Source organism: Melanerpes formicivorus, unplaced genomic scaffold (assembly GCF_026170545.1).
Source record: "Melanerpes formicivorus ecotype bairdi unplaced genomic scaffold, bMelFor1.0.p_v2 SCAF_8, whole genome shotgun sequence".
NCBI classification, from domain to species: domain Eukaryota; kingdom Metazoa; phylum Chordata; class Aves; order Piciformes; family Picidae; genus Melanerpes; species Melanerpes formicivorus.
Window position 1 is genome coordinate 5,350,827 of NW_027142360.1, and position 144,179 is coordinate 5,495,005.

The 144,179-nt window shown below is 43.8% G+C and overlaps 2 protein-coding genes across 3 annotated transcripts; one reads left to right on the top strand and one right to left on the bottom strand.

Annotated features, from left to right (window-relative positions):
* Positions 1 to 15,124: 15,124 nt before the first annotated feature.
* Positions 15,125 to 66,884, bottom strand: SLC15A5 (solute carrier family 15 member 5). 2 transcript variants are annotated; one of them, XM_068141662.1, is made up of 9 exons: positions 66,474 to 66,884; positions 63,314 to 63,536; positions 57,068 to 57,237; positions 49,977 to 50,197; positions 44,817 to 45,003; positions 36,841 to 37,029; positions 30,911 to 31,042; positions 20,561 to 20,669; positions 15,125 to 16,603 (listed from the first exon to the last, which is right to left on the bottom strand). In XM_068141662.1, exons 1-9 carry the CDS (start codon positions 66,841 to 66,843, stop codon positions 16,444 to 16,446), a joined length of 1,761 nt encoding a protein of 586 aa, XP_067997763.1. In that variant the 5' UTR covers positions 66,844 to 66,884; the 3' UTR covers positions 15,125 to 16,443. The 2 variants fall into 2 exon arrangements, with proteins under 2 accessions (XP_067997763.1, XP_067997764.1); XM_068141663.1 differs by lacking the exon at positions 20,561 to 20,669 and having other exon boundaries at positions 16,584 to 16,603.
* A 49,780-nt stretch (positions 66,885 to 116,664) lies between these two features.
* On the top strand, positions 116,665 to 127,017 carry MGST1 (microsomal glutathione S-transferase 1). The gene is made up of 4 exons (XM_068141885.1): positions 116,665 to 116,773; positions 120,420 to 120,567; positions 123,496 to 123,593; positions 126,001 to 127,017. Exons 2-4 carry the CDS (start codon positions 120,442 to 120,444, stop codon positions 126,245 to 126,247), a joined length of 471 nt encoding a protein of 156 aa, XP_067997986.1. The 5' UTR covers positions 116,665 to 116,773; positions 120,420 to 120,441; the 3' UTR covers positions 126,248 to 127,017.
* The last annotated feature ends 17,162 nt before the right edge of the window (positions 127,018 to 144,179 follow it).

A 144,179-nucleotide genomic window follows, 5' to 3' on the forward strand; every position in this document is an offset into this window, starting at 1 on the left:
AACCCCCCCAAAGGCATCAGGAAGACTGCTTCTACACATCCTTCTTTTGAGGTCAGGTCATAAGAGAGATTTCAGTTCACATGAAGTTGTAGGAAGTGGAGGTGTTAGCATCAACTTGATTTTCTTTATTTTGTGGCATGAGAAAGAGCCAGACCAAATTCTGCCCTCGGGGAAGGACCAAGTGCCTTGATTACTGTGATAAAAAGGAATGAGGTTATCCTGTTTCTTCGTGGAAGGAATCCCTGCTAATAGATTCATAAGCAAATTTCAAACAAGCCACGTGTCTCTGCGTGGACCTAGCCAGCTCTGATGGCTGATGATTTACTGCACACTTGTAATGAGAGGTTATGCCACAAACAGCACAAGATCCCTTCTCTCTCCTCACCTCCTTTTATTAGCACAGCTCACTGATGTTAGATTTTGAACTACAAAGCTAGAAGGAAGGTCAGCAGTTGCTTATACAATATAATATAATATTTGAAGAGTTTCCACTCTGTGAAGGTGACTTTTGAGTTCATTCTCTTTCCTCCAGCCTTTCTCCCCTTCCTACCACTTGTAGAGGTTTGATCACTGAAGGGTCTGGGCCACAGCTGGCTTCACCTTGAACTTCAAAAAGCGAGGCATGAAAAGCCTGCAAAAGCACAAGCACTAACAGAGAGATTTCAAAAACAAATATAGGATGAAAACAAGTTCCTAAATCACACATTTCACTAGAACATGCTCAACTGGTGAGGAGCACTGTGTTTATTATCATTGGTACTCTGATTACTTGCAGAGGCTGTTGGGAAGAACAGAAACACAGCACTCAGGATAACTCCCTTGGCCTGGCTGCGTTTGCCAGAAGGGTTTTGGGTTTTGTTCTGTATTTTCTCCCCTCACACACGGTTAGGAGGATGACTGCTCTGACACACCATGGATATTCTTTTGTTTGAATTCCAGATGAATTTCAATTTTCACAAAACAGAGCTGGACTGAAAAGGATTTTTAGGGGGGGAGAGCCCTGGGGAAGGGAAGCACATGAATATATTTGAATAATAAATTAATTTGAGAATTTCATCGCTTGCAATTAAATTAATTAAGTACTCTGAATTACTGGCCAGTGACTCTTCAAGCTTGTTCTGTTTGAAGTGATGTGCCTAAACAAATATGCCAGAAAACCTAGACAGGTTTTGTCCCCTCCCCAGGGTAGCATAGAATGGAATAGAATTAACCAGGTTGGAAAAGACCTGAGAGATCATGGAGTCCAACTTGTCATCCAACACCATCTAATTAACTAAACCATGGCATCAAGAACACCATCCAGTCTCTTCCTAAACACCTCCCAGGCAACCAGCACCAGAACAAGGGGACACAGTCTCAAGCTGCGCCAGGGGAGGTTCAGACTCGAGGAGAAAGTTCTTCACCGAGCGAGTCGTTCATCATTGGGATGGGCTGCCCGGGGAGGTGGTGGAGTCACCATCCCTGGAGGTGTTCAAGAGGAGATTGGACATGGCACTTGGTGCCATGGTCTAGTCATGGGGTCTGTGTTTATAGGTTGGACTCGATGATCCTCGAGGTCTCTTCCAACCTTAGTTATGCTGTGATACCTCCAGTAATGGTGACTCCACCTCCCTGGGCAGCACATTCCAATGGCAAATCACTTTTTCTGTGAAGAACATCTTCCTAACATCCACTCTAAACCTCCCCTGGTGCAGCTTGAGACTGAGTCCTCTTGTTCTGGTGCTGGTTGCCTGAGAGAAGAGACCACCCCCAACCTGTCTACAACCTCCCTTCAGGTAGTTGTACACAGCAATGAGGTCTCCCCTGAGCCTCCTCTTCTCCAGGCTAAGCAACCCCAGCTCCCTCAGGCTCTCCTCACAAGGCTGTGCTCCAAACCCCTCCCCAGCTTTGTTGCCCTTCTCTGGACACATTTCAGCAACTCAACATCTTTCCTTGATTGTCAAGCTTTCAGACTGACAAGTGACCATAATATATATATATATATATATATACACACACATATATAAACATACCTACACACACATTTTGCATGTAGAATAAAATGGATACAGTGATCTGCTGAGATTTCACAATAAGAATATAAAAATGTTACCCGTTGGGCTGACTTCTCACAGTCAACTCTCTCTTTTGCAGCGTGTTTTTTGACAGAGGATTCATTGTGTATGTTTCAGTCTTCCAAAAATAAGAGTTACTATCATGAGTCTCATCCAAAGATCTGAGGTGGCTTAAAAATGTCAGGGATGCTTTATGACAGCTGTTCAAATTCTGAGCAGCTTCTTTATAGCTTCTGACTCTAAAGAAGGGTAAGTAACATATTTAATCCTGAGACCTGATTACTTTCCCAGGTTTAAGATGGAGACTGTGCACTCTCATTTTCAGACTTGTTGTCAAAACACCACTTCTCTGGCACCTCCTCCACTCTCAAGACATTACATCTCCACTTGCCTCCAAGCTGAAGTCAAGTAAGAGTGCTCTGCATCTTAATCAGGTGCTACAATTAGAAGTGAGCCATAATTTAGTCCTGTGTAAATATAGGAAAATAATAATAAAAAGCCCAGTCAAAATCCATGGAGTTACCTATCTTGGGTACCTCATTAATATTTATAAAGATGTGCAGGGTGAGTGTCCAGAGGATGGAGCCAGGCTCTGCTCAGTGATGCCCGATGACAGAGCCAGGGGCGATGGGTGGAAGCTGAGGCATAGGAAGTTCCATGGAAACATGAGGAAAAATTGCTTCCCTGTAAGGGTGACAGAGCACTGGAACAGGCTGCCCAGGGGGGTTGTGGACTCTCCCTCTCTTTAGACATTCAAAACCCATCTGGAGGCGTTGCTGTCTGACCTGGTACAGGTGATCCTGCTCTTGCAGGGAGGTTGAACTGGATGATCTTTAAAGTCCCTTCCAGCCCCAAACATTCTGTGAATCTGTGAAAATTAAAGATCCCATCCACTCCTTTTGGCCTTTACTCTCTCTGCAGTAGTAAGCCAGGCCTTTCAGAATCAGTCTGATTCCTCCAATATTATTTTGTATTAAAATAGGTAAGGCCCACTACGAAGAAATTGAAATCAAATCTTTAGCCTTTAGAGATGCTACCAGGACCCATCAGTGTTTACAAAGAATTACCAGAATTACAGGAATTGCACTTAGGTAAACAAAGCAAAAATTATTAAGACATTGCAATGCCTCCACAGATAAGGTTCAGCCCATGCAAGCTGGAAGGCAATTGAATGAAGACACGTTCAAAGGTGCCCACAGGAGAAACAAAAGCAGCTTGAGCCAAGTTTGCTCATGTCTTCATTCGATGGCATTTGTTCCTTATCAGCCATTAATCTAGCAAAGAATTTGGCCCAGAGATGCTACAGTTATCTCTCCTTAAATTCCAGCTAATCTTGTGCTATGAAAGACAATCCACACTTGAAATGTCTGTGTTGTTCAGCCTGAAGTACCCACAACGCCTCGGCTGAGCCCTTTAATCATGATAAACTAGAGCAGGGCTATGCAGCAAACCCTGTCTTGCACTAAGGAGTCTCACAAATTCAGTTTCAATTTTTATAAACAGATTGCTTCCTAGGTTGTTATTATTAGTGTGAGCTGGACAGCTTGAATTAGAGAATAATTTATTCCCTGTGCATTTCTAATTACAGAAAAGAGGTTCACTCACTGACACACTTGTCCGTCTTGTTCTTTCCTGTCTTTCAGGCATGGCTGATTGCAGTTAAATAGACAGACCAGCACAAACTGCATAAGAAACACAACTCTGTCAAAAAAGGACTGAAGTGTTACCATTAATTATTCTGGACCATGTGCTCATTTACAACAGATCTAACATGAGAAATATTCTCAGAGGTGTCAAACAGCCTCAGTTTCATAGGTGCATGGGGGTAGCACTGACTAAATGTTTGAGTGACTGGTAGGATGTGACCTGCCAGAGACCCTTGAAGCTTGGGGATTTCATGTGCAATTTGTGTTTCAGCATTCAATAGATAATTTAAATTGGGCCACACTCTCTGAGCATTGCTGAAGGATCTACATGCCTGAGCCTGTGTTGGAGCCGCACAAGTGGCTCAAAAACAACAACAAAAAAAGAAAAGGCATTTATGAGCATCTGCGCAAGTGATTATTTGGAACTCACTGCATCTTAAAAAGGCTGGAGGACAGTGAAAATGCTGTTTGCTAAAGAATGATGAAAAGTAGGCATAACAATCACTGGGTGCATAGGAAGATAGCCTGAAAACGCTAAGTGGGTGAAAGAAGGAAACCTGAATCACTAAGATTTAGTTAACCCTTGCTGCAACAGAACTACTTTAAATAGCCGAGCAGAGAAGAGTTCACTTCAGCCATCAATTGGAAGCAATCGACTGGCAATTCACACTGGAAGTGAGAAGTAGCGCCGGGTAGTAAGTTACACCCTTCAACATTTTCTACAAGAGTGCTCTCCTTATGGACAGTTTTCAAAAGACCTTAAAAATCTGTACTTCAGGCGTGTCCTCACTGCCACTCTATTTGTCCTTTTTAACATCTCTGCAATCTAACAGATGGGACCTTCATCTGCTCTCATGGGACCTGGGGGTCCTGGTGGATGGAAGGATGACCATGACCAATGTGCCCTTGTGGCCAGGAAGGCCAGTGCCGTTCTGGGGTGGATTAGAAGGGGTGTGACCAGTAGGACAAGAGGGGTTCTCCTCTGGCTCTACTCTGCACTGGTGAGGCTGCGTCTGGAATATTGTATCCAGTTGTGGGCTCCTCAGTTCAAGAAAGACAGTGAGCTGCTTGAAAGAGTCCAGCACAGAGCCACAAAGGTGATTAAGGGAGTGGAGCATCTTCTGTACGAGGAGAGACTGAGGGAGCTGAGGGCTCTTTAGCTTAGAGGAGACTGAAAGGTGACCTCATTGATGTTTATAAAGATGTAAAGGGTGAGTCCTGAGAGGCTGGAGCCAGGCTCTGCTCGGTGGTGCCAGTGACAGCACAAGGGGCAACGGTGGAAGTTGAGGCATAGGAAGTTTCATGTAAATATGAGGAAAACTTTTTACCCTGTGAGGGTGACAGAGCACTGGAACAGGCTGCCCAGAGGGGTTGTGGCGTCTCCCTCTCTGGAGATATTCAAAACTCGCCTGGATGCATTCCTGTGTAATCTGGTGTAGGTGATGCTGCTCTGGCAGAGGGGTTGGACTGGATGAGCTTTCAAGGTCCCTTCCAGCTCTTGAAATTCTGTGATTCTGTGATAAACAGGGGTTTTCTACCCCAAGTACGGAGCAGCAAATAAAAGCTCTTTCATAATGAAGCAACACCATTTTCAAATAGGTAATAATTGCCCTCCTCCCCTACTGGTAGAGTTTTCTGCTCACTCTGTTGTTGAAAGTGTTTGCCTTTTTTTGCAAGACTTGCATAACTTACACACTTGGATCTCTGCAATGAAGTCTCTCCATTCTCCATTAGACCTAATAGCAGCCTTCCAGTACCTGAAGGAGGCCTACAAGAAGGATGGAGAGAGACTGTTTACAAAAGCCTGCAGTGACAGGATGAGGGCAAATGGCTTCAAACTAGAGAAGAGTAGATTTAGTTTGGATGTTAGGAACAGGTTCTTTATTATGAGGGTAGTGGAACAGTGGAATAGGTTGCCCAGGGAGGTGGTTGGGGCCCCATCCCTGGAGATATTCAAGGTGAGGTTCAAGAGGGCTCTGGGCAGCCTGATCTAGTTGAGGATGCTCCTGCTTACTGCAGAGGGTGTTGGACTAGATGACCCTCAGAAGCCCCTTCCAATCCTGACCATTCTATGATTCATTCCAGACACAAACCTTCCCTAGCTCTTTTTTACTGAATGTGGAAGGCAGAACTTTTTGCTGCTTAAAGTTTGACACAGTTGTAATGGTGAGAAGTCACCATTCAAGTGGAGTTTACAAACAGCTTAAGCATAAAGAGTGTTTTCATTAAATGACAGCTCTTTGCAAGCAGTGAAAAAGCTCGTTGAGGGGGTTATCATCTGTCAGCATGATATTAAAATCTCTCTGTTTTTCACCTGAATATTTTAAAGAGGAACAATTTCAAGACAATAGGAAGACTATATGAGCCAAGATAAAGAAGTTCAGACGAGCATATAATGCTGGATTCACTTTCAAGCAGCATCCTCTTGCAACCTTTGGTTTACTGCTCAACATTTGTTTAGGATTTATGGTTTTGCTTGGTATCAAAGATTGCCTCTTTCTGCCAGCTGAGTAGACAGCATCTTTGTATCACATCCCTTGACCATCTGAAAAACAAAGCTGAGATAACTTGCTGTGCCTTTCTACTAAGTGCTGCTGTAAGTACTATCCTCAACCTCATCAGCGATCTTGCTTCTGAAGTTAGCATGACATGACAATGAAAGCAGTCAGGATCTGGTTTCAAAAGATGCTTTTTTACCAGGCTACAAAGCAGGTAGGACAAACATTGACTGCTTTGAGGGGTTTTTCTTTGTTGGTTCTGCTCCTCTTCCCAGTGGTTGGTTTTGGTTTTTTCTTCCTTTTTTTTGTTGTTGTTGTTGTTTTGGGTTTTTTTTGTTAAGCATTTCAGGTTTCAAAACATTTCTTCTGATCTGAAAGGAAAAAAGAGAGTGCCTGTGTGTGCATATATATATATTTAATTAATAAAAGAAGTATCCAGAAAGTATGCTCACCTACAGCCTCCATCCAGTCAGCACACACTCTTGGGTATAAAAGAGTCAGTTTCAAAACCTCTGTTCTAGCCTAAGCTGGTCCAGATGTGATACAACAAACACTTGAACAGGGGTTTACCTTATTAACAAGAAAGAAAAATCTAACCCTCAAATGCAAAATTAATATCTGCAATTTTTTTATAGACATGCTGCTTCTTAGAAGTGAATTAGATAATTGGGATGGGACTACCTCCCAGCCAAATCAGAGATACACCTGCTCCTCAAAACTCCCAGACAACCAGCCCTGAAACACAACAAAGATATCCCCACCAATAAAAGAACCCTGTCACAAGCCCTATGAGGAGAGGCTGAGGGAGCTGGGGCTGCTTAGCCTGGAGAAGAGGAGACTCAGGGGTGACCTTATCACTCTCTACAACTACCTGAAGGGAGGTTGTAGACAGGCTGATGATGGTCTCTTCTCCCAGGCACCCAGTACCAGAACAAGAGGACACAGTGTCAGGCTGCGCCAGGGGAGGTTCAGGTTGGATGTTAGGAAGAAGTTCTATACAGAAAGAGTGATTGCGCTATGGAATGGGTTGCCCGGGGAGGTGGTGGAGTCGCCGTCATTGAAGGTGTTCAGAAGGAGACTTGATGGGGTGCTTGGTGCCATGGGTTAGCTGTTTGGGTGGTTAGGATTGGTTGATGGGTTGGACACGACGATCTTGAAGGTCTCTTCCAACCTGGTTTGGTTTATTCTAAAGGTTTTATTCTAATAAAGAAACCAATCACCACCACCACCAACAAAAGGCAACAAAACCCCCCAACCAAATAAACAAAACTCCCCACCCAACCCCAACAAACAAAACAGCACCACAGTAGGGCGAGATGCTGGTCGTACAACACTTGAAAAATATGGTATCAAGAGCACATCTCCCTTAACAACATCTGTATCTACAATTTGGTAGCCTTAAGATGCATTATCCAGCCCTCTGTGGAGATGAAATGTCTTCAAAACACTGAAAACAAATATTGTCAGAGTAGTTCTTTCAGTTTTTCTTTTCTTTTCGAGTCTTTCACTAAGTATTAGAACTTACTAGCAACTTCAAAGAGTCAGCACCAGTCCTACTGGATAGCACAAGGTTCAGATGTCAACCTTCTCTGAATCATAGAATCAGTCAGGGTTGGAAGGGACCACAAGGATCATCCAGTTCCAACTCCCCTGCCATGGGCAGGGACACCCCACACTAGATCAGCCTGGCCAGAGCCTCAACCAGCCTGGTCTTAAACACCTCCAGGGACGGGGCCTCGACCACCTCCCTGGACAACACATTCCAGGGCTTCACCACTCTCATGGGGAAAAACTTCCTCCTCACCTCCAGCCTGAATCTCCCCACCTCCAGCTTCATTCCATTCCCCCTAGTCCTATCACTACCTGAGATCCTGAGAAGTCCCTCCCCAGCCTTCCTGTAGCCCCCTTCAGATACTGGAAGGCCACAATGAGGTCACCTGGGAGCCTTCTCTTCTGCAGACTGAACAGCCCCAACTCCTTCAGTCTGTCCTCATAGGAGAGGTGCTCCAGCCCTCTGTTCATCCTCGTGGCCTGTCATGTCCCTCTTGTAATAGGAGCTCCAGAACTGGAGGCAGTACTCCAGGTGGGGTCTCACCAGATCTGAGTAGAGGGGGAGGATCACCTCCCTTGACCTGCTGGCCACACTTCTCCTGATGCAGCCCAGGATCTGATTGGCTTTCTGGGCTGCAAGTGCACACTGAGAGCTCCTGTCGAGCTTCTTGTCCACCAGCACCCCCAAGTCTCTCTCCTCAGGGCTGCTTTCCAGCTGGTCACTGCCCAGCCTGTGTTTGTGCCTGGGAAGGAACTCTACCTTACAGACAGATACTGAAACTAGAATAACTTACAGTACCTCATCAACAGGATATTACTTCTATGGTAAGACTTCTTAGAGACCAAGTAGATGGAAAGGAAAGAGAAGGTTGTACTGGATGATCCTCAAGGTCTCTTCCAAGCAGATAAATTCTGTGATTTTTATTCTGTTCAGAACAGAGATGTGTTGGGGAGATTGTGAATTTTTTATATACTTTTTTGTTTATTTTTTAAAGACTGAGTAAAACCAGACTTTGAAACCATACTCTGGAAGGTAGCTACATTTGCTCTTGCCAAGGTAAATCCAGCACATGTTATAGCAAATAGTTATGAAGCTTTATTTTCAGTGGTGCCCAGTGACAGGGCAAGAGGCAATGGGCATGAACTTGAACATAGGAAGCTCCATCTAAATGTGAAGAGGAACTTGACATTGAGAAGGGTGGAGCACTGGAACAGGCTTCCTAGGGAGGTGGTGGAGTCTCTGTTGCTGGAGTCATTCAAAACCCATCTTGACACTGTCTTGTGAAACCTGCTTTAAAAGAACCTGCTCTGGGCAGGGGGGATTGGACTAGATGAGCTCCAGAATCTCCTCCAACCTCTATCAACCTGTGTTTTCCTACCTCATCTTTCCAACTCCCACAGGAGCTGAACAGGACTGAATTTTGACTCCAATGGGTCATTCACCTTTTGCTGTGTATCATCAGCTAGCAGCAAGCCAAGAAAGTCTAGAAAATTAAGAACTTTTAAGATGTGATAGCACCTCCCATGAAAGGAAGGGAAAAGAATTCCAGCACAGACCCAGACAGCTCACTTTAAGGCCATACAATTACCTCCAAAGTATTTTAATCAGACACTCAGGATTCTTTACCAAAAAGTGACTTTTGAAAGTTATTCTTCCTTATCTAGGCAACCTGACTGGAACTCATTCAATAACTTGCACAAGGACACTCAAAGCCTCTATAACATCTGATCTGCCTTCTACCTTTTGACTACCACTGCTGAGTCTTAACAACTCCCTCTTTCCTCTGCAAAGCTGCAGGCTTCAGCAAACAAAGCATTCCTTACAGCTAATTGGTATTACATGGAAACTCAACTGCTCTTATTTACAAAACTACAGATTTATGTCAAGCAAAACCAATTATGCTTAATGTTTAAACTATTGCAGGTGCTCAATGACATTGTTGCTAGGCAGTAGAAGTGAAATTGCTCTTTTAATGCATCTTGTTCCAACTGGGAGCATGTGTTTTATCATCAGTGCAAACTTAACAGATGGAGATCTTAATCCTCTCCAGTGAGCTTTTTTCACCCTCACTCAAAATGGTGTCCCATGCATTTAGGCTTAACTGAGGTGCTCAGTGAACTGTCTGGGACAGAACTTTTATTTCATGCATGAATGTACATAAACACATTTAACCCTTAGGAAAGAAAACCCACCAAAGCTGTACCAGCAGTAACCAGCAACCACATATGGCTATTCCAGGTTAGCAATGACCTCTGCTGAGCACCAGCCCAAATAGTTATAATCAGAGCAGGTAGAGAGCACAACAGCAGCTTCTTTCAAAGTCAAGATTCAATCTACAGAGTCCTTTATACTAATTGCACTGTGTGCTGGGATAAGATTTAGGCACTACTCAAACTACAAAACTGATGTTTCTGGTTACTCCCAAACTCACTTAGGAGGCAACTTTTTCCACAATGAATTTCAAACTTTATTGTAATCCTTCATGGGGATATGCATATTTTATAAAACATGCATATTTTAGACTTACTTTTGCACAAAGAAACACCCACAGGTGACCTCAAATACAGGCCATTGGATCTGAGTGTTTAGTTATCTCCTATGAAAGCTCCCATAGAACAACAAAATGCTCAAGAAAAGAATCACAGTACCACAGTATCACTAAGGTTGGAAGAGACCTCAAAGATCATCAAGTCCAACCTGTCACCACAGGCCCCATGACTAAACCATGGCACCAAGTGCCACAACCAATCTCCTCTTGAACACCTCCAGGGATGGTGACTTCCACCACCTCCCTGGGCAGCACATTCCAATGGCAAATGACTCTCAGTGAAGAACTTTCTCCTAACCTCCATCCCAAACTTCCCCTGGTGCAGCTTGAGACTGTATCCTCTTGTTCTGGTGCTGGTTGCCTGGGAGGAGAGACCAACCCCCTTCTGGCTACAACCACCCATCAGGTAGTTGTAGACAGCAATAAGGTCTCCCCTGAGCCTCCTCTTCTCCAGGCTAAACAACCCCAGCTCCCTCAGCCTCTCCTCATAGGGCTTGTGCTTGAGGCCTCTCCCCAGCCTTGTTGCCCTTCTCTGGACACATTCAAGAGTCTCAATGTCCTTCCTAAACTGAGGGGCCCAGAACTGGACACAGGACTCAAGGTGTGGCCTAACCAGTGCAGAGTACAGGGGCACAATGTCTTTCCTGCTCCTGCTGGCCACATTATTCCTGATGCAGGCCAGGATACCATTGGCCTCCTTGGCCACCTGGGCACACTGCTGGCTCTTGTTTAGGCAGCTGTCAATCAGCACCCCCAGGTCCCTTTCTGTTTGGCAGCTCTCCAGCCACTCCAACCCCAGCAAGAAGGCTATGCTAACTTTTCCCAGCTGATTATTGTATTATCTCACACACACATTTCTATTTTTTTGGAGGCTTCTTATTATTTTCTCTAATGTCTTGAACCAGATATGAAAAGCAGCTTCTTTCAAAGTCAAGACCGAACCTATAGAGGCCTTTGTACTAATTTCACTGCATGCTGGTACAAGATTTGTAAAATTTAGACAGAGCTCTGAAAGTACAAAGGATTCCATCAGCTTTGTATGGAGACCCAGATGCTGCAGTTCAAGAAGCATCCCTGTCTGTTGGGTATAGTCGCTAAATTGTTCTGTCATAACAGTGAGCATGATTGATAGATCTTTGCACATAGCTTTCTCTGCCACACCAGCTGAAATAAGGCAAAAATCAGCAATCAGTACCCCCTTTTCTTTTGTCATCCAACCAAAGGGCCCAATTTTTAACTGCATCTGACAGAAAAAGCCTTCTTCTAGTCCATGGGAAGAAGGCAGAGAGAAGTATTCATCCCAAAGCCCATTCTAACTAATACGTTCCAGCATACCTCCTTATGAAGGCTCCCCAGCTGCTTCCTCCTCCACTGCTGAAAGCCTTTCTTGTACGATTGCAGGAAAGAGATGCCCTGTCCAGGGCTTGAACTAATCCTCTTTTTCTTGCAGAATGAACTTCATCAGACAAACTGCAATAGCTGCATTCTCTTCTCTGCAGTCATCTGTTCTCACATTTTGACTTCTGAGGGAAGAAAAATAAATAAAAATAAAGGTGTCTTGGAAAGTTTGAGGCCATTCAGCCTGACCAGGCACCAGAGGAAACTATCTAAAAGAAGAGGAGGCTCAGGGGATACCTTCTTGCTGTCTACAACTACTTGAAGGGAGGTTGTAGCCAGCTGGGGGTTGGTTTGTTCTCACAGGCAACCTGTGACAGAACAAGAGGACACAGTCTCAAGCTGCACCAGTGGAAGTTTAGGCTGCATGTTAAGAAGAAATTCTTCCCAGAAAGAGATCTTGGCCATTGGAATGTGCTGCCCAGGGAGGTGGTGGAGTCACCATCACTGGAGGTGTTTAGGAAGAGACTGGATGGGGTGCTTGGTGCCATGGTTTAGTTGATTAGATGGTGTTGGGTGATAGGCTGGTCTCAATGATCTCAAATGTCTCTTCCAACCTGGTTAATTCTATTCTATTCTAAAAAGAAAGTAAGGCTGTTTGTTCCCCTGTTCTTGTTTGCAAGGTGCTCTTGCTTCTGCATGAATCAATAAATAAATATAAACCACAGAATCATTCAGGTTGGATAAAACCTTTGAGATCATCAGGTCTGACCATTAACCCTGCTCTACCAAGTTCACCACTATGTATAATACACATATAATGCAGATATAATTATCATTCAATGTTAAAAGCATCTCCAGCCCACATATACTCTAAGATTTTACCCTTTTATTACATACATAGAATAGAATACATAGAATACATAGAATAAACCAGGTTGGAAGAGACCTTCAAGATCATCGTGTCCAACCCATCAACCAATCCAACCCACCTAAACAACTAAACCATGGCACCAAGCACCCCATCAAGTCTCCTCCTGAACACCTCCAGTGATGGTGACTCCACCACCTCCCCGGGCAGCCCATTCCAATGGGCAATCAATCTCTCTGTATAGAACTTCTTCCTAACATCCAACCTAAACTCCTTTTGTGTATACCTCTCAAATGCATTGGTAGTGACCACATACCTCTTGTCAGCAGAGTCCAGCCATCATGTTTGCAGCTTTTCTGTGCTAACACAGCTGTCAAGTAGAGTTTCTCATTTTTTGTCTATGGAAAGAAACTAGGAATTTCCATGGCTTAAAGATCAGTTTATTGTGATAGAAATACCATTTGCAAAATAATATCTTACAAGCAAATAACTGTCAGGTGGGATGGACAGGTTTACTCAGACACACAGAATATGTAGAGATATGTAGAATATGTAGAGATATGCAGATTATGTCTTCCTCCCACTCTCAGGATGAGACTAGGTCCTTCAGCCTTTAGCTTCCTTTCCCTCTCACAACCCCAGCCAAGCTTATGCAATGACTTTTGGAGAAAGAGGTTGTCTCCTGCTGGCAGGGGAAGACCCATGGCAAACTACCATGTCCAGTTCTGGGCCCCTCAGTTTAGGAGAGATGTTGAGTTGCTGGAACGTGTCCAGGGAAGGGCAACAAAGCTGGGGAGAGGTTTGGAGCACAGCCCTGTGAGGAGAGGCTGAGGGAGCTGGGGTCGTGTAGCCTGGAGAAGAGAAGGCTCAGGGGAGAACTTATTGCTCTCTACAACTACCTCAAGGGAGGTTGTAGCCAGGAAGGAGCTGGTCTCTTCTCCCAGGCAACCAGCACCAGAACAAGAGGACACAGTCTCAAGCTGCACCAGGTTTAGGCTGGATGTTAGCAAGAAGTTCTTCATAGAAAAAGAGATTGGCCATTGGGATGTGCTGCCCAGGGAGGTGGTGGAGTCACCATCACTGGAGGTGTTTAGGAAGAGACTGGATGAGGCACTTGGTGCCATGGTTTAGTTGATCAGATGGTGTTGGGTGATAGGTTGGACTCAATGATCTGAAAGGTCTCTTCCAACCTGGTTAATTCTATGCTAAAGCAAGCCTTTTCTAGCCCTCCACACCACTTCCTACAGGGAAAACAGGGAGTTGTGCTCTCAGCTTTTCCATCAAAGCATGACATTGCAGAAAGCACATCTTTGATATGGATGACCTTTTCAGATGAACTTGTGCAGAAGTATCCTTCTTCCATCTCCACCAGTGCATCCTAAAATCACATTCTCTTTTAGCACAAAGGAAGAAATTCCACACAAAACCCCTCTCACTTTCACATGAGTACCTCCTCTTTCTACAATGCGTGTTGCCATCTGGGCTTTAACAGGTCCCTCAGTCACCTTGTGGATGGAGATCTCCATCTTCAGAAGTTATTACCCATGGGATATGTGTTAAATGCTTTACTGAAAACAAAGCAGATCCTGTCTACTATGTTTTGTTTAGAGAACTGAGTCTCATTACACACATTAACACATTAAGTTAGTCTGAAAAGTCTTCCTTTGATACATCTGTGTTGCATTTTACTAATTTTTGCCTTTATTTCATAACTGTAACTATTGTCCTTTGGGTAAAAAAACCCAAACAACCAAACACCAAAACAAACCTTAAATACTAGTGAGATTATGCTAACAGCTCCTGACTGTCATCCTTTCTACTTCTTAGATGTATTCACTATTGTTTTGTTTCACCTCCTGCAATGCCCAACCCATTCACACAGTATCACAGTATCGCCAAGGTCCTTGAGGATCATCAAGTCCAACCTGTCAACACAGACCCATGACTAGACCATGGCACCAAGTGCCACGTCCAATCCCGCTTTGAACACCTCCAGGGATGATGACTCCACCACCTCCCTGGGCAGCCCATTCCAATGACGAATGACTCTCTCAGTGAAGAACTTTCTCCTCACCTCCAGCCTAAACTTCCCCTGGTGCAGCTTGAGACTGTGTCCTCTTGTTCTGGTGCTGGTTGCCTGGGAGGAGAAACCAACCCCCACCTGGCTACAACCTCCCTTCAGGTAGTTGTAGAGGGCAATGAGGTCACCCCTGAGCCTCCTCTTCTCCAGGCTAAACAATCCCAGCTCCCTCAGCCTCTCCTCACAGGGCTTGTGCCCTCACCAGCCTCGTTGCCCTTCTCTGAACACATTCAAGAGTCTCAATGTCCTTCTTAACCTGAGGGGCCCAGAACTGGACATAGGACTCAAGGTGTGGCCTAACCAATGCAGAGTACAGGGCACAATGACTTCCCTGCTCCTTCTGGCCACACTATTCCTAATGCAGGCCAGGATGCCATTGGCCTTCTTGGCCACCTGGGCACACTGCTGGCTCATGTTCTGGTGGCTGTTGATCAGCACCCCCAGGTCCCTCTCTGTTTGGCAGCTCTCCAGCCACTCTGACCCCAGCCTGTAGCTCTGCATGGAGTTGTTGTAGCCAAAGTGCAGCACCCAGCACTTGGACTTGTTAAATGCCATCCCATTGGATTCTGCCCATCTGTCTAGTTGGTCAAGGTCCCTCTGCAGAGCCCTTCCACCCTCTAACTGACCAACATCTGCCCCTAACTTGGTGTCATCTGCAAATTTGCTGATGACTGACTCAATCCCCTCATCCAGATCATCAATGAAGTGAACCATTCAACATGGTTAACTGGGGAGAGATTTCCTTTACCAGCTCTTTCATAGTTTCAGTTCACAAACTACCCAATGTGCCACTCCAATGCATTAAATTCCTTTGGTATAGTTCCCCATGAAGTAAAGCATTTCTCATATCTAGCAAGCATTCTGTCTTGACCAGCACTTCCAATACAAACATGGTGATATCAAAGTGCTCCTTAAGTGAAAGGGAACATACTGAAGCCAGAAACTAAAAACCCCCACTTCTATTCTCCCTCTTTTGATTAACAGTGCTTTAAAAAGTGCTAGATTGGCATCCCTCACAATACCCAAGCCAGCCCATTTGAGGAGTGTTTAACTCTGTTTAGATCTTTAAAGTGGAATGCATTTTAGTAACAGTTTTTTTCCTCTCATTTCCAATTGCATCTACTCTTCTCCCAACCTTTTCTATTTCTCTTCACCTGGACCACAATTAGTGATTTTGATGTAAATAAATTCTAGTCTCCAGTTCTCCTACTAGCAATTTGCTGCCCTTTAGGAATGGCAAATCTCACAGTGCTTCTGCCAAATAAAAGTCTAGCTGCCTCAGCATCAATGTTTCATTACATACTTAAGGACTTATAAGTGGTACATAATTTCTAGTATATTTTTGGTAGATCTCAAAGCAATTTACAAAGAAGATTAGTGTGGCTGTGCCCATTCTCCTGATGAGGTAACTACGGTAAAGAAACAACTCGCTGAAGCTTGGGTAGCAGAAAAGTAGCAGAACCCAGAGTAGCACAGAAGTGCCCAACCTTCGCAAATGCCACCCAGGCTTCAAAATCGTTTGCACATGATACTGTCACAAAATAATTTGCCAATCAAATGCACACTGGAGTTTATTAATTTTTGAACCATTACTAAGTACAAATACATCTGGATACCTATTTCCCTATAGAGATTAAAAGCCTCTCTCCAACAAGCATGCCAAGGAGCAAGCTCTCATTGTCCTTGATGTACATTACAATGGTGCAGTATCCTACAAGGCCAAATCCTATGATGACTGCTATTTGGCACACTTATAAATAACAATATTCCTAAAAATAGTTCATAAATGCATTGGCAGTTACACTTAAGCAGACTAAGCAATCCATCATTAGAAAGCCAGTTGGCAACACAATCAAAATTTAGTTAAGTGAGGTGGAAGCTTTCTCCATAGGAGACAAAATGGGAGAACTTTCCAGGACACTATCATAGTGCTTGATGGCTTTTTCATGCTTCAAAAGTTTGTCTTCAGAAAGACTCCCTCTGAATTCACAGGTGTATTCCTCATTCAGATTGTTGTATCTAGGGAGAAGAATATCACAGAATCACAGAATGTTAGGGGCTGGAAGGGACCTTGAAAGATTATCCAGTCCAATCGCCCTGCAGAGCAGCATCACCTACACCAGATTACACAGGAATGCATCCAGGCGAGTTTTGAATATCTCCAGAGAGGGAGACACCACAACCCCCCTGGGCAGCCTGTTGCAGTGCTCTGTCACCCTCACAGGGAAAAAAAATTTCCTCATATTTTCATGAAACTTCCTATGCCTCAACTTCCACCATTACCCCTTGTGCTGTCACTGGCACCACCCAGCAGAGCCCGGCTCCAGCCTCTCGGGACTCACCCTTCACATCTTTATAAACATTGCTGAGGTCACCTTTCAGACTCCTCTTCTCTAAGCTAAAGAGCCCTCAGCTCCCTCAGTGTCTCCTCATATGGAAGATGTTCCACTTCCCTTAATCACCCTTGTAGCTCTGTGCTGGACTCTCAAATAGCTCACTGTCTTTCTTGAACTGAGGAGCCCACAACTGGACACAATATTACAGATGTGGCCTCACCAGTGCAGAGTAGAGCCGGAGGAGAATCCCTCTTGTCCTACTGGTCACACCCCTTCTAATCCACCCCAGAATGGCACTGGCCTTCCTGGTCACAAGAGCACATTGCTGACTCATGGTCATCCTTCCATCTACCAGGACCCCCAGGTCCCTTTCACCTCCACTGCTCTCCAGCAGTTCTGCCCCCAACCTATACTGATGCATGGAGTTGTTCCTTCCCCAAAATAATCATCCTTTCAGGGATTAGTTGCACTTGTCCTTTACTAAATAGTATTTTGTAAGCTACTGTTGTAGGTTAGGGATTAACTGTCCTACCATAAAGATAAATTCCTTCAGAGGACTAGATAGCCCCAAGGGGAGGACACAGGATATTGTAATCTGTTATTCTATTCCCTTTTCCTGTATCTCCCTACATAAGGAGCAGGCTGTCCAGTCAGCTTTCTCTCACCTCTCTGCTCTGGGTGACTGCTGCTGTTGCACTCAGCTGTGTGGGAGTGAGGGCTGGTGGGCAGGAATCTATTTCTTGCTGCATAGCTAAGACCTGCCTATCTTGAGCCTATCTTGGTGGGGGGCAATGAAGCCAAGTGTGGCGGGGAAGGCTTAGCTGGCTGGGCCTAGTTTGGGGCTTAGCCAGTGGGGGGCTAAGCCATGACCAATTCTGAGCATATACATATATATCTAAGTATATATCCTTTTGCCCTGGTGCCTTTTGTATTTGGTTTACTTTTGTAGATAGCCTTCCTATTTAACCACCAATTCTGTGCAAGTGTTCTTATTTACTTCTTTGGGGTATATTCATTCTGCCCTCAGTCCAGAGCTGTTTCAGCTCAAATCAAGACAGTCACAGTGTCTTCTGAGTCCTGGGCTTCTAAGCAGCCAAAATGTACTTTCCTAGAAACTTTCAGAACAAGAAGTGCCAAGCACTGATACAGACTTGAGAGCAGCTCTGAATAAAAGGACTTGGGGGTGCTGGTGGATGAGAAGCTCAAGATGAGCCAGCAGTGTGCACTTGCAGCCCAGAAAACGAAAGCCAACCAAAGCCTGGGCTGCAGCAAGAGAAGCATAGCCAGAAGGGCGTGGGAGGTGATTCTCCCCTCTACTCTGCTCTGGTGAGTACTGAGCTCTGGAGTACTGCATCCAATTCTGAAGCCTCTATTACAAGAAGGATCTGGAGGTGCTGGAATGTGTCCAGAGAAGGGCCATGAGGATGAACAGGGGCCTGGAGCTCCTCTCCTATGGAGACAGAGTGAGAGACTTGGGGCTGTCAGTCTGAGAAGAGAAGGCTCTGAGGAGATCTTCTTGTGACCTTCCAGTATCTGAAGGGGGCTACAAGAAAGCTGGTGAGGGACTTTTTAGGGTGTCAAGTAATGATAGGACTAGGGGGGGATGGAACAAAACTAGAAATGGGTAGATTCAGACTGGATATTAGGAAGAAGTTCTTCCCCATGAGGGTGGTGAGACACTGGCACAGGTTGCCCAGGGAGGTAGTGGAAGCCTCATGCCTGGATGTTTTTAAGTGAAGGCTGGATGTGGCTCTGAGCACCCTGATGTAGTGTGAGGTGTCCCTGGCCATGGCAGGCAGGTTGGAACTGGATGATCCTTGAGGTCCCTTCAAACCCTATGAATTTAAATGTGATACAGGCATTAGTAATAGCTGTACTGTGTCATTTAACAAATGTAAAAAGGAAACACATTTTCTTCATATAAATCTTCATATAAATCTTAGGGGGTTTTGTTTGTTTGTTTTTAAGCCAGATTTCCCCCCCACACCTTTCAGTTCTCACCCTTTTTTTTTCCCCCTCCCCTTAGGTAAATCCTTATTGAATACAAAATGAAACAATTACACTTGACCTCAAAAACAAAACAAGCCACCAAAAAAACCCAAAACCAAAACAAAGTAAAACCAAACCCCAGGAAAACACCACAAAAAACCCCACAAATGAACCAACCCCAAAAAACCCACCACAAAAAACCATAGCAAACCCCCCACCCAAACCCAAACCAAAACCAAGCCCAAGCAAACAAAAACACCCCTTCATTTTGGTTGCCCTATTGAAAAATGAGGCATCTTGAAGTGAAATACCAATTGGAACTACAATTTGAAATTTATTTACTTAAGTTAGTCTGGAGGTCAAATCTCCTCATAATGTTAATTTGTGTCAAAATTAGCTGTTGGGTTCAACCCAGTTGCTTTGCGACCATCAAAGCCTTTTAGCTTTCCACAGTAAATGTCACAAATGAAAATTTCATCTTACAGAAGATTAAAAACCCCCTCTTTTATGAAAGAAAGACAAAGTGCACGCAGGAGAAACATTCAAACCATGACCTGGGTCGTGTTTAAAAGAAGAAAAATCAAAACCTATCCACCAGAATAAACGGACTCTTGTGTCTCAGGTCATCCTGGAATAATTGAGAAGACACTATGGTAATCTCTAATGCTGCAAAGTTAGTGTTATATGTAATAGAAAAAAAGCAGTGTTTTCCTCAAGAGTTGTAGAAGTGCATTGCCCTTGGAGATTTTCTATTATTGTCATTACCAAATCATTACTTCATCAAGGTTTTCTGAAGGATTTCCATAGAACTGGAGCCCAATGCCTCAAAGAGAAGGCCGCCTGCGTGTGACCCTTCCCACTCATGGCGAAGCAGGTTGCCTCCCTCCCTGTGATTAAATGTTCTGAAACACAGGAGGCAGGCCAACTTTCAAACCACACTTGGCATAAAAGAGGACTGTAGGTATGAGTTCCTTGCACTTTAGAGGCAACATACAGGCATAGAGCCTAGGCTCTGCAGTAGCGTAAAATTGCTTCTTGTGTGTGGACTAATTGAGGAATTTCATTGTCTCCAGCAGCAAGCTGCTTTCATCTCATTGCCCAGTAAAGCAGAAGAAAATATTTCAGGGTTATTCTGTTGAAACCATTGCACACAACCTTAAAGAGTAGTGATCTGCTGTTTTCTGGCAACCCCTTCCCCTATGGTCCTATACTAAAGATGCAAGATCATTGAGACAACAGCAACATTTTCTAGATGTTGGTACAAAGCCAGGGACAGTAGAGATCAGTTCCATGACTGAGATATCTTGGTGCTGTGATCTCAACTCCATAACTATATATATATATATACACACACACACTTCTGTAAAAAAGAGGATTCTATTCTCTCTTCAATTAATTTTACTATTAGGAAGACTCCTTAAATACTTCAGTCTAACTACATCAGTTTGCTGTGGGTATTTTTTGGTTTCATTGGTTTTGTTGTTTGTTTGTTTTTAAACTTAATTTTTACTGTCAAATCTTTCTCCCAAACCTATGCTAAAGTCTGATCTATCACTGCCAATTCTTTATTACACACTCATTTACAAGTTGTGCAGGGTTTCCTTTCCATATTTACCAATGAAACATCACCCTTTCATTTTCTCACACATACCTGTGTGCAATGGTCCACAACCCCAGGGTGTTCACCAACATAATGGAAGCCAAGAAGAAGAAGAATCTCTCCAATTTACCTTCATGCAGCAAGTGTGGAAACCAGCTGCCTGGCAAAACAGAGAGATTCAAAGAGAATTAATTTACCATCTATGAGTTTTTGAGTCTACAGTGAACATTGCTCCTGCTTTGCAGAAAAGGCAGGGAAATGGAATAGAACAGAATAGAATAAACCAGGTTGGAAGAGACCTTCAGGATCATCATATCCAACCCATCACCCAACACCATCTAATCAACTAAACCATAGCACCAAGCACCCCATCCAGTCTCTTCCTAAACACCTCCAGTGATGGCAACTCCACCACCTCCCTGGGGCAGCCCATTCCAATGGTCAATCACTTTCTCTATGAAGAATTTCTTCCTAACAACCAGTCTAAACCTCCCCTGGCACAGCTTCAGACTGTGTCCTAAGAACTTTCCTAACAAATCTGAAGTGTACTTTGGTCACACCAACCAACACTACAGGCTTGGGACAGAATAGCTAGAAAGTTGCCCAGCAGAGGACCTGGGGGTGCCAGCTGACAGCTAGCTGAACTAGAACCAGCAGCGTGCTCAGCAGCCCAACCAGCAGCCCAACAACACCCTGGTCTGTGTCAAAAATAGTGTGGCCAGCAGGAGCAGGGAAGTGATTGTGCCCTCTCCTTGTCCCTGCTGATACCACACTCAATTACTAGGTTCAGTTTCAGGGCCCTCACTGCAAGAAAGACATTGAGGTGCTGAAGTGTTCAGAGAAGGGCAACAAAGCTGATAAAGAGTCTGAAGAATAAATTTTATGAGGAAAACCAGAGGGAATTGGTATTGCCTGGAGAAGAGGAGGCTAAGGGGAGACCTTATTACTCTCTACAAGTACTTGAAAGAAGGTTATAGTGAGGTGAGTGTCAGACTTTTCTCCAAGTAACTAGTGATAGGATGAAAAGGAAATGGCTGCAAGTTGCACCAGGGGAGGATTAGATATGAAGAAAAATTTCTTTACTGAAAGAGTGGTCAGGTGTTGGAATAGGCTACCCAGGGAAGTGGTGGAGTCACCATCCCTGGAGGTGTTCAACAACCATGCAAACACTTCAGGACATGGTTTACTGGGCATAGTGGTGGTGGGTTGACAGATGGACTTGATCTTAGAGGTCTTCTCCAACCTTAATGTTTCTACTGAAAAACCTAACTCTGTGCAGCTACTATGGCAATGATTGGGCCATCTTCTCTCTATATTATTCTGTGCACACAGCTAGAAGAAGATTAAATATGAAAGTTTTAGGAAGAGCTAGAAATAAGGTGGTCTGTAGAAACCCTTCTTTATATCTCTCATGCCTTTAATAGGCCCTTCTTTAGAAAAACAAAACCAAAAAAGCACCAAAACAAAACCAAACCACCCAAAGCCATGCATAAAAAGCATTTATTCAGTGCCTTGGATGGTTCTCCATTACCCAGACGCTGCCTGACATTTTACTTCACCTTTCTTTATAGCTGCATTTCACCATAGGTCTGCAATGTATCCTTGCCTTGCACATGGTGTTTATTGGCATGAATCAGACCTTTTCTACCAAGGCTTTTTTTGCAACAGGATCTAGGACAGCTTTGCAATTTAAGCTCAATTCAGCAGAGGACAGTATCAGCTATATACATCCAGAGCCTTCTCTGCCTGTACTCTTGTATACTTTAGTCTGCAACTGTGTGATGGGTTAATGCCCATCCTGGAAGCCGTGCAGGGAGGGCTTGTGAGAGCATTGCCCTCCCTGCAGGGGGTTTTCCCCCTGGGAAACTAAATTAGGCTGTTCTACTCCCCCTTCCTGCCCAACAAGGCTATAAAAAGGAGGATACTGCAGCCATTAGGGCTCTTGGCCCCTGCCTTTGCTTGGACAAGGACTGCTGGTGGCTCCCTGCTTCTCTGCCACATGGTGAGGCCTGATCCTTCTCCCTGCTACCTCCACACCTCTTCAAAGAGACTAGTTTTGTATTCTTATTTTTTCTCTTATCCATCCTTGTTCCTTACCCTTGTGAACCCTACCTGTTATTGTTACATATATATATAAAGAAAATTCTTTACTTCTCTACTTCCAAGCCAACTCCAAATTATTTCTTGGTGGATTTGCTCCTTCCCTTTCTTTTTCCTCTCTATTGGGAAAGAGGAGAGGGGAGCAGGGGAGGGATTCTCAGCCTTGCCCCATCTGAGCTCTGAAGTCCCAGTTAAGGCTCAAACCACCACAAACTGTAAACTGCTTTTGATGTTGTCCATTGCAACCAGTCTGCAAACAAGCTGGAATGGTAGAGAACTATGGAAGTCAGGATGCATTTGAAGACAACCAACACCTGAAGTACTACAATCAATGACAGCAAAAATTGTAAAACCAAGGTGGTGGGGGGTGGGAAGAAAGAGTTACAGCAGATACAGAACACCAGAGAAAGTTCTTCAGTGCTATAATGACCTTTCTACATTATTTGGGAATACAAGATATTTATTGCCTTTGAAGAAGAAAGAGAAGCTGTCTTCATTAGCAAGTAGTGAAGTGGAATAGGAGCAAATACAGAGCATGAAACAGCTGGCTCTGAGAACGTGATGTACACTACAGGTAGCTCAGGGGGATTAACATCAGACCAGTAACCACCAACAGCTGGAACACATCAGACATGAGAATTTTGGGGGGGTTAATTCCATCCAAAAGGAATGCAGTATTTTTGTGCTCCAAGATCACTGTGATGCCCAGGAGACTCATATCAAAAGCACCCTCCTGATCTAAACCAAAACACACCAATAGGACCAAAGTCACATTTCTGTGATCCCTCCAAGTCTGGTATCAGATCCTACCCATCTAAATGGAGTGGCTATCCACCACTTGAATAACCTGAATGGAGAGGAGGAAACCCAGCATTTTGCTGTAGCTGTGCTGTTCAAACCCAAGAGTTTAACTGATGTTTCAGCCACTGATGCAATCTTTAGCCATCCAGTGACATTCTCAGCTTGTCAAAGTTTTCTAATTAGAGAGAAAGAGCAGTTCCACATCCCAGGAGAGCCAGCAGTCAAAGTATTACACCCTGTCTCACCACATACATATGTTTTTCTCTTTCCTCCACACATCAGAGTTGTAAACACAGCTCCCTTTAGCTCTCTCAGGATTCACAGAGAACAACTGTCATCAGTGCACCACATTTCCTTAACTCTCCACAGCTTGCTCCATGCCACGTTACCTTCCTGTCTGTCACAGAGCAGCACCACCTCACCTCTGGGTGCACAGCTCCTTTTGCAGCATTATCTCAGGGCAGGTTTTAAAATGTATCATTTAACATTGTCAATTGACTGAACTTCTAGGTGCCATAACTTCATTTTAGTAGCTTATAAACTTTTACTGTGATAATTCACAATCAGGTAGTTTCTCATTTCACATTCCCCAGTGGCCAATAGAAGTCACGGAGAGAGTGCATGTATCTGATTAAAGAGAAAGCACACATGGGGCTCCGTGCTACAGCTTGTCAAAGCAGAGTTCACACGGTCTGCTAGGTTATTTACATCAGCTAGGCTAACCTGACGAGCAGCAGGAGCTTCCTAATGAAAGTGTTTACAATGGAAACCCAACAAGAGAATACTTCCTTCAAAATAGCACCGAGCGATACAAACAAAACAACACAACCAAAACAAAGGCAAAAAAAAACCCCAACCCCAAACAAAACAACATAAAAGAGGAATTTAGGAACCTCGAAGAGAACGGAATAAAATGGAACTTTTAAACTGTCTAGCAAAGATGTCACGCTGAAGTGTTGAAAGTGGGAATGGTTGGCTTCATCTGAGGCCAGGAGAGGGCAGCCCAGCAAGCGGGAGATCTATGTTCTGCTCCTCTTTTGCTACCAGGCTCCTCCATGGCTCAGGGCAAAGGTCATTGCTCTGTCTCTTCTCTCCTTCTTTTAGTTATTGCCAGCGTTTAAACAGTGAGGCTAGGATAACAATACAAAGACTTTGGAAATCTTTGTATTGTAAGTGTGCAACAGTGTAGGCAGGGCCACAGTTTGATTGGGCATAGTAAGAGGCTCCAGCCCACATGGAGCATGTCTGCCCTCTCTCTCATATAACACTCTACCCAAAGCAAGTGGTAGGAGTAAGGCTTCCTTTTCCTTTCACTGAGGGGCAACAAGGTTATTTAGGAGTGCCTTTCTCTACAGAGAAACAGGGGTGGCAGAAGTCCTGGAGAGATCCAGTTATCTTACTGTCAGTGTGGATTTTCACCAGGGGATAAAGCAAATGTTCATGTAACCATTAGTACTTGTCAGATGAAAATATGTATTTATCACTTTTTTTTCCCCCCTTTCCATATTTTTCCTTTTTAAATGGAAGTGGGTTTTTCATGAAAGAGGGGACAACCATGGGCTAGGTTTACTTATACTTACACTCATTGCACAGAGGATTCTCATCCTCTGCTGGCAGGAAGCCTTGGATGACAGCCATCAATGTTAAACATCACTCATCCATTTCAGGCAGCAAAACTACCTTTAGATACTTCCAAACTTTATCCTGCTAACACCTTCCACAAGCTGCCTGCCAGCTCCAGCACCCTCCATTGACTGGGGTTAGGGTTCATACTTCCAGGATTTTACTCTCAGCTATGAATACTGGAACTTATTGGGCCAGTTAATTTGGCTTTGCTGGAGCAAGATGTCCTGGACACTACTACATTCGAAGCATCCAGCACTTTCTTACCCTTGGACCAGCATGCAATATGTTAGCAATTCATTTTTCCCCAATGGAACTTTTGGGTTCTCTCAATCCTTTACCAACAGAAGTGCCAATTAGAAGGCTGGTTTGTCACATAAATAATTGCTCCCTCCAATTTAACTTTGTGCAACAAACTCCTGATTTCCATTTTTATACCAACAATGGCAACACTCTGTAGCCTGAACCACCACAGAATCAGAAGTTTTCTTTAGCTGTGTGTCTTTTAGAGAGCTTTTTCTTATTGGCCATTGGAGTTCAATCAGTTTTGCACTTCATGGCAAATTCAGAACAAATCAGAAGATTAAGTCCAGGAAGAATCAATTCCTCAAGCCTCCTATAATATACATGGTTGAAATAAAATGCCTGGTTAAACTTCCACTGAAACTCTGCAGTCCTAGCTATTTTTGCATCAAACCCACTTGCTTGGCCTGCTTCTGGGGGATGACTGACAGCAACAAACTGCTGGCAATACTAGCCATCAAAGAAGATGCAGAAAGAGCTGTAAGCCAGTCCTTGACACATAGTGGTGCACAAAAGGATCTGTTACCATAAGGGCACTCCTGGAGCTTTCAAGGGTTTCACAACAAAGCCCAAAGTTTCATGGGAAGGCATTCAGTTCATTGAACACCACCATCCTATTCTAGTATTGGGAAACCACAAAAGACAAGCAAAGCAGTCACACACCAGACAATAGTCTGTTCTGTATGATTCTTACACATTTACAGCTGTCCTGCGACATAGACTACTATTACAGAAAATGTTAATTCATAGATTCATTGAATAGTTTAGGTTTCAAGGGACCTTAATGATCATCCAGTTCCAACCTCCCTGCCACGGGCAGGGAAACCTCACACTAGATCAGGTTGCTCAAGGTCTCATCCAACCTGGCCTTGAACACCTCCAGGGAGAAGGCATCCACAACAGAATCACAGAATCACCAAGGTTGGAAGAGACCTCAAAGATCGAGTCCAACCTGTCACCACAGACCTCATGACTAAACCATGGCACCAAGCACCCTATCAAGTCTCCTCCTAAACACCTCCAGTGATGGTGACTCTACCACCTCCCTGGGCAGCACATTCCAATGGCTAATGATTTTCTCAGTGAAGAACTTTCTCCCACTTCAAGCCTAAACTTCCCCTGGTGCAGTTTGAGACTGTGTCCCCTTGTTCTGGTACTGGTTACAGAATCACCAAACCCATCTGGGCAACCTGTTCCAGTGTCTCACCACCCTCACTGTAAAGAATTTCTTCCTAAAACCCAGTCCAAATCTTCCCTCCTCATGGTTAAAGCCATTCCCTTTCATCCTATAACTACAAGCCCTTGTAAAAAGTCTCTTCCCAGCTTTCTTGTAGGCCCTTTTCAGGTACATGAAGACCATTATAAGATCTTCCCAGAACCTTCTTTCTCCCAAGCTGCACAGCCCCAGCTGTCTCAGCCTGTCCCCACAGGAAAAGTTCTCCAGCCCTCTGATCATCTTCATGGCCCTCCTCTGGACCTGCTCCAGCAGCTCCGAGTCCATTTTATGGTGGGGGCACCAGAACTGGATGCAGTACTCTGTGTGGGATCTCACCAGAGCAGAGTAGATTCATAGAATGGTCTGGGTTGAAAGGGACCTCTGAAGGTCATCTAGTCCAATTCATATCTTAGAAAAAGATTGTATTACCTTCCATCATTACATCAAGTTAGTGAGCAGATATTTAGTGTTTAATCATATCCAAATCAAAGTTTCAGTCTGCCTCTAATCCTTATTAGTTAAGTAGGTACCAGAGGACACCACCATCTGGACTGCAAGAAATATCTTTCAGCATTATCATCTTTGGTATTTAGAATTGTACAAGGCTTCAAACTGAAAAAGAAAACCCCAACAAGCAACAACCAACCACCAACAAAAATGAACCAAACCAAACACCACCAAAACAACCAGCCAACAAAAGTCTCCATAAACCAAAAAAGCAAAACACCACCACCACCACAACTGCAAACAAAAAACCTTACCCCAAACAAAAAATAATAGCTCCCAACCAACCTCAAAACAACCAACCAACCAACCAACCTCAAAACAACCAACCTACAAAATCCCCACAACCACCTGGCTCTCCAACCACAAGAAGGAAAACTGTCTGGGGCACTTTCCTTCCTCTGACCTTTTTTGGTTTTCCTTCTCTTACATATTTACATTAATATTTTTAGTGTGTTCTGAAATGATTGGCATGGGAGGACAGGTTTTGTCTTGCATCTTCTTCCATAAAAAAAAAAAGTTAGGAGAGATAAGAGATCCAAAGGAAAGCAGTTTCCCAGCTTGTACTGAAAATATCACTGTCACCCGTCATCTGTTTGCACTCGTCAGGCTTTTTTTAAGAGCCTTGTTTTATCATATTCACACCATCCTCCATAGCTGCACTCAAAATGATTAATGCAGCTTTGACTGTGACTGATATCTGATCTAGTTTGCCAACAACCCCCCAAATAAAACTCTAAACTAGCGACGTGAAACGGGATATAAAATAAAAAGTTTAAGTTCTGTCAAGGCCCTCTGCTTCGGCACTTCCAAATACACACCGGGGGCCCTGCTTCCCTGCAGCCCAAACTGGGCAAACATGGTCTCATTGCTTAGAGATGGAGGAACCAGAAATAGTCTTGGCTCAGGTTTTAGTGAAACACGAATAGAATAGAATAAACCAGGTTGGAAGAGACCTTCGAGATCATTGTGTCCAACCTATCATCCAACACCACCTAATCAACTAAACCATGGCACCAAGCACCCTATCAAGTCTGGTTCTAAACACCTCCAGTGATGATAACTCCACCACCTCCCTGGGGCAGTCCATTCCAATGGGCAATCACTCTCTCTGTGAAGAATTTCTTCTTAACATCCAACCTAAACCTCCCCGGTGCAGCTTGAGACTGAGTCCTCTTGTTCTGGTGCTGGTTGCCTGGGAGAAGAGACCAACCTCCGCCTGTCTACAACCTCCCCTTAGGTAGTTGTAGAGAGGAATAACGTCTCCCCTGAGCCTTCTCTTCTCCAGGCTAAGCAACCCCAGATCCCTCAAACTCTCCTCATATGGCTTGTGTTCCAGACCCCTCCCCAGCTTTGTTAACCTTCTCTGGACATGTTCCAGCAAGTCAACATCCTTCCTACACTGAGGGGCCCAGAACTGGACACAGGACTCAAGGTGTGGACTAACCAGTGCAGTGTACAGGGGCAGAATGACCTCCCTGCTCCTGCTGGCCACACTGTTCTTAATGCAGGCCAGGATGCCATTGGTCCTCTTGGCCACCTGGGCACACTGCTGGCTCATGTTCAGCCTACCATCAACCAGTAACCCCCAGGTCCCTCTCTGCCTGGCTGCTCTCCAGCCACTCTGACCCCAGCCTGTAGCACTGCATGGGGTTGCTGCGGCCAATGTGCAGCACCTGGCACTTGGATGTGTTCAATCTCATGCCCTTGGATTCTGCCCATCTGTTCAGCCTGTCAAGGTCCTCTGCAGAGCCTCTCTACCCTCCAGCAGATCAACTCCTGCCCCCAGCTTGGTGTCGTCTGCAAATTTACTGATGATGGACTCAATGCCCTCATCCAGATCATCAATGAAGATATTAAAGAGCATAAGGAATCACAGGACAAGACGAAAGCACCCACAGTCCAGGAGTCACACTTCAGTCACACTTCTAAGTCTCCAGACTGAAGACTCGGAACACAAATAAAGATACAGGAATAGATAACTTCATTATCTATAAGCTGTGAACTGCATGATTGTGATAATAAACATGAATGAGGTCACCCCTTAGTTTCCTCCTCACCAAACTGAAGAGGCCCAGCTCCTTCAGTCTCTCTTCCTTATGAGGAATGTGTGCCTGTGTGATCTGCTCTAGGTGATCCTGCTCTGGCAGGGGGATTGGACTGAATGATCTTTCTAGGTCCCTTCCAACCCCTAGCATTCTGTGATTCTATGAGTACTCTCATTCAAGCAGGGGACACTGGGAAGAGACACTGACTTTGTTTCTGCTTTTCAGTAATAAAATGCAAGAGTCCAATAATATGTTGTTTGCATATTAATAGGGAAAGCAAGCTTCTAAGACAAACGGAGCAAACACTGAACATATCTCAGTGTATTTTCTTTACAGTCATTCAGGTTTTGCAGAGCACTTCACCTATTAAGGGACTTATTCAGATTATAAGGTGATGGGACTGAATACAGACTGTCACTGAATTCCCTCAAAATTTAACAGTGACTTTTGTTCAGGATAACAGTGTGCTCAGTTCTATGCTACTCCACAGTCCACCCATCACATCCATACCGCTCCAGCTTAGAGAGAAGGATGTTGTGGGGGACTGTGTTAAAGGCTTGACAAAAATTGCCTAGGCAGCTTTGAAGCACTCCACCCACCTTCCTTTGCCATACAACACTGTGGAACAGGGAGGTATGTTCTCTGTTCTTTGAAGCTTTACTATTGCTCTCATTGTCAGAGGCTTCCACATAAGGATGACTAACACACATGTACCTCTTCATGAACATCAAAAGCTGCTTCTTTGACAGTATATTTTCTTGTCTTCCAGCACCTCTCCTATGAACATAGGCTGAGAGAGCGAGGGTTGGTCACTCTGGAGAACAGAAGGCTTTGATAAGACCTTATTGTGGCCTTCCAGTATCTGAAGGGGGCCTACAAGAAAGCTGGGGAAGGACTTTTTAGGATGTCAGGTGGTGATAGGACTAGAGGGGATGGATCCAAGCTAGAGGAAGAGAGATTTAAATTAGATGTTAGGAAGAAGCTCTTCACCATAAGAAATGGGGTTGTTTATCCTGGAGAAGAGGACGCTCAAGGGAGACCTTATTGCTCTCTACAAGTACCTGAAAGGAGACTGTAGGCAGGTGGGGATTGGTCTCCCAGGCAACCAGTAACAGAACGAGAGAGCACAGTATCAAGCTGTGTCAGAGGCTGAATGTTAGGAAGAAATTCTTCAGTGGCCATAGGAATGGACTGCCTGGGGAGTGGTGGGTGCAGGTGGTGGTGCTGGAGTCACTGTCCCTGGAAGTATTCAAAAAAAGACTGAATGTGGCACTTGGTGCCATGGTTTAGGTGATTAGATGGTGTTAGGCAGTATATTGGACTTGATGATCTCAAAGGTCTTTTCCAACCTAGTTATTCTGTGATAAGGGTGGCGAGACACTGGAACAGGTTGCCCAGGGAGGTGGTGGAAGCCTCATCACTGGAGGTTTTTAAGGCCAGGCTGGATGTGACTCTGGGCAACCTGATCTAGTAGAAAGTGCCTCTGCCCATGACAAGGGGATTGGAACTGGATGATCCTTGAGGTCCTTTTCAACCCTGACAATTCTATGATTCTAAGAAGTGTGTGAGACTGGACATGAGGGCTTCCTGCAAGATGCCATCCTCTAATTACTCTATCAAAACCAAGGTGACTCATTAAAATGGGCTGAATACAGCTAGAAAGGCTATTTCCTATCTTAATTCCATTTTAATTGTGAGAGCAAATCAATAAAACTTTGGCATCCCCCTTTAATTCTGGTTCCTAAGTGTCCAAATCAATAATATGAGAAAACTGCTCAGGAAAAGCAGACATGAGCACATGCTTACCTTGAGTGCCTGCATGGGCAGTCTGAACCAAGAAAGCTCCCATAAAGCAGCCAGCTCCATTAAAGAGAGTTAAAAAATGCATGGAAATCCCTCTAATTCTTTCTGGCACAAGCCAGAACGAAAGTAAGGAACCTTAGGAAGGAAGCAGATATAGTTACAGATTAAATAGAACAAGTAAATGATGGTAGAAGATAGATAAAAATGAAAAAAAAACACCACCACAACCAAACACAAACAAAAACTGTCTCTAAGAAAGAGTTTCCATGTCTTACAGAGAGGATTTACTTGCTGCAGAAGGGCAATCAGATGTGTTGGTATGAACCCTATTAGCAAAATGCTAACTAAACTTTCAATGAAGCTCCCTAACAAACCATCCCACATGTATCTATCAATATTCCATGAGTATGTAAAGATCTTTCCCTCACATGGGTGGTATCACCTTTAAAAACCTCAGGCACAGCAAAACAAGAGAAACACTCCCACACTCAGCAAGCATAAAGACATCAGATGTGGTATTTAACACTGCAGGAGAGTGAAACCTCCTGGGCCAGAGCCAGTGCAGTAAATATCACTAGGGCCACTAGTAAATACTTCCAAGTTAAGGTAGGCCACTGGATTTGGAGTTACCTTGCTTTAATACAAATACACTCTTTCCCAGAGTGTAACCCCCAGTCACAGCTATTTCTTAAGACATTTTCCTTCACTTCCTTGCTAAACCAGAAGCAGCAGCAGCTTCAGTGGTGAGGGGGAAGCTGTAGCCTGCCATTACGGCATGGGTGACTATAATCAATCCCATCAGGTGCAATTTGGATAAACAAAGTTACAGTAAGTGTTTATGAAACCTGTTCCTTCTGAATAACTTTCCCTGATTATCACAACCTCTTATTTCCTAATTGCATACCTTGAGTTCTCACCCACACTTTTTCTCCAAGCCCCAGTGTCTCCCAGCCTGCTCTATTAGTTGAGTTTGCATGACCTTCATCCTGAGAAACTTGTCAGGAGAGGATCCTGTTTGGATGCTGAGTTGCCTGAAGCATCTCTGAATACAAATGAAACTTTGCAGTCATCATCTTCCACTCTTTTTAATTTGGATATCCAAATGAAAGCTTTGGAAACATATTAAAGAAGAGAAAAAAAACTGTATCATGGACAGTTTTCTTTCCTCATTCACACTAGGAACCAAAAGCCTGAGGGCAAGAGAAAGCAGGTGAGCCTGGGACACCATCTGTAGCTGCAACAGCACAGTCTAAAGCATTGTACAGTGTGTGTCCTAGCTAATTAGAATCACCAAGAGCCTAGAAAGTTTTGTTATTCCTCCTTTCTAAAAAGCAGGGGTGCAAAACATGCAGTCTGGCTAAATTCAGTCTGGGTAATTGCATCCTACTTACCTAAATTACCCCTGCTGTTCCAATTGCATACTCTGTTCTTTGCTTCTCCCACGGCGCTGCCCCGGACCATTAAACAGCTGCCACATTCCACCCTGGAGACTATTGCATTTCATCAGTGGGTGAAGTGATCCCCAATATATCCTCTGAACTAACCATGCTTTGAGACCTGTTGATGGGCAGATGATAGTCTTGCTGCACTTCAGCAAACACCATACAGCTGCTAATTTTTTGTAGGGCAAAGCAGCTAGAGTGCAAGTGACCACTGGGCTGGCTTACCCTCACCAGCAATCCCACGTACTATGGAGGCAAAGGATAATATTCTATCACAGGATGAAGCTGTTTCCTTGGGTTTTGTTTGTTTGTATTTGTTTGGTTGTTTTATTTGCTTGTTTGGGTTTTTTTTGTGTCTTGGGTTTTTGTTTGCTCTTGTTGTTTTTTTTTTTTTGTTTGTTTTCAATCATTGATCAACCAGGTTGGAAAAGACCTCAGAGATTAGAATAGAAGAATAGACCAGACCAGGTTGGAAAAGACCTCAGAGAATAGAATAGACCTCAGAGATCAAGTCCAACCTATCATCTAACACCATCTAATCAACTAAACCATGGCACCAGGTGCCTCATCCAGTCTCTTCCTAAACACCTCCAGTGATGGTGACTCCACCACCTCCCTGGGCAGCACATCCCAATGGCCAATCTCTCTTTCTGTGTAGAACTTCTTCCTAACATCCAGCCTAAACCTCCCCTGGCACAGCTTGAGACTCTGTCCTCTTGTTCTGGTGCTGGTTGGGAGAAGAGACCAGTCCCCACCTGGCTACAACCTCCCTTCAGGTAGTTGTAGACAGCAATAAAGTGTCCCCTGAGACTCCTCTTCTCCAGGCTAAACCACCCCAGGTCCCTCAGCCTCTCCTCATAGGTCATCAAGTCCAACCTATGACCTAACACCTCCATGACAACTAAACCATGGCTTCAAGTGCTACATCCAATCCTTTTTTGAACACCTCCAGGGACAGTGACTCCACCACCTCCTTGGGCAGCACATTTCCTTGGGTTTCTTAGCAGTATTTTTGGGAGAGTTTGTGGTGCTGTTTTTCTTTTCTTGTTTTAGTTATTTTCTATAAACAAAAAATAATAATCACTGGGATTTAAAAAAAAGCAATCTCCTAGTTAAAAAATCCAAGCCAGGGTTGCAAATGCAAGCTATCAGAAGCCCATGAGATCTGTTCTAACAGGATGGAGGAGAGAAATTATTTTATTACTGGTTTATTTTATTCTTTAAATACTATCTCAGTGCTAGGGAAGCATTAAACGTTGATGTTCTGATATTCTCATGCCACCTGAAGCATGTGATTACATAAAAACTCTTATCAAAAGGATACTGATATATGTTGTATAAACACAATTGAAAGTATCAGGGCTCAAATGGAGATAAAGAGTTCAATATGCCAAATCTAGTTCCTCTAACTGAGCACTTCAGAAATGAGATATCTCCTCTCCTCCTTCTGATTACTAGAGTGAACATTTCTGGATAATGTACTTGCAGGTCAAGTAAATTATGATAATAATTCAATTTGACCTTCTGCATAACAAAGGCAGTAAAATGTCAGAAGAGGTGAAACAACTATCTAAGAGTCTAGGCTGCCATTGCCATGCATGGAGATTCACTGAACAGTTCTTGAATGGCAATTCAGTTCAAACTGCATTTAGAAAGCAAGAGCTCAATTCAGCACCCTGAGTACAGATGCTCAGCACTGCCTGAGATGCTCTGGTACACCTTAGCTGTCTTCAGGGAGCTGTGGGAAGATCATGCTTTTCTCCAGCATCACAGGAGGCCACACAGGTACCATGAAGAGCCCACTTGCCCACGTCCATAGCCTAGCTACTCCATGAAAAATGGTGTCAGACATCTATGTGTGGGCAAGTGAATGGAGGCCCACATTCCCATCAACTGCAGCAGCAACCTACATTTCACAGTATCACCAAGGTTGGAAGAGACATCAAAGATCACCGAGTCCAACTCATCACCACAGACCCCATGACTAGACCATGGCACCAAGTGCCACGTCCAATCTCCTCTTGAACACCTCCAGGGATGGTGACTCCACCACCTCCCTGGGCAGCACCTTCCAATGATGAACGACTCTCTCGGTGAAGAACTTTCTCTTCACCTCCAGCCTAAACTTCCCCTGGCACAGCTTGAGACTGTGTCCTCTTGTTCTGGTGCTGGTTGCCTGGGAGAAGAGACCAACCCCTTCCTGGCTACAACCACCTTTCAGGTAGTTGTAGAGAGCAATGAGGTCCCCCCAAGCCTCCTCTTTTCCAGGCAAAGCAATCCCAGCTCCCTCAGCCTCTCCTCATAGGGCTGTGCTCAAGGCTTCTCACCAGCCTTGTTGCCCTTCTCTGGACACATTCAAGTGCCTACTCTGAGTTTTACCACATGTATGTCTCAAATTCAGACTTAGTCCCATTCAACTGGGTTCTTGAGTTACACTTCTTTAATATGTTTCCAAAGCTATCATTTGGATATCCAAATCAAAAAGGATGGAAGGTGATGATTGCAAAATTTCATTTGTATTCACAGATGTTTCAGGTAACTCAGCATCCAAACAGGATCCTCTTCTGACAAGTTTCTCAAGCTGAGGGTCATGCAAACTCCCATAGAGCAGGCTGGGGGGCACTGAAGCTTGGAGAGCAAATGTGAGTGAGGTCTGAAGGTATGAAATTAGGAAACAAGAGGTTGTGACTCTCAGGGAAGGTTGCTCAGAAAGAACAGCTTTCATAAACAATCGTGACTTTGTTTAGCCAAATTACACCTGATGGGATTATTATTTATAGCCATCCACACTACAATGGCATGCTACAACTCTCTTAGCAAGATGCTTAATCTTTATTTCAATTGGCAAGACAACTTCTCTCTGAAGAGATTCTAATCAAAATCTCCCTTTAAAAGGAAGAGGAAAGGATTTCCTTCCTTTACAAGGAAGGCAAAACACCCACCACCCCCACTCCCGCCAAGACACACCACCACCAATCCCACTCCCAAACAGCCACAAAACTCCCTAAACCCACCAAGGCAGAGCTTTAATTTTGGTCTAAAGATTAATGTAATCTTCCAGCCACTGGACTTCCGTTGTGTCCCAGTGTGCTAGATTAAAAAGCCTTATTCTGCCAGTAATATTCTTCTCCTACAGAAGCACAAGAAGTAAGCAAGCCACCTCCTAACCTTTTTTTGTGTTAAGCTAAACAAAGAAAGTCCCAGTTTTCAGTTATACTTAGCCTGTAACCTAGAAACCACATTACCTGCCTAGAAACCTGTCTCAGTTAAGTACTTGAGAGCTATCAGATGAAGAGGCATTATGAAAGTGGTAAGTATTTAAAACTAGGGAAAATTACCTTTTTAGTGACAGACTGTGACCCACAGCTCTCAGTAGTTTTAGAGTGCAAGAATGAAGCTGAGACACTGAAGTTATTTCCTGCTCTTAAATAAAAATCTGAACATTTCTGGGGTTATACTGGAACAATAGACACTCAACCTGTAGAATTAAACACCTGCAGAGATCAGCTAGTCAATTACTTTATCTGTGTCTCTAAGTGAATGTTGATTAGAGTATTTTTTGTGTGTTACTAACATTTTTTTAAGCTCTGCAAGGTAAAACACTGGTAAACACTCTGTGTGCTCCTCAGAAGAAACTAAGTCTCAGGAATATCAGTGTAGGTGAGGAAAGGTTAGCTATGGAACGGAAAGAAGATACAGAGCACAATCAAGAGCACATCTACATAATTTATGGATGGCAGATGTGAGCTAAGCTCTACTTGTCCTCTGCAAAACAGGAGTGTTTATCTCTGACTGTATGTCACAAGCTAAGGCATGATGCTCTGTGCAGGCATGTTCATAGGACTCCTGACTGGAGCACAAACAAACATCTTGCATCTGCCTATAATGTTCTCCCAGCTAGCCTTTCAGATGAATTGTGTTACCTGCCTGTAAGTGTTCTGTGGCAGTGCAAAACATGTAATAATTCTATTAGCTGGACCCATAAATGAAAAGGGTTAAGCTAAACTGCTTCACCTTTCTTTCACTGTGGCCTGAAAAGTGCTCATAGACCATAACCACAGTTCAGCTGTCATAGGTTTATTTGCTCTTTCTGGGGTAAATCAACACAGCAGAGTTCAGGTCAGAAAGAACCTCAGGAGCTCATCTGGTCCTGCCTGAAGCAAGTTCAGCTTCAAGCCCAGTCATGCATCCAAGCCCAGAGTCCCACTGTTCTGATCATCCTCCTGCCTAACAGTGGATTACACACCCCAGGGACCTGATGGGGCCATGCTACCTTCCAGTTCATCTGGAACAACATAATTGCTCACTCTGAGTTACAGCCAGCAAGACACATTATGCTGCTCTGAAGCAGGTAAAGTACAGATCTGCTCATTAAACTCATGGAAGAGAGCCAGGGATAAAACATCAGATGATAGTAATTATTTTTAGGAAGCTGATATCATTCTCTGCAAATCAGGACACTCTTGCTTTAGCCTATTAGGTTTTACTTACAGGAGGGAGTTACCAAGGCTTCAGCCACTCCAAGTAGGATGTACTGAGGAACTAAGTGGAAGCAAGGCATGGAGGAGACCAGGAGAACCTCTTTGGAAAGTGTCTGCTCCACCTGAGGGAAATGCTTTCGGTGTATTTCGGAGAAGCCAGCAACCACCATGGAAAGTGCAGCAGATAACTGACCTACAACTGGGTGAAAAGCACAGAGAGCATTCACCAAGCTTGTATTTCCAGGATCACCATGCATTTAGAATGAAGCCTTTGGAGAGGAGAAGCAGCAGCTCCCCCAGCTCCCACTGTCCAATGTTTTGGTGTTCTGGACACCAAAACATGAGTAAAGATTTATTTACACAAGCCTAACTGTAAATACATGGCAAAGAGAAAACAGCACAGAAAGAATTTAGGAATACCAAATGAATGAGAGAAGAAAAGCCTTTCTGAGAAGAAAAGCTCCCTTTAAGGAAGGTAAAAAAGGAGGAGAGAAAGAAACAAGAAAAGGCAGCAGCCTCAGAGAAGAGACAGGGCAGGGACAAGATTACCAAGCAGAGGGAAATTCTTCTATTCAAGCCGCAGCAATAAGAGTCTGAAATAGAATCATAGAATCAATAAGGTTGGAAAAGACCTCAGAGATCATCAAGTCCAATCTGTCACCCAAATACACACACACCCTGCTTGCTTGCCCATTTGTTTTCTACCCAAAAAGAAGTAGAGCAGGAAGTACTGGAATACTAAGGTTGCAGACCATAGTAGATGGGCAAGAAAAAGAACAACAGTGCATGTCATACCTCAAGCATTCCTACATTTGTCCCTTTCCCATCACAGCAGAGCTCCCTTGAACTACTCCTGAAAGCTCATGTGCTGGACTGCTCAACATCTTAGAGTGAGATAACCTTTAAAGACCTCTTCCAACCCAATGCATTCTATGATTCTGTGAGATGAGCTGCACTACTGGAAGATGTGATCTCCATTTTTCTAAGTGTTTACACATAAACTGATGGATTACAGTTGCCTCCTGCCATCTTCAGCTGTTCTGGCTCCACAATACATTTCAAGATACTACTGCACATGCAAAGCATGAAGTCTTACCACCTGCCCCAGTGGCAGGGCACAAGTACTGCACTGGCACATAGGGCTGGAAAAGAAACCTCTACCTGTGTTTCTTCCTAATGTAAGACTAAAGATTCTAAGAAACCTGGGTGTATTTTAAATACTGCACACTTCAGCACACATTGTGTACAGCACACTATTGAAAACGTAATGTTTCATATTTCTTGAAGTTGACAGTCTGAAATGGTTGTAGCTTCTCAGAAAACAAAGCAAGCAAAGTTTTCAAGTGAGTCTCCTGAACCTAAAACATTTATACTTCTAATGTTTGGAGCTCTCAGTGATTTTGAGTAAGTTTGTGATCCCTCAGCATTTCTAAGCTATAATGTCTGGATGTGAAGAGGAAGTTCTTCACCACGAGAGTAGTGAAGCCCTGGAATGGGTTGTCCAGGGAGGTGGTTGGGGCACCGTCCCTGGAGGTGTTTAAGCCCAGGCTGGATGAGGCTCTGGCCAGCCTGATCTAGTGTGGGGTGTCCCTGCCCATGGCAGGGGGGTTGGAACTAGCTGATCCTTGTGGTCCCTTCCAACCCTGACCAATTCTATGATTCTATGTCAATACAGGTGTGACAGTTTGGTTTCTTCTGGCAGCTTTGGTTCAAATACCTGGACTAGATTTTCACATCTCTCTTATAAAGCCTTGTCTCACTTCATGACTGGAAACTTTGACTAGATTTGTAACATATATAAGTTGGTCTCTTTAGGTGCCAGGACAGAAGCAGCAGAAAACTCATACAGCTGAGTGACTTAGCTGTGTTACATGTTTGCTTGCATCTGTGTTTCTTCTCTCAGCAGCAAACTATCACATTTTTCTACTGGCAGTTTTCCTGCATTTTCACAACTTTAAATACCCTCCCCCCTGCCTAACCTGAGGCTTGGAAGCTGTTTTGCTGTTACAGCCTCTCCAGTGCTTAATAAGAACATCAATGAATTATTGCTTGAAAATTGATGTCAGGAGGGAATCCAACAGCATTTTTTAGGCAATGTATCTTATCAAGGCCAGGTATAAAGCCCTCAAGGAGCTTCTTGTAATCTACCAAAGCAAGAGTTCTTCTAGTGAAAAATTATGTTAGTACTAAAGAAACCTCAAGCTGTTCAATATTACTACACAGTGCTATATTTTAAGCATTCTCCTTACTAAAAGCCAAAACATTTCAGAAAATGCAACCTCTGAATGCTCAACAATTGTAGTATTTCTTTTAAGACACTATGTGGCAGAGGAAGAAACTGAGAGCCTTGGAGACCTGGTCTTCCACCTATCTCTTCCCCTGTCAGTCCTCTTTAAAACAAACAGCTTCAAAATGACTGTTTGAGGCTTTGGTTTTATAGAACAGGTTGTTAAGGGAACACTTGGGACTCATTCTAGGGCAAGGTGGTTTATGTTATCTAGAGACTAAGGCTGTATTGGACCTTTGTGACTCCTGATCTTATGTGCTGAGTAAAACAGGTCAAAAAGCTTTCCTGGAATTAATACTTGCTTAGACTAGAACAACTTTTAGGGAGAAATGGTCACCATCAACTCTCAAATCACTTCAAATAGACATTGGACTGGAGGCTTGCTGTTGTGTACTGTATGAAGAGCTATTCATCATGTCACTCTTCCACGGAGTAAATCCAAGAGTAATAAGACATTTCAGCATAAACAGGCATTAAGAATAACAGAGCAAGAACTTCTGTGGCTTAGGTACTTCAGCTAGAGCCTTTTGCCTGTAGCTGATAGACAGCTATCCAGCAGACACACACCTTCAGTTCTCTGCTAAGTCTTCTAGTCTACTGACTAGAAGACAAGCACCATAAAATATTAAAAAGAAAAAAAACCCACAAACCAAATCAATAACCAACACCACAAACCCCACAAAAATGACAACCCCAAACTCCCACAAAGAACCAACTATAAAACTGGAAAAAAATTAAATTAATAATTGTTGCAGTTTTAGGGAGAGGACAGAAGCTCTTTGCCCCTCTCCAAAGGAGTAAAAGAAAATGCTCCACACAGGATGGAAAGAATTGCAAGCTTAAATGGAAGTACTATTCACAACTGCATACAACAGTAGAGAACCATCCAAAATAACAGAAATTCATATTTAGCCTCAGCCCAGCTGTCTCCAATCTGGACTTTTCCAAGATCTCACTAGGCCAGAACCTTCCCAAAACCTTAGAATCATAGAATCAATAAGGTTGGAAGAGACCTCAAAGATAATCAAATCCAACCTGTCACCCAACACCTCATGACTGCTAAACCATGGATCCAAGTGCCATGTCCAATCCCCTCTTGAACACCTCCAGGGATGGTGACTCCACAACCTCCCTGGGCAGCACATTCCAATGGCCAACAACTCTCTCCGTGAAGAACTCTCTCCTCACCTCCAGCCTAAACTACCCCTGGCGCAGCTTGAGACTGTGTCCCCAGGCCAGGCTTCAAACCCACCCCCATACCTCTCTACCTGGCCCCCCTCCTCCCATGTCTCTAGGCCCAAATGGTGATGAAGAAATTAGCTTTGCCCAAGCTGTCAGCAGGCTGCTCAAGGTCAAAACCCTCCCCTGAAATACCAAATAAGAGATAAGGTCTGGCTGGGAGAAGAGAGAGAGAGAGGAAAAGGCAGAATTGACTCTGTAGTCAGTTTATATAGAAGATAAAGATGCAATATTATGGGATGGAATAACAATGTCCTGTGCCATTCTCCTTGGGATGGACAGACTGTCCAGCCCTCTGGGAGGACCTCTCTATGGCTGGACAGCTGTTCCTTAAGCCACAACAATAAGCTAAGTTTATCAAATACCTTTTTCATAAAGAGGTCAATATATTTGGGAGACAACCTAAATTCACATTAAGATTTTAATGGGTTTTTTCCAAGATCATATCTAATTTACAAATAAACCACCAGCTATAGAGTCTATCATCAGTAAATTTGCTGATGACACCAAGCTGGGGACAGGAGTTGATCTGCTGGAGGGTAGAGAGGCTCTGCAGAGAGACCTCGACAGGCTGGACAGATGGGCAGAGTCCAACGGCATGAGATTTAACACATCCAAGTGCCAGGTTCTGCACATTGGCCACAACAACCCCATGCAGTGCTACAGGCTGGGGTCAGAGTGGCTGGAGAGCAGCCAGGCAGAGAGGGACCTGGGGGTGCTGGTTGATGGTAGGCTGAACATGAGCCTGCAGTGTGCCCAGGTGGCCAGGAGGGGCAATGGCATCCTGGCCTGCATCAGGAACAGTGTGGCCAGCAGGAGCAGGGAGGTCATTCTGCCCCTGTACACTGCACTGGTTAGTCCACACCTCGAGTCCTGTGTCCAGTTCTGGGCCCCTCAGTTTAGGAAGGAGGTTGACTTGCTGGAACAAGTCCAGAGAAGGGCAACGAAGTTAGTGAGGGGCTTGGAACACAAGCCCTATGAGGAGAGACTGAGGGAGCTGGGGTTGCTTAGCCTGGAGAGGAGTAGACTCAGGGGTGACCTTATTGCTCTCTACAACTACCTGAAGGGGGGTTGTAAACAGGCAGAGGTTGGTCTCTTCTCCCAGGCAACCAGCACCAGAACAAGAGGACACAGTCTCAGGCTGTGCCAGGGGAAGTTCAGGCTGGAGGTCAGGAGGAAGTTTTACACAGAGAGAGTGATTGCCCATTGGAATGGACTGCCCGGGGAGGTGGTGGAGTCGCCGTCACTGGAGGTGTTCAGGAGGAGACTTGACAGGGTGCTTGGTTACATGGGTTAGTTGATTAGGTGGTGTTGGGTGATAGGTTGGATGCGATGATCTTGAAGGTCTCTTCCAACCTGGTTTATTCTATTCTATTCTAAAAAGTAACAGATCACACTTTGCACCCAGATGCTTATTACAGAGCAATCAGATATTTCAGTTCAATATTGTCCACAGGGTTCATTCTTGAGAACTCTTAAAGCACTGAAATTTTCCAGAACACCATTTAAAAGTCTTCCTCTTACAAGACTTGAATTAAAATATAGTTATAGGTTGGCTTAACACCAACAGCCTATTTATACTTCCAATTTTGCTCCTGAAAAATAATTGTGAACCTAATTAACTCCTGGCAAAAATATTGGCACTTAGAGGTCCACTATATTTGCAGGTGCAGTCATCATATACTTGGATATCTAAAGCCATTGTCTGTACTCTCAGGTATTTTTATGCCTCAGGTAATTTACCACCCCTAACAGGAGACTATTTTAACAAATGATGCTATTAAGAATAAACCACTACATATATTCTACTGGTGCTCAACATTAACAGGATGGAACATTATTAGTACTAACTTGAAATTTCCATGGTTTGAGGAAAATTATTATCTGAATGTGCTTTTTGTGTTTTAATGCAGATGTTATTTTAAAAACTAGGGTAATTGCAGCCTGCTGTGTTACATGCATCTGGTTTGTATAAAACTTAATAGCACTCTTAATTAGGCTAATTTAGTCAGATTAATACCTCTGTGTGTGTCACTGCTCGCTGTGTGCTTGCCATGGGGCACTGAATTAATAGGAGCACACTGAGAAAATAGTAGTTTATAAATATTTTTGTCTGAGGTTTGTAATGCAGACTGGAAGATTAAACAAAAAAAAAAGAAGAAAAAGTAGTAAGTTTAATGAGAGTATCTACAAAAGGGAATATTTTTAATTGAATACAGAATGGAAGCTGCATCTCTGATTGTACTAGATGTGGCTGACGTCAGAAGACAGACGAAGGGGATCTGTCCAAATCCTAGAGTGTAAGGAGGTCAGGGTAATTGGAAAGACAAAAACAGAAAACAGAAACAAACAAATCACATCAGTGTCAGTGGAAGGAAGCCCAACCCCTGCTAAAGTCATCAGGATATAGAATAGAATATAGAAAGAATAGAATAGAATATAGAAAGAATAGAATAGAATAGACCAGACCAGACCAGGTTGAAAGAGACCTTCAAGATCATCAAGTCCAACCTATCATCCAACACCATCTAATCAACTAAACCATGGCACCAAGCACCCCATCAAGTGAATGATAATTATATCTGCATTATATATATATATACACACACACTATACATAGTGGTGAACTTGGTAGAGCAGGGTTAATGGTCAGACCTGATGATCTCAAGGGTTTTAGCCAACCTGAATGATTCTATGATTTTTATTTATTTATTTATTAATGCAGAAGCAAGAGCAGCTTGCAACTAAGAACAGGAGAACAAACAGCCTTACTTTCTTTTTAGAACAGGATACAATTAACCAGGTTGGAGGAGACCTTTGAGATCATTGAGTCCCGCCTATCACCCAACACCATCTAATCAACTAAATCAATGCACCAAGTGTCTCATCCAGTCTCTTCCTAAACACCTCCAGTGATGGTGACTCCACCATCTCCCTGGGCAGCACATCCCAATAGCAAATCTCTCTTTCTTGGAAGAACTTCTTCCTAACATCCAGCCTAAACTTCCTCCGGTGCAGCTTGAGACTGTGTCCTCTTGTTCTGGTGCTGGTTGCCTGGGAGAAGAGACCAACCCCCATCTGGCTACAACTTCCCTTCAGGTAGCTGTAGACAGCAATAAGGTCTCCCCTGAGCCTCCTCTTCTCCAGGCTAAACAACCCCAGCTCCCTCAGCCTCTCCTCATAGCGCTTGAGTGTGACTGTCTCTGAAAGGAGTGCCATTCTATAAGCCTGATACTCACAACGGAATAGGCTTCTTTGTACCACACCTATGAGAAAGAGATAATACTTCACCTAGGGAGACCCCTCTTAGCTTTACTTTAAGTGAGTGTTTGAAGATCTGTATAATTATCCCATACTAGATCTTAAAATGCTAGACAGGAAAGCTGTACCTGTCCAAGTAACCTTCCACCTGTGAAATGTTCAGTTTGCTCAGTGGGAACAGAAGCCCATCTTTTGTTTTCACAGAATCACAGATTGTTAGGGGTTGGAAAGGACCACAACAGATCATCCAAGCCCACAAATCCCCTGGGCAGCCTGTTCCAGTGCTCTGTCATTCTCACAGGGAAATTCTTTTCCTCATGTTTCCATGGAACTTCCTATGTCTCAGCTTCCACCCAGTGCCCCTTGTGCTGTCATTGGGCATCACCAATAAGAGCAAGCACTCTGCACATATTTACAAGCACAAACAAGGTCACCCCCAGCCTCCTCCTCTCCAAGCTAAAGAGCCTTCAGTTCCCTCAGTCTCTCCTCATAAGGAAGATGTTCCACTCCCTCCATTTTTGTGGCTCTGTGCTGGACTCTCTGAAGCAGTTTGCTGAGGTCCTTCATGAACTGAAGGGCCCAGAACTGGACACAATATTCCAGATGCAGCCTCACTAGGGCAGAGTAGAGTGGGAGGAGAACCTCTCTCAACCTACTAAGAACTCTCCTTGTAATTCACCCCAGAATGGCATTGGCCTGCTTGGCAACAAAAGCATGTTCCTGGCTCATGGTCAACCTTCCATCCACTAGGACTCCCAGGTCCTTTCCCCCTTCGCTACTCTGCAGCACATCAGTCCCTAACCTATACTGATCCCTGGGGTTGTTCTTTCCCAGGTGCAAGACTCTACCCTTGCCCTTGTTTAATTTTGTTAAGTTTCTCCTTGCCCAACTCTCAGCCTAAGTCTCACTGAATGGCAGCACAACCCTCCAGTGTGTCAGGCACTCCTGCCAGTTTTTTTTTCCCATCAGCAAGCTTGCTAACAGTGCACTCTGTGCCCAAATTCAGGTAATTGATGAATATATTGAATAGTACTGCTTCCAGTACTGACCCCTGAGGGACTCCACTAGATACAGGCCTCCAACTAAACTCTGTTCCATTGACCACAACTCTGACTTCCTTCCTTCAACCAGTTCACAATCCAACTTGTTAATGAAGAATATATATAAAAACTGTGAAGACACATGTATTTTATACTTACTAATGTAAATTGTTGGAGAATGTCCTGTGTCCTTGAAACTGAAGAGATATGAGTTAATGCAATCCAAAATAGGAACCAGAATCAGCAGTGGCACGATGCTTATCACATTCATTGCTGCAACTGGCAAGACAAATCCACTGAAGTGCAGGTTGGAATTCATGGTTTGGAGATAATATCCTGAGGGAATCTGTATTGAAGAGTAAACCCCAATCCATTAGTATATAACCAGGTACCTTTCATGGGTAAGATTTTTACTGCATTTGGAAATTTCTCCAACTCTTTTCCTTCTGGCTAAGTCATAGCAAACCCAAGTATCTGCTGGCCAAAAGGAACAACCATTCATGAAGAAAGCCTCTCAGATAATGACACTCTCATTCTCTGCCAGAACATAACATTCTTCTGCTTCATTTGCTCCTGAATTTAATAAATGAGTTTACTTGATGATACCCAGTTAGAGCTACCAGCCAATACACTAAATGGTTCTGCCTAATCCTTTAGTCACTTCTTGTAGACAGTGTTTAACAGAGTAGAATTTCACAACAGCAAGATGGAGAGTTATGCTGAACTTCTGAGTGTGTACTCAAGGTGGAAGCAATTTTTAAGACACTCTTGCCAGAACATAGCTTTAAAAGCTACAGGGAATGGAGATTTGGGCCACAGTCTTAGAACCAGCTTAATGTAACTGATAGGAGATATAGAGAGGTCTTCCTTTGACTTTTGGGAATTGAAAAGAGAAAAGAAAAGAATATTGAGATGAGGAAGCCACCAATGGCAGTCAGCAGTGTAATTATGTAGATTTGTAACACTGTCCCTCACTTCAAAAGCAAGTAATTCCTCCTACTTGTGTGAAGCCCTGCAGAAGATCTGTTGAGGTTATTAATCCCCACCTCCAAACACCACCACAACAACAACAAAAAAAAAACCACAACCAAAAAATCCAACCCACCAAAAAAATCCCAAATAACAACCAAAAACCCCCTCCAAATCCTAAACCAATATCTTCTACCAACAGATTTTCAGTTTGCTTAGTTTGAGAAATCTCCATTAACTAAGTATTGCAATTTCATGTGCAGCAGGAAATGATAATCCACTCCATGTTGCAGCCTGATGGGAAAAAAAGAGGTAACTTGAGCAGTTCACAGAGTACAGTCACAACAGAGCTGGATGCAAAAGTGTTTCCTTAAGGAAGGTTGTAGACAGGCAGAGGTTGGTCTCTTCTCCCAGGCAACCAGCACCAGAACAAGAGGACACAGTCTCAGGCTGCACCAGGGGATGTTGAGGCTGGAGGTTAGGAGGAAGTTTTTACACAGAGAGAGTGATTGCCCATTGGAATGTGCTGCCCAGGGAGGTGGTGGAGTCACCATCACTGGAGGTGTTCAGGAGGAGACTTGATAGGCTGCTTGGTCGCATGGTTTAGTTGATTAGGTTGGATGATAGGTTGGATGTGATGATCGTGAAGGTCTCTTCCAACCTGGTCTGGTCTATTCTATTCAGTTTCTGTTTTCAAAGATTTCTGGATTTCTGCAGCATTCTGCCTGGCTGTTCAACATGACTGGTAATGCCAAATCCAGGTAGAATATTACTACTTTACAGCTGTCTGAAAATTAATATATAGTTAGTAACTGGGCTCATACAGAGTTTCTCATCAACAGTTGTAGTCGACGCTACTCACTGGGTGTCTGTTCAGTGCTAAAGTATTACTCAAATGCTAGCTCTTAAAAATATTTTTCACCTACATTCCACCTCCAAGAGAATATATAAATTGTAAAAGAGTGAATAAGTGGCAACAGAACCACGAAAGACCAGAATTGAGCCAAATTTTCTTGGCTCCTTCTTTCCACCGCTTATTGCAAATCAGCTCTGACTTATTAATAGGAATTAAAATATCATCAACATGAATCACAGGCACTGAAAGCTGTTAACTTAATAATATGGGGGGAAAAAAATGCTATTCATCTTTAGGGGGAAAAAAAAAGATACTGATCTATGGTCTAGTCTATAAAAGAGTAATAAACTTATTGGAAATTCTGCCAAAAGAATAAAAGTCCTCTCTTCTAGCAGTGCAAACACTTATCTTTCCTAGATATATACCTGGCTATTACAGCCTCAATTAATGGTATCTGGTTCATTTCCATCTAGTCATTAATGCACAGCCTCAGGCACATGTGCACATTTGTTGTTTGGAGATTCAGGGTTGGTTTGTTTGCTTAGGGGTTTGGGGTTTTTGTTTTGGAGCTTTTAAGGAGGGTGGAGGGATGAGGATGAAAGAGGAGAAAGAATGAGGCAGATGGATGGGAACGTAGGGTGATCAAAGAGCATCTGGAAGGGCATGGGGCAGCATTTTGGGTGCCATTTATGCAGACAGGGTGTGTAGACAGGGAGAGGTCTCTCCCAGCTCAACAGGTCAGACAGCCACAGGATCACAGGATGCTAGGGGTTGGAAGGGGACCTCCAGAGATCATCAAGTCCAATCCCCATGCCAGAGCAGGACCATAGAATTTAGAACAGGTCACACAGGAAAGCATGCAGATGGGTCTTGAAAGTCTCCAGAGAAGGAGACTCCATAACCTCTCTGGGTAGCCTGTTCCAGTGCTCTGTGACCCTCACAGTGAAGAAGTTCCTCCTCATGTTGAGGTGGAACCTCCTGTGCTGCAGTTTACATCCATTGCCCCTTGTCCTATAATGAGGCAGAACCGTGAGTACTCAACACCAAGCAGGGGCTGGAGCTCTGACAGGGTGGTGTACACCACCCACCCCAGTGAGGACCAATGCCTTCACCCAGATGGAGCTACTGAAGGTAGAAAGAGATATGCAGACCTTGAGCTGTGTGTGGTGCCTCAACCCTTCTCCTGGCTGGAGATGGGAGGCAAACTTGCCTGCAGAAGGTGCACTGGTGGAGGACAGCCTGCAGCAGGTGGATGAGCCACAGACAACAGTCAAAAGGCTGTATAGTATCAGGGAGGCAGCAATGGATATAGACAGCTGGATTCAAATGCCATCTGAACTGAACCCACAGCCTATGGCCAAACAGTCCCAAACCACCACACCCAGAAATAAGGAAAGCCAGCAATGGTGGGGAATGGCAAATTATAAGGGCTAGAACAAGCAAGAGGAAGGAAGCTCCATCAAAGCCTAAGGTGACCCTGTAGAACTGATTCATGGCTCTACAGACTGAGGAGGACAAAAAGCCTGCATCTGGTAGGTCCACAGACCTAAGCAAGACAGCCAGACCAGCTTCCTGTCATATAACTACTACAGCCACCAAGAAAATGTGACAGGTGATAGCAGTGGGTGAGTCTCTGCTGAGAGGCACAGAAGCACCCCTTTGCCATCCTGACCCACAAGATAGACAGGTGTGTTGCTTACTGGGGCCTTGCATCAGGGCCATAACAGAGATTTTTCCAGACCCTGTACATCTCACTGACTATTATCCATTGCTACTGTTTCACATGGGCAGCAACACAGCAGTAAGCAATCTAAAGAACATCAAGAAGGACTACAAGGCACTGGGAGTGACAGGTTGCATGAGGTATTGAGCAGCCTGGTCTAGTGGAAGGTATCCTTGCCCATGGAAGGAGGATTGGAATGAGATGATATTTAAGGGCCCTTCCAACCTAAAACATTCTGTGATAGCAAGAAGGAATAAAGGAGTATACAATACATAGTTGTAGGAATTTCCTTAAGCAGCATTTTAAAACCAGTAAGCAAATATGAATTGATGAGCCTGCTTAGAAATCTGTTTGTTTTTTTTCAGTTGCCAGAGGGTAAGCTACCTCAAACTTCTGCTTAGCCAGGATCATCCAGACAGAAATGCATCTGAAGGAATCATGTCAGCTTAAGCAGCTTCTTGTCACATTTGCATTTATATAGCATACACATACTCAGAAGTGGGAAGAGCTACACAGGCTGATGGAGTGGCTGTGCTTGTTTCCACAAATGGGAACCCACCCGTTTCCAGTCTAGGCCCAGCAGCCCCGTAATCCTGACAAAACAGCAGCAGAAATATGCAGCCAAAAGAGAAAATAAAGATTTTCTACCTCTCCAGAGAAATAAGTGAACTTTTAAGAAATTGGAATAAGAATTCTGAGCCTGAGTCTCTGACAAATGCAATATGAGAGCATGAGGAGCACAGGACTCTAGAACTACAGCTTCCATCAGGAAGGGTTCAGAAAAATAAGTAGCAAGCAGTCACATAAGCTCTTCAATGAGTCTTGAGCAGGTCAGTTCTTCTTGTTTGATGAGATGAGGGGACATAGTAAGGTATATACTCTAGTCATGAGGTCTGTGATGACAGGTTGGACTCGATGATCTTTGAGGTCTCTTCCAACCTTAGTGATACTGAATATTCCCAGGTAAGTAAAACTATCTCCAAGGTTGCTTTGCTAGCAAAGCAAGAGTTAAAAACCTCCTACACCTAGAGACACAGTAGTAAACACATCACAGTAGGTCTCAACATTTTTCTTTCACAGCTTGTGGTGGGTTGAGATTCTGCCCCCCCCCCCCCCAACAGCTCAGCTGGAAGCAAATGAAAGCTATATTTGCAAGCAAAACTACAATCTACGAAGAAATGCAATGAATATGTACAAAATATACAGGATATACAATAATTACAGGTATTTGCAATTAATAAACAGCACAAGGACCTCCCTGGTCAAGGACCAGGGGAAGCTACTAGCTTTTCCCTCTCTGCCCCCCACCCCCTTGTACAAAAGGGGACAGAAACAGAGAAGTTAATACCAGAACAACTCAGCCAAGGTCAAGCAGAAGCAAGTTAGTATCCCTCCCAGAGCAAAGAAGAGAGAAGAGAGAGAAATTGTTTTGGGACAACTAGTTTTAGTCTCTTATCTCTTCCAATGGGATTGTTTAGAATTATCTTTATTTTTCTTTTTAAACCCAATAGAGATTTATTTACATTTTACTACTTTGGTGTTCAAGATCTGTGAAAAAATTTAAAGGCATAGCCTAAAACTACCACACAGCATAACCTACTGAAACGATGTTAAAGAAGGCCTCAGGTGATCCATTAAGGCAAGCAGGGGAAATGTCAACAATTGTCTATTTTAGTCTTTCCCTCCCCCCAGTAAGAAAGAAGATTTACCCAACAGCTTCCATTCCAAATGAAAGGAGATAGCCATGACTACGGACACAGCCTGTACTCACCTGCATAACACACGTCCTGTACAGAATCTGGAAAGCGAACAAGGGGAAGAGCTTGGCAAGCAGCTTTGTGCTTTCCACCTGAGTCTCACTGTAGTGACCACCATGGTTTTCCTTGGCATGATCTAGCCAGTTCACCGTGCCTCCGCGGAAGTAGCGGTGCCGCACGCAGCTCGTTTTCAGGGCAGCGGCTATTACCCCAAATGTCGTCAGCAGGGAACTGTCTGTGAACAGACATTAGACACTGGTGTGTTTTCACTTGCTGCCCAAACAAAACACTTTGGGAGGGAAGAAGACAACCTGATATATTCACCTTTTTGGGGAAAGGGAAGGCAATAACTCTCTGAACTACCTGAAGGGAGGTTGTAGCCAGGAGGGGGTTGGTCTGTTCTCACAGGCAACCAATGACAGAACAAGAGGACACAGTCTCAAGATATGCAGGAGGGAGTTTAGGCTCAAGGTGAGGAGAAAGTTCTTCACAGAGAGTGTTGCTAGCCATTGGAATGTGCTGCCCATGGAGGTGGTGGAGTCACCATCCCTGAAGGTGTTCAAAAAGGGATTGGACATGGCACTTGGAGTCATGGTTTAGTTAGTCATGAGGTGTTGGGTCATAGGTTGGACTTGATGATCTCTGAGGTCTTTTCCAATCTTATTGATTCTATGATTGTATGAATAACAGTCTGGGTTTGTTCCAAAACATGTTTGTTTTTTTTTTTGGATGACAGCTCACAACCTACAATCCAGTCCAACACCCACAGGGAAAAGTGCCTTTTGCTACTAGTAATTTAACACATCATAGAATCAACCAGGTTGGAAAAGACCTCCAAGATCATCAAGTCCAACTGATCACCCAACATTGTCTAATCAACTAGACCATGGCACTAAGTGCCTCATACGGCCTTTTCTTAAACACCTCCAGGGATCTTGACTCCACCACCTCCCTGGGCAGCACATTAAAATGGGCAACCTCTCTTTCTCTGAAAAACTTCTAATATTCAGCCTAAACTTCCTCCTGCACAGCTTGAGACTGTGTCCCCTTGTTCTGTCACTGGTTGCCTGGGAGAAGAGACCAACCCCCACCTGGCTACAACCTCCCTTCAGGTAGTTGTAGAGAGCAATGAGGTCTCCCCTGAGCCTCCTCTTCTCCAGGCTAAGCAACCCCAGCCTCTCCTCACAGGGCTGTGCTCCAAACCCCTCCCCAGCATTGTTGCCCTTCTCTGGACAAGTTCAAGCAACTCAACATCTTTCTTGAACCGAGGGGCCCAGAACTGGACACAGTACTCAAGGTGTGGTTGGGCAGGTAAAGTACTACTTTGCTTTGCTTTTGCTTTCTGTTGATTGAAAGAGGTAAGTTTGCAATTCAGGACAGTATTGAAATATTGCATATCTGCTGAAGTCCATCAGCAAGGGAAGGGTAGAAGTGGAGTGAGAAGGGAACTCAAATGAGGACTCATGAGAACAGTAAGGAAGGGCATTTTATTAGCTAATATAAAACTATTTGGCTGTTCAGCATTAACCTCTAGACTGTTAGCACTATTGAATAAAATCTGAAACAGCATATCAGAGCTTGCTAACACAGAGAGTTGGCACAGCTTTGTTGTTCTGTATGACTGTACTAGGCAATCATTCTTGCCATTCATTGCAAGTGATGCTGGAGATTATTATCTAGACTACTTCAAGACCAAATCTGAAGGCTAGCAAAAATCTGCAGAATTCCAGAGTGACTGAGAGAAGTGGGTTTGTTTAGGCCTGAGAAGAGAAGGCCTGAGAGGAGGGCATCTTGACAATGTCTATAAATATCTGAGGGGTGGGTGTCAAGATGAAGGTGCCAGGCTCTTTTTGGTGGTACCCAGTGATAGGACAAGGAGCAATGGCTATAAGCTAGAGCACAGGAGGTTCCACTTCAACATTAGGAGACACTTCTTTATGGTGAGGGTGAGAAAACATTGGAACATACTGCCCAGAGAGGTTGTGGAGGTTCCTCTGGAGACTTTCTAAACCCATATGGATGCATTCCTCTGCAGCTTGTCCTCAGTGAGCCTGCTTTTGCAGGGGGTGTGGACTCGAATCACTGGAGGTCCTTTCTAATCCCTAAGATTCTGTGTGACTTGACTAAGAAGCTTACCAGCAAACAAGTGGAACTTGTGAGCCTTGTCAAAGCAGTTATTTTCAGAAGTATAAAAAGAGGTAGCAGAAAATCAAGTATAAGTTTGACTAATTGGCAGAGCTGGTTAAGGCCAGAGAAGAGATAACCTTTTGCTTCACTCTATGCTAGAGGTTGGACACTCACAAAAAAAAAGAAAAAAAGAAAGAGAGGAATGAAAAGCAGTAATGTGCTGTTACTGCTCCACAAGGGCTTGAAAACAGCCAGTGCTGAAACCAGAAGATGCATGGAGTACCCCACAACAAGACCTGAGGCAGCTCAGCAATGAAGCTACACGGCTGTGTCCTGGTTTATCTGACCATAGCCATGGCTATCTCCTTTCACTCACAATAGATGATGCTGGGTGAATCTTTCTTACTGAAGAAAAAAGACTAAACTAGACAAATTTTGGCATTTCCCCTGCCTTCCCTAATGGATCACCTGAGGCCTCCTTTAACATCATTTCAGCCAGCTACCTAGGAAACATTACTTTGTATGAGGCAAACCAGACAAATACATTATTAAGCTATGTTTCTCAGCATGGGATGCTAGCAGATTATAAAATCTAGTAAACTAGGAAGATAAAGGTGCTGGAAGTTGTAGCTCAAAAAGCAACTTGAATGATACAGAGATCTAGTTGACATGAAGAGGACTTTGCCAATGATGTTATTAGAATAAATATCTCATTCCTTCTTTAGAAGAAAATACTAAACCCCTAAGTAAAATATTAGTGAACTCTTCAGATCAGCCGCCCTGAATAAAAGGACTTGGGGGTGCTGGTGGATGAGAAGCTCAAGATGATCCAGCAGTGTGCACTTGCAGCCCAGAAAGCCAATCATATCCTGGGCTGCATCAAGAGAAGCACAGCAAGAAGGGCGTGGGAGGTGATTCTCCCCCTCTACCACACTCTGGTGAGACCCCACCTGGAATACTGCATCTGGAGCCTCTATTACAGGAAGGATCTGGACATGCTGGAACATGTCCAGAGAAAGGCCACAAGGATAAGCAGAGGGCTGGAGCTCATCTCCTATGAGGACAAACTAAGAGACTTGGGGCTGTTCAGTCTGGAGAAGAGAAGGTTCTGAGGAGACCTAATTGTGGCCTTCCAGTATTTGAAGAGGCCTACAAGAAAGCTGGGGAGGGACTTTTTAGGGTATCAGGGAGTGATAGGACTAGGGGGAATGGAACAGAAGCTAGAAATGGGTAGATTCAGATTGGATGTTGGAAGCTCTTCCCCATGAGGGTGGTGAGACACTGGAACAAGTTGCCCAGGGAGGTGGTGGAAGCCTCATGCCTGGAGGTTTTTGAGGCCATGCTGGATGTGGCTCTGAGCAACCTGCTGTAGTGTGAGGTGTCCCTGCCCACAGCAGGGTGGTTGGAACTGGATGATCCTTGAGGTCCTTTCCAACCATAACAATTCTAGGATTCTATGTTTAAAAGCATAAATGGTTTTATGAGTGTGCACTGTATAGATCAGCATAATTCACTGTATACTTGTATTCCTAATGTTCTCCTAAAAAACCAAAGGTATAGCTATTAAATTACAACTTTTATAAAGCAATTTGCCTTCTCCTTTACACTTCAGGTCTTGGCTCTAACTATACCTCGGGCCTTGGCTCTAACGTTCTGCTATTTGACCTTGATCTAATAATGAATATCTATGCTGCTTAACTACAATAAAAAGCCTACATTGCACCCTAGATAGTAGATACTTTTCCCCCCCACCTCTCATCTCTGGTCACCTGCCAGTCCTCAAAATTATAGCAGTGGGAAGAAATGCAAATGAAGTCCATACTTGACAGTCAAACATAATTGAATGCATGATCCATATTTGAAGAATAACCTTAGGATAAAAAAAAAAAAAAAAGGGCAGCACATAAAAAATCATTTAAGGTCACTTTTAGATTTGAATTACAGTTGCAAAGCATTTCTAATTTCATCATCTCATCAGATCACAGTATCACAGTATAACTAAGGGTGGAAGAGACCTCGAGGATCATCGAGTCCAACCTATCAACAGAGACCCCATGACTAGTATCACAAAGGTTGGAAGAGACCTCAAAGATCAAGTCCAACATATCAACACAGACTCCATGACTAGACCATGGCACCAAGTGCCACGTCCAATCTCCTCTTGAACACCTTCAGGGACGGTGACTCCACCACCTCCCTGGGCAGCACATTCCAATGACGAATGACTCGTCGGTGAAGAACTTCCTCCTCACCTCGAGTCTAAACCTCCCCTGGCACAGCTTGAGACTGTGTCCACTTGTTGTGGTGCTGGTTGCCTGGGAGAAGAGACCAACCCCTTCCTGGCTACAACCACCTTTCAGGTAGTTGTAGAGGGCAATGAGGTCACCCCTGAGCCTCCTCTTCTCCAGGCTAAGCAATCCCAGCTCCCTCAGCCTCTCCTCATAGGGCTGTGCTCAAGGCCTCTCCCCAGCCTTGTTACCCTTCTCTGGACCTGTCCAAGTGTCTCGATGTCCTTCTTAAACTGAGGGGCCCAGAACTGGACACAGGACTCAAGGTGTGGCCTAACCAATGCAGAGTGCAGGGGCACAATGACCTCCCTGCTCCTGCTGGCCACACTATTCCTAATGCAGACCAGGATGCCATTGGCCTTCTTGGCCACCTGGGCACACTGCTGGCTCATGTTTAGGCAGCTGTCGATCAGCACCCCCAGGTCCCTCTCTGTTTGGGAGCTCTCAGCCACTCTGACCCCAGCCTGTAGCTCTGCATGGGGTTGCCGTGGCCAAAGTGCAGCACCTGGCACTTGGACTTGTTAAATGCCATCCCATTGGATTCTGCCCATCTGTCCAGTCGGTCGAGGTCCCTCTAATGACACAAAGTATATTATTTTATATTCTGACTGGAGGAGACACAAACTTTTGCAGATTTTGGTGAAGTGACTGGCATTCTGCAAAGACTTGGGAAAACACATGATGAAGGAAACAATGCTCAGAGGGAACACTTGATAAAATTAATAACAATTAACAAAATTCTACTACTTTTGTTGATGGCCAAACTAGAAGTAATCTCCACATTTATGTTATTCCACTTAGTAGAATTCAACTGTTTAGATGATGCTGTCCCTGGAGGTATTCAAGTGGAGATTGGACATGGCACTTGGTGCCATGGTCTAGTCATGAGGTCTGTGGTGACAGGTTGGACTCCATGATCTTTGCGGTCTCTTCCAACCTTTGTGATACTGTGATAAACTACAGATTTAATCCATATGAAATAGTACAGTTCAGGGGTGGATAATAAACAATGATATATTTTTTTTTAACCTTCTCAGGTTGTAAGACCTCTAGTAAGCCCCAGAGAGTCAGACAAGGGCCATTCTCTTCCTGAAGAAGCCAACCAATTCTAAGCGGCTGCATTTTAACATGAGGGTTCTGGGCCACCTCAGAGGGATGCATTTCTTTGGCTCTGTTTCATAGAATCCTAGAATTGTTAGGGTTGGAAGAGACCTCAAGGATCATCCAGTTCCAACCACCCTGCTGTGGGCAGGGACACCTCACACTACAGCAGGTTGCTCAGAGCCACATCCAGCCTGGCCTTCAAAACCTCCAGGCATGAGGCTTCCACCACCTCCCTGGGCAACCTGTGTCAGTGTCTCACCACCCTCATGGGGAAGAATTTGTTTTGAATAAACCTCTCTAGTGACATCTTCACTACAATATTCCCAGGCACTTGGTTCATGTATTCATTCCCTCACTGCTAATATATTTTTGTTGTGATTATAACAAAAACACTGAAGTTTCTTGCAGTTTGTAGGTTCTATTGGAAAAAGAAAAGCAAGGTTTGAGTATTTATAGCCTTATGCAAGTCACCTAGGCTCCACTTACATTTCTGTGCTCGGGCAATGGAGAGGGGTAGCAGCCACCAGAGGCTTTTGTAGAGCTCAGGTACTAACTGGTGAGGCCACAGAAGCATAAGGACTTCTTCAGTTTTAAATATATCTGCATAGCCTGGACAGGAATTATTTAGAGCCTTTCAGTATTTCTAATTATTTTCAAAGGTGTAAATCCACATAAAAATGTTACATAAGCAAGCACAGTGAAATAACAATAAGCATGAGATCATAGAATCATAGGATCAGTCAGGGTTGGAAGGGACCACAAGGATCATCTAGTCTCAACCCCCCTGCCATGGGCAGGGACACCTCACACTAGATCAGGCTGGCCAGAGCGATGAAAGCAATTATAAACCCACTTTGCTACTACTGTGCATTCCTGTTTAGCTGGCTAACCACACTGCTTGCCTGCCAAGATACAAGTTCACATGAAGCAAAGTTGCACAGTTAAAGGAGAAAACACAGGTGTGCTTGGTGCCTTAGCATAGGCACAAACTCTGCTTCAACTGACCAAAAGACACTGGGCATAGGTTGAATCAGACACGACAAAATACAGCCCACCAGCACCAGACATACTACACTTCTTCCTGCACAGGCAAATGCTTTGACACATCACAGAATCACAGAATGTTAGGGGCTGGAAGGGACCTTGAGAGATCATCCAGTCCAATCCTTCTGCCAGAGCAGGTTCACCTATACTAGATCACACAGGAACTCATCCAGGCAGGTCTTGAGTATCTCCAGAGAGGAAGAGTCCACAACCCCCCTGGGCAGCCTGTTCCAGTGTTCTGTCACCCTCACAGAGAAAAAAATTCTTCCTCCTGTTTCCATGCCTTGAGGAGACAGAAAATGTACATAAGTTTACCATAAGACTGCATTCTACCTTTTCAACCTATCCATAGTCTCTAGCCAGGTCTGTCATTACAGAGGATGGATGTCAGCTCTTGCACACAAATGCTGTAGAGCTACACCCCAAGTCATCTCCAACCAACCAGAGCAGTGTTGCTGAAAAAACTTGTTTAGTTGTGCAGGTGGATCTTTTCTGTGAAAATAATCTCTAAAGATGGTTCCTAAGACACACTTTCCTCTTACCTGTTTTAGGTCTGTAAATCATTTCATCCCGCACCATGCGAATTGTGATCATGGCCATCAGCATGGACACAAAGGGGATAAGAATACCAAGGTTCCTGGCCACAGACTGCTGGATGTAAGAGATGCTGACAAAGACAACTGCTGAATTTAAGTTAACCAGCCAATAAAACCTGGCACACACAGACAAGAAAGAGAAAAGTGGAGAAGTTGAATAATATAAGGCCTGTAAAGAAGATTAAAACATAAAAGGCATAGTGTAAGCATGGACAGCATCAATACAGCACACATTGGCACAGCAATGAACACCAGATTTTACTTGGATGTTTCAGCTCCAAGAAGTATGTGATTAAAGTAACTGTACTAAGGCAGTGAGTCAAATAAATTATCACTCTAGTACTGGAAATATTCCTGTGGATCAGACTAATTCATTACAGCAATATTTACCATTTGCACATTTAATATCAGATACCATAAATTTTGCCTATGCAACATCACCAAATCACATACTTGAAGCTTAAGAGAGAAAAGTCTTCATGCTACCACCCCTTGTTCAAGAAATAATTTAATTCATTCATACAGAATACAGAATTAACCAGGTTGGAAAAGAACCGAGAGATCATCAAATCCAACCTATCACCCAACACTATCTAATCAACTAAACCATAGCACCAAGTGCCCCATCTGGTCTCTTCTTCAGCACCTCCAGGGATGGTGACTCCACCACCTCCCTGGGCAGCACATCCCAATGGCCAATCACTTTTTCTGTGAATAACTTCTTCCTAACATCCAGCCTAAACCTCCCCTGGCACAGCTTGAGATGGTGTCATCTTGTTCTGGTGCTGCTTGCCTGGGAGCAGAGACCAACCCCCACCTGGCTACAACCTCCCTTCAGGTAGACAGCAATAAGGTCTCCCCTGAGCCTCCTCTTCTCCAGGCTAAGCAACCCCAGCTCCCTCAGACGCTCCTCTCAGGGCTGAGCTCTAAACCCCTCACCAGCTTTGTTGCCCTTCTCTGGACATGTTCAAGCAACTCAACATCTTTCTTGAACTGAGGAAGAGATGCCTTTTCCATTAGCTGCAAGGTTCATCCCAAATTTTTGTTGGCTTCTGGAAATATCATGCTGAGGAGATCCCCAACATAACGTACTCTGAGAGAGCTTTTGGCAGTAGAAGTGCATCCCAAGTAGGTGCTGAGCCCCTCCTGTGCACAGAAGATATTCAAATGGAAATCACACACTCTTGGAAGCAGATGGCACATCAGTAGTGATAGGCTTTCCATGGTTTGGAACTCCCAACAATAGCACAATAAGCATGCAGTAAAGAATCATAAGGATAGCCAAAAACAACCCACAAAAATAAGGTATGCCAAAATAATGGATTTCCCTGAGAGGATGCAAAAGCATAAGTATTTATGTTCTTTATCCTAGCAATTGAGTTTATACCTGACAGAGTTAGCAGTACACTGTCATCACACTTTTCCCCTTGGATTCTGACTCCTGCCTAACAGACTAGACCATGAGTTCTGAAGTTCAGCTTTTTCTCACCCTGCTAAGGGATGGAAGGTGACCCCAGGGCTGTGCAGCAGTAGGCAGGGGAACATTCTTACACAGCTTGCTTCAGAGAACCCATGGCAAATGGGAGAAGAGTACCCTGATACACCACCAGGGTAAAGTGAGTGCTGCTGAGAGCCATGCAGCAGCAGCTCTTCTGGAACAAGGACTTCAGGATGTCAGGTAACAGGACTAGGTGGAATGGATCCAAGCTAGAGGAGGGGAGATTTAGATTAAACGTTAGGAAGAAGTTCTTCCCCGTGAGGGTGGTGAGACACTGGCACAGGTTGCCCAGGGAGGTGGTAGAAGCCTCATGCCTGGAAGTTTTTTATGGCCAGGCTTGATGTGGCTGTGAGCAACCTGATCTAGTGTGAGGTGTCTCTGGCCATAGCAGGGAGGGTGGACCTCAATGATGCTTGAGGTCCCTTCCAATCCTGACTGTTCTGCAAAACATATTTTGAACCTCTATTCAGCTAAAACATTCCAAGGAAGACAGACAGAAAGACAGACAGAAAACAAGTGACACAGCTGGTTCAGCTAGAACTTGCATAGAAGCTTTGAAACCATAACATTAAAAATTATCAGTTAGGGATTGTTCCAAACTAGAACTTTCACTAGCCCTTCTCCCAACTTTCTAAAGAATTGTGCCTGAGCTACCTATAGGCCCTGACACCCCTCATTACTCTAGGATTGTTTAACTAGAAGTAAGACTTGCCAAAGAAAGCCTGAGTGCAGGAGAATGCTTTTGTTTTTCCACCACTGTACATTGAAGTACTCCAAGACTAATATGTAAATCTCCTGTCCTCTCAAGAAATGGGGGGGGGGGGGGGGGAGGAACACAAGGTGTTTTGGCAATCTCCATGGACCAAGCAAGAAAGATAAACTAACCTCAATGCACACATCAGAATTTTGGGGTTGGCTTATATTATACTGACAGCAGGAGATAGGAACCTGCACGAAGAGAAGCACACCCTGCTAGCTCTCAGACTGCAGCTATCTGATATTGCAATATTTGGAGCTGCGATATGTAAAGCGTCTCAGAGACCCCAGTGGAGCATAGTTGAATTGGGCTGAGGAGAGACTGAGGGAGCTGAGGGCTCTTTAGCTTAGAGGAGACTGAGAGGTGACCTCATCAATGTTTATAAAGACATAAAGGTGAGTCCTGAGAGGATGGAGCCAGGCTCTGCTGGGTGATGCCCAATGGCAGCACAATGAGCAATGGTGGAAGCTGCGCATAGGAAGTTCCATGGAAACATGAGGAAAATTTTTTTCACTGTGAGTGTGACAGAGCACTGGAACAGGCTGCCCAGGGGGATTGTGGAGTCTCCCTCTCTGGAGATATTCAAAACCCAGCTGGATGCATTCCTGTGTGATCTGCTCTAGGTGATCCTGCTCTGGCAGGGAAGTTGGACTGGATGAGCTTTTGAGGTCCCTTCCAGCCCCTAAAATTCTGTGATTCTGTGAGTTAGTTAAATACATGAAACCAAGTATCATGTCAAACTTTGTAGGCAACATCTCCTTCTTGGAGTTTTGACACTCCGAGGTCTCCTCACAATGAGAGCCAAATGCCAGCTCAGGAGGCTCATTTCAGGAATGTGTCCAGATGCAAACCTAAATGCTGTTGTGACATGCCTGTAACAGCTTAATCATCATCTTATAACATTATACAGAAATGTAATGGCATGTTATGGAGTTCTCTGAAAAGACAAGGGGGACAAAAACAACCACCCAAAGGAGCAGAAAAACATTTTTAGAAGGCAAAGTAAATTTTTATCCAGGGTAATAATAGAAACTGATCAGCAGCATATGGAAAGAAAATTTGAGAAGAGGAGAGAGAACAAGATAAATGCTGCAGGTCTCATGTTCTGTGCATCTTATTACAGTAGATCACAACGCTGATGACTCTCACCCCTAGTCTGGATTCTGCTCTTTGCTCACATTCTCTGCTCCCATAGGCACAATTCACTTCTCTTGCTGCAAAACCAGTATAAGTCCATCACCTTACATTAGAAAACTAGAAGCCTTTAGGGAAACAGTTCAGCAAAATCGAAGCACCTTTTGCACCTAGTGTTGGTATCTCTTAAGGGGGCCTACAAGAAAGCTGGGGAGGGACTTTTTAGGGTGTCAGGTAATGACAGGACTAGGGGGAGCAGAACAAAAATAGAAATGGGTAGATTCAGGTTGGATGTTAGGAATAACTTCCCCATGTGGGTGGTGAGACACTGGCACAGGTTGCCCAGGGAGGTGGTAGAAGCCTCATGCCTGGAGGTTTTTAAGGCCAGGCTGGATGTGGCTGTGGGCAACCTGATGTAGTGTGAGGTATCCCTATCCATGGCAGGGGGATTGGAACTGGATGATCCTTGAGGTCCCTTCCAACTCTGACAATTCTGTGATTCTGTTTATTTACAAGGTCAGAGCCATAGTTCATACCAGAGTTTAGAGCTATGCCCTAAATGCACAAGCCAATCTTCCTCATGGATTCAGTTAGACAACAGGTAACTACAAGGGCTTTTAATCCAACCTTGAACCCAATAGTTGAGATTGTTTAAACAGAAATTGTCTAAGAATACATTCCCCAACTCACCAAGAATTTGCAGCCATCTCACTCTACCTTATTTTAACATTCATTCCTGTGGCAAATACCAAGAGAAAACAGCCTGCTATGGGGAAAAAAAAAAAGTGATTATATCCTGGGAAGTTAATGAGATTAAGAATGCTAAGAATGAATGCCCCATTTTTTTACATCTTAGATTGCACTCAGTCTCTCCTTGGATGCTGCTGCAAAATTATTACTTTTTTAAACTGCACACATGCCTTTCTTGATAGCTCCAAAGTTCCAAGAGCTGACCCATTTGAATTCCCCCAAGGACCTTTTTATTCATATTTTATCTCCTTTTGTAATCAACACTGAGAAATGTCACTTTGATTAAACACAATTCTGAATGGCTAAGACCACAGTACAATAAATTCTCCAGAGCTATCTTTCAGAACGACCGATTGCTCTCCAGTCTTAATCCCCCAGAGTCTTATTTAATCAAAATTATGTTGCTAATTAAGGATTAAAACTCAGAATGGAGCAAAAAGGAAGGATTTTCAAAAATTATTATTATTATTATTATTTTTTTTTTAATCTTCTCTCCTATGGGCAGGTCAAGGAGGCAGAAGCTGCCCTAAGAAACTAAACAGTTCCATCCACCTTTGGTAAATCTGCCTTATTCACTGAAGTTTGGATTTAATTCAAAACTCTTTGATAATAACATAATTGGAGGGGAAAAAAAAGAAGAATGGCCAGGAAAGCCATCTCCAAAAGAGAGGAGATCTGATTCACTGAGATCTTCATTGATTCTTCAGCATTTCATTGTCAATATGCTAATGTGCTCAGTTTTTAGTTTAATAACTGTGCATGTGTAAGGAAAGGGGAGCTCAGCTCTGGTGAGGCCACACCTTGAGTATTGTGTGCCAGTATTGGGCACCTCAATGCAAGAGAGATGTGGAGGTGCTGGAGCTAGGGAAGAGGAGGGCAATAAAGCTGGGGAAGGGTGTCGAGAATAGTTCTTATGGAGAGTGACTGAAGGAGCAGGGGATAGTTTGAAAAAGAGGAGGCTGAGGGGAGACCTCATTGCTCTCTACAGCTACCTGAAAGGAGGTTGTGGAAAGGCTGCTGCTCTTCTCTTATCACAGGTAATTAGCGATAGGACAAGAGGAAATGGCCTCAAGCTGCAACTGGGTAGGTTTAGACTGGACTTTAGGAAGAATATTTTCATGGAAAGAGTGGTCAGGCATTGGAACGTGCTGCCCAGGGAGGTGGCTGAGTCACCAACCCTGGATGTGTTTAAAGGTCCTTTGGATGTGGTGCTTGTGGCTATGGTTTAGGGGTGAACCTCGTAGAGTAGGGTTCTTTGTTGGACTTGGTGATCCTGAGGGTCTGTTCCAACCTGAATGTTTCTGTGTGATTCTGTGTGAAAAAGGGGCAGTTTAGGGCTTATTTCACTTGCCTCGAAGCAGGAATTGCAACTACTTTGATCCTCACTCCACAGTTTATCCAGGAAGTACAGAAGATATCTATAGCACACTGAATAGTGCTACAGATGTGGTAAATAAAGGCAAACTTCTCAGCAACAGATCTGAAACAACTCAGTACACCCCTACCACTGCCCTTAGCAGTTAGAGACTACTGGCAATCCTTAGTTGCAGCAAATCACCAGGCTCTACTGCTAAAAAAATAATTGCTCCAATGTAAATTCTAACATAGAACTGAAGTTTGCCACTGTTAGTTAAGGAGTAACAGAAAAACATCCTAAAGGGATATCCACGTTAAAGGTAGCAAACCATACGAAATATGCTCTTCTGACAGCAATTAGATTCTCAAGTCTTGGAGCATTTGGGCAAATCACTTCACCCTAATCCTAACTGAAGATTTCTCTAGGAGGACAAAACAGGTGATCACTTACCAGTCTTAACAAAAGGAAAAGAAGAAAAAAAAAAGAGGGAAAAGTTTTAACAGAAATTACAGTAAACTCTTTCAAAACTCAAATGTTTTGCAGTTAAAAAGAAATCACCCACCACAATAAAACAAAAAGCCTCCAACCCCCCCAGCATTAAACATCTGTAGAATCTGCCTTGCAAGTCAGGAGTGAATTTCAAGGCAATGCTCTCTCATCCCCAACAGATATTTAGGTTGACATGAAGTTACCAACCAGTTGAAAAAAGAAAGAAGTTCCTTTGGTCTGCAGTCCTCAAGGTGGTAGGCACTTAGTGGGCAAACTATAGCTCTTATGCCTCCTATTCCCAGACTAGCTGTGAGTAGTGCAAAGTAGAATACTACTTTCTGCTCCCTTTTGGTTAACGTGTGAAGAATATGACGTCTGTCAAAGTAAACATCTTCAAAGGGGAAAGCCACAACAGGCAGTAGTGCTGTGCCTGGAATTGGAAAGAAAATTGTTATGGGTAATGGATCAACATCGGACTGATGAATAAGACATTTCAAAGCAGTTATGTTGAAAAGACAGATCAAAAATCACAGACACATGAGAGAGGAAGGCAAATAGAAAGGGGGGGGTGTCTTAATATTGTAGACAGGCAGAGTCTTTCTGCATGCCAATATAGCCAGCAGTGTGCCCAGGTGGCCAACAAGACCAATGGCATCCTGGCCTGGATCAGGAACAGTGTGGCAGCAGGAGCAGGGAGGTCATTCTGCCCCTGTACTCAGCACTGGTTAGGCCACACCTTGAGTGCTGTGTCCAGTTCTGGGCTCCTCAGTTTGGGAAAAATGTTGAGTTGCTGAAATGTGTCCAGAGAAGGGCAACAAAGCTGGGGAGGGGTTTGGAGCATAGCCCTGTGAAGAGAGACTAAGGGAGCTGGGGTTGCTTAGCCTGGAGAAGAGGAGGCTCAGGGGAGACCTTACTTCTGTCTCCAACTAGCCAGGTGGAGGTTGGTGTCTTCCCCCAGGCAACCAGCACCAGAACAAGAGGACACAGTCTCAAACTGTGCCAGCAGAGGTTTAGGCTGGATGTTAGGAAGAAGTTCTTCCCAGAAAGAGAGATTGGCCATTGGAATGTGCTGCCCAGGGAGGTGGTGGAGTCACCATCACTGGAGGTGTTTAGGAAGCAACTGGATGGGGTACTTGGTGCCATGGTTTAGTTGATTAGATGGTGTTGGATGATAGGTTGGACTCGATCTCAAAGGTCTCTTCCAACCTGATTAATTCCATATATATATTAAGACAACACCACTAAGGGCCCCTGAGAAAGCAGCCTTCCTCTGAAGTGCTTATAAGGATTCATGTTCTTCCATCAACTATAGAGCTCACTCTGGAAATGTAGCTCCTCTCACTGGCCTTTCTCTGCTTCCTGCTTATTGAGAGTAGTAGCTCTCCATTTTCCAGAGTGTACCAGTTAAAACACTTAACATCACCTGAAGAACCACTACTCCACCAAAAAAAAACCCCATCCCATTCTGGACTGTACCCTATTTTGAATCTTCTGGAAACCCCAGAGCTGTAATAGGAATCCTAAGTTAACAAATAAATTCCAAAAAGGTTTGTGGAATTTTTTTCCCTCTTTTTTTCTTTAGCTTCAAGGAAAACAGATGATTTTCAGAAACTTGATGTACAGAAGCACTGCTCTAAATTGCATTTAGCACCTCCAGTATGCAAGGCAAGTCTCTTAGATTTAATTTGCTATAGATTATCCAAAATGCAACTGGAGACTGAGTTCAAAATATAACTGAAGTGTCATCAACACCAACATCAGCCATGACTAAGGTAACAGTTGTGCATCAAACCCTAGCATGTCAGGAATGTTTAATGATCTATCTCCTAAAACCCAAAAGTTCTGGTTAAACCAATACCCAAATACACCAAGTTACCAGTTGTACACTTTAAGATAGTCATTGCAAGGACAAAACAGAAGCCCAAGGGGGAAACAATGGAGTGTAATAGCAATCATTTTTCCAGGCTGCTTGTGCAATGGCTTTGCAATCAGCTCAAGAACATCTCAGGAATGTTTTCCTTACTTTGTTGCATGTCTAAATAAAACCACAGCTGTCTATTGCAGAAATCAGACATGCCTGTGCTCAACAACTGGGCCAGGTAAAAGGTAACTATCAGCTTAGTTTGAGGCTGGCAAAATAATTACCAGCTGTGAGATGCCACAGAACATCATGCCTGGGTTGGATTGTGCTTTTATGGGAAAGCCCTCCAGAATAACACATGGGGAAGATTCAGAATGTCCTAATAGAAAGCAAGCTCTCAATAAATGTATTAAAATGAAGCCTCTCTACAGTTTCAAGGATTGTTTATACTGCTATGTGCTTAAATATGTCTCTCCCTCTTGTCCAAATACAACAGCCATACACCTTCACATACAGTACTACCAACCACTGGGAAACACAGAATTAACCAGGCTGGAAAAGACCTTCCAGATCCCCAAGTCCAACCTATCACCCAACACCATCTAATCAACTAAACTGTGGCACTAAGTGCCTCATCCAGTCTTATTTTAAACATTTCCAGGGACGGTGACTCCACCACCTCCCTGGGCAGCACATTCCAATGGCCAATCTCTCTTTCTGTGAAGAACTTTTCAAACTCTCTCTAACTATCTTTCTATCTAAAGCCTCACATTTGCACCACACACTAGTAACATTAGATGCTTTTTAAAAGGACTAAATTTAAGAGCTGAGCATCCATCTGTATTCTGAGTAGCTAAGCCACTTTAGAAGTCAAGTTTCAGCATCAACTATCCAGAAGATGCACAGGCAAATGCTTCTTAGTCTTGTTCTGGCACTGCCTCACAAAAATAATGCAGTGTAGAGGAGAAACTAACTAGCTGTTAGAGAAGGTAGGCAAGAGAAACACAGAATGTTACAGGTTAGAAGGGACTTCCAGAGATTATGAAGCCCACCCCCGCCTGCCAAAAGCAGGATCACCCCGGGTAGATTGCACAGGAATGTATCCAGGAGGTTTCTGAGAGTCTCCAGAGGGGACTCCACAGTCTCCCTGGGCAGCCTGTTCCAGTGCTCCATCATCCTCACTGTAAAGAAATTTCTCCTCACGTTGAGGTGAAATCTTGTACATTCATGTTTGTATCCATTGGTCCTTGTCTCATTACTGAACACCACTGAAAAGAGCTTGGCCCCCTCCACTTGACACCCACCCCTCAGATATTGATAGACATCATTCAGATCCTCTCTCAGCTTTCTCTTCTCAAGAGTAAGCAGCCCTAGATCTCTCGATCTCTCAGCCTCTCCTCACAAGGGAAGGGCCAGGAAAGCTGTTAGATCTGAAACACAATGCCCAGGAAGGCATTTCTACAACAGAGCTACTAAACCAGGGAATAGTGACCAGGGTGAACCTACCCAAGATGTGAAGAAACATGCAGATGCACACAAGCTTGATCCTCCCAACAAGGCATTCAGCAAGCCAGCCAACCAATACTGGTGTCAGCATGGAGGTGCCCACAAAGCACATATTGACAATAGCTGCCTGGTAGTTTCGATATCCAAGCTTGACAGTGCAGAAGAGGATCATGTTGCAGACGATGCCAAAAAACGTGAATCTCTCACACAGCTCCACCAGCAGCACACAAATAGCCTCTTGGAGCTTCTTCTCAGATTGAGAGACGTTTCCAGTGCACTTGTTTCTCCCTGGTAACAGTCCTTGCTCCTTGTCAGCCATGTGTTTCAGAAGCTGCTTCTCTTGCATATCTCTTCTGTCCACATCAGGCATGCTTGACTTCTTTTGGAGTACTACTGAGTAGAGCAGCTTAAGTTACAGGTACACTTCTGTTCTCCCCCTCTGCAATTAGCAAACTGTTAAGACTTTCACTTTGAATTCCACACTTCACTACTACAATTTCTCAGGGCACCTGTCACTTTTGTGACATTACAGATAGGATCAAAGAGGATTAAAAGAAAAATAAGATAAGACAAAAAGAAAAAATCTTGAAATATATCAAAGGGCTATATTGCCATTTCAGCTTCTGAATTTAGCACCACTAAGGAACTCAATCAGCTCATTTAATTAGTCCATTTGGGGCAAACAGGAGTTTGCCCCAGAAATATATCACCTAATATATTACGTGACTCTGCTACTGCGTGTGCAACTCCATCTGTATCTTAAAGAGAAAGGTTTAAATACACACAAAAGTTAACATTTTCAGCAGAAGTCAAATAATAGACCAAGAAAATAATTTGGTTGAAATAATCTGATACTTTAATTAGGCAACAAGTGAGAAATGTGATTCTATGATTCTCTTTGCTAATGAATACAAATAGCAAACAACGATGAAGAGAAGAATAGATGTAATTTTTTTAAGGTTAAGAATATCTAATCATTGCATTTCTTGATATTTTTGCTTGCAATTCAAATAAAGGGAATTACAAAAATAAGTAATGCTACTACTTTTAAATCAGAAAAGTGAATTTTAAAAGACAGTAAGTTGAATGTATTAGCAAAGAAAAAAAGGCAATCTAAACCAGATCTGCTTCTCTAGCCAGATATTGCACCATACATGTAGAATAGAATAAACCAGGTTGGAAGAGACCTTCGAGATCATTGTGTCCAACCCATCAACCAATTCAACCCACCTAAACAACTAACCCATGGCACCAAGCACCCCATCAAGTCTCCATCTGAAAACCTCCAATGACGGCGACTCCACCATCTCCCCAGGCAGCCCATTCCAATGGGCAATCACTCTCGCTCTATAGAACTTCTTCCTAACATCCAGCCTAAACCTCCCCTGGTGCATCCTGAGACTGTGTCCTCTTGTTCTGGTACTGGCTGCCTGGGAGAAGAGACTAACTTCCACCTGTCTACAACCTCCCTTCTGGTGATCATCATAAGGAGCAGAGGCATGGATGATGATGTGGTCTCTCACATCAACCAAAAGCAGTCACAAGCTTGAAAGGAAATTAGGAAGAGCCAAACTTACAGTGCTTTATAATGGCTCTGCAACCTTATCCACAGAGAAGTTTGCTCATTTCCCAAATCAGTTTCTCCATTTAGTGGAGCTCATTAAGATTACTAACACCTGTTTGAAATACTCCCAGCTAAGCATGAGAAGCATACTGCATTTATGTTGTGCACAAAAAATTAGGTCTGCTTCTCTAAGCAGAGCCCATAGCATCTCTGATGGTGCTTTTTGAGACAGCCTTTGCTGTTTGTTTCCATCTGTCCATATAACTACTCAATTTCTACCTCTTCAGATCTGTTCAATCTATGACAACTCCTACACCCCAAACCAGGTGGACAATAATATACAACCAGAATAGAGAAAGACAGATTCTAAGATTATACCCCAAAGGATAAGCCACAGTGATTTAAATGTGAAGCCCAGAGGCTCTAAAGCTTAAATATATGCAGCAATCAATTGCTTTCTAGAATAATTATGAAATACATTATTCCCCCCTCTTTTTTTTCGTTCTAGTGCAAGTCTAAAGCAAAATCTCAGGCAACAATGACCTTGGAGTTTTCAGAGACATCCAGCTGGGGAGGAAAATGGCTGCAACTTGTAGCATGCCAAGAACTACTTCTGCCTTCTGATCTATAACTACTAAAGTGATCTTCATTTGAATGAGCCTACAAGAGAAATCCAAACTAGAAACCACTTTCAACTCAGTTCAGTTTCTCAGTCAAAGACTAATGAAGCCAATCCCATGTCAAAACAGGACAGCCAAGAGTACTTTAATTAAAGGTGCATACATCCTGGGGTACATCAAACTACTCTTACCCTAACTCTTCAAAAAGGACACATTTACTTTTATTTTCTTAAGATAATACAACAGCACACAGAATCAGACAGACAACATCAGAACAAACACACTTTGCTTCTAGAAACATCTCAGTGTAAACCAGTCTGTCTCTCTACAAATTCTTTTGCTTCAAAGAAGGCAAAGTTTACCTGTTCTCATGGGGGCCAGCAATTCAAAGTGAATCATATCAAGGGAACTGGCAGAGACAGCAAGGTTACTAACTAGGATGGGTGTATCTTAGTCCTCAAGTGGTTTCATTTACCTTAATTTTGTGTTACAAGCTAGGGAAAAGGAGCAATTGAGCCTTATAAATACCACAGAAAGCAGGAGGTGGGTGCTTTTCATTATTCCTTCTTAACTGCCTTTGCATGTGACTAATACAGGTGTGGTGGGTATGATAGTCACAGATCCCCATCAGCTACCATGTTCAATGCTAAGAGAAGATGTAACCACATAGAACAGTATGATCATTATTGATTTGGGGGTTTTAAATTACTTCTGCATTGGTGGTCTATTTAATTACCTGACATGGTTTTAGTTGAATTCCAGTCTGTATTAATGTAGATAGAGGTATATATATATATACACTGAAACAACTAGCAAGCAGCTGCTATTTCAAAATCCATCCTCTTTGGCAGTACTTGGCAGTTCCCTAAAGAGGTGGCCCAGGTGGACCTCATGAAGTTCAACAAGAGTAAGTGCAGGGTTCTGCACCTGGGTGGGAACAATCCTCACTATCAATACAGACTAGGGGATGAGGTGTCAGAAAGCAGCCCTGTGGAAAAGTATTTGGGGGTGCTGATGGATGTGAAGCTGGACATGAGCAAACAGTGTGAGCTTGCAGGCCAGAAGGCAAATCACATCCTGGGCTGCATCAAAAGATGCCATTTTCAGCAGATCCAGAGAGGCGATTCTGCCACTTTGCTCTGCTATCATGAGACCTCACATGGAGTACTGTGTACAGGTCTGGAGCCCTCAATACAGGGAGGACATGAACCTGATGGAGCAGGTCCAGAGGAGGGCCACAAAAATGATCGGGGGGTTGGAGCACCTTTATTATGAGGACAGGCTGAGGGAGCTGGGAGTGTTCAGCCTGGAGAAGAGGATGCTACAGGAGGACCTAATAGCAGCCTTCCAGCAGCAACCTACGAGAAGGATGGAGGGAGACTGTTTACAAAGGCCTGCAGTGACAGGACAAGGGACAATGACTTCAAACTAGAAAAGACCAGATTTAGATTTGATGTTAGGAACAAGTTATTTACTATGAGGGTTGTGGAACACTGGAACAGTTTGGCCAGGGAGGTGGTTGAGGTCCCTTCCCTAGAGATATTCAGGGTGAGGCTTGAGAGGGCTCTGGGCAACCTGATCTAGTTGAGGGTGTCCCTGCTGACTGTGAGGAGATTGGACTGGATGAACCTTTGGAGCTCCCTTCTGTCTCAGACTATTTTATGATTCTACTTCTGTCCACAGCTAAGGACTTTGAGTATACACACACACAAATGCACATACATATATATATATAAAAATATTCTTTAAAGGATATCTTTCAACATGAGGCAGTCACCTCTTGAAGAGAGGTTTATGAACATACTTGTTCTGACATGCTAGTGTCAGCTCACTAGAGGTCTGGCCACTAATAAAAGAGATTGGTATTTAGTAGTCTAACCCCTGAGGCAGAAGGCTATTTCTACTCATATTGGAACCTACAAATTAGCATTAAGCAAATAAATTAAGTTGGACAGGCAGGAACTAAATTTTTCTCCTAATTTCCTGACAAGTGCCTGCTGTCTGTTGGTTTTTTTTTTCTTATGGGGGGGGACTTTATTGAAATTGGAGGAGTAGAGCTTCAGTGTTCAGCACAACTGTTCTTCCAGCTAAAAGGTGGTAGTGCCTCCAGAACTCTCTGCTGTGCAAAGGACAGGCTCTTCAGTGTTTTAGCAAATTTGGTTCCACTTTAATTATTTTAAAGAACATGTGAGAAGTGTTACCTTTCGTCACAGCAATAGCTGTGGCTCCTGCTGCATATCAGAGGTGGAAACATAATTGACATGGACAAGATTGACAATGCCACAAAACAATTTTGACATCGTAAATAAAAAATTACATGGGTCAAATCTTTCCAGTTAGCACCGGATTCCTCTTAACTTGCATGGGTGGAGAGTGACTGCTGACCTGAGGACTGCAATTTGAAAGTCAGAAGAAAGGTGGAGCAAAAGCTCTGGGCGTGGGCACTGTCAAAGACACACAAACAAGCTTCGAGTTTGCTGCCAGATGGTGTAAATACAGGTTCACGGTGGTCCAGGCTGCCCAGGGGGGTTGTGGAGTCTCCCTCTCTGGAGATATTGAAGACCTGCCTGGATGCATTCCTGTGTGATCTGTTCTAGGTGATCCTGCTCTGGCAGGGGGGGTGGACTGGATGACCCTTTTGAGATCCCTTCCAGTCTCTAATATTCTGTGATAAACAAAACAAATATAAATTGCCAGTCTTTGGAGACATTAAAAATATCTACTAGAAGCTGTGCTCTTGCACAGATTGGAGATGGCTGCACAGTTGTAAATGTGTTTTGCAGGACTTCAAAAGAGCTGTAAAGACAGAGCTTATGTGTAGAAGGGGTATCATAAGTATCATACAACCTACCTGAAGGGAGGTTGTAGACAGGCAGATGATGGTCTCTTCTCCCAGGCAGCCAGTACCAGAACAAGAGGACACAGTCTCAGGCTGTACCAGGGGAGGTTTAGGGTGGATGTTAGGAAGAAGTTCTATACAGAGAGAGTGATTGCCCGTTGGAATGGGCTGCCCAAGGTGGTGGTGGAGTCACCGTCATGGAGGTGTTCAGGAGGAGACTTGATGGGGTGCTTGGTGCCATGGGTTAGCTGTTTGGGTGGGTTGGACTGGTTGATGGGTTGGACACGATGATCTTGAAGGTCTCTTCCAACCTGGTTTGGTTTATTCTAAATAAAGGGAAAGAGAAAGGAAGGGAAAGAAAGGAAAAGAAAAATTCACTTATGGTATGAACTATCTTTGTCCTTTTAGTCAACTCTTCTTGTTCTTCTTTTTTTCTCTCTCTCATTATTTCCTCATCCTTAGGTGTTGCTTCATACAATGTATTATTTCCTGAGTCCTCTTTCATAGGTGAATGCAAAGAAAACCCCCCCCCAACCCCCCCCCCCCCAACCCCCCAATTTAAAAATGTTTCCTCAGTTAACCATTTTAGCAATTTCTGTATTTCTGTACTGCCTCTCCCTGCATTCTCAGGGTGCTCTAATTGCTGTGCAAACAGCCTTGAATCAGAACTGGGACAGAGTATGACAGCGCTTCCTTTGGAGTGGACAGCATTTGAAACATGTACCTGATGCTTCCAGAGAGTTCCATCACCACCAATACAAATACTGATTAATATTTGCCTGACTATGTACCAGAAGAAGAAATACATGCAAAATCCAAGTGCTCTGTCAACCATGTAAAAGGTCAATTAAGAAACTGAAATATAGTCATTAGGAGTTTGAGAAAGCTGAGTGGTGACATCTGTTGTGTTAGCACAGCTGATCAAATGAAATTCTTTTGTTGTTTTATAATAAACTGTGTCCAGTTCTGGGCCCCTCAGTTCAAGAAAGATGTTGAGTTGCTTGAACCTGTCCAGAGAATGGCAGCTAAGCTGGGGAGGGGTTTGGAGCACAAGCCCTATGAGGAGAGGCTGAGAGAGCTGGGGTTGCTTAGCCTGGAGAAGAGAAGGCTCAAGGGAGACCTTATTACTGTCTACAACTACCTGAAGGGAGGTTGTAGCCAGGTGGGAGTTGGTCTCTTCTACCAGGCAACCAGCACCAGAACAAGAGGACACAGTCTCAAGCTGCACTAGGGAAAGTTTATGCTGGATGTGAGGAAGAAATTCTTCACAGAAAGAGATTGGTCACTAGAATGTGCTGCCCAGGGAGGTGGTGGGGTCAGCATCCCTGGAGGTGCTCAAATAAGGTTTGGACATAGCACTTGAAGCCATGATTTTGTTGTCATGAGGTGTTAAGTGCTATGGAGGCTGGAGGTTAGGAGGAAGTTTTACACAGAGAGAGGTGATTGCCCATTGGAATGGGCTGCCCGAGGAGATGGTGGAGTCACCATCACTGGAGGTGTCCAGGAGAAGACTTGATAGGGAGCATGGTTGCATGGTTTAGTTGATTAGGTGGTGCTGGATGATAGGTTGGACGTGATGATCTTGAAGGTCTCTTCCAACCTGGTCTATTCTATTCTATTAAATTCTAGTCTAGTCTAGTCTAGTCTATGTAATAGGTTGGACTTGATGATCTCTGAGGTCTTTTCCAACCTGGCTGATTCTATGATTCTATGCCTTGCAAGCTCAACCATTCTGTGGTTCTGAGCAATGACAGTAAATACTTTGACAAAGCAGAATCTTAGCAAGAAGCTGACAGAAGCAGCAAAATAAATAAATAAATAAATGAAAGCAAGCTTCTTTTCCAGTTGCTGGCTATACCCTGGAAGAATGAGAAAAGTTAGATAATTTAATTGTTAACTTATATTTGTAATTAATTTTTTAATTACTATTTTAATTATTTTATATATATATATATATATATATATATATATATATATATATATATATATATATATATATTTCTATATTTTTTTTCCTCCCCCCATGGAGATGGCTTTAAAACTGCTGATCCTCAAACCTTTGCAATAAAAGAGAATTGTTTTGGCATGATTAATCTGCTCCTTCACCGCGCACGTGCTTTATTTTGGAGCTTTTGTTCAAACATATACAATTACCCAGGCTAAGCAGTTTCTCATCTGTTCTAAGGCTTTTGTGTTATTGCACCTAGCTGAGGGTTTTATAATTCAGGAGTAATTGAGTTGCAATTATTTTTCATGATGCATGGTCTGGTTTTATATCACGTTGTTGGCAGATATTCTTTATGATGTCGTTTGGGCTAAGGGGAAAATTAGAAGTAGCTCCATCATATAGAAAGATGGCTTTTTGGTGTCATGTTATAGTTTGTAGATGGCACTCAGGATATTTTCTTCTGACATATAGGTTTTTAGGTAGAGGGCGAAAATGAGATTCTAAAGCAGGGTTCAGATCTGAGACAATATTACCTGTACATCCAAGATGATTTCAACTATTCTCCCACAGTGACAGTTCATTTATATTCAAGTCCATTTAGTAGACTGTGGATAGTATTCTAAAATACATATGTAAGTACCATGTGATGGCAGAGTTTCTACTCTAAATTCATCACTGATCCAACAGAGGCTGGATGAGGCACTTAGTACCATGGTTTAGTTGATTAGGTGGTGCTGGGTGATAGAATCATAGAATCAATAAGATTGGAAAAGACCACAGAGATCATCAAGTCCAACCTACCACCCAACACCTCATGACTACTAAACCATGGCTTTAAGCACCACGTCCAATCCCTTTTTGAACACCTCCAGGGAAAGTGACTCCACCACTTCCCTGGGCAGCACAGTCCAATGGCAAATTACTCTTTCTGTGAGGAACTTTCTCCTCACCTTCAACCTAAACTTCCTGTGGCACAGCTTGAGACTGTGTCCTCTTGTTCTGTCACTAGTCGCCTGGGAAAAGAGACCAAGAGACCAAGAGACCTGGCTACAACCTCCCTTCAGGTAGTTGTAGACAGCAATAAGGTCTCCCCTGAACCTCCTCTTCTCCAGGCTAAACCACCTCAGTTCCTTCAGCCTCTCCTCATAGTGCTGTGCTCCAGACCTCTCACTAGCCTCTTTGCCCTTCTCTGGACAGGCCCAGAACTGGACACAGTGCTCAAAGTGTGGCCTAGATAGGTTGGACTTGATGATATCAAAGATCTTTTCCAACCTGGTTAATGCTGTATTCTGTATAACTGGTTTCTGCGAAGCCAGGAAAATATGTCAGCATCTTTCTTTCAGAAGCAAATAGTCATCAGAATAGGGGACTGACAGTAGATCTCCAATCTCACTGAAGAGTTTTCCAACCACTGCAGTACCCAGATAGTCTCTTAATCTCTCCTGCTGGAGCTGTAACATATTGTGTAAAGCTTTATGAGCTGTAGGGAAGCTGATTTTATAACCTAGAGATTAGGACTGCTCTCCTGGAATTTGGGGAAGAGGCAAATTCAAGGCTCTGTGTCAATGAACAGTTACTAATGTCTGCAAAATAGATAGTCCTCAACAGACAGGAGCAAGAAAGCACTATCAGAGTAAAGCACACTTTGACACACTGAAAGTAGGAGAATGGTAAGAAAGGAGATCTGAGTGCTAGAGCCAGGAGAGCATCCTTTAACAAAGAGGAAAAAAAAGCCTTTAAAATTTTCAGTTTTGTCCACAAAATAACATTTGGAATCTCAGAAAATTTCATGGCATGAATCAATGATCAATACAAAACCTAAATTATCTGGCCCAATAAAATTCTCATAAAGAGATGACTGCAGAAAAGTTTATTACAGGAAGTTTCAAGTAGCCATCTAGAAACCTTTCTTCCTTTTCTCAGTGGTTCATACTCATTATTTCTGCCTTGGAAACTGGTACAGGAAAGAGTATAACACAATTGTATTTATTCACCTGCAAAGTTGAATGGCCACAAGCTGAAACTGTGTGAGTTACTACAGACCTTGTCTACAGTACTTTGTGCAGCTTGACTGAGGGAGAAACCGGCAGGACCAACAATGTTTCTCCTTGTAATGGCAAATATTTTCTCATTAAAATGCACTTTTTAATGGAGTTTTCAGGCTTTAAGAAAGGTGTCAACATTTCTAGGAGGTAAAGGGAGGAGATCCTTCCATTCTGCTTGGCACCAATGAGGGGATGTCTGGAGTACAATGTTCTCTATTGCCAGCAATTAGCCTAAAACGAGTGAAGCTGAAGTTGCACTCCTAATCTGGGGATAGGTACAGTAGAACTGTTTCAGAATTAGCTCTTATTCTTGCAGTAAAACCAGGCAGATTGACATTTTGTACCAATCATGATCCATAGATATTTGTTGCTGAAGACTTTAGTATATATCTTCTAGACATGGATCTGAAAACATGAGTTTGAACAGTTCTGGGCAACACCTCACACTACATCAGGTTGCTCACAGCCACATCCAGCCTGGCCTTAAAGACCTTCAGGGATAAGGCTTTCACCACCTCCCTGGGCAACCTGTTCCAGTGTCTCACCACACTCATGGGGAAGAACTACTTCCTAACATCCAATCTGAATCTACCCACTTCTATTTTTTTTTTTCCATTCCCTCTAGTCCTATCACTCCCTGACACCCTAAAATGTCCCTCCCCAGCTTTCTTGCAGCCCCCTTCAGATACTGGAAGGCCACAATTAGGTCTCCTTGAAGCCTTCTCTTCTCCAGACTGAATAGCCCCAACTCTCTCAGTCTGTCTTCATAGGAGAGGAGCTCCAGCCCTCTGATCATCCTCCTGGCCCTTCTCTGGACATGTTCCAGCACCTCCAGATTCTTCCTGTAATAGAGGCTCCAGAACTGGACACAGTACTCCAGGTGGGGTCTCACCAGAGTGGAGTAGAGGAGGAGAATCACCTCCCTTGACCTGCTGACTATGCTGTTCCTTCCTTCCTTATGAGGAGAGACTGAGGGAGCTGGGGCTCTTTAGCTTGGAGAAGAGGACACTAAGGGATGACCTCATTCATGTTTACAAAGATGTAAAGGGAGAACTTGGATTTGCCTTTTTTCTTCTTCTCTCCTCCCTCCCTCCCTTCCCTCGAGTTTCACTAGTTTGTTGGAATAAAATGCAACATTAAAGCACAGTACAGAATATAATATAGTACCCCGAGTTGTCTTTAAATGTCACAGGCAACATGTATGCTACTGATATATTACTGGAGACAAGGCAGACCAGTGTCTGTTATGTGTTTTAAGTGATTTGCCTATCATTTCAAACAAAGCATGACAGTTCAGCTCCTTGTTTTAAAACCATCAACACAGGAAAAGGAGAGGGACACCAGATACCAGCTTAGTGGAGAGTGAAATGAGCACATTGCTGTAAAAAAACCCCCAGATTTCTGAGAACATGGCTAAGGAATCATCATTGCAGAGGCATGATTTTAAAGACCCCCTGACAGTCTCAGTAGAGGATGCTTAGCTCTGTCAGGAAGGTGCTTTTGAAAATCAGTAGACATTATGAGACTCAGAGGGTGTTCAATAGTTTGCACTGATGACATGCGAAAGTAAGGAGATGTGTTTTGTTAATGTGTAAGTGTGGACAGCATCTGTATTTAATTTCTCTGGATGTCTTGCAGTTGAACATAGCAAGTGAAAGAGAAAAAAAAAAAAAGGGAATTAACTTTAACTTAAACATAGTGAATTAACCTTTTATTTTTTTTAACCTTCAGTTACTGTTTGACCTGACTGATTTTGACTTAAACAGATGAAAGAAGACTCAAGTAATCTGATGGAACGGATGGGTGTTGAGATATCTGTCCCAGGGTAACGGTGACTTCAGCTGCAAAGGTTTATGAAAGGAATATCTGCCCACACCTCAAATGCTGAGAATGTGATCACCTGATGTGCCCCAAGGATCAGTGCTGGGCCCTGTGCTCTTTAACATCTTTATTGATGATCTGGATGAGGGCATTGAGTCCATCATCAGTAAATTTGCTGACGACACCAAGCTGGGGGCAAGAGTTGATCTGCTGGAGGGTAGAGAGGCTCTGCAGAGAGACCTTGACAGGCTGGACAGATGGGCAGAATCCAACGGCATGAGATTTAACACATCCAAATGCCGGGTTCTGCACATTGGCCACAACAACCCCATGCAGTGCTACAGGCTGGGGTCAGAGTGGCTAGAGAGCAGCCAGGCAGAGAGGGATCTGGGGGTGCTGGTTGATGGTAGGCTTAACATGAGCCTGCAGTGTGCCCAGGCAGCCAAGAGGGCCAATGGCATCCTGGCCTGCATCAAGAACAGTGTGGCCAGCAGGAGCAGGGAGGTCATTCTGCCCCTGTACACTGCACTGGTTAGGCCACACCTCGAGTACTGTGTCCAGTTCTGGGCCCCTCAGTTTAGGAAGGATGTTGACTTGCTGGAACGAGTCCAGAGAAGAGCAACAAAGTTGGTGAGGGGTTTGGAACACAAGCCCTATGAGGAGAGGCTGAGGGAGCTGGGGCTGCTTAGCCTGGAGAAGAGGAGACTTAGGGGTGACCTTATCACTCTCTACAACTACCTGAAGGGAGGTTGTAGACAGGCTGATGATGGTCTCTTCTCCCAGGCACCCAGTACCAGAACAAGAGGACACAGTCTCAAGCTGCGCCAGGGGAGGTTCAGGTTGGATGTTAGGAAGAAGTTCTATACAGAGAGAGTGATTGCCCATTGGAATGGGTTGCCCGGGGAGGTGGTGGAGTCGCCGTCATTGAAGGTGTTCAGAAGGAGACTTGACGGGGTGCTTGGTGCCATGGGTTAGCTGTTTGGGTGGGTTGGATTGGTTGATGGGTTGGACACGATGATCTTGAAGGTCTCTTCCAACCTGGTTTGGTTTATTCTAATAAAGGTTTATTCTAATGATGTTAGGGGCCGGAAGGGACCTCTGGAGATCATCAAGTCCAACTTCACTACCAGAGCAAGACCATAGCATCTAGCACAGGTCACACAGGAACACATCCAGAGAAGGATGGAAAGTCTTCACTGAAGGAGAATCCACAGCCTGGGAAGCCTGTTCCAGTGCTCTGTGACCCTCACAGTGAAGAAGTTCCTCCTCATAGTTTCATAGTTTCATAGTTTCATTCAGGGTTGGAAGGGACCACAAGGATCATCTAGTTCCAACCCCCCTGCCATGGGCAGGGACACCCCACACTAGATCAGGCTGGACAGAGCCTCATCCAGCCTGCTCTTAAACACCCCCAGGGACGGGGCCTCGACCACCTCCCTGGACAACCCATTCCAGGGTTTCACCACTCTCATGGTGAAGAACCTCCTCCTCACATCTAGCCTGAATCTCCCCACCTCCAGCTTCATTCCATTCCCCCTAGTCCTATCACTACCTGATATCCTGAGCAGTCCCTCCCCAGCCTTCCTGTAGGCCCCCTTCAGATACTGGAAGGCGACAATTAGGTCTCCTCGGAGCCTTCTCTTCTGCAGACTGAACAGCCCCAACTCCCTCAGTCTGTCCTCATAGGAGAGGTGCTCCAGCCCTCTGATCATCCTCGTGGCCCTTCTCTGGACACGTTCCAGCACCTCCACATCCCTCTTGTAATAGGGGCTCCAGAACTGGACACAGTACTCCAGGTGGGGTCTCACCAGAGCTGAGTAGAGGGGGAGGATCACCTCCCTCGACCTGCTAGCCACACTTCTCCTGATGCAATGTTGAGGTGGAATCTCCTGTGCTGTAGTTTATATCCATTGCCCCTCGTCCTATCCCAGGGTGCAACTGAGCAGAGCCTGTCCCCTCCCTCTTGACCCCCAGCTCTCAGATATTTACAAACATTTATTAAATCCCCTCTCAGTCTTCTCTTCTCCAGACTAACCAGTCCCAGGGCTCTCAGCCTCTGCTTACAGGGAAGTGCTCCATTCCCTTCATCATCCTGGTAGCTCTCCCTTGGACTCTCTCCAGCAGATCCCTGTCCCTCCTGAAGTGGGGACCCCAATACTGGACAAAATAGTCCAGGTGAGGTCTCCCAGGGCAGAGGAGAGGGAGAGGAGAACCTCCCTCGATCTTCTGGAGATACTCCTCTTAACACTCCCTGGGATCCCATTGGCCTTCTTGGCCACCAGGGCACATTGCTGTCCCATGGATAATTTGGGTCCTTCTCCACTGGGCTGCTCTCCAGCAGATCACTTCCTAACCTGTACTGGTACAGTTTATTATTCCTGCCCAGATGCAGGACTCTGTACTTATCCTTGTTGAACCTCACTAGGTTCTTATCATCCCAGCTCTCTGTCCAGGTCTTGCTGAATGAGCCTTTGCTGTTTGCTAACTTGAATGCACTTTTTCCTGACTACAAAGTTGGTGAGGGGTTTGGAACACAATCCCTGTGAGGAGAGGCTGAGGGAGCTGGGGTTGCTTAGCCTGGAGAACAGGAGGCTCAGGGGAGACCTTATTGCTGTCTACAACTACCTGAAGGGAGGTTGTAGCCAGGTGGGGGTTGGTCTCTTCTCCCAGGCAACCAGCACCAGAACAAGAGGATACAGTCTCAAGCTGTACCAGGGGAGGTTTAGGCTGGAGGTTAGGAAGAAATTCTACACAGAGTTCTACACAGCCCATTGGAATACGCTGCCCAGGGAGGTGGTGGAGTCACCATCATTGGAGGTGTTCAGGAGGAGGCCTGACAGGGGGCTCAGTTGCATGGTTTAGTTGATTAGATGGTGCTGGATGATAGAATAGAATAGAATAGAATAGAATAGAATAGAATAGAATAGAATAGAATAGAATAGAATAACCCAGGTTGGAAGAGACCTTTAAGATCATCGCATCCAACCTATCACCCAACACCGCCTAATCAACTAACCCATGTAACCAAGCACCCTGTCAAGTCTCCTCCTGAACACCTCCAGTGACAGCGACTCCACCACCTCCCAGGGCAGCCCATTCCAATGGGCAATCACTCTCTCTGTGTAAAACTTCCTCCTGACCTCCAGCCTGAACTTCCCCTGGCGCAGCCTGAGACTGTGTCCTCTTGTTCTGGTGCTGGCTGCCTGGGAATGATAGGTTGGATGTGATCATCTTGAAGGTCTCTTCCAACCTGGTCTATTCTATTCTATTCTATTCTATTCTATTCTATTCTATTCTATTCTATTCTATTCTATTCTATTCCACTCCACTCCATTCGATTCCATTCTATTTATAAGCACCTAAAGACACCACTGAATTTCCCAAAGTTACTCCCACCTGAATTCCAGTCTATGAGGTCTGAGTTTGTGTTTGGAAACACTGTTTTCAAGTTCTTCTTGAAAAAAAAAAATATGCTCCAGCCCTCACAGGCTGACACTCCTGCTCTTCAGGGCTCATGCAGGATGCCTGTCATGTTCGTTACAAAACCCACCTGCAATATCTGTCCATGCAGCCTTCAAAGCACAGAAGCAACTTGAGAGACCGAAACCCAGGACAATTAGTATTATCTTTGTTTATATTTGGTACATCTTCGAGATCAGGAGCTGTTGGCTTTTAAATGCTGGGCTTTAAATTCGGCTCGTAATTGCCGGGGTGTGAATTTCAGGCTGGGAATGCCACTGCTTGCATGGATTGCAAGGTATTAAAAAATAATCCTCTCCCATTTTGAGAGCTGCTGTATGCTACATGTTGAAAAATTCATCCTATTTTATTTTATTTTATTTTATTTTTTCCCAAAGAGGTGTGCCTGAATGTGTGATTCCAAAACAATATAATCAGACCAAATGGCTTTATCAAAGGCAGCAATTCAAAGCTTTTAGTACAAATGCATCGCAAATGCTTACACTCAGAAATTCTCTTTGTAAGATTGTGTTTACAGACTCTGCCACAATAGGCAAAAGAACAAAAATATCTTTGATGGTTTAGCAGAGGAAAAAAAGGTAGTGCTGGGGAAAAAAAAAAAAAACAAGAGAGAGAGAGAGATGAGAAAGAATGGGATTCAAGATGCTATTAAAAATAATTGATACTGTTACAGGAAGAAAGCCTAAACTCAAAAAGGAGGACAGAGAGGGAATAATAATGAAATAAATTTGGTATTAGGTGTTCACATTTTGCACTTAGATGCATAAGTGTTTGTACATCAGTAAAGTTTTGCCCCATTCATACTACACACTGACCTGAAACCACATCTGAGTTTCTCAGCTTGCCTCCCTATTGTTTCCTCCTTGACAGGCTTTTTGAAGATCTTAGATATGAAACCTCTCAGCAAGATGTACATCAAATAATTATATTTGTGGCAGAGAAATGAAGGTGGAGGGATGCAAAGACAGGAAAAGAAAAGCAAAAGAATACCCTCATTTCCTCACTCAGCTCCTCTGGCAGAGTTTGAATGGTGAAGGAGAAGCCTGAGAGGGGATTTAATAAATGTTTATAAACATCTGTGGGCGGGGGGTCAAGAGGGAGGGCACAGGCTCAGCTCACTTGCACCCTGAGATAGGACAAGGGGAGATGGATATAAACTGCAGCACAGGAGGTTCCACCTCAACATGAGGAGAAACTTCCAAGCTGGGGGCAGGTGTTGATCTATTGGAGGGTAGAGAGGCTCTGCAGAGGGACCTCGACAGGCTGGACAGATGGGCAGAGTCCAACAGCATGAGACTGAACACATCCAAGTTGCGGGTTCTGCACATTTGCCACAGCATCCCCATGCAGTAGTACAGGCTGGGGTCAGAGTGGCTGGAGAGCGGCCAGGCAGAGAGGGACCTGGGTGTGCTGGTTGATGGTAGGCTGAACAGGAGCCTGCAGTGTGCCCAGGCAGCCAGGAGGGCCAATGGCATCCTGGCCTGCATCAGGAACAGTGTGGCCAGTAGGAACAGGGAGGTCATTCTGCCCCTGTACACTGCACTGGTTAGGCCACACCTCGAGTCCTGTGTCCAGTTCTAGGCCCCTCAGTTTAGGAAGGAAGTTAAGTTGCTGGAAGGTGTCCAGAGAAGGGCAACAAAGTTGGTGAGGGGCTTGGAACACAAGCCCTATGAGGAGAGACTGAGGGAGCTGGGGTTACTTAACCTGGAGAAGAGGAGACTCAGGGGTGACCTTATTGCTCTCTACAACTACCTTAAGGGGGGGTGTAGACAAGCAGAGGTTGGTCTCTTCTCCCAGGCAACCAGCACCAGAACAAGAGGACACAGTCTCAGGCTGCGCCAAGGGAGGTTTAGACTGGAAGTTAGGAGGAAGTTTTACACAGAGAGAGTGATTGCCCATTGGAATGGGCTGCCCAGGGAGGTGGTGGAGTCACCATCACTGGAGGTGTTCAGGAGGAGACTTGATAGGGTGCTTGGTGCCATGGTTTAGTTGATTAGGTAGTGTTGGATGATATGTTGGACACGATGATCTTGAAGGTCTCTTCCAACCTGGTCTATTCTATTCTATTCTATTCTATTCTATTCTATTCTATTCTATTCTATTCTATTCTATTCTATTCTATTCTATTCTATTCTATTCTATTCTATTCTGTTCTTCACTGTGAGGGTCCCAGAGCACTGGAACAGCCTGCCCAGAAAGGTTGTGGAGTCTTCTCTGGAGACTTTCAAGACCCCTCTGGATGCATTCCTGTGCAACCTGCACTAGATTCTATGGTCCTGCTCTGGCAGGGGGGGTGGACTCGAAGATTTCTGGAGGTCCCTTCCAACCCCTAACATCCTGTGCACCTGTGAGCGCAACAAGGGGAACACACAGGCTGCACTAAGAATGATACAACGTTATGACCCAAATGCTTACCTATCTCTACGCGTAACAGCATGCACGGATTTTGGAGGGCAGACCTCATGTTGGAGGATCAAGAAACCCCCAGTAAATCTGGAAATGGCCCAAGAAATCTGTCTGCACATTGTAAAAGGAACTGATACCTCGGAGCCTCGCAGAGTTTTAGTAAAGGTTATGTTTATTTTTTACTACCATGGTATCTCTCTGTCTTCTGTACAAAATTCCCTGCAGTGCCCTTCTGCAAACAGAACATCACAAACAGACTTGAGAGAACAGTAAGACTTTAAGACAAGGACGTTCAAAACTATGTGCTAAACTTCAGATGACCTGTGCAAACCTATTCAGTTTGTTTGGTCTGGGCTGGGTTTTGTTTATTTATTTGTTTGTTTTCCTCCTGGATTATGAATAGTCTTGAATTAAAATAATAACGTTAGTTAATAATCCTCCCAGCACAAAATGCATTTACTTTGGGGATAGTTGTTAGGAAATGAGATTATTTCCCCCCTGTAAAACTCAGCTTTACTTTTTGCCAAGCATGGAAAGTGTGGAGTGCATGAATCACAGAATCACCAAGGTTGGAAGAGACCTCAAAGGTCATCAAGTCCAATCTGTCACCCAACACCTCATGACTAAACCATGCAAGTGCCACGTCCAGTCCCCTCTTGAACACCTCCAGGGATGGTGACTCCACCACCTCCCTGGGCAGCACATCCCAATGGCTAACGACTCTCTCAGTGAAGAGCTTTCTCCTCACCTCCAGTCTAAACTTCCTCTGGCACAGCTTGAGACTGTGTCCTCTTGTTCTGGTGCTGGTTGCCTGGGAGAAGAGACCAACCTCCTCCTGGCTACAGCCTCCCTTCAGGTAGTTGTAGAGAGCAAGAAGGTCTCCCCTGAGCCTCCTCTTCTCCAGGCTAAACAATCCCAGCTCCCTCAGCCTCTCCTCATAGGGCCTGTGCTCGAGGCCTCCCCCCAGCCTCGTTGCCCTTCTCTGGACACATTCAAGTGTTTCAATGTCCTTCTTAAACTGAAGTAGAGGTACAGACTACTATTAACCCCAGATACTAATTAACTCGAGTTGGTTTCTACCCTTTCACCTCACTCCCCGTCTTTTCTTCTCTGCTATAGTTTCTGCTCCATTCTCTCCATTTCTTGCCCTGCTGCTGGTTTTAGTTATCTCCAATTTAACCTGGCTTTTATTTACTTACTCCTCTGCAGAAAGCAGCAGGAACTGTGATTTCTGTATCATTCCTCTTCAGCCTATTCCTAGCTTTCTTTTTGCTATCACTACCTTTTCCTTCATTCTCCCCTTCTGAAGTTTTACTGCATTTTCTTTAACAGGGATGGAGAGGTAAAGAAAGACCTAAAGCCCAGGAAGCTGGTGAGAATTAATTTTTCTTAGAATATGTCCACTCTTTAAAAATCCAAGAATTACATGACATCACAGAATCACAGAATCACCAAGGTTGAAAGAGACCACAGAGATCATCAAGTCCAACCTGTCACCACAGACCTCATGACTAAACCATGGCACCAAGTGCCACGTACAATCCCCTCTTGAACACCTCCAGGGATGGGGACTCCACCACCTCCCCAGGCAGCCCACTCCAATGGCTAACAACTCTTGCTGTGAAGAACTTTCTCCCCACCTCAAGCCTAAACCTCCCCTGGTGCAGCTTGAGACTGTGTCCTCTCATTCTGGAACAGCTTCCCTTGTCTCTGACCAGGGGGGGTTTCATGTTTGCTAATTGTAAATATCTGTATAATATTGTATATCCTGTATACTTTGCACATATTCATTGCAGTACATCATAGAGTGTAGTTGTTGCTTGTAAATACAGCTTCATTTGCTTCTAACTGAGTTGGTCTGGCAAAGTTAATGCTGGGGTGAAACTTCAACCCACCACAGGAAGGTAATCTGCAGTGCACTGCTTGCAGCTCATGTTTGTTCACGCACTTCAGAGGAATGTTTTCTAACCATCCCAAAAAGTTTACAGTGTTGTGTTGAGTTGACACCAGTTGAAACTGGGTCAGCAAGCAAGAGATCCATCATGAAAGCAGCTGCATAGCATTTGTGAGTGCCGTGCAAGTGGCTGCTGCTCCCAGTTTCGTGATGAAATCATGATAGGTATTTTTCACAGTGAAATATTTTGGCAGTTACACAAGCATGCTTTCATGGAGTTGTGAAATCTTGAACAGATCTAAACTTGAATTTAAAGTTTTACAACTTTCCTCTCATAATCTGTAGCGTGTTTCACCCTTGGCTTTGCAGATAAACCTCAGCGGGTCTGGCAGACTTCGCCCTTCTTTATGAGAGAAAATGGAACAGTCACCCAAGAGTAATTAGGGTAGGCATTGAATAAGGGAAGGCTTTGGCACTGAAAAAGGGAAAGAGTTAGGTCTCAGAATGTGTGTATGAAAATAGCCATTAATATATTTACTGTGGCATATAGTAGTGTGTTTAAGATGCATCTTCTCAGAGCACCAACTGCTTTTCAACAACTTACTTGTGAAATTTTAAGTGTGAATGCATATCCAGAGGCTCAATCTGATAGCCTTCAAGAGCCTCACTTTTCACAGTCTCTTACTAGTCACTTTTGTCTGTTGCTAATTAAGTCTGGCACATTTCTGTCATTGTGTGGCATTGCTTGCCACACAAGAGATGGGGCAGTTATGATACAGATAACTGGCAAAATCAACAGAGCAGCCAAATTTATATCATGAAGGATCCCAAATAAGATCAGAGGAGAAAGTAAGATCCTAAATAATGACTCTGCTTACACAAGGATTAAATCAAAGGCATTCCAGATTTAACATGGCAAGGAAAAACAGGAAGCCTTTTCAAAATAGCCAGCAGTGAGATAATCAGCTGTGGGGCACACTGTTTAAAGCCCTTCTGTCACTGGTACTGAGCATAATGTTGATGCCTGTTTTGTTGGGAGAATAACTTCTGTCCTGAACCCACAGAATTTTCCCAGAGAGATGTTTTCTAAATTGGTCTGTCTTGCAAAAAAACCCACACCCATAACACCAAAAAACCTCCCCAAACCCCCACAAAACCCAAAGTGAATTAAGTGATTAAGTGCATCAGATTTCTCCAAAATCAGACATTAAAATAAGCCTTATCCAGCTTATCAGAAACCTTTGGCAAGAAGTGTTTTTCACTGCCTATTTGAAATCAGAAAGCAAATGCTACACACCCCAAGTATTGCAAGATGTTTAGCAATCTTTTAAAATGACACAGACTTCTATTCAGTCCTCAGGGGAGGCTTTGTACCATGGTGACTCTGTGGCTTCTAGTAGTTAGCAAACATAAAATGGTCTTATTCTATACAAGAGTTGGATTCTGAGAAATTCTTCCATGCTGAAGCTGCTTCCAGAAGCCTTATCTGTTCCCACCTCAGTGAAATGCTTTTGCTACACTCTTGTCATCATCAGCGATAATTAATCATAGAATCATAGAATTGTTAGGGTTGGAAGGGATCTCAAGGATCATCCAGTTGCAATCCCCCTGCCATAGGCAGGGACACCTCACACTACAGCAGGTTGCTCACAGCCACATCCAGCCTGGCCTTAAAAACCTCCAGGCAGGAGGCTTCTACCACCTCCCTGGGCAACCTGTGCCAGTGTCTCACCACACTCATGGGGAAGAACTTCTTCCTAACATCCAATCTGAATCTACCTTTTTTTAGTTTTGTTCCATTCCCCCCAGTCCTTTTACTCCCTGATACCCTAAAAGTCCCTCCCCAGCTTTCTTGTAGCCCCCTTCAGATACTGGAAGGCCACAACTAGGTCTCCTTGAAGCCTTCTCTTCTCCAGACTGAACAGCCCCAGCTCCCTTAGTCTGTCCTCATAGGAGAGGAGCTCCAGCCCTCTAAAACACAGCTCATACTGTGCTACCATTATCCTTGGCCACAGGAAAAGGTGGTTTGCACCCAAGCTGCTCAGAGTCTTCTGATTTGGCCTTGTCTGCACTCAAGATCTTTCCCAGCATAACATTTTGTTTGCCCTTTTTTTTTCCGCCTTCCTTTCAGCTATTACTGTAACACTAATAAAAACTTCAGAGTGCAACGCAGTAGAAAATCACCGCAGATAGCTCCCCTTGTTATACAGGGACGATTACATGACTGAATGATGTTTTACAGGGCTGTAACAACAACCAATGGGTTGTATTACTTTAACTACAGTGGTATATTTAAAGTGGCACAATTCTGGAGCCCAGACACAGCCTTATTTACCGCTTGAGGTGTAACAGCTGCATAAAAAATTATATTCCATAGATAAATCATCCCATGATGGTGGTAAAATACTACATTTAGCATCAGTCTGTGCCAGTAAGAGACCCAATAAGGCTTCAGACACATGTTGTTGGAAAACTGAGAGGCTTGCTTATTTTTATTATCTCCAAAGCTTTTTTGTTAGTAAGCTTGGTATTTATCAGGAATAAATGACTTTATTTCTCTTGTGGAAATTCAGACTTTGCTAAAAAACAAAGAAAAAGAATTCTCAGTGTTCCTCTGATTTTTCAGCAATCTGTCATACTGAGATTTTGTATTCCCTAATCCAAACATTGCCCTGGTGAGACCTCACCTGGAGTACTGTGTCCAGGCCTGGAGCCCTCAATATAGGAAGGACATGAACCTGATGGAGGAGGACCACAAAAATGATCAGGAGGTTAGAGGCTCCAGGGAGACCTAATAGCAGCCTTCCAGTACCTGAAGGGGGCTACAAGAAGGATGAAGAGAGACTGTTTGCAAAGGCCTGCAGTGACAGGACCAGGGGCAATGTTTTGAAATTACAGAAGAGTAAACTTATATTGGATATTAGGAACAAGCTCTCTACTATGAGGGTGGTGGAATGATGAGAACGGAGACAGGGACGACAGCGCTCAATATGAGTGATAGTAATCATCCACCTTTATTGTTCCACACTTCATTATTTATAGTCTTATCTTATGCATAGTTAATTCTATTCTAATTTAACACATACTATGGGTTTCTCTCTAAAAGGTTACATCATTCTCTTCACTACTCTGTGGAATTTTTCTACTCAGTCTAATTGCTCTTTTTCCCAGATCTCGCCTCCTCCTTATCTTGCTTGCCTCCCTTCTCAGGGGCAGCTGGACTTCAGCATGCCAAGCAATCAGCACTTTCCCACAGCTCCTACTCCATTGCTATATTAATAACAGAGAATCCTTCAAGGCCTGAATTGCACAGGTGTTCCTGGGACCCATGTCCCCTCTTGCTCAAAACAATCCCCAACAGTGGAACACTGGAACAGATTGCCCAGGGAGATACTCAAGTTGAGGCTCATCAGGGCTCTGGGCAGCCTGATCTAGTTGAGGATGTCTCTGCTGACTGCAGCAGGGGTTGGATGACCTTCAGAGGTTCCTTCCAACCCAAACCATTCTGTGATCCTATGATTATTGTGGAAAGAAACACTGAGCTGCATTGACCCCACTCAGCATGCATTTTGTGTCACTGAGGGACAGGGTACCTGGCTGCTGCTACCTCAACCTCATATAGGTCCCACATGCAGCCAGGTTTCCTGTGTAAACCTCCTAATGCTGCAATAGTGTCCATCATTTGGGAACAGCTAAACTGTGACAGGATCAGTTGGTTGGGGGTTTCTGGAGATGAAACTTTTTAAAACCTACCCTCTGACCCACCAGTTAGTTGCTTCAGCAGGTAAGGCCTAAAAAAATACTGCCCAAGCACGGTTTGAGTTTTGTGAAAGCAGTTTATACTGTATTCTGTTTTTCATCACACAGTGAGTTGTAAACATATTCCACACTGGAAAACATAACTTAGCTCTACGTTTCCTCTTTTTTAACTCTTTATGTCTTGAGACTATCCAGTACCTTTTTGTAAGCACACAGTTCTTGTATGAGAAGAAGAAAGCAGGGGGGAAAGTTGTATAAGGAAAGACTGAGGGAGATGGGGTTGTTCAGTCTGCAGAAGAGACTTAGAGGGGACTTTATCACACTCTACAAACGCCTAAAAGGAAATTGTAGTCAGGTGGGGGTCAGGCTCTTCTCCAACACAACTTGTGACAAGACTAGAGGACATGGCCTGAAGCTGTGCCAAGGGAGGCTTAGGTTAGACATTAGGAAGCACTTCCTCACAGAAGGGCTGATTAGGCACTGGAATGGACTGCCCAGGGAGGTGGTGGAGTTGCCATCACTGGAGAAAAGATTTCCATCTTTAAGAAAAGATTGCCATCTTTAAGAAAAGATTGGATGTGGTACTTGGTGGCATGGTTTAGCTGATGTGGTGGTGTTAGGTCATAGGCTGGACTTGATCTCAGAGGTCTTTTCCAGCCTCAATAATTCCATGATTCTGTGACAAATGTGTGGGATCAATTTAATATTGCTGCTATTTATAGAACTTCATCATGTCAGGGCTCCACAGCAAACAAGTGCACAGCAGTGGCACATACTCTTGCTGGCTGTGAGCACCTTCTGTACAAGTCACACAAACCCTACCAAACCAGCAGAAGGATATCTGACACATTCAATATGTATCAGGACATTCCAGGTCATAAGCATTCCACTGATGTCCCATTGAAAAGCTCCATGCTTCCACTGAGCAATTTGGCACACACAGATTGTCCCCTTCGGTGTCTGGATGGAGGTGGCTGTACCAGTGAGAAAAAGACCAACACAGCATTCTTGAATCCCATCAGACACCACTACCACACCACTTCCAAACCAAGCAGTGCACCCAGAAGCTGGTGCACCATGTGGGGTGAACTTCCTTCTAACACAAGTCTTCAAAGTGAGAATTCCAGGGAGTGTTTTTAGAGCTTTGTTCATGTTTTAGATCACCATCCTTTTCTACTCAACTGACTCATTTGAGAAGGACATTGAGACTCTTGAGTGTCTCCAGACAAGGGCAATGAGGCTTGGGAGAAGCATCGAGCACAAGCCCTATGAGGGGAGGCTGAGGGAGCAGGGATTGTTTAGCCTGGAGAAGAGGAGGCTCAGGGGAGACCTTCTTGCTGTCTACAGCTACCTGAAGGGAGGTTGTAGCCAGGTGGGGGTTGGTCTCTTCTCCAAGGCAACCAGCATCAGAACAAGAGGACACAGTCTCAAGCTGCACCAGGAAAAGTTTAGGCTTGAGGTGAGGAGAAAGTTCTTCACAGAAAGAGTAATTTGCCATTGGAATGTGCTGCCCAGGGAGGTGGTGGAATCACCATCACTGGAGGTGTTCAAAAAGTGATTGGATGTGGCACTTGGTGCCATGGTTTAGTAGTCATGAGGTGTTGGGTGACAGGTTGGACTTGATGATCCTTGAGGTATTTTCCAACCTTATCAATTGTATGATTCTATGATTCTATGACTCTACTTCAGCTGATCCCAAGGAACTAGAGCAACTCTAGCTTTGCGACAGACATTTTCTGATCAGTGAAAAGCTATCAGCCTCAGCAAACCTGAGATACTATGGTTCACTGAGTATCTCAATTGCATTCAAAGAGCTCTCATAGTAAGAAATATGCTGAGTAAGTTCAAGGGGAGGTTAACCTGCCATTGAGCTATACATGTTTGAATAGTTTGGGGATTTTGGTTTTGTTTTGGTTTTAACAAGTTCTAGAGAAAGGTCTGGTTTTATGTTTAAAGCATTTCTGAAGTAAGCAAGATATCATTGAAAGCTATCAGACACCCAGTGCTGGATTCTTTCTTCTTTTCTTTTTCTTTTGTTCCCCCCCCCCCTCCCCCCCCGTTTTATTTTTTTAAAGAGAATGGGAAGAAGTAAATTCTCCAGTAGATCCTTATTTGTATTTTTCTAAATGCTGGTCAGGAAAAGCCTCCTCCAGGAGTTTAAATTCCTGTAGCCCATTCAGCCTTCATGCCTCTTGGCTGCAGCTACCAACAAAGGTTTATTTACTGAGTGCCAGCTGTGACAGAACATTTTGCAATGCTGAAGGGCCAAAGGGTACACAACTTGTCCTGTGCCTTGCCTCAGCTGGGGAGAGTGTGAAGCAAAAAAAAATCCCCCCTAAAAACCCCCAACCCAAAACCAAACCAACACAAAAATCCAACCAGTTTTGAGGAACTTCTGCCTGATAAATACTGGAAAATATTCCAACCCTCATTAGAAAAAGAAAGTTTGCCTGCTTCTGCTGTTTCATGCACTGTGCAGCAATGAACACATATGCTGTCACATTCATATTTTACAGCTCCTACTTCCACCCACCCCCACCCCCCAAACCTTGGTAGCTCAGATCTGAACTTTAAACTTGTGACAGTGTTATGTTCATTAGAATAAGAATCACTTGCTATTTCCATTGCAAAGCTCCCCCCGAGAGGTTATCTTAGCTGTTCTATAAATCGTATCGGGAGGAAAGCTGGCATAAAGGTTGACAGCTCACTCTAGATAATCATTTCCCCTTTTCTTAAGTGACTTTAAGGAGAAAGGAGCATGTAGCTTGCCAGTTCAGTTTTTAGTGGCCAGGAATCCACATCTAACCACCACCACCACCACACTGACTAAATTGGCTTTTAAGTATTTTACTGAAATGCAGGCAAATCGCAGTCCTGCTTAGAAGAAGAAAGAATCTCAAACATTCATCAGCTATCAAGCTGTATTCTCTCCATCCTCCCAGGGCAGAGCTCATTACACAAACGAACTCCAAAGTCCTTTGACATAGACTGGCACTTGCAGGGAGGCTGGGGTTTAGATTACTGTTGATTTATCAGCTTCCTTATGAGTTGGACTGATTAGACTAACAGCTTATATGGGGTATGGTTTCAGGAGAAAAGTGCTGTGTCATAGGGGTGGTCAAATGAAGCAAGTTAGTTCCTGTAGGAAACAGAAGCTGTAACTCAGAGCAACAGCTTATTAAGGTGAAATTTAGAGGGAATAAACAGGCACCGAAAGAATCCCAGGTTGAGGAGGCAAAGTTATTTTGTGTATTGTACTTTTTCTACATAAACTGATAAAATTAAATCCTGGGCAGAGAGACTGAAGCAGTCTGGAAACAGAGCCAAGTCTTCCCAGGCTGAGTTTAGAAAGGGGAACAAAAGAGAGAGGACTGTCCCTTTAACACTGCACTTCACCATGACCTGATTACAGGCTTTTTGCAATCAACAGGGCTGTTTCTCTTAGACTTTGGAGCCAGTGTGGTTGGAAGAGGATGGTTCACTACAGCAGGTAAAGTGAGGGAGCCACAGACAGCAGATGGACAGCCTTTCTTGTAAGTCAGCTATGATAGTAAATATTAAGGAAGGAAAAAGCCCCCTGAGAATATTAACTGGAAACGTTAATGCTTCATCTACTAATCACTGAATCTATCCCTGAAACTGTAATTTCTTGTTTAAACAAAGATAATAAGATTCTCCTTTAGAAAATGGATAATCCTGAAAGTGTGTATCAGTAGCTATGATATGAGGAGCTCATTTTCTCACTGTCTCATAACACAGAAGCAGAAGACAAATTTAACTCGGTGATATTAGGAAGAATAAAATCCAACCCTGAAAAAAAAACCACACTAAACTCACATCATTTTTACCCAGCATATAACTGAACATTGAAATTAATTTCTCTTGGAATCCAAAAACTTGCAAGATACAAAAAAAAGGACTAGATATTTACACAGACAATTAAAATTATATAGACTATTATCAACTCTGAGGTACAAATGCTTTGGAATGGTGTTAAATTTTATACTTCAGATACTTAGCAACTGTAAATGACCACACCAAAATGACAAAACCAATCTGTAGTTCAATTTGTTTAGCTGCAAATAGATAGATAACTTTAGTGATGTGTGTTTGGTCTCTTCTCCCAGGCAGCCAGCACCAGAACAAGAGGACACAGTCTCAAGCTGTGCCAGGGGAAGTTTAGGCTGGAGGTGAGGAGAAAGTTCTTCATTGATAGTTGTTAGCCACTGGAATGTGCTGCCCAGGGAGGTGGTGGAATCACCATCCCTGGAGATGTTCAAGAGGGGATTGGATGTGGCACTTGGTGCCATGGTCTAGTAGTCATGAGGAGTTGGGTGACAGGTTGGACTTGATGATCTTCAAAGGCCTTTTCCAACCTTGTTGATTCTATGAAATAAAGGAACTTCTAAAAGTAGAACAGAACCTGAATCTTAGGCACTAACTTGAACAAAATGCTGCCAGTTAAAAAGATACTATGTTAAGCACTACCCATTGCAGATACAGCCAATTCTCAGTCTGCCCGTGTTTTTATTAAGCAGACCTTAGCTTATACAACACCCTCAAGAACCAGATGAACCTTTATTTAGAATAAACCAAACCAGGTTGGAAGAGACCTTCAAGATCATCGTGTCCAACCCATCAACCAATCCAACCCACCCAAACAGCTAACCCATGGCACCAAGTACCCCATCAAGTCTCCTCCTGAACACCTCTAATGAGGGCGACTCCACCACCTCCTTGGGCAGCCCATTCCAATGGGCAATCACTCTTTCTGTATAGAACTTCTTCCTGACATCCAACCTTATACCTAGTACTCCTGGGTAGTTTCAGAATCTGGCAGCCTATTTACATTGATGGAAGAGATTATATAGAAGTATTACACAGTCATTTACACACATAAGTCTTCAAATGACAAAGAACTCCATGAGATGCCACCCAGCCAAGTAGGTCAGAGTTGAAGGCACGTTTACAGATAGGCAAGAGGACACAACAGCTTTCATGACCAACTCCTTGTTACATGGTGTTGGGTCTTTATTTTCCAGGACTATCAGGCTCCCACAAGTACACATGATGAGACAACCCCCCCAAAAAAAACAACCCAAGGTTTAAAATGCAGAGTCTTAATTTGGTGCAAAACCACTGAGTAATGTTTACTTGACTTTTTGACGTGAGTTTTCATTTGACATGAGTTTTCATTAGCAGCAGCAGAGCTGGGCGTGTACCTGGTCTTGAGAAGGCATTATGCTTAGCTCCCACCTGTCACTGGGTTCAGTGCTGAGAATCAGATCTGGGAGGCAAATATAAAACCAGTATTGTGTTTAAGGAAGCAAGGAGGTGAAGAAATCCTGAACCAAAGTCTCTGCATTGTGTCTTTGATCTAACTTGTTTTCAGTGTTGTTATATGTATTGCACTAACTGGGCAAGCTACCCAAAAATTGCACTTAGTGAATGAAAATTCTTGGGAAGAAAACATGAGAACTATTAAGAAAACAAGAAGTGATCCAGGGGAAGAAGACTATATCTAATTTCTAGTGAAACTACCTTAAGGTAAATAGTTAGAACTGGCTTCATTTTTGTGTGTAGCTGTTAACTTTTTAAATGAGAATCTGCTGGAACAAAGATAGAGCTATTTCAGAGCCTGGGTAAGAGTTGTTACTGCAGTTAAGACCAAAGTATGATTTAAACTTTACAGCATGTGATAAAAGAAAGTTGTTGCATCAGTGGGGCTTCCTGGCAATACTGTCTTAGATATCAAGATGAGCTTACCTTGGGTAATCTCACAGAAAGCAGTGCAATGGGCTGGGTGCAGAGGTCAGTGACAATCTTAGGACACAAAATAAGAATCAGTTGTATCTATTGTCCCCAGGAGCACAAGTGACATAAACAATCTTTCAAGAAGACAGCAGTATCCTCCCACTGTGAAACCAGCTTCTTTCTGCTTCAATTCTTATTTTTAGCCCTGGTCAGAGCTGTGAAAAAGTTAGGGTGGTACCCACTCCACCCTTGCACCTCCCTGTAAGAGGATGACTTCATTTAATCATGTACACTGTCTGAAAGATCATTCATGGGTGCTAGTAATTGTTTGGCATTAAAAAATGCCTGTGAAACAGTCAGATGTTTCTAGGACTATTTCAACAACTAAATATCAAAACATCTATAAGGCCATTTACATTCTGCTTTGATTTGCACATTGGAGATAACCTTATTCCTGTAAAGATGTAGTTTCTGCAGAATTCATATCAATGCCTGATACTTCAGTGCTTTCTGAAAGTGTCCAGGGTGTGCTCTGGGAAGAAAATACCACCTTGTTTACTCCAGATTCACCTTAACCTCCCCTCCTCCTTCCCCACCCAATTTTACACAGCCCTTTTCCATTTTGCTGTTCGCAGGATTACAGGATCACAGGATGTTAGGGGTTGGAAGGGACCTCTGGAAATCATTAAGTCCAACCCCCCTGCCAGAGCAGGACCATAGAATCTAGCACAGGTCACACAGGAACACATCCAGATAGGTCTTGAAAGTTTCCAGAGGAGACTCCACAACCCCTCTGGGGAGCCTGTTCCAGTGCTCTGTGACCCTCACAGTGAAGTTGTTCCTCCTTATGTTGAGTAGTTTATATCCATTGCCCCTTGTCTATCACAGGGCTCAACTGAACAGAGCCTGTCCCCTCCTCTTGATCCCCAGCCCTCAGATATTTATACACATTTATCAAATCCCCTCTCAGCCTTCTCTTCTCCAGACTAACCAGCCCCAGGTTTCTCAGCCTCTCTTCACAAGGCAGTGCTCCAGTCCCTTAATCATCCTCATAGCCCTCCATTGGACTCTCTCCAGTAGATCCCTGTCCCTCTTGAACTGGGGAGCCCAAAACTGGATGCAATATTCCAGGTGAGGTCCCAACAGGGCAGACTAGAGGGGGAGGAAAAACTCCCTGGATCTGCTGGACACGCTCCTCTTCATGCACCCTGTTATAGACACCGAGCCATCAGTATGCCTACCTTCTTGTACTAATCTGAAATTATTAACTTAAATGTTCCAGACTATGGCTGTATTTCATTGTTTCTTGAATGTGGACAGTTCAACCACATGCTTACCGCCGGGGGGCTGTGAGTCATGTTTGTTTTAAAAGAGGCAGCGCTCACAGACTGTCACTTACCTGGGTTATTAGAAACTGAGCACTTTAAGAATTACTCTGCCACCTCCTCGCCTCTAAATATAGCTGGTGTGCGTGGGTCTTAAATGATTTAGCTACTCTGAGAGAAGGTCTCATTCCAAATAATCAATTAAAAATCCATCATTTTAAGAACTACGTGGGCCTCAGGCCAAATGCATCTTGGATGTAATACCTTTGACTGCTTAATGCTGATATTAATTATTTGTATTACAGCTCCAGATCCTAACTCAGAATGAGAATTCTTTGCTCGAGCAAGTAACAAGATCTGTTCCAAAGAGTGAACTACTTAAGCAGGCATGATGGACACAGAGCAGCGGCAGAAAATCATCGCTATTCCCTGCTTCACGGATGGGAAACCGGAAGACAGATTCAATGACCTGCCAAGGGTCACAGAGGAAAAAAAGTAATTCATAAATCCCAGCACAAGGTCTTAAGCCATGAGATTTCCTCTCCTTTTTTAATCAATAATAATGCACCACAGATGTCTAAGAATCTAATACCTATGAAATTGCTCCAAGGCCTATAGTTTCATAGTTTCATAGTTTCATTCAGGGTTGGAAGGGACCACAAGGATCATCTAGTTCCAACCCCCCTGCCATGGGCAGGGACACCCCACACTAGATCAGGCTGGACAGAGCCTCATCCAGCCTGCTCTTAAACACCCCCAGGGACGGGGCCTCGACCACCTCCCTGGACAACCCATTCCAGGGTTTCACCACTCTCATGGTGAAGAACCTCCTCCTCACATCTAGCCTGAATCTCCCCACCTCCAGCTTCATTCCATTCCCCCTAGTCCTATCACTACCTGAGATCCTGAGAAGTCCTTCCCCAGCCTTCCTGTAGGCTCCCTTCAGATACTGGAAGGCGACAATTAGGTCTCCTCGGAGCCTTCTCTTCTGCAGACTGTACAGCCCCAACTCCCTCAGTCTGTCCTCATAGGAGAGGTGCTCCAGCCCTCTGATCATCCTCGTGGCCCTTCTCTGGACACGTTCCAGCACCTCCACATCCCTCTTGTAATAGGGGCTCCAGAACTGGAGGCAGTACTCCAGGTGGGGTCTCACCAGGGCTGAGTAGAGGGGGAGGATCACCTCCCTTGACCTGCTAGCCACACTTCTCCTGATGCAGCCCAGGATCTGATTGGCTTTGCGGGCTGCAAGTGCACACTGAGAGCTCATGTTGAGCTTTTTGTCCACCAGCACCCCCAAGTCTCTCTCCTCAGGGCTACCCTCCAGCCAGTCACTGCCCAGCCTGTATTTGTGCCTGGGATTGCCTCGACCCAGATGCAGGACCCTGCACTTGCTCTTATTGAACTTCATGAGGTTGGCCTGTGCCCACCTCTCCAGCCTGTCAAGGTCCCTCTGGATGGCCTCCCTTCCCTCCAGCGTGTCTGCTGAACCACACAGCTTGGTGTCATCAGCAAACTTGCTGAGGGTGCACTCAATGCCACTGTCCATGTCCCCCACAAAGATGTTGAATAAGACAGGTCCCAGGACTGATCCCTGAGGGACTCCACTTGTCACTGGCCTCCACTGGGACATGGAGCCATTGACAGCCACTCTTTGGGTGCGACCATCAAGCCAGTTCCTTATCCATCTAGTGGTCCACCAATCAAACCCATGTGTCACTAGTTTGGAGACCAGGATGTGGTGTGGGACAGTGTCGAAGGCTTTGCTCAGGTCCAGGTAAATGACATCAGTTGCTCGCCCCTCGTCTATTAATTTTGTCACCTGCTCATAGAAGGCCACCAGGTTGGTCAGGCAGGATTTGCCCTTGGCAAAGCCATGCTGACTGTTCCCAATCACCTCTTCACTATTCTTTTGAGCGAGTAGTGACTCCAGGAGGATCTGTTCCATGATCTTTCCAGGCACAGAGGTGAGACTGACTGGCCTGTAGTTCCCTGGTTCCTCCTTCTTGCCCTTTTTGAAGATGGGGGCAATGTTTCCCCTTTTCCAGTCTGTGGGGACTTCACCAGACTGCCAGGACTTTTGAAATATAATAGAGAGGGGTTTAGCAACCTCATCTGCCAGTTCTCTCAGTACCCGTGGGTGTAACCCGTCGGGTCCCATGGACTTGAACACTTTCAGGTTCTTCAGATGATCACGAACCTGATCTGCACTTACAATGGGCAGTTCTTCCTCCCTGTCCCTGGCTTTGACTTCCATAACATCAGGAGTGTGGCTAGAGGCCACATAGACGCGATACAATTAATTTCTATTAAGAGCAACATAGTGTGAGGGGCACTCTGTACTGACCAGAAAAGTAGGCCTTGCAGAATTTGCAGGGTTTTAATATTCTTTTAATAAAGAATATAAAAATCAGGCATAGTCTAATTAAAATAAACATGAGGGGAAACAGTGGCCAAGCCTTTGACCCAAGCTAAAACCAAAGTAACTTATTCAGCATGGAAACCAATTTGTACATGTTGTCTATAGAATAGAATAGAATAGAATAGAATAGAATAGAATAGAATAGAATAGAATAGAATAGAATTAACCAGGTTAGAAAAGATCTTTGAGATCATTAAGTCCAACCTATCACCCAACACCATCTAATCAACTAAACTATGGTACCAAGTGCTCCATCCAGTGTCCTCTCAACCACCTCCAGTGATGGTGACTCCACCACCTCCCTGGGCAGCACTTTCCAATGGCCAATCTCTCTTTCTGTGAGGAATTTCTTCTTAACATCTAACCTAAACCTCCTCTGGCACAGCTTGAGACTGTATTCTCTTTTTCTGTTGGTGTTTGCCCCGATTTTAAGAAAGGAAAAAAAAAGAAAGAAAAAAACAAAGGAAAGAAAACCAAACCAAACCAAACACACACACACACAAATAAAAACCACACAAAAAAACCCCCAGCCCATAAAACCCCCAACAAAACACCCAACAAAAAAGCAGCCTAGAAAAAAGCACAATCTGTAAGCAAAAAAAAAAAAAGGATAATGGATTTTCCATTTTAAAATGGGAAGATTGTTTCTCAATGTTATGTGTTCTGTTAGTTTGACCTTTAGGGCTGTACTCAGCCACAGTTTTTAACTCCCTCCTCCCGTATTAGCACAAAGGATTACCAAGACAAATTCTCCCAGATCCACCTGCTTCAAGGATTTGGATTTCAGCAAAAACATCAAGTATCAAAGAACTGGAAACGTGATCACAAGAATCAACAACCCTGAACTGCATTAAGGCAATAACTGCAGGCTGTACAGCAGTTAAGTGCTGTGGGAGAAGCTCAGCTCACCCACCCCCCATTAGGCCAACAGCTTCCGTAAACACCTGAACTCCTACCCAAATCACTCTCCCGTTTCTTTCAGGTATTTCCTTTTATAGCTAACAGGAATGATCACTAGGTTGCACAATACATAATCAAGTCTCAGCATGTATAATCTTTGAATCTTCTCACCACCCCTTCTTATTGCTTGTTAAGCTAGTAGCAAAAGTCTAAAAAAAAAAAAAGCAAATTACTGCTGCTCCAACCTAAGCTTGAACCTTGCAATGAGTTATGGTTAGGTCTAATTTGGTGCAAAATTATTGACATTAATGCAATTGCTCAGTTCAACATATATATCCACGTTTAGGTGTTGTGACAGGTCTGACTTTTATTTTACACTTTTCAAGCGTGGAACTAAACTGGGGCATAAAGCTGCTGCTCCTGTTAAAATACCAAATAACAGCACTCATGTTAGTTTTAATAAAGCATGCCACATTTAGAGCACTGATGCCATAACAGAAGTGGAGGAAATAAGCCATATTTTATTACAATCTGCCCTAATCTCCCACCATTGCTGATGCATAAATCAAACTGATAAAAGACTCCATGAAAACCCCTGGCTAGTACATTTGAACCACTACTCATTTTTCAGAAAGACATTACACAATACAAGATTATTTTACTTCCTCCCAGTGTTCTACAAAGAACTGTGATTCTCTGAGACATTTCTGCAGGGAGCTGGCCTGTATTCTTTGCTAAACTGCTGCACAATTGTGTGGAAGTGAAAAAGTAAGTTCACTGCTTTGTAGGTTATGTTGTCATCAGGTGCAGTCCAGACTGGCATGGACTTACTAGAAGGAAACTTTGTTCCATCAGTGTTTATTCTGATAAGCTATCTCTAGGTGTTGTAGGGTAAAGTTATTAGGCAATGTCTAACTTTGCTATTACTCCCTGAACTTGTGAGAGTTAAACTGTGGACAGGCCCTACTCATTCAGCATCCACTCTATGAATCTTCTGTATCACCACTGAAATACCTGTTTAAAGGAGGTGCTGCTACTTGTGACCCAGCTTATTTTGCAAAAGCATAAAAATTCATGAAATCCCTTATGAGCCACTTCAGGTGAATGTGAGTCATTTCCCAAAAGTTAGGAAAAAAATATAATCTATTGTCTTTGACAGGATTTGGATAAGGCCTATTGCAGTGGAAGAAAAAACTCAACTAGCCTTGTTTTTGCAAGTAGGGTAGTCAAAGGACTTGACTTTGAGAAGTACAGGTCCATTAAGCAACAGTTACGCTTCATGTGTTTCTGAACATATTGTGAAAGGTCACTGAACTTTCTAAGTGGCTTGTTTATGCAATAAAATTTAGTAAGGGAAGGAAACTTGCACCAATGCTCATGCAATTAATGGAATATCCACAAAGTTTAAAAAAAAGTCTGCATTCAGGCAAACTAGGTGCCCCTGAGCTCCAACAGAATAGAATAGAATAGAATAGAATAGAATAGAATAGAATAGAATAGAATAGAATAGAATAGAATAGAATTAACCAGGTTGAAAGAGACCTTTCAGATCATTGAGTCCAACCTATCATCCAACACTATCTAATCAACTAAACCACGGCACCAAGCACCCCATCCAGTCTCTTCCTAAACACCCCCAGTGACGGTGACTCCACCACCTCCCTGGGCAGCCCATTCCAATGGCCAATCACTCTTTCTATGAAGAACTTCCTAACATCCAGCCTAAACCTCGCCTGGTGCAGTTTGAGACTGTCCCCCTTATAGAATCATAGAATCAATAAGGTTGCAAAAGACCTCAAGGATCAAGTCCAACCTGTCACCCAGCACCTCATGAGTACAAAACCATGGCTTCAAGTGCCATGTCCAATCCCTTTTTGAACACCTCCAGTGATGGTGACTCCATCACCTCTCTGGGCAGCACATTTCAATGGCTAACAACTCTTTCTGTGAAGAACTTTCTCCTCACCTCCAGCCTAAGTTTCCCCTAGTGCAGTTTGAGACTATATAGGACTAATATCAATTTATCTACCTTGTCACAGGAAGAGGAGAGGGAATAATGACTGGTAAGAAGGAGTGATAAGAGTCACTGAATTGGCTTAAAAAGTAGAGTGGGAACAATTTCAGAGAGGCTTTTCAGAGGCTGAAAAGGAAACTGCACCTGAAAATTCACAATTAAATGCCTGAAGTAACTTCAGGAAAGATTTAAAGAACACATGAACAAAGAGTAATGGTAAACATACACATATTTTAAATATCTGGGGCTAGAATCTACCCTGGAGGTTACAAGGTGATGCAGGGCAGATAAAGAGGTTGGTTTCTGATGCTGAAGAGCTGTTAGCTTTGGCTGCTGTAGACTAAGATGGCAAAGAATTGATTGTGTGCATCGCGCAGTGAAGCGCAGTGCTAACAGCTGAGAAAAATGAAAGAAGGTTGGAAAAAGAACTACACTCCCAAACTAGGGATGGACTTAAGTGCTACAAGTCAATTGTATAGCTGTTATGAAGTCAAGGTGCAAATCCTGCAGTCTTCCCTAGGAAGAACAGTCAGTTTCACTGCAAGTGAGGGCAGGACTTGGCTCCCATCCTAGCACAAGCACAATATCTGAAGCTTCTTCTACAAAAGGCTGCCCGTTGATAGAGATGGATTAAGTGTTTTAACAAATGTTTGTGATAAAAACCCCTCTTTGAACACTTGGGCATGGGCATTGTGCTTAGCAATAGGTTACAACAGAGCTTCCGAGGTGTGACATTTCATTATCATAGTATCAGTCAGGGTTGGAAGGGACCACAAGGATCATCTAGTTCCAACCCCCCTGCCATGGGCAGGGACACCCCACACTACATCAGGCTGGCCAGAGCCTCATCCAGCCTGGGCTTAAACACCTCCCGGGATGGCGCCCCATCCACCTCCCTGGACAACCCATTCCAGGGTTTCACCACTCTCATGGGGAAGAACTTCCTCTCACAGCCAGCCTGAATCTCCCCACCTCCAGCTTCATTCCATTCCCCCTAGTCCTATCACTACCTGAGATCCTGAGCAGTCCCTCCCCAACCTTCTTGTAGGCCCCCTTCAGATACTGGAAGGCCATGATTAGGTCACCTTGGAGCCTTCTCTTCTGCAGACTGAACAGCCCCAACTCCTTCAGTCTGTCCTCATAGGAGAGGTGCTCCAGCCCTCTGCTCATCCTCGTGGCCCTTCTCTGGACAACTTCCAGCACATCCATATCCCTCTTGTAATAGGGGCTCCAGAACTGGACACAGTACTCCAGGTGGGGTCTCGCCAGAGCTGAGTAGAGGGGAAGAATCACCTCCCTTGCCCTGCTGGCCACACTTCTCTTGATGCAGCCCAGGATCTGATTGGCTTCTGGGCTGCATGTGCATATTGAGAGCTCATGTGGAGCTTCCTGTCCACCAGCACCCCCAGGTCTCTCTCCTCAGGGCTGCTTTCCAGCCAGTCCCTGCCCAGCCTGGATTTGTGCCTGGGATTGCCTCAACCCAGATGCAGGACCCTGCCCTTGGTCTTGTTGAACCTCATGAGGTTGGCTTGTGCCCACCTCTCCAGCCTGTCAAGGTCCCTCTGGATGGCCTCCCTTCCCTCCAGCCTGTCTGCTGCACCACACAGCTTGGTGTCATCAGCAAAATTTGTTGGGTTTCTAGGTCACCGAAGACCAGAAAACATTGACCTAGAAGGAGCATGTATGATTCATGGACTTGAACTTCATTGACTTTGGATACAGAGTATTTTTGGAAAAGAATAGTTAATATCTACTGAACATAGGATCTAAAGTAGCTGGTCTTTTCATTGACTTGAGTAAGTTTCAGATCACGGTCTGAAAGATCAAAAGCTACTGTGCACAGAGACATTTAGGAAGGCCACAAGGTAGAAGTGGAGCATCAGATCTTCAGCCCTGCTCTCATAAAATCAGGATAGCTAGCGGCCAAAAGTTATGATTGTGACAATTAATTGGTTAGTTGGCTACTGAAACAAGTTCAGGATCTTAGTTCACTTCCCAGTAAATGACACTACATGGCTGTCACAGCAACATTTTTGTTCAGCATCACAGGAGGATCCAAGAACTGAGTGGTCATCATTGAACTAGTTAGTCTCTAACCTTTTCTTGGAGTTCATTCAGGACACTGTTGAGCTGAATATAACAAGCTTTTCTATTCCTGTCCTTGGAACAAGGAGGACATTAGCAACACACTAAGTATTATCTGCCCTCCTAAGTAGATTGTCATTTGCATGCTCCACCTCAGATTTAGTTAACTAATTAATCAGGTAACTCTCTACTCAGTACAAAGCATTACAGGTTGAACTTTGCCAACATAGACATGATATTATTATTACTGTTGCTGTTGTTGTTATTATTATTGTTGTTATTATTACTATTATTATTACTGTTGTTGTTGTTACTATTGTTGTTGTTGCTATCACTGAATCAGCTTTTATTTGTTTGCATGTCATGAACTATCTCACAGATGGCCTCAGCGTGGCTGTATGTACAGTGCTCCATACTGTGCACAGCTGAGCAAGATCATTATTCTTCATGATCCCTTGCTGAGTCTGAACAGTACAGCACAAACCATTAAAATACATACACATAAAGCCCCTTAAAAGACTTAGAGAAGGCTTTGAAAAACTTCTCTTGGAGATCTATTTCCTAGATGATTTCTCTGAGCTCAAATGGGCAGTAAAGTTTCAGGAAGGAAGTAAAAGGCATGGATATGGCTGCTGTTCAGTAACATTCTGACAATTGCTGTAAGATTATCTGACGAAACAGAAACAAATACATTTCTCAGACAAGGCAGTAAATTATTGGATCTGTACACTTATGAGTATTTTTTATTACTAAAAGCACCATTTTTTGGTTACTAACAGCACAGTCCCAGTAACACTAAGGGTGTGAGCACACACACATGCAGAACGTTAAGGCATTTAAATGAAATACATCACAAACCTAACAATCTTCTTAAAAGTAGTAGTGAGATTGATAATAGTTACCCTGTTTACTTACATTGCAAAGGAACTGACTGGCAGTATGACCTCTAAGATGTGATGTGCCCAGGGCACTGTTTCACACCAGGGCTCCAGGTTTACAGTGAAGGAACGGGTAGAAGATGTGGAGAAGGAACCCAGAGACCGATACAAAAACATTGTTTCCACAACAGTCACTTCCATCTGCACTACCCATGGGTAGTGGCATGGATCATTCACATTTCCTACCATTCTTACCACAAGGGTATCTCCCAGAGTAACAAACACACTGTGGTAGTTTCAGGCTGTGCCTAGAAAATTGTCCACAGATCTTGAACAGAAAATGGTAGAATGTAAATAAATCACTGTCGGGTGTAAAAAGGGAAATAAGGATAAGTTCTAAACAATCCCACTGGACAGATACCTGCCATAAAACTTTGAGAGGTAAGCTAACTTTCTTTCTTTTCAGCTTCCTCTCTCTGGGAGACACTAACTTGTACTTTCTGCTGGCTCTGCTGACCTTGGCTGTGTTCTTTCCTGTGCCTGAGTATCTTAACAAACAGCTCTCTGCTCTTTCTCTTCTCTATCATGTACAAGAGGCTTAGGGAGCAAGGAGGGTGAAGTTGCTGCTGGCTCCCCTGGTTTCGTCCAGGGGGGTTCTTTCTTGTGCTGTTTATCAATTGAAAATATATGTAAATATAGTATATTTTGTATATTCATTGCATTTCATTTTAGATTGTAGTTCTGCTTGTAAATACAGCTTCATTTGCTTCCAACTGAGCCAGGCTGGCAATTGAATGTTGGGAGGAATTTTCAACACTACCCCCCCCCCCCCCCCCCCATTTTCACATAAACACACAAATAAGATTTAACATAACTGGCAAACAGCTCTATAGTAGAAATGTAAGACTTTGTTCTTTGCAAAGAAACAGACAAGAAGAGGTGAAAGTGAGGATAACTTGTGGATGCCTCCTCCCTGGAGGTGTCCAAGGCCAGGTTGGATGAGGTCTTGAGCAGCTGAGTCTAGTTGAGAGGTGTCCCTGCCCATGATGGGGAGGTTGGAGTAGATGTTTCTGAAGCCCCTTCCAACTTAAACCATTCTATAATTCTACGGATTCTATTGGACTGCAGTTCCTAAATAATAGTAATGAATTCTACTGGGACTGCAGTGGCTAAATAGATATCCATTTAAACATGGTGTATGTAATAGCAGTCATACAATCTGATTAGGAGCAGAGCTAACTAGATAGTGTTGGGGTGATAGGTTGGACTTGATGATCTTGAAGGTCTTTTCCAACCTGGTCTATTCTATTCTATTCTATTCTATTCTACTCTATTCTATTCTATTCTATTCTATACTATTCTATTCTATTCTATTTCCCCTTTGCTTAACATATACCCCAGCTCTTATCTGACTCCATTCTGATCCAGGAGTTTTGGAAGGTAAAATGCATTTAAAGGACACCTCTCAATAGCATTAAAAACATGAGTCACTATGAAGCCTTTCACTTGTTCTGTTCCATGTTCTGATCCTTAGCTTGTAGGTTTTTGTGTAGCTTCTTCACTTCACTAGAGCTAAACAGCTAACCCATGATCTGCATACTCTGGGATACTTTGAACAGGGCAATATGACATGGCCTAGGAGGAGGGTGTATGTCAGGTACCTTGGCTTTGTTATGCTCTTAGGATACAATCCCTCACATTTTTCCAACTCTCTTCAACATGTAAGTCCATTAAAATCCTTTACTCAGCTTCCCAGAAAAGCATTTTTTCTTACACCAAGACAGTTCATGCTACCCTTACAGGCTAATATTGCATGTTTGGAAATTGGGATGGTGGGAATTGCATCAAGAGCTCAGTTCTCAACATTTTTGATACAGCTGTCAGGCTGGGAAGACAGTTTTCCACAGAAAGAGACAAAACTCTGCTATCCTCACAGTGGGAAGCTGATTGTCTTTCTCATCCTCTCTTGCTGCAGAGCTCCTACACTCATTTTATACATATACGTATATTGATGATTCACTGTAGTTACTGTCAAGGATGTATTTTTCTCTTAACTTCAGCATACCCAAATATATAGTAAAATGCCTTAGCCAATAGGAGAGTGGCTCATTCCTGCTGAAAGAAGGCAATGTTATTGCTTTGCAATCATTCCCTTGCAAAGAGGCACATAATAAATTTTCAGGGCTCAGAGAAGCAGCAGGAAGAAATCTGGGTTTGTTCCAGGAGGAACTGACCTCCCCTAGAACTGTACCATCTCACAATATGATGCCTTCTCTTCTGCTCTGAGTTCAGCACTCTTGGTCAGAGTGCTGGAGCTGGGAGAAGGGGTGAATTCAAGGTCTTTCCCTGGTGCAAGGCAGAAAGAGACTCTGTTTCTCTTGCTTATCTCCACCCCAGGCAAGGCCTAGGGATACCTTCTCTGCAGAAGGGCACAAGGGAGTATTTCAGAGCTCCTGCAGTGCACACAGGTAATAAAAATTTGCCCTAAATGTGAAAAGCCAGATTACAGCCGGAAAAAATCCAAAGCCTCCCCAGAACCTCACACAGCTACCAGGACTATGTCACTGAGGATGCTATTCATCATCTGCTGTATAGCAGAGCATACATTTTGAAACAGGCTGGCAACTCCATTCTCTTCACTTCTCTTTCCTACTCCACAAGTGTCATTGAAAGTAAGCAACAAAGTCACCCTCTTCATGAATTTCTCAAGCTGAAATGCTCTCCTGAGGATTGTTATTCTGCTGCTCTGTGATCTAGTCTGGAAGCCTGCATGTACAAATTAAAGAGAACTCTATGAATCAAAGCATTGAGACTTGATACTGAGGTTATATAACGAGCAAAAGAGCACGTAAGGCCCAGTCCTGCTCTCACAGAAATGAGCAACAAGGGTCTGATTCTGGTTTTGCTTATCCAGCTATAAATCAGGAGAAACTTCACTGAAGCACACATCAGTGAAAAAGCAAACAAGCAGTCTTTCAGCCACTAAATTTCCAACATACCAGGCACTGTGTTCAGTGCAAAACATTGTCCCATCTTGACTTTGCCTGAAGGGTCATCCTGGGAGAAAATGCTGAGGAAATGTTCAAACTGTGTCTAAAGAGAAAAGTGGTTATTATAGATTGAAGCAGTGAGTTAGCAGAGCCTAACCCCACTCAAAAAAGAGAGAGAAAAAAAAAGAAGCAGGGATCCTTTTCAGAGAGCAAATTAAAGAAGAGTACTTCTCTCTTTCTGTTATACTGCCAGATCCTCCTGAGTCCAGGGCTGGAGGCAGGATTTGATGACCACATGGCTATTAAGAGATTCCATGAAATTTTATGTGTTTATGAGCACTCTTTATTCAAGCTAAACAGACGGTGCTGCTGAATATCCCTTTGTATGATGAGACTTAAAACAACAAAGAGCATTAAGCTAAAGCACAATTTGTTATATCAGCCAAAAGATTTTCACCAAGGATTAGTTAGGATTGCAATGGCAGGGACATTAATTAGTTGCAACAGAGTGTATCAGAGAAACACTGGTTATTGTGTCTTGAGGGGGAAGAAAGAAATGGTATTTCTGTTAAGGCATAGTCCTCATCAGAATGGCAAGGTTGCAGCGATGAGAAAGAAAATTGCCTGTTTCTACAAGAGGAATGTATGATTTTGGGATGTTCTTTGTAAATGGGATTGCACCAAAGAACATCATCACTACTGGAGAGAATAATTGCATCCCTATCTTATCACCTCTTTATCTTTTTAATGAGAATTGCCTGGCAAAGCACCATATACTGGGTCACAACTCTACCAAAAGAGGATTTGTGGTCGGGTAGTGATTGAATATGAATTTGTAGCCTATTATTATTAGGTGTTATATGGACCACTAAATGAAAAATAGTCCCTGTCCCAATTAACTTCTAAATCTCTCTTGCACAACTTTGCCTTGCTGCTGTGGTTTGTTTTCCTTTTCTATACCAGGGCTTTAGGGAGTGTGTCTCTGCTAACTATTTCTGCAGCTGTTCAACAGCAATCTTACTGCACAATACAGTATCTGAATAATTGTCTCAGGTGGCTATTAAAGTATACTGCTGCACCATAAAACCACGAGGAGTAATCTTACACCACAGCAGAAAATACCCAACAGCCAACCCTGCAGAGTGTTGTTCCTGTTAGCAGAGAGCTATCGCAACCAAGTGAAGATTCAGGAAGACAAAAAGAGCACAGGGAAAGGCATGAGCCTTAAACTCTTCTTCTTCTTGCTGACTAAGCAAAAGTTGCTGATTGTTAAATATTGAATTGTCTGTATTCATCCCTAGCCAACTGAAGTCAATGGACTCACACTGGATGACTTTAACCCATTACATGTGAAATGTTTGCCTCCTCCTTTCCCTTTCTGTTGCTTCTTGCAGCCTATTATATGCTGCAGTACAGGAACTCCTTTAAAGCCTAATGTATGGTAATATAGTTTAATTGTGGTTGGTCGGTCTGCTGGGGATAAAATGTGCTGGTTCCAGGTAATTTTGCTGACTCTAAACTTGGCTCTGCACAGAGAGCTGGGGGAGGGGAATTGCTAATAAAAATAGCAGTGCTACCTGGGAAGGCTCTGCACACTGCAAAGGTCCTGTTGAAGTAAGCCCTGTAATTGCATATAATGGATTTTTAAAAACAATGGTGTTTGTCTCACACTGGCTGCACACAGTTTGCCTCTTAATCCTTACGTAAGAACAAGTCATTCACAAACTCTCAGGCAAGCACACTTTGGACACACTTTCCTCACTGAGCGAAAGGTACTCACTTTGCATTCATTATGCAACTTCTTTCAATCTGTGGGCTGCAGGCAGATGAATTGCTGAAGGCAGGAATCTCCAGCCTTAATTTCCTGCAGGGTTTCAAGACACACTTAAAACTCAAAATCTGGGGGGCCTGTTTCTCTGCTCGCTTTCTCTGATCTAGTTCTTTTACAGAATCCCACCCCCAGTCCTACCACCAAATCAGTGATAAACGCTTGTTGTCAGGTCAGGTGATTACTGATTAATATCTTGCTTCCACGGAACATTCCAATTCTTTATTTCAGATAGCTGCTCCTCAAAAATAACTACCTGTGCAGGAGTGCACATCTCCTTGCCTGACTTCAGCTCTTTCAGGCATCTCCAAACTGCCAGGCAGAAGCTGGTCTATCAGGTAAACAAGGTTTACATCCTAACATATACCAATAAAACTTCAAGAAACTTTAGTTTTAGATGATTAATAATTAGTGGCAGGGCCATTTAGCCTACTAACATTCAAATATGATATGAATCCTGTTAAGATTAACAGTGACCAAAGGTTAAGACTATCATAGAGATATTTAGTACCCTCATGGAAAAAATGAGTTTGCTTCAATCCACAGGGCTTAGCTCTGTCCCTGCTTTAGACAAATACCTGAACCTCCACAAACATAAAACCCCCACAGTATATTTGGGAGCACTTTAAAAGTTAACTCTGTAATTTTAACTGTTTGTCTGTAGAGATACCAGGCCTGTATGTCTAGAGGCATCACCAATATCTGTAAAGCTTTCGCTTGTTTACTTCCAGGATTCTTGTCTGCAGAGAGACAGACTTCTGTCAGACAACCCTGGCAACCTCTTGCTAGATACTTCTTATCATTTCTGTCTTCTGAGTAGCTCGCTCAAGCTTACTGTGAGCCTTCTGTGTGCATCTGGAGTGGCACTGTGGCAAGAAATCTAGCTGTTTGGTCTCCAGCCTTAGAATTTTCTTGTAACTCTTCTTCTTATAATTTCTGTCTTCTGAGTAGCTCGCTCAAGCTCACTGTGAGCCTTCTGTGTGCATCTAGGGTGGCACTGTGGCAAGAAATCTAGCTGTTTGGTCTCCAGCCTTAGAATTTTCTTGTAACTCTACAGCGGAGCAGTAGTACAGTAACAAGGAAAACCTGCTGGAGTCTTCCACTAATGATAAAAATCTCAATGTCTTAAAAAATTCATTTTGCTCTCTATACTATGTTCAATTTGTGAAGTGAAACTTGATAACCTTTCTGCTTTTATAATGAATATTTTTTCTCTGTCTGCTACTTCAGTGTTATTTTAAAGGATCAGATTTGGCTCTGTAATCTGTATTTAATAATGTTTAACAAATAACTTTTCTCTCTGGATTAGTTTAAAAGTAACTTACTATGGTATCTGCAAAGTCTGTTTTATTGGCATATCTGAGCATTGCAATTGTATCAATTATCTCATGGCCTTTAATGATATATAGTTTCTTGCTGCCCTAATAAGACCAATTGTACACATTAAGCAGCATCACAAAAGCTGAGATTAATACTCTTTCCCCTTCAGTACAGCATGGGACTTTACATAACTCACCACATGTGCATCACTGCCACCTGCAAAGGTGGTTCTGTGCTGCAGACTTATTTTCATAAGGGAGATCAATGCTGCAGTATTCTTGTGCACTGAAAGAAGAATCAAGGCAAAAAAAATGGTCCACGATGTGCTTACACACAGACCTGCTGAAAAAGTTTGCCTGTGTGCCCACCAATCCCTTTTGATTTGTTCCTCAACTATGCAGGGCAACAGTCTACAGACAATTTTCATGTGTTGGAGTATTTCTTATAATATGTCCACATGGTGACTTTTAATCCTTGTCTTCCACAATCCTTGTAGCAATGGTGCTACTTGATGGAAGATAATAAGCAGTTTTAGAGGACAATCTTATTCATTGTCTCTTTAAATGACCAGTATATGAGGATTGGGGGTGTTGAATGATATGTTAGTGATGTACAGCTGAGCAGAAAACCAGCAGATATGGCTACTCTTGTGCTTTGTGGAGATAGTATCTTCTCACTTTCACTGCCTGGTCACCATCTACTGTGACTGGTCACTTAAAGCATGTGCTATTGCTTCCCTCTCTTAATAGAACAGAACAGAACAGAACAGAACAGAACAGAATAGAATAGAATAGAATAGAATAGAATAGAATAGAATAGAATAGAATAGAATAGACCAGGTTGGAAGAGATCTTCAAGATCATCACGTCCAACCCATCATGCAAGACCACCTAATCAACTAAACCATGGCACCAAGCACCCTATCAAGTCTCCTCCTGAACACCTCCAGTGATGGTGACTCCACCACCTCTCCAGGCAGCACATTCCAATGGACAATCACTCTCTCTGTGAACAATTTCTTCCTAACAGCCAGTCTGAACCTCCCCTGGTGCAGCTTGGGACAGTGTCTTCTTGTTCTGGTGCTGGTTGCCTGGGAGAAGAGACCAGCCCCCACCTGTCTACAACCTCCCAACACTTGGAACACTTGGAATTCTAAAAACAATAAAAATAAATCCACTGTTGAGAACTGATGTCCTCCCAACAGTGCCATGAATAAAAGAGCTGGATGGATGGACACAGCTGTTTTGGAAACAGAAGCTCAGTAAAAAGGAAGCTTACACCAGAGAAGCCTTCACTGAGCTATACTCAGCAGGAAGCACTCCTAACTGAAGCAAGATTATTTTTTGCCGGTTTTGAAGCAGTTCCCCAGGGAAACTAGACAGCAGTTTGAGATCTTCTGAAGCAGAAGCATGTGAATCACAGTGAAATTACATAGGTGTCAACGTCTGATATAGGAAAAGTGCTTTCTAACCAGAGGGTGTAGGTTTTAATGGAGCAGCACAAAAACTGACTAGCCTGCTACACTAAACATTCTTGTAACACTTTTATTTGGGCATTTAAACACTATTTCAGATTTGAAGTTAAAAATGGATGGGATCTTGGCATTCGCTGTTTGTTTTACTCTGTGAATCATTAGTTTAATGCAGGAGGCAAAATCTGTTAAGAGCTATTTGAGGAAACCACTAATTTATATGATCAAGGAGGTTATGAAAGAAAAGCTTCAGGTGTGGTGAAAGTGTAGTGTTGGTACCTTGTTTACTACTCTAATTATGGTGAATAAGGGGAAGCCAGAGAAGGAGACAGGACAGAACAAGGCTGATCAATACATGCCTCTCCCTTGCCTTTCCTGCAGTCAAAAGAGAACGACTGCACTTATCTGGCCTTCTTGGAGAGTCTCTGTCCCTTATTGAAGGTTAAATGAAAAACTCTTCTCTTCCTACTTTTATGCTGACCCTAAATTTGTGTCCTGACTCTACTGTCTCTGGCTATATGTACAGTTCTTCAAATCAATGGGAAAAATGTCATGAAAAAGGGCTGCTCACATGAATGAGGTCTGCAAGATCAAGCCCTTCATGATCAGTATAACCCTGGGCTCCAGGCTCATATGGCATCCCTGATTTAGAAGAGTAATCCTATTAGCATCAAAGGGACAATTCACATGAGTAAGGACTGTCAGAATGGGCCCCTCAGGAGCAACTATCACCACAGTTATGTATCTAACCTCACTTAGATCACAGCAGTTTTCAAATGTTCTACAGGCACTTTATGCTGCTACTAAACTTTGAGGAGAAAACAGACCTTGAGCACAAGTTAATTCTGCTTTACTGACTGGGGTTCTAGTTTTGCTCTCTGCTTAGACTCCTCCCCACATTTAAGTGTTTCATAGCTTCACTTTTTTTCTTTCTCTAATTTCTTTCTTTTTTTTATTTTAAATATATTTTTCAGTTCTCTTTTCTAATTTTTAAATATTTATTTTTTCTTTACCTTTTTCTTCTTCTCCTCCCTTATTTCCTTCCTTCCCCCCCATTTTTAAAATTCTTTTTACTTTTTCTCCTTTCCTGTCTCGTCCATTTCCCTTTCCCTCCCTTTCCCTTCCTCGTCTTCTTTCTACTTTCAAAAAAAATATTTTTTCTATTTTTCTAATTTTTACCCCTATTTTCCTCTTTCTTTACGCCATCCTTCCTCTTTTCCCTCCCTTCTTGTTCTTCTCCCCTCCTCACACCTTCTTTCTATACCTTCCCAAGAATTATCACAGTATCACAGTATAACTTAGGTTGGAAAGGACCTCGAGGATCATCGAGTCCAACCTATCAACACAGACCCCACGACTAGACCACGGCTCCAAGTGCCACGTCCAATCTCCTCTTGAACGCCTCCAGGGACGATGACTCAACCACCTCCCTGGGCAACTCGTTCCAATGACGAATGACTCGCTCAGTGAAGAATTTCCTCCTCACCTCGAGTCTAAACCTCCCCTGGCGCAGCTTGAGACTGTGTCCCCTTGTTCTGGTGCTGCTTGCCTGGGAGAAGAGGCCAACCCCTTCCTGGCTACAACCACCCTTCAGGTAGTTGTAGAGGGCAATGAGGTCACCCCTGAGCCTCCTCTTCTCCAGGCTAAACAACCCCAGCTCCCTCAGCCTCTCCTCATAGGGCTTGTGTTCAAGGCCTCTCACCAGCCTTGTTGCCCTTCCCTGGATACGTTCAAGTGTTTCGATGTCCTTCTTAAACTGAGGGGCCCAGAACCGGACACTTAAGGGAGTTCCTTTACAGTTCAGAAATCGGTTCAAATATTTCAAACACACAGGTCGCTGAAAAGTTGTCTTGTTCAGTAACACTCAAGTTCTTGCTGGAGAAGAGTGCCTTCAACTGCTTCCAGCCAAAATCCTTCGGTTTTCATTCTCCTGGATGTGAAAATCATCCAGCTGAAGCGTAGCGAGAAAAAAGAAAAGCCATAACAAAAAAAAAGCCCCAAATCCTGTGAGGTATTTCAGTATTGCCATCAGGATTCACCTCTAGTATTGTGATCAGGATTCACCTCTGTAAAAGGGGTCCACAAAAAAATAATAACAATAATAACCCGGAGTTCTCGACGATGCTTGGTCCTTTTGCACCGAGACTCGGAGACCTCTGACTCAGTCCCCAGTCCTCAGTCAGGGGGATTCAGTGACGGCAGGAAAAAATCAACAAGGTGTTAACCTCAAAATTCAAAGACTAGGAACATATAAGCTCTCCCAATTCCAGAAGCATTAATAGCATCACATACCTAAATTTCCAGAATCTGTAAAATAGGAAAGTTAAATCCAAAGGAAAAGTTGATTTTTACAGAATTTCTAGCTGCATTTCTGCTTCTCTTTAGATCCTACCTATGACTAATTACAATGGCCTTTCTCCTGGCTTGCCAGTATTTCCAGGTCTAGTTCTAAGAACTGCATATAAATCAGTTGCCAGCTTTTCTTCTCATGTATAATAATGACAGTTTAATTTAACTCTGTTAACTTATGAGGTCTACTTTTTATTATTACTTTGTTTTTCTCACTGGCTTTAGGTAAGGATTAGAAGGCCAAACCAACCAACCAAGCTGGTAAATGAAAATGATTATAGTTTTATTGCAATGGCACTAATTACTCTATGGGCGATTTCTTAGGTGGTGTACAAAAATAGAGGAAGATACAAGTCCTGCCTTGAAGTAAGATATAAGCTGCAGAAACACTTCCATTATTATTTATTTATGTTTTACATAAACCATTCCCTTGGATGGATCCATGCTCATGTGTGTTGCTTTCTTGAATTCAGTGGAAATAGCATTTGCTGTCTCCTTAGTGAGAACAGAGGTCGTGGAACCCAACTTCTACCATCATTTAAAAGCAGGTCTGAAACTACAATCCTTGCTCAAGTGAATTTTGCTGTGTTTGATGTTTAACAAGAATACAGAATACAGAATTAACCAGGTTGGAAAAGACCTTTGAGATCATTGAGTCCAACCTAGCACCCAACACCATCTAATCAACTAAACCATGGCACCAAGCGCATCATCCAGTCTCTTTTCAAACACCTCCAGTGATGGTGACTCTGCCACCTCCCTGGGCAGCACATTCCAATGGCCAATCTCTCTTTCTGGGAAGAATTTTTTCCTAACATCCAGCCTAAACCTCCCCTGGTGCAGCTTGAGACTGTGTCCTCTCATTCTGTCACAGGTTGCCTAGAAGAGACATTTGAGCAGCCACTACGTTCTTAAACACACTGACAGGTTTTACTGAGCCGTTTTCTCCCTCCTCCCCCCATCCTCCTGAATGGGATGTCTCTTTTGTGCCCAGTAGTGGGGAGGAGCACCCAAAGTAGTCCAGTGAAGAGCACTTCCCTTTTTGCTGTATTAAGTAAAAAAAAAAGAATATCCAAGAAGAGTCACAAAGCTCCACACACAGAGGCATTTGACATCGTTCACAGAAGTAGTACAATGAACATGGAATATATGCATATGACTTGTTTTTCCATAATGATGCAGCTTTAAAAATGGTATCCCTTTCGGATTTTGTAGACATCTTTAGGGTTATTTCTGAACTATTTCCTAGGTACCCGAGAACATTTTCCTCTATTTTCTTCAGTCTTATTTATCATGAGATGCTTGGTCACAAGCATTGCATTGGTTATGATGAGGACTGCTCTGGGACTTGCATAATTTTCTCTGAAGTAGTGGGAAACTGCCATCAGGTTTCCTCCTTTCATCACACCCTTGTGCACCAGTAAGATTGTGGCCAGCTCTGAAGTTCCTTTATTTTCTATTATGCTTTGCAAAGCAACTGGGGTTGCTTAGCCTAGAGATGAGGAGGCTCAGGGGAGACCTTATTGCTGTATACAGCTACCTGAAGGGAGGTTGTAGCCAGGTGGGAGATGCTCTCTTCTCCCAGGCAACCAGCACCAGAACAAGAGGACACAGTCTCAAGCTGCACTGGGGGAGGTTTAGGGTGGATGTTAGGAAGAAATTCTTCACAGAGATTGGCCATTGGAATGTGCTGCCCAGGGAGGTGTTGGAGTCACCATCACTGGAGGTGTTTAAGAAGAGACTGGATGGGGTGCTTAGTGCCATGGTTTAGTTGATCAGATGGTCTTGGGTGATGGGTTGGACTCAATGGTCTTGAATGTCTTTTCCAAACTGATTGATTCTATTCTATTCTATTCTATTCTATTCTATTCTATTCTATTCTATTCTATTCTATTCTATTCTATTCTATTCTATTCTATTCTATTCTATTCTATTCTATTCTATTCTATTCTTAGTCTAGTCTAGTCTAGTCTATTCTAATTCTATCCTATGTTGACTGGCACAGCAGGGATGACCTGGCAATGCAAGGACTTTTAGTTTTTTTTTCCCCTTTGGTGAAAGTTGAGATTCACCAAAACAACACAGAGGCCCAAAGTGTTGAGGCTTGATGTGCTGTACCCAGGTTTTCAGATACCCTCAGCCCATTTTGAGGTTGTGCAATTGCTGGACACGGCAGGTTTCTAACAAAGCTTGGCTGAGTCACCGTCTTTGGTCTCCCTCCGTCTCAAAGTTCAAGGGTGTTCAGAGAGGAGGACTCTTTCTTGTTTGTTTGCTTTTACAAATTTTCCTGCTTTTCCACCCAGGTGATGTTTGCCGGGCCCTGGGCCTGAACGCAGCCTTTCCTTAGTGAACCACCTTGGACGAACCGGCCCTGTCCCCCCCACGACGCCGGCGACAGACGCCGCAGCGACCCGCGCGTAACAGCGACTCCACGGCCAGCCGCGGCGGTGACCCAGACCACGACACAAGGGGGCGAGGCGAGGCAAAGCGAGGCGGGGCCGGGCCGGGCCTCGGGGCGGGCGGAGGCCGTGTCCGGTGGGGAGCAGCGGGGTTCGTCGCGGTGTGCGCGCTCGCCGAGGGGACGCTGTAAGGTGGGTGGGCGCTGCGCGATGGCGTCTCCCGCCGCCAGGCTGCAGGGGAAAGTCCTCCTGCTGCCTTTCCCCCCCTGCCGCCTTCTGGGCGCGAAACTCTCCGCGGGCGGCCCGCCAAGCCGGAGACGTTTTAATTCGGGGGCGCTGTTGCCTTTCGCAGGTGGCTGCTGAGTGTGGTGGGGGGCGGCGGCTCGGCACCCGCGTCGGTCGGCGGGGGCAGCTTCCCGGGGCTCCCCCGTCCCCCCGTCCGCCTGCGGATGCTGAAGTGAAACCGGCGTGCGCGGAGGCCGGGCCGCGCGGCTGAGCAGCGCTGGGGGCAGGGCGGCAGCGCCCTGCTGTTTCGAAACGGGGTTCGCTGTGCTGCGCATGGCGTCGCCGGGCGCTTCACGGCGCTCGGAGTGTGCTTGGAAGGCGCTTTGAAACGCCGCGTTCTGCGAGACAAACCGCAGAATGCCGCCCCGCGGCTAACGCCGCTGGTTACGGCTGCACCGTCAGCCGGCGTCGGGGCAGAGTGGAGCGGCAGCGGTTGTGCCCGTGCCGAGGCCACAGTGACAGACCTTGTCTTTAAGCCGTTGGTTTTCAAAGACCCTTTACGTGGGGTCTGGACTCGTGCCCGGGCTTTGCATTCACAGCACAGGGCATCAGGCTGATGGTAGTTTTACTGAGCACAGCCCTGTAAGCCTTGCGTTGTTTTACCGTGTGGGGTTTATCTTTGCATTTCTGCTGCTGTTAGAACTTTGAATTCTTCAGTAAACTTCGGTTTTGCAGTGAAGGCAAGGCCTGGGCTTTAGGAGAGCTTGGAGAGGCCAGCCCTTCCAGTAGGAAAGATGGATACACGAGGTGTGTTTCCAGAGGGAGGGACCCAGAGATGCTCATGGACAGTTTCTCATGACTTTGTAGAGTTCTTGGACGTGTTTTCAGCATGGCTTTAAAAATGCAGCGGGGAAAAACGCTCTGCTGCCATCGAGTTACTGTATTTTTGTTACGTGAAACTTCAAGCTTTCTGCTGTGATCCAAAGTTTAAAAGTCACAGTTTCTGTTAATTCCTGAGAAAAGTCCTAACTGAATTGCAGGTTGAGAACTGAGAGAACACTGAATGTGTTGTAATCCCTGGATCCAGTGCTTGGCCTGGTGACCCAAGCACTATCTTGGAAAGAACAAAAGAGGGAGCAAAATCCCATCGCCGCGGCCAGATGGGTCCAGACAAGGCTAGGTTTGTTTCACTGAGCAAAAAGCTGCTTACTTGCATCCTGCCCCACTCCTCAGCAAGGATATGCCTTCAGAGCAAGAGTCTTCTACTGCTCTCAGCTCACCCAGTTTCCCTTGTTTGGCCACAACTGGCAGTGCCTCCATGCTTGAAAACAAGATGAGAGATTATTAGAGCCGTAATAAAGTTAACAATACCTTTTTTGCTATTGTTAGTGTTAAAATTATAGGTAATAAGGAAGTTAACTGTATCAAAAAGTACATTTATTTTGGTCTTGAGTGAAGCTGAGACATGCTTCTGGTATGGGTTCCAGCTCTACATGGACCAAGTGCATGACTGAAGCACTTGGTGAGGTAAACACTTCGCTCTGGGCAGAGCACAAACTGAATGTGCAAGGGGACATTGTTTTCATTTTGCATGCATTCAGTTCTCATCACATCCTTAACTTTGGGATGCTGATAAAAGGTACCACCTCCATAGCAATGTGGGTTTGGTATTGTTTCACTGGAAAGAGAGTTCATTAGCTTAAACCTCCCATGATAAAAGCATAAATAGTTCTCTGCTCTTTGTCAGTACAACTTAATCTTTGCCCGTGAATCATGTTAAAAGACATTTTTAAGAATAAGGTCTCAAAGGAGAGAAGTGCATGTTTTAACTCAGTTTGATCACAAGTTATTGCTGGGTGGGAAGACAGTGGTTAGTTTGAAAGCTGAAGTGCAGTTCTAATCGTGTCGTTTTGCCAAAAGAAAAGTAGGCAATGCTAATTTTCCTCTACACACTACAGTATGTATCATAGTATCATAGTATCATTCAGGGTTGGAAGGGACCACAAGGATCATCTAGTTCCAACCCCCCTGCCATGGGCAGGGACACGCTACACTAGATCAGGCTGCCCAGAGCCTCATTCAGCCTGGGCTTAAACACCTCCAGGGATGGGGCCTCGACCACCTCCCTGGACAACCCATTCCAGGGCTTCACCACTCTCATGGGGAAGAACCTCCTCCTCACATCTAGCCTGAATCTCCCCACCTCCAGCTTCATTCCATTCCCCCTAGTCCTAGCACTACCTGACATCCTGAGCAGTCCTTCCCCAGCCTTCTTGTAGGCCCCCTTCAGATACTGGAAGGCCACAATGAGGTCACCTCGGAGCCTTCTCTTCTCCAGACTGAACAGCCCCAACTCCTTCAGTCTGTTCTCATAGGAGAGGTGCTCCAGCCCTCTGATCATCCTCATGGCCCTTCTCTGGACATGCTCCAGCACCTCCACATCCCTCTTGCAATAGGGGCTCCAGAACTGGACACAGTACTCCAGGTGGGGTCTCACCAGAGCCGAGTAGAGTGTAGTATGTTGGCACACTTCCTCTATCCTGGTAACTGCCCAGGGAGAGTCACTAGATCAAATGAATTGGTCTAAAACTGGTCCATCTCTTACTTCAGAAGTGTAAAAAATTCTGTGACTAAATTGTGTTTCTGCAGTTATATTAAGTATTTTGGTAATTTATATCACAGAATCACAGAATGTCAGAGTTTGGAAGGGACCTCAAGAGATCATCAAGGGGAGCAGGGTGGCTCAGCTTGGTAGTACGTCAGACTCTTAATGGGAAGGTCATGAGTTCAAGCCTGCAGTGGGCAGTGGTGTCTTCCCTACTCTAGTCATGTGGTCTGTGGTGACAGGTTGGACTCGATGATCTTTGAGGCCTCTTCCAACCTTAGGAATAGTGAATACTGAAACATCTTCACAGTTAAAGAAAGTCCAATCCTCCCTGCCTAAAGCAGGGTCATCCAGGGTAGTCCACATAAGAATGCATCCAGGCGGGTTTTGAAAGTCTCCAGAGACTTTGACAGCTTAATAAGGATATAAAAGTGAAGTGAAATATTAAATGGTGAGATAATATCTCATCTTAAAGTATTATTCAGTATTCAGTATTCCTAAGGTTGGAAGAGACCTCAGAGATCATGAGGGCCCCAAAACTGAACCCAGGACTCAAGATGTGGCCTTACCCATGCTGAGTACAGGGGCACAATCACTTCCCTAATCCTGCTGGTCACACTATTCCTGACACAGACCAGGGTGCTGTTGGCCTTCTTGAGCCAGCAGGTACTCAGGAGGCCAGGTTCAGCCAGCTGCCGACCAACACCCCCAGGTCTTTCTCTGCTGGACAGCTTTCTAGACGCTCTGTCCCCCTCTTGCAGCCATATGGTTGCCCACCTAATTTATTCTAAAGCCTATTACTGACCATCAACAATTTGTTTTATGCCATGGTGAAAATAAACTGAGGAAAACCACATTTGTTTGAAAATAGGCTTTTTCACAGTGGCAAAATTGTGCTGTCACTGCAGTGATGGCTAAAAAACAACAACTCCAAAAGGCTATTCTGACAATCTTCTTCTCAGAACTTTGGATTGCTGTGATGTTAGCCTAACTTTAATGTTTTTAAAGGTCGTCAGTGAGAAGCTGAGAAATGGCTAAATCGTCCCAGTTACTTGACAACGAAGCCTTGCGGGCTTACGCTACTTATGCAACTGTTGTTCTTCTAAAGATGATGCTAATGAGTCTTATAACAGCATACTTCAGAATCACAAGAAAGGTAAGAAATTTTGAGTACTGTCTGGTAGAACAGATTGAAATTGGTATTGAAACACAGAGCTATCACAGCTATTTCTTTTCAGCTTTCAAATACTGGTGCTGTTCTTTTTTCTTCTGTCTCCCTCCTCTAATGATATTCTGAGTATGGTGTGCTGGTGCTCTGTTGGTCCCAAATGGATGACACCTTTAACATAATTATGAGATGATTATGAGACTTATCTTACAGTTGGATTTGACTTGCATTTCCTTTCTAAAACATTTATGTATTTTTAAACAAGAGTTTTTCATAACTGTAATTTCTGGTGTCCAGGGTACCCCATTTCTAAAGCAAATAATGTGTGATATGGAGCCATGTTATGTGAATAACCAACTAGTAGGGTCAGAAGAGGGGGTCTGAAGTGGGGTTTTATGCATCTATAACCCTTCCATCCAACAGTTCTAAAGTTCTTTGCTTTCCCTAATTACAGAATCACAGAATTGTTAGAGTTGGAAGGGACCTCAAAGATCATCTAGTTCCAACCCCTCTGCCATGGGTCGGAACACCTGACACTAGATCAGGTTGATCAGAGCCACATTGTTTCATTGTTTTAGCCTTTCCATTGCAAGTAGGTCATTATCCCCCCCAAACAAACAAAAAAACCCACCCCCACCACAACAACGTAAAAACAACCCCCTTTTTTCCTAGAATGAGAGAAGGACTGAAAATGTATGTGAGTTGATATATATGAAAGATCAACTCAGGTTTATAAATATTGCAGAAGCTACATCTAGCTTAGGAGACAGGGCTCATGGGAAGCATTTGTGTTGTGTTTGCCCTGTGCTTGGGTCTTCTCTAGGCATCTGCTCATAGGCACTGTTGGAAACATGATCCTGGGCTGAAAGAGCCCGTTGTTTGCTCCATGAGGCTGTTCTTATGAGGTCAGCTTCTGCAGGACAGTGTATGTTCTTCAAGGATTTTATAGGAGTCATTTTGTTTGAATGCTGCTTTTTGTTCCTGTTGGGACAGGAACCCAGCTGAACTGTTCTGTTGTTCATGAGGTCCTACTGCCACAGCATTTGAGCTGCTGCTGGTTTCTAATACCTCTCTAGGTCTTTGGCACAGCTGAAGATTTGTGTGTAGTAGAGCATGTAGCCTCTCCTGTGTTGTCAAAATAGGACCTACATGTCTTACTTCCCTTTGCTCTTGCAGAAGCATATCAGCTGTACTGGTCATAATATCTAGATCCAGTGGAGTACTTAATGCTTTTGCCATCATGGTCCATATGTGTGCAGGTGACAGCTGGACCTTCATTAATATGGAGTATTTGGTTTTCTTATAACACAGCAATGCTAAAAACACACAAATTAAATAGTGTCACTTTTATTTCCTATTTAATGTATCAGAGTCTGTAAAATGTTCTAAAAAAATGGAGGGAAGCAAGTAGTGGAGGGAGAGAAGGTAAAATGTTGCTGATTCTGAGACTGATAATGTGTCACCAGGGTGACACATTACCCTTGTGAGGCCAAGGGTATTTCACAGAAAGGGATCTGGTCTGCCTAAGCAAGCAATCTGTAGCTCTCCTAAAATCAAAAAGTTTTCTTTCTTGACTTAGTCCTGCATAGCCTGAATGCTCCTCAGAATGCATAGAATTGCAGAATGTTAGTGGTTGGCAGGGACCTGTAGAGGTCATCTAGTCCAACCCCTCTGCCAAAGCAGGATCGCCTGGGGCAGGCCACACAGGAGTCCATTCAGATGGGTTTTGAAAGTCTCCACAACTTCTCTGGGCAGCCTGTTCCTGTGCTCTGTCACCCTCACAGTAAAGAAGTTTCTCCTCATGTTCAGGTGGAACTTATGTGTCAGCAAGGAGAGATCTACTGCTGTCTGCACTGACTAAATTAAATATTGTTTTCAAGCAGTGTCTTCAGTATTTGGAGATAATAAAGGATCATAGACATGGAAAATTTTGTACCTAAGTAGAAAAGGAGAAACATTTGGTTGTAAATGAGGACAGGAGTAAGTCTTTTGGATTCTCTTGCTTCCATCTCAAGAAGTAAGTGCTCCAAAAGGGCTGTCAGATAATTTGTCAAGAACAGTATGAGGGAGACTTATGCAGACAGTAGGTCTACCTTTTCATAGTTTCATAGTTTCATAGTTTCATTCAGGGTTGGAAGGGACCACAAGGATCATCTAGTTCCAACCCCCCTGCCATGGGCAGGGACACCCCACACTAGATCAGGCTGGACAGAGCCTCATCCAGCCTGCTCTTAAACACCCCCAGGGACGGGGCCTCGACCACCTCCCTGGACAACCCATTCCAGGGTTTCACCACTCTCATGGTGAAGAACCTCCTCCTCACATCCAGCCTGAATCTCCCCACCTCTAGCTTCATTCCATTCCCCCTAGTCCTATCACTACCTGAGATCCTGAGAAGTCCTTCCCCAGCCTTCCTGTAGGCCCCCTTCAGATACTGGAAGGCGACAATTAGGTCACCTGGGAGCCTTCTCTTCTGCAGACTGTACAGCCCCAACTCCTTCAGTCTGTCCTCATAGGAGAGGTGCTCCAGCCCTCTGATCATCCTCGTGGCCCTTCTCTGGACACGTTCCAGCACCTCCACATCCCTCTTGTAATAGGGGCTCCTATGTTCCTTCAGCCCACTGCCATTACTTCAGGCTGAGATTCAGCCATCTGCCATGCTTGCATATCTTACAGGAAGGCTTTATCTACCTGCATAAATTATATTACATTAACTTGTCAACACACAAGCTACATACAGGCTAGGCCCAAGGAAATAGTCATGCAGGAAACATGATTCCCCATGCATTTAACTTCAGGTAAGTTGTAGGAGATTACAGAGGCATTTGTAACAAGAGTTATCTATATAGCAAACTGCTTTGACTGGGACAAGCATTTTGGCTTCTAATGTCTCTTCTGTGTTTATGTTTGAAATAGGCATTTGTCAACCCAGAAGATGTAGCAGCATCCTTTGGAAAAGGTGAGGGTGCTAAAAAATACCTGCGGACGGATCAGGATGTCGAACGTGTGCGCAGGTAATGCATAGGAGTCTTTTGACACTACTACTACTGGTCTGCTACTTAAAATCAATCACTTAGTTAATTTTACCTCCTTCTCTTTGCCAAACCCATGTGTGTTTTGTGTTGTTCTGTGTAGTAATCTAATAAATTAATTTGTTGAAAGGAAGAAACTGCCACATTCAAGTGTCCAGCATGCATACTAAAAAGTCATTGTCTCATTAGCATAGCTAGCTCTTGGATAATATCCTCTATGCGTAGGGGAGGTGGTAAGAAGATTGTAAAATAGGACTGTAAGTTGGTCTAGTATGAAGCAGTGTCCATTAAGTGTAAATCAGCTTTCTATATAACTTGAACACTGCTTGCAATAGTTGCATCTTTTCCTAAAGTGTAAGGGAAATAACTAGGGAAGGAGGGGTGAAACTGAGTTAAAGTCATGGAACTCCAGAGCTGTAATTAGAGCCTTAATCTAGCAAATTGTACAGACCAGGAGGCAAAGCCTGTGCTCTTTTTGCTGGATTGGATTGAGGTTACTCAGGAATGTGTCAAGTGTACAGGCAAGCTGACCCTTCCCTTGAAAGAATGCTGTGAATAGCATGGCAGTGTGCAGCCTGTGGTGTGTGTATTTTATTTTGCAAGATTTTTAGCAGATTTTAAGCTGTACTTCAGTGGGCTAAGTAGTGTAGCTTATGTAGCTAGCTGATGGCAATTTTTTTTCTTAACAAAATCATAACTCTCAAGATTCTGTTTGATACACCTGTGCTAACAAGGAAAGCTTTAATGGAATGCATTTTGTGGCATTGTTCCTTAATGAAGCTCAACAGATGATTTGCTACATATTTTTATACCAAAAACTTGATTGTGAACGAACTGTTCTCATTTAAACCACCATTAGGGAAGATCTTGTAATAGGTAGCAGCTCAGATTTCAGAACAGCGCATCCTGGGAAGTGTAGATGACTGTGATTCCATGAAGGCTAATATATTTATGTCTGTCTTGTCTGGGTTAAGATCTTGAAAAGTAAAATCTCATCTCAATGGGCTGTAAAGATGCACTGAACATCCCTTTTCTCCCCCCCCTAAGTGGGTTCAAGGAGTTTTTAGTTTTTGCTGTTACACAAAACTGGGCATTTTTTGGTGAGGAGTAATTCCTTTCTCAATTTGAAGAGGACAACTATGTCAGTACTAACTTCACTACCAGATGCCCTTTTAACTCAGATTGTTATGTTAGAGAAATCACAACCAGCTTACATAGTCAAATCCTGTGCTGCTGTTTTGCAAAAGTTGTTCAGACAGCCCCAGACCTAGTAAGTCAGCTTGGTCCTAGTTAGTCCATTGGTGTTATGACATCCATCTGTTCTTTCCAACAATGATTCTTAAGGGAAGTTCGCTATATTTTCTTCTGCAACCTTCCTGGCAACAGGTGATGACGTATAGATTTAGCATGGCTTCTCATATGTATAAGTGATTGGAATTAGTTCTGTTTATGGGTTTAGAAAAGATGTTATTTCAGTGTACTTTTTCACATGGAAGGGGTGGTGGAAAGCTGAAGGGTAATGATAAATGAGTTCAGAAAGCCTCTGCAAAACAGCACCGTGTTCTGATTCGAGTTGGCTGTGTAATTTGACATAATTAGTAAGGCTTAGAAGTTGTTTCAGTCAGTAAACTTGGCTGGAATTACAGTTTTTCTAAAGAGGTAAAAGGAGCAGGGAAGATTTAGGAAGATGTGTGAAAGAATACTTCATGATCCAGAGTTCAGCCTCCACATATTTTTAGTTAACCATATTATAGTTTCAAAATCTCAATCATTTTTCAGCTATTTTAGTGCTTTGTAGCGAAGAAAATTAACCAAAAGCGTAACTGTCACACCTGCTAGATGCTCAAAAATAACATTCTTTAAGATGATTGCACTTCATGAAACTCTGATAGAATGTTTCCTGTATATTTCATCTCTTCTTTGTGGAGAATGCAGAGTTTATGGGATCAGACTAGACCACCTGGGCCATGAGGTCTAGCGGTTTTGGTCACAGTCATCTAGTTAGTTGATGGTCATTTGAGGGAAACTACAAGAACATGCCATCTATCTGTTTCCCTCTCTGCCTTGCATTCTTGCACACTCAGGTGCTCTCATATACCTCCTGTAAGTTCCTAATATTACCAAGGTCTAGGAAAAAAATTAAGACCTTTCATACAGAAGACCAGAAGCTTAAAAATGTGAGGTGCAGCAGGAGAGACCAGAGAGGTATCAGGTGAAGATGCCAAAGCCATTTCAGTAGCTGTATCAAGTTCCTGCTGCAGAGGAAACCCAACAGCTGTGTTAGGGCCTTAACAGTAGCATGTTTGGAAGATGCTGAAAAAAAGTAAGGCTTGAAGTGGTTTATTTAACAAAATATAACACTCTAAACCAATTTTGCTTCTTTCCCCAGAGGCCACCTGAATGACCTTGAAAATATTGTCCCATTTCTTGGCATTGGACTGCTGTATGCACTTAGTGGCCCTGAGCTGTCCACAGCCTTGATGCATTTCAGGATCTTTGCTGGATCTAGGATTTTCCACACTTTGGCATACTTGATTCCTCTTCCTCAGCCTGGCAGGGGTTTGTCTTGGGCAGTCGGGTATGCAGTGACCATCTCTATGGCGTACAAAGTGCTGAAGACGGTGTTGTACCTGTAGCAGAGCCGTAGCTTCTGTCTGCCGTTCGACATTCCATGCAAAGTTTCCAGCAGTGTGTATTGATGTCTCGAACAAACCAACACGAGTATTCCATGGTGACTGGAATTAATTTTGTAACAGAGGCTTTTTATTCCTGTTCAGAAATACTGCTTTTTGGAGTAAAAAGAAAAATTAAATCAACTCCTTCCTCCTGTGTTCCCTGTCCATGGGTTGCACTGCCAAAATATTAGATTGAACGTTGCCTTTGCAATTTGTCAAGTGCTTACAATTCTAAACATGTGATGATGCTGTATTGATAGCCTGCGTGGTAATTTTCTAGAGATGCTCTATTTTTGGCTGTAGCTCTGAAGTCTAAATCAATAAAGACAAGAAGGGAAAAAAAAAAAAAGCCTATTTGTGTTTTTGTTTTCATTTTGACTCTTCTCACTGCAGCCAGCAAATAGCATGTCACTGTGGATCAGGAAGAGATTCCAATCATACAGTTCTTTGAAGAATGCTTACCTTAATAATAAGATATAACCAGTAATGCTAGGCTTGTTGTAAAAAATCTTTGATGAAATTGTTGTTTGGATAATGTACTTTGGGATTAAAAAAAAACCCCAATCCGTTGCAGCTCTGTTTCTGTCAGCTGAATAGATTAAAAAAGAAACAAAATAGTTGGGCTAAACTCTGTTTTGTGATACTGGGGAAAATTTGAAGTCATTCTTTTTGTGGGGGCTGCTCCAAACATGGGTTCTGTGACTGTAAATAAAGTATAAAACCTTGTTGAAGATTTTATTTATTTATTTATTTTTTAAATCAGATAAAAAAGAAAAGAGTAACATAAAATGTGTGTATCACATCATTCCAATTGAATATACAGAAACACAGAATTAACCAGGTTGGAAAAGACCTTTGAGATCATCAAGTCCAACCTATCATCCAACACCATCTAATCAATTAAACTGTGGCACTAAGTATCTCATAAAGTCTTATTTTAAACACTTCCAGTGATGGTGACTCCACCATCTCCCTGGGCAGCACATTCCAATGGCCAATCTCACTTTCTGTGAAGAATTTCTTCCTAACATCCAGATTAAACCTCCTCTGGTACAGCTTGCTCTGGGGCCCTTGATTTAAGGTCATTGAGACACTTGAACGTGTCCAGAGAAGGGCAACGAGGCTGAGGAGAGGCCTTGAGCACAGCCCTGTGAGGAGAGACTGAGGGAGCTGGGAGTGTTTAGCCTGGAGAAGAGGAGGCTCAGGGGAGACCTTCTTGCTGTCTACAACTACCTGAAGGGTGGTTATAGCCAGGAGGGGATGGGTCTCTTCTCCCAGGCAACCAGCACCAGAACAAGAGGACACAATCTCAAGCTGCACCAGGAGAAAGGTTTAGGCTGGAGGTGAGGAGAAAGTTCTTCACAGAGAGAGTTGTTGGTCATTGGAATGTGCTGCCCAGGGAGGTGGTGGAGTCCTCATCCCTGGAGGTGTTAAAGAGGGGATTGGACGTGGCACTTGGTGTCATGGTTTAGTAGTCATGAGGTGTTGGGTGACAGGTTGGACTTGATGATCTTTGAGGTCTCTTCCAACCTTATTGATTCTGTGATTCTATGATTGAGACTGTGTCCTCTTGTTCTGGTGCTGGTTGCCTGGGAAGAGAGACCAACCCCCCCCGACTACAACCTCCCCATAGTTTGCATGTCATACTCATAAATATGTTGCTGATAGAAATTTTTTCTCTTTGCTTATATCTTTCTATGATGTGTTAGTTTGAAATACTGTCTTCAAAGACTCTCCTTGGTCTTTCTTGTCTTGTTTGTCTGGTTTTGTTGCTGTGTCTTTAAAAATAGCAGATTTCAAGAGAGTTAAAAAAAAAATTACCCAGAAGAGTCTTTCTATCCAGTGTGTTGGTCACTGGCATGTTTGAAATGACAGAAGTCATAGCACAATGCTTTACTTTTCTACCCCAGCAGCTGTGCTGCTAAGGGGCAGAGCAGAGGGGAGCTGGGGAGTTCTTTCTGCTGCCTGCATATGCCAAAGGGTTTGCCTTTCAGTAGTTGTAGTATCACAAGACATATCACAGGAGGGCCTACCCTATCTACCCTTGGTTGTGAGATGAATGTTCATGCAGTGTTTTGTCAGGTTGTAACTGAGCAGGGTAGCAAGAGGAATCAAGCAGACAGACTGGTTTAATCTGAAGAAGGGAGATGAAATAATGGAAGAGCTGGATCCTCTAGAAGGAAGATGCTTATGAGGGGAAGATTAAAAGTAGAATGTTGTGGAACTTCAGTTCTTGCCATAGCAGAGTAAGCACCTGTCAATACCCCTGGGCAACCAGGGACTCCAATGGGATACGTGTGCTTTCATGTTTCTTCTTTTAACACTTCCTACCTCTGCTGTTTTCCTTGTATTCCTTCTTTCTCTGCTAGATCATGGGATCTTGAGACCAGTATCCTTGGACAGTGTCATTGTAACAAGGTAAGACTGGCCATCAGTTCTTCCTAGCTTGAGAAGGACGAGATGGAGGGAGAAGAGGTAAGGCTTGAGCTGAGGTCCAAACCAGCCATTGTCAAAGTCAACCTCCTGACCCAAACTGAGCAGTCTGTGGTTTCAGTTGCCTCTTTATATAGTTGCCTCTTTATATTCCAGCATCTAAAGCTGTATTTCCTTCACTTCTTTGTATCTTATCTCTTCCCAGCTCTGTGTCTTTCTATCAGTACAAAACAAGGAGGGAAAGTAGCTGCTGTGCAGAGGGACCCATATGAAATTCAGCTGCAGAGTTCTTTCCTTTAGCATCAAAAAGGGTTCTTCTAACAAGCCCAGTTGTCGTTGCTGGGCATATGTAGGAACCCTGTTTTTAACTCCTTTAGCATCAAACCTCCATACAGAGATCTCAATCTGAAGATAAACACCTGAACCCCCTGTTTATTTCTGTGATCTTACATTTGAAACAAAACTAGTTTTATATCCCTTCCATTTGCTTAGTCGTTTCAACCCCCTGAACATATACTTGCTATGTGCTGAGAAGATGAATGGATAGCCTTAGAAATGCCTAGAGTGATTCAATGTTATTCTGTGTTTCTCTTGAATTTATTTTAGAAGTGTATTTTATTTTACTTTGCTCCCACAAATGCCATCTGTGTAGCTGGGTGGGTTATGTGCCCAATCTGGGAAGTCTGTCTTACCAGCTTCAGTCAAACTCTGATTGCCAGTTCCATGGAATTGTGTTGGAGTGGTCCTTGTGAAATGAGTCTTGCATTCCTCCAGGCAATGCCTTAAGACAGGTATTTTGTACCTGCTATACAGCTGTAAATTGTAAAAGGTTAGCTTATTTTAGAATCCTAGAATTGTTAGGGTTGGAAGAGACCTCAAGGATCATCCAGTTCCAACCACCCTGCTGTGGGCAGGGACACCTCACACTGCAGGAGGTTGCTCAGAGCATCCAGCATGGCCTCAAAAACCTCCAGGCATGAGGCTTCCACCACCTCCCTGGGCAACCTGTTCCAGTGTCTCACCACCCTCATGGGGAGAAATTTCTTCCTAACATCCAATCTGAATCTACCCATTTCTACTTTTATTCCATTCCCCCCAGTCCTATCACTCTCTGACACCCTAAAATGTCCCTCCCCAGCTTTCTTGTAGGCCCCCTTCAGATACTGGAAGACTGCAGTAAGGTCTCCTCAGAGCTTTCTCATCTCCAGACTGAACAGCCCCAACTCTCTCATTCTGTCCTCATAGGAGAGGTGCTCCAGCCCTCTGATCATCCTCGTGGCTCTGCTCTGGACATTTTGAGGAGAACTAGCAAAGGAAAAGAGTGTGTTAGGTGAATGCATTGTTGAGAGAATGGAATTTTCACCTTTTGAAACATTCATGTGGGTTTTGAACTGCTACTATCAGATTCTGTTGCAAAATCATTAAACAAAATGATCGTTAGCTCTGATGAAACAACCTGTTACCACCAAGTCTGCCCCCTGTGACCTGGTGAAGGTACAGGAAAGTGGTCCATGTGAGACATAGAAAAAGAGCCAAACCAACATCAGGGCTTCATTTCTGTTCCTCATGCCTGTTATTCTGTTATTATGCCTGCTATATCTTGAAGTTCTATACAGAGAGAGTGATTGCCCATTGGAATGGGCTGTCTGGGGAAGTGGTGGAGTTGCTGTCATTGGAGGTTTTTGGGAGGAGACTTGATGGGGTGCTTGGTGCCATGGGTTAGTTGTTTAGGTGGGTTGGATTGGTTGATGGGTTTGGACACGATGATCTTGAAGGTCTCTTCCAACCTGCTCTATTCTAGTCTAGTCTAGTCTATTCTTCCTACCACCAAACTTAAGTGACTAGGCAAACTACAAGTTTTATTACTATTCCTGGCATTTTATACTCTTACTTTTCCAGAGTCCTTTGTGTATCTTTGAAGTGGCTGTAATAATTAACCATGGAGGTACTTAAAAATGCTGGCTGGCATAACTTGACCTAGTTAGCTGATCTCATCTCTGAGTGACTTTCATAGGCTGCTTTGTTTTCAGAAGTGCAAACATACAAACAATTCCTCAATGCAGTTTTTGACTCTATATTTAAATGCTTATGTGGCTTTGGGCAAATATACTTTGTCCTGGCTTTCATGACTGCAGAGAAAGTTCTGGCCCCTTCAGTTTAGGAAAGATGTTGAGTTGCTGGAACATGTCCAGAGAAGGGCAACAAAGCTGGGGAGGGGTTTGGAGCACAATCCCTATGAGGAGAGGCTGAGGGAGCTGGGGTTGCTTAGCCTGGAGAAGAGGAGGCTCAGGGAAGACCTTATTGCTCTCTACAACTACCTGAAGGGAAGTTGTAGATAGGTGGGGGCTGGTCTCTTCTTCCAGGCAACCAGCACCAGAACAAGAGGACACAGTCTCAAGCTGTGCCAGGGGAGGTTTAGGTTGGATGTTAGGAAGAAATTCTTCATAGAGTGATTGCCCATCGGAATGTGCTGCCTGGGGAGGTGATGGAGTTGCCATCACTGGAGGTGTTTAGGAGGAGACTTGATGGGGTGCTTGGTGCCATGGTTTAGTTGATTAGATGGAGTTGGATGATGGATTGGGCACAATGATCTCAAAGGTCTCTTCCAACCTGGTTTAGTCCTCTCCTCTTCTCTTCTCTTCTCTTCTCTTCTCTTCTCTTCTCTTCTCTTCTCTTCTCTTCTCTTCTCTTCTCTTCTCTTCTCTTCTCTTCTCTTCTCTTCTCTTCTCTTCTCTTCTCTTCTCTTCTCTTCTCTCTTCTCTCTTCTCTCTTCTCTCTTCTCTCTTCTCTCTTCTCTCTTCTCTCTTCTCTCTTCTCTCTTCTCTCTTCTCTCTTCTCTCTTCTCTCTCTCTCTCTTCTCTCTTCTCTCTTCTCTCTTCTCCTCTTCTCTCTTCTCTCTTCTCTCTTCTCTCTTCTCTCTTCTCTCTTCTCTCTTCTCTCTTCTCTCTTCTCTCTTCTCTCTTCTCTCTTCTCTCTTCTCTCTTCTCCTCTCTTCTCTCTCCTCTCTCCTCTCTCCTCTCTCCTCTCCCCTCTCTCCTCTCTCCTCTCTCCTCTCTCCTCTCTCCTCTCTCCTCCCTCCTCCCTCCTCTCTCCTCTCTCCTCTCTCCTCTCTCCCCCCTTCCCTTTCCCCTTCCCCTGCCCCTGCCCCTGCCCCTTCCCCTGCTCCTGCCCCTGCCCCTGCCCCTGCCCCTTCCCCCTTCCCTATGCACTGAAGGTAGTGAATTGTTGAGAGGCCCAGTGATTGGCAAAGACCTCTGAGACAGGACTTTGTATTTGAGTGTATCCCATCACAATAAAGGTGGTGTTTAAAACTATAAATGATGCATGAACCATTTTCTTTGATTTTTCAGAAGTGAGTCTACATCTCAATGTAAAGCGAAATTTATAAATGCCCTTTTAAAAGCAGCTGAAATATTGTCTTTTGTGGTTCAGAATAACATGGTTTTCATTTCAAGACTGTAGTTGAGGAAGAACTCTCCCAAACCTTGTCCTGACAACCGAGATGGAACATCAAGTGCTCTGTGAGAGGCTTTACTGATGTGTGGGCACAAGCCAACCTCACAAAGTTCAATAAGAGCAAGTGCAGGGTCCTGCATCTGGGTCGAGGCAATCCCAGGCACAAATACAGGCTGGGCAGTAACTGGCTGGAAAGCAGCCCTGAGAAGAGAGACTTGGGGGTGCTGGTGGACGAGGAGCTCAACATGAGCTCTCAATGTGCAGCCCACAAAGCCAATCAGATCCTGGGCTGCATCAGGAGAAGTGTGGCTAGCAGGTCGAGGGAGGTGATCCTCCCCCTCTACTCAGCTCTGGTGAGACCCCACCTGGAGTACTGTGTCCAGTTCTGGAGCCCCTATTACAAGAGGGATATGGATGTGCTGGAGCATGTCCAGAGAAGGGCCACAAGGATGATCAGAGGGCTGGAGCACCTCTGCTATGAGGACAGACTGAAGGAGTTGGGGCTGTTCAGTCTGCAGAAGAGAAGGCTCCGAGGTGACCTAATTGTGGCCTTCCAGTATCTGAAGGGGGCCTACAGGAAGGCTGGGGAAGGACTTCTCAGGATCTCAGGTAGTGATAGGACTAGGGGGAATGGAATGAAGCTGGAGGTGGGGAGATTCAGGCTGGAGGGGAGGAGGAAGTTCTTCCCCATGAGAGTGGTGAAACCCTGGAATGTGTTGTCCAGGGAGGTGGTCGAGGCCCTGTCCCTGGAGGTGTTTAAGCCCAGGCTGGATGAGGCTCTGGGCAGCCTGATCTAGTGTGGGGTGTCCCTGCCCATGGCAGGGGGGGTTGGAACTAGATGATCCTTGTGGTCCCTTCCAACCCTGAATGATACTATGATACTATGATACTTTCATGATTAAATAAGTCCAGCTGTTGAGTTCTTAGAAAAATGCATCTTTGTATCATAAAAATCAGTATTAATTAAATACTGGTCTTGAATCTTCCAAATCTTGAGTAGTGGCTCCCAGTCATAGATTTTGCAGGCTGAACCAGAAGATTAGCTCCTTCAGCCTGACCTCTAGTGGGAAATACACCATGGGATGGCTGCCCCTCTGCTGAGGTTAATCAAAGCATGACTTACAGAAAGGTATGTGATCTTATTCAAAGCCTTTGGGAGACAGGCATTGATGTACTCTTTTCTATGACATTGTTCCTCTCTGAAATACATCCACAATCAACTTAGTGCTTAAAAATGCCATAGGTTCTTAGATTTATAGATTTAGATTGGAAGGGACCTTAAAGATCTAGTTCCAACCCTTCTGCCATGGGCAGAGTCCAGTTCTTTGTGTTGGCTTTGTTTCCCTTTTAATGGAGGCAGTTGTTATTAAATTATTGGCATGCAAGGAGGTACATGGTGTATTTTTAACAGGTGATTTCCTCCTACAGAGCAATCCATTCTTTACTCCTATATAGTCTTGGAAATCAAAAAATGTAGAGGCCCTTTCCGTGTGTAAAGAGATGCTACGTTTCTGTTTTCAAAGTAGGGGTGAGAAATGTGAGATAAAACGCCTGAAGTTATTTTGGTTTTCCTAACAGTGCTAATTAGGCATTCTTAGGAGTACATATTAATGGTGAATATGCACACAGGGGGCCGTGTTCTGCACGAGTTCTTGCAGTGTATGAAGCTGTAACCGTGATCCCGTGTCATAAATTCTATAAGCAGTACTACAGTGATGTAGGGTATCTCTTGCTGGCCTGGAGTGAAGCATCTTGAAGTGGATGTTTATAACAAGAATGGAAAATGACATCTCCAGCACACTTTCTTCACAGGCTCCTGCGTTGTAACATGGGCAGGAGAATGGTGGCTGACTTAGATTAACTAATCAGCCTCCATTCCTTGACACAGCATTTCCAAGTACTGACCTACATTCCAGGTGGCTGCTTTTGCCATGGAAACACATTATAAAATTATTTATTTTTATGCATTAAAATGCATTATTTTTGCAGTGGTCACATAATCTCCACAATGAAATCCTTTTATATCTAGTGCTTTGCTGGTTGATCTCAGTGTGCATCACCACTGACAGTATGTTTCTTTTATTCTATGTCTCTCATGTGCTGGTGGGCTTTTGAGAGAGCTTAAGAAGAGGGAGTTCATTTAAAGAAAAAAAGTATTTGTCCCTTGGCTACTGCTTATCCAGTGGTGAGGAATGAATTTAGACTAGACTAGAATAGACTAGAATAGAATTAACCAGGTTGGAAGAAACCTTTGAGATCATCGAGTCCAACCTATTATCCAACTCTATCTAATCAACAGGTGAGACATACACAGAATGAATCAGCTATGTAAGGCACTTCCAGTCCTGTGCCTTAGCACAGGAATTTAAGGTTCATACACAAAAATGAACTTAAGCAAAGCAGGACTAATTTCCCTGGCTTGTGTGGCTTCTGTGGGAGTGAGAAGCTGCAGGCAGCATAACTCAGATCCCAAAGTGCCTGACTTTTGCATGCCTGATCTCTATGTAAGATAACCAGGAGAGTGACAAGTATCAAAGTAGAATAGAATAGAATAGAATAGAATAGAATAGAATAGAATAGAATAGAATAGAATAGAATAGAATAGAATAGAATAGAATAGAATAGAATGGAATAGAATTAACCAGGTTGGAAGAGACCTTTGAGATCATTGTGCCCAATCCATCATCCAACTCCATCTAATCAACTAAACCATGGCACCAAGCACCCCATCAAGTCTCTTCCTAAACACCTCCAGTGATGGTGACTCCACCACCTCCCTGGGCAGCACATTCCAATGGCCAATCTCTCTTTCTGTGAAGAACTTCTTCCTAACATCCAGCCTAAATATCTGCTGGCACAGTTTGAGACTATGCCTTCTTGTTCTGGTGCTGGTTGCCTGTGAGAAGAGACCAACCCCCACCTGGCTACAACTTCCCTTCAGGTAGTGTCAAGCCTACAGAAACAAGAAAGTATAGTAAAACAAAAGAAAGGGAGGACTGGAGGAGGGAAGTAACATAATAGCACAGCATCAAGCAGAAAACTGGATGCAGACTAGCAGAGGAAGAGTTGTAAGAGTGGCAGGTAGCTTTCTTCTGTAGTTTTATTTTATAAACCCATTTTCCTATCTTTTTAAAGAATAAATTGATTTTTAAGAATGTCTTTCCTTGTGCACCCAGTCATTCAATATCTGCATAGAAGATTATAAACACTCCAAATCAGAATGAAGGTGTTCAAGAGGGGATTGGATGTGGCACTTGGTGCCATGGTTTAGTCATGAGGTCTGTGGTGACAGGTTGGACTTGATGATCTTTGAGGTCTCTTCCAACCTTGGTGATTCTGTGAGTCTGTGAGTTGACCTGTGGACTGGGTCATCTTGGTAGCTAATTCTGTTTAATCAGTTGCCTCTTAAGGAATTTGTGGCATACAGACCACCACTGTAGGAAGTAGGAGTTGGGTTTGTGTGGCTACAAAGAACAAACTACCAATACTGCCCCCAAAATGATACTGCACCTACAGCATTGGAGAGGATGATTGATTTATTGTTTTGCATGGAAGGTCGTATATGACGCTTGTTTCCAAATGTATGGAAAAGTATCCCTTTTCATTTCCATGCAGTCATGGAACTCAGAAAGGACCCTCAGAGCAAATTTGCCTGAGAGCTAGGCAGGAAAGGTTCAGCTCTGTAGGTTGTCCCACATTTCTTGGAAGAATTTCTGAGCTTCATCTCTTTAACTATCAGTTTAGAGAGGAGCTGTAGAAATTGGTATTCCTGCAGTTGCCATAGAAGTGCTGAAGGCAGGTTACAATCCTTAATCTCCAGGTGTTAGAGTCCTCTAAGTAATTACCATGAAGGTAGAACTTGATCTGCTTCCTCTTTTGAAGGGAAGTAACATTAAAGCTCAGTTTTCTTAGCAAGCCTGCGGGTATGATCTAGTGTGCATGACTGCCTTGTTTATTTAATACTGGGTATCTATACAGCACAAAGCTGTTTTAATCAAACCTGTGAGCATCTGTGGTCCATCTTACAGGCTGTATTTCTTAGAGAGCAGGGCTGGCAACTTCGTACTCTTCATGTGGTTGTGCCTTCTCTCCTCTTAAACAGATGTTTTCACAAGACCCAGTTTGTTACAGATACTTGTTGGTACTAAGGTGAGCTGACACCATGCAGCTTGTGCTTCTTTTGACTTTCCACTATTTTGGAGCTTGCTGTTGATCTCTCTTTGTGTTCAGTTGGAAGCAGGGTGCAGTGCTAATGATCTGCTTTGTTAGCTGACAGATGGCTTTTTCCACTAGTATTTTGTGAGTGTTTCATGATGCTTATGATGAGATGTTCACTGCTAATAGAAACAATAAGCACTCAATCTTATTGTTTGCACATTGGATGAGTTTTTGGAAGTTTTGTCAAACTGGAATTTAGTTTCTCTTGATGCTCAGCCCTCGATTGGAGTTTCATATACCTGTGTACCTTCAAGGAAAATGAAATGAGTTCTGTGAGTTCTCTTAATTTTCCTTGGGACTGTTCTGCAAGGGAAGGCCAGGATGCAGTTTCCTTCTTTGTGTCTGGAACTCTGCAGCAGCACTGTTTGTTTATGACTCTTTCATTTAGCTTCATTTCATTTCGAGGGATCTGTCTTTCTTTGAACAAATCAGTCATAAAAGAATGACTGCTAGTTCTCCTTTTGTTTCCTTCATCTTTATGCTTTGCCCAAATGGGGTTTAGTGTTAAATATATTACCAGTGTAGGTGTCACACACAGAATCACACACAGAGACTCAACCAGGTTGGAAGAGACCTCAGAGATCAAGTCCAACCTATTACCTAATACCTAACACCTCATGACTACTAAACCATGGCACCAAGTGCCACATCCAATCCTTTTTTGGACACCACCAGGGACAGTGACTCCACCACCTCCCTGGGCAGCACATTCCAGTGTCTAGCAACTCTCTCTGTGAAGAACTTTCTCCTCACCTCAAGCGTAAACTTCCCCTGGCACAGCTTGAGACTGTGTCCTCTTGTTCTGGTGCTAGTTGCCTGGGAGAAAAGACCAACCCCCACCTGTCTACGACCTTCTTTCAGGTAGTCATAGAGAGCAATAAAGTCTCCCCTGAGACTCCTCTTCTCCAGGCTAAACCACCCCAGCTCCCTCAGCCTCTCCTCACAGGGCTGTGCTCCAGACCTCTCCCCAGCTTTGCTGCCCTTCTCTGGACACGTTCAAGTATCTCAATGTGTGGCTGTGTGCTAAAAAAATTCTAAAATGGGCAGACTTTTCCCTGTCTTTAATTTTGGTCTTCTGTTCGAGATTTCTTCTTCTGATGAGAATCAAGAATGAAGAAATCTCCAAACAGAAGCCCAAAATTAAAGAGATTCTCTCAGATCCATCGGCATGGCAGTAGGTTGTTCCTCCCTCTTAATTTCGTGTACGGTACCACTAGATGTCCCTCTTTGGCTTTTTTATTAGGTTTTAGGACTGGCCCTACGAAGAATAAAGTAGCTGTGCTCTGCATCTCTAGCAGGCAGAGTTGTAGGGGGAAAACGTTTTACTAGCTTGAAAGAAAAAAAAATGTGTGGTGGATATTAAGGCAAAGTAGTCTCTCTGTACAGTAAACTTGTACTGAAATAAACTTTATGGAAAAGTGACCTTTGTGAAAACAAAAAGAACATTTAGCCTGTGGCAGGAGCCTTAGGATGGTTTGGGTTGTTTCACTTTGCTTTTTCAAAATGAATAAGGCACCAGGTAATTGCAACATCTGAATTCTTCTACCAGGGTTTCTAGAGAGCTATGCAGTCTGTATTTTAATTGTCTGCTGTTGGTTTTGATAAATAAATGGACTATATGATTTGTGTTTAACAGTAGGGGTAATCTGAGGCTGTTCAAACACTCGAAGTGAGAGCGAAGCAGCAGAAATAAAACTTGCAAGCTGTGTCTGTCAGCCACAATATCCAGAGGAGAGACTCAGTGCAAACAGTTTACTTGAAAGCATCTCGATAGTTACAGAATTCAACTGGGGAATTTAAAGGTGCTGTAGAAAAATATTGCTTGTATTTATACAAAACTGAGATGCCCTATAAAGCAATGTGTGCACAGCAGATTTACTTGTCAGACAAAATGCCAGGAAAGTAGTGGGGGGCATCTTTGAGTGATCCACTTGGCACAGAGGTGGAGTACAGTGTCAGCATAATGAATAGGACCTTGCTTGGTGGATGGAAAATATTTTAAATTGAGTTTTTATTTAATGGATTTGAACTTTTCATGCCCAATTACCTTTTTGCTGAAAGAGAACAATAATAATAATAATAATAAAGTGCAAAGGTTCAGTTTCATTCTAGAAATGGGGAAATGTGCTTGGAGACCTGTCAAAAGGCACAGTCAGATCTCAAGGTAGCTAATGCTGTGGAGCGGGTGTCCATCAGCTTCTTTGTGGCTTTATGTGTCCTTGTCAACGGTAATGTGACAGAATGGGATGAGTCATGGACAGGGACAAAGGGCAACAAAGAGTTGGTTAAGGTCAGGGAAAGTATGTCCTTGCAAGGGGGGTTGTATGGTTTTCTTCATTTGTCCACTTAAGTCTTACAGGTGTGTGAATTATGGGGAAGCCCACCCTGCAAAATGAAGCTTACAGGATTTAGGGAAACTCTTCCAGGATATATAGAAATAAATCCTTCCCACTGAAAGCTTAATCCTTCCTGTAGTAGGAATATAAGAAGGATGAAAAAAAAGCATCAATCTCTACTAAATTCTGTGGGGTTTTGGGTTTGGGTTTTTTTTTTTGTCCCCTCCTGAAATAATAACCTGTTCTCAGGAGCTTCCACTGTAGGGACTTTTAACTCCAGTTGTCAGAGAGGGACCTGGGGGTGCTGATCGACAGCCACCTGAACATGAGCCAGCAGTGTGCCCAGGTGGCCAAGAGGGCCAATGGCATCCTGGCCTGCATTAGGAATAGTGTGGCCAGCAGGAGCAGGGAAGTCATTGTGCCCCTGTACTCTGCATTGGTTAGGCTGCATCTTGAGTGCTGTGTCCAGTTCTGGGCCCCTCAGTTTAAGAAGGACATCGAAACACTTGAAGGTGTCCAGAGAAGGGCAACAAGGCTGGGGAGAGGCCTTGAACACAAGCCCTATGAGGAGAGGCTGAGGGAGCTGGGATTGTTTAGCCTGGAGAAGAGGAGGCTCAGGGGTGACCTCATTGCCCTCTACAACTATCTGAAAGGTGGTTGTAGCCAGGAGGGGGTTGGTCTCTTCTCCCAGGCAACCAGCACCAGAACAAGGGGACACAGTCTCAAGCTGCGCCAGGGGAAGTTTAGACTCGAGGTGAGGAGGAAGTTCTTCACCGAGCGAGTCATTCGTCATTGGAACGGGTTGCCCAGGGAGGTGGTGGAGTCACCGTCCCTGGAGGTGTTCAAGAGGAGATTGGACGTGGCACTTGGTGCCATGGTCTAGTCATGGGGTCTGTGCTGATAGGTTGGACTCGATGATCCTCGAGGTCCTTTCCAACCTAAGTTGTACTGTGATACTGTGATACAAAGAAAAGCTTAGCCCAGATATGTTGAACTGTACTAAACAAAAGTACTTTTAAGAGTATACATAATGAAAGAGGACACATCTGTATGTTATTCATTTAGTTCTCATTGCTCTGATATCTGGATTACAACATGGTGACTATAGACCTAATTCAGAGACCGGTGACTTGAATGGAAAAGTTTGCACTGACTTTCACAGGTTATGTTTGAAGAAGCAGACTCTGCCATATTCCGTTAATTTAATTACGTGCAGAACACAGCCTGCACTGAAATATTTACTGCAGGCCACAATGTCCAGATAAAATGTGATGTTTTGTAAAATTTCAGAGAAGAAAACTGTCAAGTAGGTGCCACCCTGCTTCAGCTTAACTCTGCTATAACTACCACTAGAAGTGGCTGGTCCATTGTTTACATATTCTTGATCGCAGCAAGAGCTTTATTGATGGTTGGCCTTTGACTTGACGTTACTGATGGCTCATATGGTGCTGTCCTCAGCAGGGGACATAAGAGAGCACCACTTTAAAATGGATCCTGCTGGCCATGTGGTGCTGTTTTATTCTCTACACTGCTAAAAGGGCCACTGTCAACTTGAAATCTAGTCAATTAAAAACAAACAGGCTAATAGGAACTTCATGTTCCCAAGTCCTTTTGCTAGTTTCTGTGGGATTGCAATCCAGAGTATCCTTCTTTTTTTTTTTGTTGAAAGGCATGTTTTTCTCATTCTTTCTGATGGCTTTCGTGTGTGTGAAAGAATAAACCATGCTAAAGGAGGGTCCTGGTTTAAGGCTGACATGGAAATGAAAGACTGAATATGACTAAACCCAAAGCAAACAACCCACGTTTGCTGTGTGTGCTTCACAAATAAAGAACAAAAGTTATTCTCCCTTTAACTCTCATTTGCTAAGGATTTTACCTGAAAATTGACATGGAATGAGCTTCACAGTGGACTGTTTTTTGGTTTGTTTTTTTTTATAACAACCTCTGAAAACAGAATTTGTTAAAAAACTCATAAAGTTTGTTAGATCTGAACAAACATTTTTAGAATGTTTTTTGAAGTAAACAGGAAAAAAAAATCATTAAAAATGCTTTGGTTGGAGAAGCCACAGTATTTTTAACAATTAATTTTATCATGGATGCAATGGGTTTTCTATGCCCTTGCAGATAACAAGTGACTCTGCCTATAGAAACTTATCTTTTATCTAGAACCACCCCTTCTGAATTGATATTCCAACAATGCTTAGAAGGCTGGAACTGCTCAAGAAGTCTGGAACTGCTCACACAGTGGTCTTTGTACTGTGCAATGCCATCATCTGCTGGTGCAGCAGACAGGCTGGAGGGAAGGGATGCCATCCAGAGGGACCTTGAAAGGCTGGAGAGGAGGGCCCATGACAGCCTCATGAGGTTCAACAAGACCAAATGCAAGGTCCTGCATCTGGGTCGGGCAATCCCAAGCACTGAGATAGGCTGGGCAGAGACTGTCTTGAGAGCAGCCCTGAAGAAAAGGGCCTGGGGGTGCTGGTGGATGAGAAGCTCAACATGAGCCAGCAGAGTGGACTTGCAGCCCAGAAAGCCAACCAGAGCCTGGGTTGCATCAAGAGAAGCATACCCAGCAGGTCAAGGGAGGTGATTCTCCCTCTCTGCTCAGCTCTGGTGAGACCACACCTGGTGTACTGCATCCAGTTCTGGAGCCTCTAGTCCAGGAAGTGTAATATTACAGGAAGTGGAGGTGCTGGAATGTGTCCAGAGAAGAGCCACAGGGATGATCAAAGGGCTGGAGCTCCTCTCCTATGAGGACAGAGAGAGTTGGGGCTGTTCAGTCTGGAGAAGAGAAGTCTTTGAGGAGACCTTCTTGTGGCCTTTCAGTATCTTAAGGGGACCTACAAGAAAGCTGGGGAGGGATGTTTTAGGGTGTAAAGTAGTAATAGGACTGGGGGGAATGGAACAAAAGTAGAAATGGGTAGATTTAGATTGGATGTTAGGAAGAAATTCCTCCCCATGAGGGTGGTGAGACACTGGAACAGGTTGCCCAGGGAGGTGGTGGAAGCCTCCTGCCTGGAGGTTTTTAAGGCCAGGCTGGATGTGGCTCTGAGTAACCTGATGTAGTGTGAGGTGTCCCTGCCCACAGCAGGGTGGTTGGAACTGGCTGATCCTTGAGGTCCCTCCCAACCCTAACGATTCTATGATTCTATGATTAAGGGACTGATTCTAAAAGTGTTGCTGATCTTTGGCTTCTGTGGATTTCAGGGTAAATTGGTGGCATTCAGTACTTTAGTTTCAGTGTATGGGTTCAGGTCAGAAATATTGATTTGGGATACAGAAGGATTCTTTGGATGTTTTCAAAGCACTAAATGACTTCTAGAGAGCTACCCCAGCACCAGCAACAAATGCAATGCAGCTTGTGGGCAACATGTCAGTCATATCCACAGAACATAAGGGCCTAACTGACCATTGAGATACCAATACAGAAGATACTGATCACAGCCAGATATTCAGAGGCCTATCACACTGAAATTGTCTTTCAGCTGCTAATAGAGCTCCTGTTTCTCTTTAACATGGGTTATGAATTTTATCCCTCCTCTGTTTTAAAGCATTAAAGTAAGACTAGCAAACAGACCAGAGAGTGGTCTGAGATCTTCATATTCTCCAAGGTCTCTGTGCTGTCAGTGGACTTGGTGTTGGCAACAGAAAGTCCACTGCAGCCCTGGCAGAGCCATTTGATGGAGTGGTTAATGATGCAACACTTTTTTAAGTAATGTGTCTCATTTGGACACCACAGCACATCCTGTTTGTATTTCATCTCTTCCCAGGTACTTTATCTTTGTCCACTACTCTTGCTTTTTGACCCAAGGGACTTTGATTTTAATCGGTTGCTCTTCCTACCTGAACTTTCTTGTACATACTTAATATTACTCTACTTGGGACTTGAACATATGGAACAGATATTTTTAATTCTCACAGTTAGTGCTTGATTGCTTAAAAAATGTATTTTTCTACTTTCAAAGAAAGCATTCAAAATCCCCTATATTCTCACTCGTGACTCAGAAGGCTGTTTAGTGCTGACCAGGAATGCATACAAAGTGAAAATATTTTGATTTCTTTTTTGTTTGTGGGTTTTTTGTTTGTTTGTTTGTTTGTTTTCCCCCTAGCAGGGAAGTAACTGAATGAGGAAGCCTTATCCAGTGAGGATTTAACACTTGCTTGCAGACATTTGGGCTCACTCATAGGTCTGTCTTAGGTAGTCGTGTTAGGGAGGCACCAGCTGCTGACATCTAGGTTTTATTAGCAGGGCCTTGATATCATGAGAGTGTGGTTACAGATAGCTCTGACCAAAACTAGCATTTAGTTAGAATCATAGAATCAACAAAGCTGGAAAAGACCTCAAAGATCATCAGGTCCAACCTGTTACCCAAGACTTCATGACTACTAGACCATGGCACCAAGTGTCACGTCCAATCCCCTTTTGAACACCTCCAGGGACGGTGACTCCGCCAACCCTCTGGGCATTTGCAGTAACTGGAGCACCAAAGGGCCTGTATTCTATCTCAATCTTATTTTGCACCAAGTCAGAAAACACCTCTGTACTTCCATTTCCAGCCTGCAAACTTCTATTAATAAATGAATTTTCTATTCTACTTAAACAGCTTTAACTAACTACTGAGACTGCCTGTCTACAGTTGGCCAATCATACTCACGCACACACACACTCTCAGGCATAAATATTCATCTGTAAGGTAAGAGAAGAAATGCAGAGACAAAAGGCAAAGTGCCAAAGGAAAAAAAGTAAAGCAATGTGGTATCTTGGATGTGGAATTAGGAAATCTGTTCTGCTGTTCACATGTGACATGAACTGGGCCACCTCTTTTTTGCTTTGATTTTTATTTCTGTCATCTGCATTTTTAGCACTTCAAGAAAGGGACTGTATCTTATTACCAGTGAGATACAGAACCTAGCCTAACAGGATTGTGTTTCTGATGGAAGGTGCAGTTTTAATTTGTTGCTATAGGTGGTACTGTAATATTAATGCATAACATTAAAGAAAGGAGGGGAAATAATAAAAACTACCAAAAAAATGAATGGTTGCAAACAAATGCCTAAAGTTTCATGCTGTCTAAGTAGAGTTCCAGTTGAAGTGATTTTTAAGGTTGAAGGGTATATGGTGACATTAATGTAGTGGGTTTTGAGCAAGTCTATTAGATACAGTGTTCTCAGATCTCTTCCACCAAATCTCCCACAGCCATGGCTGCTCTGCTCCTTTCTTCTCACCTGATAGTTGTATGTGATAGAAACCTGAGCACTTTACAGAAACCTTATTCCAAGGTGATCAGGAAGTCTTGAGATAAGACATGAGATTTAAAAGATACTTTTCAAAATGAAGAAGGTTCTTGATTATATGCAGCCAAGAAAAGTTTGAATGGTGTCTCATCTGCAAGACAAGACTTCATCTCTGCAGTCTTCTGCAGCCATGTCTTGAACAGGTTTCCCTCTCA

Bases quoted from the DNA above. Each gene is read 5' to 3' on its own strand.
- SLC15A5 (XM_068141662.1), bottom strand. From the start codon at position 66,843: ATGCCTGATGTGGACAGAAGAGATATGCAAGAGAAGCAGCTTCTGAAA. The intron at 45,004-49,976 runs GTGAGTACAGGC...TCTTCAATACAG, and splicing joins ACAGGACGTGTGTTATGCAG to ATTCCCTCAGGATATTATCT. The intron at 31,043-36,840 runs GTAAGTAAAACC...TTCCTTCCTAAG, and splicing joins AGCCTTGGTAACTCCCTCCT to GTTCCTTACTTTCGTTCTGG.
- MGST1 (XM_068141885.1), top strand. From the start codon at position 120,442: ATGGCTAAATCGTCCCAGTTACTTGACAACGAAGCCTTGCGGGCTTAC. The intron at 120,568-123,495 runs GTAAGAAATTTT...TGTTTGAAATAG, and splicing joins ACTTCAGAATCACAAGAAAG to GCATTTGTCAACCCAGAAGA. The intron at 123,594-126,000 runs GTAATGCATAGG...TTCTTTCCCCAG, and splicing joins GATGTCGAACGTGTGCGCAG to AGGCCACCTGAATGACCTTG.